General features: G+C 43.2%; 2 protein-coding genes and 1 pseudogene across 2 annotated transcripts; all 3 read left to right on the forward strand.

Annotated features, from left to right (window-relative positions):
* Positions 1–5,679: 5,679 nt before the first annotated feature.
* On the forward strand, positions 5,680–65,466 carry LOC147448818 (ubiquitin-conjugating enzyme E2 5-like). Its single transcript, XM_086521281.1, has 6 exons — positions 5,680–5,935; positions 6,131–6,210; positions 63,133–63,247; positions 63,385–63,437; positions 63,521–63,649; positions 65,154–65,466. The coding sequence occupies exons 1-6, from the start codon at positions 5,892–5,894 to the stop codon at positions 65,279–65,281; spliced, it is 549 nt and encodes a 182-aa protein (XP_086377407.1). The 5' UTR covers positions 5,680–5,891; the 3' UTR covers positions 65,282–65,466.
* Positions 65,467–77,006: 11,540 nt separating this feature from the next.
* LOC147448819 (uncharacterized) lies at positions 77,007–77,592 on the forward strand (annotated as a pseudogene).
* A 10,002-nt stretch (positions 77,593–87,594) lies between these two features.
* On the forward strand, positions 87,595–88,493 carry LOC147448820 (uncharacterized). Its single transcript, XM_086522466.1, has one exon. It carries the CDS (start codon positions 87,879–87,881, stop codon positions 88,470–88,472), a length of 594 nt encoding a protein of 197 aa, XP_086378592.1. The 5' UTR covers positions 87,595–87,878; the 3' UTR covers positions 88,473–88,493.
* The last annotated feature ends 55,686 nt before the right edge of the window (positions 88,494–144,179 follow it).

Below are 144,179 nucleotides of genomic sequence, written 5' to 3' on the forward strand. Positions count from 1 at the left end.
GGGGCATCTTTACATGTTTCTCCGCACAAAGAGTGGTTTACATCATATGTGGCTACTAAAGACTATGTCAGACTTGGCAATGAGCAGGTTTGTGACATACTTGGAGTGGGAGATGTGCAGTTGAAGTTTCAGAATGGCTCTTCTTTATGGCTCAAGAATGTCAGACATGTTTCAGCAATCCGAAAGAGCTTGATTAGTACAGGGAAGTTGGATGATGCGGGTTATGTGACAGTTTTTGGGAACAGCGCTTGGAAGATCTCCAAAGGTTCGATGACTGTAGCACATGGCAGCAAGTCAGGAACTCTGTACACTTTACATGTTTCAGAGGTTAAAAACCATGTAATTAATGTGATTGAGCAGCCAAGTGTGTCACTGTGGCATCGTAGGTTGGGACATATGTCAAAAAGAGGAATGGAAATACTTTCTCATTATGGTTATTTGCCTGGCTTTTCATTTCAAGATTTCGAGTTTTGTGAGCATTGTGTTTATGGTAAGCAAACACAGGAACCGCACAGATCAAAGAGGAATCGTAGGGACGAACGGTTAGCTCTTGTACACAGTGATCTATGCGGACCAATGCCTAGTTTGTCACTAGGGGGAGCAGCGTACTTTTGTACATTCATAGATGACTATTCTCGCAAAGTATGGGTTTACTTCTTGAAGCACAAGGATGAGGTGCTCAAGGTCTTTAAGACATTCTTGCAGCTGGTGGAGAATCAGAGTGGTCAGAAGCTGAAGTGCTTGAGAACTGACAATGGTGGAGAGTACGTTTCCAAAGCTTTTCAAGACTTTTGTGAAGAAAAAGGGATTAAGCGGGAACTTACTGCACCATATAATCCTTCACAGAATGGGGTTGCAGAACGTATGAATAGGACCATACAAGAGAAGGTTAGAAGCATGTTGTCAAATGCTGAGTTGCCTGATGGATTTTGGGCGGAAGCAGTGGCTACAGCAGTCCATTTGATCAACAGGTCTCCTAGTAGGGTTCTGGATAAGAGTGCAGTGGCCGAGATGCTATGGACAGGCAAGGCACCTTCGTATAAGCATCTCAGAGTCTTTGGTTGTGAAGCTTATAGCCATATTCCTAAGGAGTTCAGAAATAAGTTAGAACCAAAGAGCAAGAAGTGTATATTTCTTGGCTACGGAGAATCGGGCGAGATGGGTTACCGGCTTTGGGATCCTGAGTCCAGAAAGCTTATTCGTAGCAATGATGTGCATTTCAATGAAGCCAAGTTTGACGCTAAGCCAGAGAAGACAGAGGAGATCAGAAGAGTTGTCTTCAGGGAAGATGGACCTAGTGCTAGCACATCAAGACAGCATGGTCAGGCTCAGGAACAGCCTATAGTGGCTAGAGAGGCAGAATCAGTTGTGGTGAGACGTTCTGAGCGTGTCTCCAAACCACCTGATCGTTATGTGCCATCTCTAAATTATGTCATGCTCACAGATTGCGGAGAACCATCTTGTTACAAGGAAGCATTACAAGTGGTTGACTCGAAAAAATGGCAGTTGGCCATGCAGTCAGAGATGACAGCTCTGCATAAAAACCAGACATGGAAGTTGGTTAAATTACCACAGGGCAAAAAGGCTCTACCTTGTAAATGGGTTTACAGGTATAAGATCACCGCTCATGATAGTCAGCCAAAGTACAAAGCAAGGCTTGTTGCCAAGGGCTTTAAGCAAGAACAAGGCATTGACTTTGATGAAGTCTTCTCTCCAGTGGTCAAGATGACTACATTGAGATGCTTTCTTGCATTGGTTGCTATATTGGATTTGGTGTTGCACCAAATGGATGTCAAGACAGCGTTCTTGCATGGTGATTTAGATGTGGAAATTTACATGCAGCAGCCAGAAGGGTTTGTTGAGAAAGGCATGGAACATTTGGTATGCCAGTTGTTAAAGAGTCTTTATGGCTTAAAACAATCACCGAGGGCATGGTACCATAAGTTCCACCAGTTTATGCTTTCTCAAGGCTACAAACGTAGTGAGTTCGATCACTGTCTATATACAAAGAAGGCTAAGGATGGCAGTTGGCTGATCCTTATTTTGTATGTGGATGACATGTTGATTGCTGGCAAACACTTGGAAGAAATTTCAGCTTTGAAGTCAAAGATGGCAAAATCGTTTGACATGAAAGACATGGGTGAGGCAAGTCATATACTTGGTATGCGCATTGAGAGAGACAGATCAAAGAAGTTGATTTGGTTATCTCAAACAGAGTATATTGACAAGGTTTTGCAACGTTTCAATATGGAGAAGGGAAAGGCATTGAGTGTTCCATTGCCACCATATGTGAAACTTAGCAAACAAGATTGTCCTGTGTCTGAGGAAGAAAAGGCTGAAATGGATAAGACTCCATATGCGTCTGCAGTGGGTAGTTTGATGTATGCAATGATTGCTACACGTCCGGATATTGCATTTGCAGTGGGAGTGGTTAGCAGATATATGTCAAATCCCGGCAAGAAACATTGGGAGGCAGTGAAAGGTATCATGAGATACTTAAAACATACAAAGAGTATGCGCATATGCTATGGTAGTCAGGATTTGAGTGTCAGAGGATACACTGACTCAGATTATGCAGGAGACTTGGATAAGAGGAGATCTACATCAAGCTATGTCTTTACATTGGCTGGAGGTGCCATATCATGGCGATCTCGATTACAAGATTGTGTTACGCAGTCTACTACAGAAGCTGAGTATGTTGCAGCAAATGAGGCATGCAAAGAAGCTATTTGGCTTGGTAGATTGGTTGCAGACTTGGGAATCAATGCAGATATGCCAGAGTTATATTGTGATAGTCAAAGTGCTATACAATTGGCAAAGAATCCAGTGTTCCATTCGAAGACTAAGCATATTGATGTGAAGTATCACTTCATTAGGGAAGTACTTGAAGACAAGCAGATACAACTGCTGAAGATCCACACCAAGGACAATCCTGCTGATCTACTCACAAAGGGACTTCCAGGAGAGGGCTTTGTGCATTGTCGTGAGTTCTTGGGCATTGGATAGATGGCAGCCATGTAAATCTTTGTACATTTATGTTCATAGATTTACAGTTACTTAAAGTGCCACATTGGACTTTAAGTGGGAGGTTGTTGGGATTAAAGCCCAAGTGGCCTCTTATGCGGATATGGCCGGCCGCCCGCCTAACTCACTTACCTCTAACTCTTTGTATATACTAACATATTCTTCTTTGTGAATACTAAGGAATTGGGAGATAACCCTTCTAACAGATCTCTGTGTACTGTGTACTGTGTAAGCTGTGTGTGTGTGTGAGAGAGAGAGTCGACCCACGCTCCGCTCCGCGACTTCACGTTGTAGGGCTTAAATAGGCTCACATGAAAAGCATTGTGTATGAGCCAATGGTTGGGCAGCTTGAGTTGATAAAGCCATGCCATTGATTGGCTTCGAGATTTGAAAAGAACCATAGTATCTTTTTGCTAGTTTAGCATAATATTTTTGATGGCCCGTAGGATTTTTGCCCGTCATTTGCCTCAATCGAGCCTTGTGAAACTTAAGTAAGACCCAATCATTTTCTTTGAACGTTAAGGCCCTTCTGTGCTTGTCTGCAACAACTTTTTGCCTTTGTTGAGAGCTGGATATAGCCTCCTTAACCTTTTGAAAAGATTCTTGTAGGTCACGGCTATACTCATCAGCAGCAGTGGAGATCTTTCCACGTACTTTAAGTAGCAAGGGACTTTTAGGTCTTCCCTCTATGATCTCAAAAGGTGCTTTTCTCATAATAGTATGGACATTATTATTATACACATACTCTACAAGGGGTAAGTACTTTTTCCATTGTGAGCGTTGATCTACTTCTGTAACATAAGTCTTTTGTAGATCAAGTATCGTAAGATTGACTATCTCACTTTGGCCATCCGTTTGTGGGTGATAAGCCAAAGAGAAATTCAATCATGTACCTAGATTTTTAAAGAGACCTTTCCAAAAATTACTGGTCATTCTAGGATCTCTATCTGACACGATGGATGTTGGTAATCCATGGTGTTTGAAAATCTGAGATATGAAGAGGGTTGCCATTTGGTGTGCCTTAATAGTCTTTTCGACAGGAATAAAGTGTGCTTGCTTTGTGGGTGGTAAGCCGAAGAGAAATTCAATCTTGTACGTAGATTTTCAAAGAGAACTTTGCAAAAATTACTGGTCATTTTAGGATTTCTATCTGACACGATGGATGTTGCTAATCCATGGTGTTTGAAAATCTAAGATATGAAGAGGACTGCCATTTGGTGTGCCTTAATAGTGTTTTTGACAGGAATAAAGTGTGCTTGCTTGCTAAACCTGTCGACTATTATCCATTGTAAGGACATGGGTCCTACGGGCACGGCCCGACAGTGTGTACACTAGGGGGAGGCTATAAGATAGTATGGTTGGGTGCAGATTAGCACACACATTACCACCGCCCTTTCACTGATATCCAAGCCATCGAAAGGGAAAAACGGGTTGCATGTGCGTGCAACGTGCTGCTTCTCTCCCACGATTTGCATATAGCGACGCCTCCGCTGTTCAGTAAAAAGAAGACAGACACAATTTTCAGTGCGAAACGCACGAAGGCAGATAGCAACAGCAACCGCCCTCCATAGCACACTACCAAGGCGGGCGACCATGGCAAACTCGACTAGCTTCGGATGCTCCGTTGGCATCGTTCGTTGCACGTGTAGGAAGGCCCTCTTAACCCTTGCATGAAGGAAAATTGAACCCACATCATGAGTGTAAGAGGCCAACACTCTACCATCAAGCTATTGAGCTTTGTTGTGTATAACAAGGAGAGATAGCATATTTGTGATGACAAGAAAGCTAGAAGGAAAGGGAAAGCTTCAAACTTCAAAGAAGTAGTTTCACCCTTCCTTCTGAAAGCTTTAAACTTCAAAGAAGTAGTTTTACCCTTCCTTCCGACTTCTTAGAGGAAAGCAAGTTTTCCTCCACCTACAATGTAAATATCCAAGTTAGGGAAGAAAGGGTAACAATTTTCAACACTATGACTATATAAGCAGACAAAGAAGGCTTTACTAACCATCCCCTTGAATGAAAGTGTTCCACACGGTATTACTTTCATGGATTAGTGCAATATGGATATGATTTGATTCCCATTACTCATATTTATTGAATGTTCTTCACATGATACACTTTTGACTCAATATAGAGGTGCTAAAACAATAACCCTTCACACAACCTTAGTGCATAGTCCTTTATGCTTTCCACCAACATAAGGATGTGGGATCAAATGTGCTTGATTTGAAGCACACAAGGATAATGGAACATCAAGTTTACAAATTTTTTGTTTTCATGATGTTCAAAATGAGACCACACCTCAATCCTCCCTTCTGGCACTTACAAACACTTAATCGAAAGAGACTTGTGATGAATTGCTTATGCGGCATTGACTCCAAATGGGTGGAAATTGCATGCATTTTCACTTGTGAGACTTGTCGATGAGGAGTTGTGGACTCCAAATGGGTGGAAATTGCATGCATTGTCTCTTGTGAGACTTATCGGACGAGGAGCATAATTGCGATGTCCTGGAGGTGATCTCCATGCCCGTGTGCCAGGACCTGCATAGAGTAGTGTGGACGTCAAATGCACGTGTAGGGAGCTTTAACAATTTGAGAGTACCTATATCGACATACATACATCATCATGATACATGGATTGAGAGAGAGAGAGAGAGAGAGAGAGAGCGCGCTCGGGAGAGAGAGAAGCGAGAGAATCTCTCTCTGCGCTTGATGTTTGAAAGACATATATTCCTTTCCTTTGCCCGCAAATGCACTAGAATATGTGAAGGCCTTTCAGATTAGGCAACATCAAGCGCTTGGAGGTTCTGCAGCCGACCACGCAACCAGCGTTCCCTTGCGACATTTCCATCTTCCTTCTTCTAAGCGATGTCTTCCCCGAGCAAGCGCCGAGACATGGATGTCATGAAGCTGTATGTATTTGGGTTAAAGCCTTTTTTTATTGAATGCAACCCTCTTTGCGTTCGTGTGTGTGTGTGTGTCCGTGCGCATGTTTGCTCAGTTGCATTTATGGATATGAAAGGATATAAATGCCTATTTATGTATCTGGCTGGATCTCTCACTTCCAGAGAGTTGATTCGCTGCCTTTTGCTTTGTTCATTCCGCAGGATGATGAGTGACTACAAAGTTGAGATGGTGAATGATGGGATGAGTGAGTTCAAAGTGGAGTTTCGAGGACCTGCGAACAGTATGTCGGCCATCTCCACCCCTTCATTTTTTGTCTGCGCGCTTACGTTGTTTGATTGCGTCCTGTCATCAGTATTTTACTGTGTTTGGTTGGGTTATGCACATTTTTAGGAGATGTGTGTTTCTATTTCTCGTAGAGAGAGTGATTTTCTTGGTACTCCTATCTTTGAAGAGAGATCCAAGAAGAAGGAAAGGGCAAAAGCGAGGCCGCCTTCCTGCTCTTATAGAACAATGCAAGGCAAGACTGCTAGCTTAGATTCTGAACGGTCTCCACTACAAGGTGCCACAGGAACAATATTTTATGCATTTCATGCTTACAAACAAGATCTGACATGGGTTTCCAATGAAAATTTGCCCATCCACAGAATATGTTTGTGATCTCAGAGTGTCGACATAGTGGATATGGAGACTCATGAGAGGAGCTCAACCATTTGCTTTAGTTTTTGTAAATAAAAAGCAATTGACAACAAGCATGAGTGGATATCACCCTAGTTTTTTTGGCTGTAAAGTGTGATGAGTTAAACTCTGGAGTTTTCTTGCGGCTAATCTGCTTCCTTAGGGCTTTTAGAAGTAATTGCCAGGATAGATTTTGTTACATTACTAGCTTTTGACTTGTGCCTTGCCGCTGAAATAGTTTCACAGAATGAGTCTGATGTTTCAATAGGGAAACATTGGCTGTAGTTTGTGGAGAGCCTGCATTACGCTTGGGCACTAATGGCTTTAGTGAACTGAAAATCTAAGGTGTGGTACTAGCCTTATCATAGGATCTTATGATTGGCCAACTTTGGGTTTTCGTCTCTGCTTTCTTTTTCCTATTGTTGGCCAGCTACACAAATAATGTTTCATAATCTTTTCTCTTTGTGAATCTATATATATGTATTTGTGTTAATATACCTCATACTTACATGAACAATGTACATGAGTTACTTTGCCATCATTTGACTCTTCTCGATTAAACGTAGTGTTAATTGCTTTGAACAAAATTGGGGTTTTCAAGATACTTAATTCACCACTGCTTTTATGGGAAATCTAGACATTAAAATGGTCACTGTTTTGATCGCTGTGTGCCTTTTCTACTTTACATGAAACAAGAATCTTTATAATACAATTTCAGTTTCTAGAGAAGTTTGCTCATTTTGTGACATCTAATCTGCCGCAATCTCTGGTCTTTAATTTTCTGAGTAGTCACGCAATGCTCACGCAAATATTTGTCCTATGTACAAGGAGCAGGTTATGCTTTCTTTCACAATTAATTGATAGACATTACTTTAAGGTGATTTTAGAATGCCCATTTTAATGCTTGGTATTCTTGGCGTTTGTATTATTCCATGTGCATGTTCACATGCATCTATCATAAGTCAAATATTTAGAAAGTTATTTTATGACGGCTTTAATGAAGTCAAAGAGTTTTTGGTCTGTGAAGTACATTTACTATGCTCTTAATAAATGTAATTGGTCTTTGGATTGGGAAGTGAGTAATGCAAGGCATGGGGTAAGGTCAGAGATCAGGATACTCTGATTTTCTTTGAGAATGGGGCCAAGGCTAATCTTATCTCACTTCAAGTAGCTTGAGAAGATGGTTCTTCAGTGTATGCAACTTTGGCAGCACTTGGATAGGAAGTTTGCGTTTCACATGCAAGGATATGTAGGACAGGAAGACTTCACATTATGCCTTTTTAGTGATTAATATGCCTTGGCATCACAAAAACACGTCGTGATTGATGCACGCTCAAGAAATCCGGACTTGCAGCATTGGGGCAAGGACATTGTAATTCATGAAAAGCTCAAAGGGATCTATTCTATTGTATTTTCCTTGCATACCGATCTTTGTCAAAGACAGAGAACAATATAATACTCAAACCATGTTACCTCAGTTGGAAGAAAATAGCTTTAACTTCTTAAAGCGTAGGTGTCTTGAGAGTTTGCCTTAGGGATTGTCACCGCCACGACTTGAGGATCATTTTATTTACTTGATTCTTGGGACTTCAACCGCGAATGAACCACCTTGTCAGGACTGTGCACTACAAGAGGAGATTATGAGCCTTGTTAATGATTTGTTGGATAAAAGTCTACTCCTCTCCATTGTGTTGATTAGTCTTTTTTGATCAAAAGAAAAATGGATCGTGGTGAATGTGTATAGATTACATGGGATTGAACAAGATTACCATCAAGAATTAGTATCGGTTCCTTTTGTCGATGGTATTTTGGATAGGTTGCAACTAGTAGGTGTCACAAATTGTTGACATGTTAAGCAAGACCTGAGCTGACTTGCAGATCCTGGCCGAGGGGTTTAAACCCTAGAAGCAGTAGAAGAAGTTTTACCAACTTGCAAAGTCTTGACAAGAGGCCTATTTTTAAAGACTAGTTTCCACCAACTTATGGACCCCCTCCGATGGGGCCCTAGTGACACAAGACCTTCAAATAAAGCAGGAGCAAGACACTCATTTTCTTGCATAAAAATTGATGATATGGTAGTTGTACAGACAACCCGCAATTTGCGTTGACATGCTGACGTGGCACTTTACGGACTGCCGCAATTCGCACTGACACTTGCTGAAGTGGCAAAACTGTACGGAATTGTTGGATTTGGCGTTGGCTGCTTTTGGAAGGCCAAATGATTTTAGAACTTGAATGCTTTTCATGTAAAGTGCTTCTAGAGGCCAAAGGCATTTAAATATGACCCATGGGCTTTCACTTTGGCAGTCTACCCGCGCGAGATGCATAGTAGAGTTATGGGAGTTATACCTTGTTGAAGCAATATAAAGAAATACCAAAAGGGGCGCTAGGGTTTGGGGCCAGTCCTTTCTTGGGGTGGAACGCCGCCACTCTGCGTCTCGTGTGTCGTGTAACTCTTTCAGTTCAGTTGTTATTTGAACTGCTTAATGTTGTTCAGCTTGTTCTTTTCCATTGGCACGTGGTGCGTGTCCCGTTATAGTAGGATTTCACTTGCTTGAATAGAATTGACTTGAAAATTTGATATCATCAAATTTCAATTTCACTAAGAGATGCTTGTAACATTGTATTTAGGACAACTTTTGGGTTGTATTAGTTCCTAGTGATTGTTATCTTTTGGACTTACCAATGTTCGAGCTACTTTCAATTGGATGGTGGACACGATTTCAAAGTCTACTAGAGATTTGTTGGAGCTTTGTTTGATGATATATGGTTTTTTTGTAAAATCAAAAGCAGAGCACATGGAACACTGAGCACCATAATAACCATGAAATGCGTTTTCGTGGTTTTGTGTCAGGTGTAGCGGAATTGAAATGGTGAAGATTTAGGTTTTACACTTCCGCAAATCCTTTACTTCCTTTCCCTGCGGTAGTGATTCCTTTTAGCTTGAAAGTTGGTTCCTTTTACTTTTATTTGAAGAGAGCGAACGAGAGAGTGCGGTAGAGATGTGTAGAGGGAGAGAGAATGAGAGAGAGGAGGAGAACGACACTGGATGGGGTCCCAACTAATCCTCTCAAGGGCCCCCCACACCGTTGTTGATGTGGTATTTGCTTTTGACTGCATAAATGTAATGTATACACATGCAATACCTCACATGTAGACTCTACTGACTGGAGTCGCCACGGTAACTCCTCAAGATGAGGCACCTCCGGGGCTGATTTGATGCACCTTTGGATCCTTCTCGATGTGGGATTGCGGATGGCCACCAAGGGGTAGATCTGGGGCTGATTTGTGCTCCCGATGTGAGAGGAATGAAGGGCTAAAGGCTGGCTGCAAAAACGCAGATATGAAGTGTAAAACGCAACAGATCTCTCGCTTAAAGCAGGGCTGAAAACGCAGATCTCGATGACGGCAATGACGGACATCAATGGAGCACTCAATGCTGGTGAGGATTCGAATGGTTGAGGGGAGGCTCAATGGGCTGTTGAAGGATTGGACCGCATTTGGGAAGAGCTACCACTTGCAGATCCAGTACATCTCCGTGACAGAATGGGCTGAAAATGGAAAACGTTGGCAGATCTGCTACTGACTGGGCAACGCTAGGGCTGTAGGCTGAAAAACGTTGGCCCCCCCCCCCCCCCCCCCCCCCCCCCCCCCCCGCCCCCGGTAAAGAGAATCTTTATTAGGGAGAATCTTTTACAAGCACAAGAAGCGGAGTTACCCCTCCGTTTTAAATCTTAGACTCGATGGTCAATCCCTTTCCATTCGGGAACGCAAGAGGCAAGCTCTCTTCTCAGTTTCCTTTCGATCTGTACTCAGAGCATGAAAACTTTATATGGATCGGTCCAGATTCCATTTTCGGAATCCCCAAGCGTAGGCCGAAGCCCCTTTGCTCACTTCTCCGAGACGGAGTAAGTGCAAAACCCAAACATAGTAGCAAAGACTAGCAAAAACTCATGAACGCTGTTCACCTGTCACTCTTGGCACGGAAAGGAACTTCCAGTCTTTCGGCGGCGGAGTCTCTCCTTCACTTTAGTGCTGGCTGTTTCTGATTTAAAAGGAGGGCGCTGGCTGCCTATTTATAGGCCTTGAGGGCTAGCAAGAATAGGGGAGCAGGTGCGCACTTCGATCAAAGTTGGGCGAGAGAGAGATTGGTTGGCGGCAGGTTTAGAGAGAGGAGAGAGGGGGAGATCGCGCACAGATTCTCAATGGCAGCGTTGGTTACAAAATAAACCTTCCTTAAATTTAATTAAAAAAAAAAAGTGAAACGGTTCAAAACTTAATAAAAACTCAGTGAGTTGAAAACGGATGCTACACAACACTTCCCAGGCGTCCCCGGATGCAGTTCTTAGGCACAGATGCAAAGTAGACACAGATTCCTTGCATTCCTGGAAAGCACTTAAAAATATTCCACTTCTTAGAAAAAGCTTCTTAAAACCCATGTTTATTCTTGTGCTTGCGTCTTTACGCATGTTCCTTTTTCCGGTTTGGATTTCCTACCAGAACAATGGAATATTCTTGTTTCGATGCTCTCGTCACCCATCATGTGACGCATTAGGGCTATCCACTTCCCGGTCTATCCTATTGAACTAATGGTACAACTCCTTCGCAATGTTCATTGTCACCCATCATATGACATATCAGACTTGTCCGTTCCTGATGGTTTTTTATCAATTCCCGTAGATCTACAATCCCTAACCTTCACAGTTCAAGTGCACACATTCAAATATCCTAATTTCAATAAATAGAAATTACTCAAAAAAATAAGAAATAGTCCATTTACCAACACACAACTTTGATAACAAGGCAATTTTGGACATGAAAAAGAGGGCTAGTAGAGGCAGGACCTAAAATTAAAGCAGTAGCCAAAATGTTGAGGTGGCAACTTTTGTGATTCACAGAAGCCATGTGGTAGGGTTGTACGGACAACTTTTTGGCAGTTTTTGGAGGAAGTTTTTTGGCCATTGTCTTGCTTTTGGGGGCACGTGTAACAGGATTGGATACTCCAAGCGAGAAATCAATAGCAAAATACGAACAGAAACTTCAAAATCACTGAACTTTAATAGAGAGAGAATCGACACGGCCCGATGCCGTGCCCAGAGGTATTGGCCCCAAATTCTAGCGCCCCTTTCGGTATTTCTTTATCATTAATCATTACAAAGTACAACTCTTGAGGGACCTTTGCTCTTCGACTCTGAGTCCAGATGCTCTGCAGAGTGAGGCCCCAAGGGCTCTTTTAAACGATACAAGGGATGCCAAAGGAGAGCCCCAAAAGCAATCAGTTCAAAAGCTTCAAGTTCCAAAAGCATCTGGTCCAAAAACTGGCAGGGCTTCGGCAAAATCCGTACATCTGCCACGTCATCAGTCAGCGAAAAATGCAGAGCGTTCGAACAATTGCCACATCAACATCTTCTATGCAGCCTCTCTTTTATTACTTGTGTTCCCAGGGCCCCATCGGATGAGACCTTATAAGTTGGAACATCTTATAACTTCAAATTCTTGTTAGATTCCGGGCGAACATGCCATGTCAATATTTTGTGACAGCGTTGAGTTTTAGGGCCCCTTGAGAATGCCTTAAGGGAGGGCTCGACAGATGATTGCAGGTTGTAGAGTCTCTCCCTCTGGCAGTTGTACTTTGTGATTATCAACAAGCAAACCAACCCTCTCAAGGGTCCCCCCACATCGTTGCTGATGTGATATTGTCTTTTGATTGCGTGAATGGGATGTACACAAATGCGACACCTCAAATGCAGGCTCTATCGACTTGAATGGGGAATGCCGCCACGGTAACTCTTCAAAATGAAGCACCTCCGGGTCTGATTTGACGCTTTGGATCCGTCTCAATGTGGGGTTGCATATGGCCATCAATGGGTAGATTTAGGGCTGAATTGCGCTCCCGATGTGAGTGGAATGAAGGGCTGACTGAAAACGCAGCTGATGATGGAGCAGATGATGGACAACGATGGGAGAACTCGATGTGGTGAGGGAACGAGAAGAGGCTCGATGGGCTGCCAAAAGGTCCCAGCTGCGGCAAGGATCTAATTTTAGCGAATGTGAGGCTTTTCTGGCAAGGAAACGGGGCCAAAACACCAAAATGCTGGCTGATGCGGGTTGATGGCTGTTGTGGGGAGCAAAACACTAGGGCATTGCAAGATACTAAAACGCTGGGCTGACGTGCAATCGTGCTCCAAACTTATGAAAAAACGTTGGCCTGGTTTCTTCTTTTATACTGACTATTTGGGTGGCAAGTCAAGAAAATGTGAAATGTGTGCACACGTGAGTTTCATCTGTGGACTATTTGGTAAAAGAACTGGAGAGACCCTTTCTTCTAGCCTTGACCTACATGCACGTCATGTCAGATGCTCACCGAAGTGTAATAACATTTGTCAAACGCGTGTATAAACCATAGGTTCCAAAATTGAAAAACTTAATCTAATGGACTGGTCCGGACGTGCAGGCCTTGCAAGCAGGCTCACAAAATTGCTGGTACTAAACCTCCTAGGATTCTAGTGTAATGTGCAGCGGAAGTGATTGTTGGTGAATGCTCAGGATGATGCTCAATGCTTACTCAAGGTTCCTTTTACTGAATGAGAGAGTTTCTTTTACTTCATGAGAGATGTGCAAAGATAGAGAGAGAGGAGAGTAATATTGTGAATGAAGGTTTTGAGAGAGAGAATGAAATGATATATTAACGTCTTCAAAAGGCCAAAATGACCTATGAGACCAATCCGTTACAAACTTGTGAATCTGGTACCATGTCTGAGTACAAAAAAAATGGAATTGGAGCTCATCTCTTGAGACAGCTAATTCCAGTGTTTGAAGGATTTCAGCTACTAGTGTGGGAAGATTTCAGACAGCAGACTAGACAGAAATCAGAGACTAGACTGAAATGTGGATGCTGAAATAAGAATCAGACTTATAGACTGGAATAAGGTTCAGATTCAGAAGATTGGTCGAGAAGTAAGTATCACTGAAATATATACCATGATTGAGATTACAGATCAAGATTACAACGAATATGATTACAGAGAGAAAGTATAGCCGACAACACTGTCACTGATGCTCAATTACAATTATAGCCCAAAGCGCTAATACAAGTGATAACAATTGCCAACCCGATAATGATGTAATGGGCCCTATTTATACACTTCGGGTTTACTGTAGTAATTACTCTAGTAATTACTAAGTAATTCGCTGCCCATCTTCTAAGAACACGTTCCCACGTGGTGATTATCCAGCCGTCTACATCCTTCCCTTCTTTCTTGAATTTTGGCAAGATTCCAAAATTTCTGAAAAAAAATTCTCGTCTGATTCTGATGTGAGACTAAAAAATCCATCGTCTGGTTCTGGTGTGGAACTGAAAAATCCATTGTCTGGTTCTGATGTTGGGATGCCAGCTTGACCACATAGAGAATGGTCATTCAAAGATTATGAGTAGGAGTTCAAGAAGGACCAAGGATTGCAGAAGGCAGCGGAAAAGGCCAAGGTGTAGCTTTCACCAGGCCAAGGTGGAGCTGTCATCAGGCCAAGGTAGAGCTGTCATCTCTTCCTGCCTGCTGAGAAGAAAAGTCGCCACTGAATTCTGAGATGGAACTACCCAGTATCCTTCCATTGGACCGTCTTCCTTTTGCCTTTGCTCTTTGACCGGGATGGTGCTTGAGAAGTCTCAGCACCAGCATTCTCCTTCTGAATTAGTCGGTAAATGGCCTCCTGCTCGAGCTGATCCCGTCGGTCTGTGGTCATCTCTACCTCATAAGGCGTGAGGGAATGGTAGGTTTTGGTGTCAGGATCATAGAGTGTACGCCTGCCCTTGCTCAATCTGGTTCTGGCCAGCTTATGACAATGCGAAGCAATATGGATCCATCCTTCTGGAAGAGGCTGATTTGTTTTGACTCGAGCTTCGAAAAGAATCTCAGCCATCTCCTTGTACTGTGGTGCTAGACCCGGCTTTGCTGCAATGTCTTTCTCAGGCAGTTTGGAAGATTCGATCGTAAGCTGTAGCAACTGATTAGTAATCCTGGTCAATCCTGTAACCTGAATCTTCCACTTGCCCATACACAGCTGAATCCTATGCAGCTCCTCTTTCATTGCCTGAATGTCATTGATTTGGAGAGCATCATTGAGCAATGTCTGCAAAGTCTTCCATTCCACAGTTGATCGCTCATACCAATTCTGAAGCTCATCAGTTATTTTGAAATATGTGAGTCGATCAACTAAATATGTGAGTCGATCAACTGGTTCTTGATGTTGAGGATACAGTGCTGGAAAGAATCTTGGCAGCTCAGTTTCTCTTGCTGGAACAATATACAAGAGAACTGGAGAATCAGACACAAATTCCAAGAAATTGAGAACAGCTTGGTTCTCCTACTGCATCATCTTTCTGGTGATTCTCACTAGCTGGAAGTTGGAACAAGGTTCGGAGAGCAGTTGCCTGTGCTCCTACTGACATTCGCGTTTGAGGTTCTCTGATAGTGGTTGTCTGGTCCTCAAGGATGGCTTTGACTCTCTGATCCAAAACACCTCTGGCAGCTTGCATTTGTACCAGAACTTCCTTGAGTTGTATCCTAACATCCTTCATGCAGCGGTAAGTTGGTTTGTTACCCAACAGAAGTTCTAGTTCTAGAGCCAAGGATCGACAATCTGCAGTAGACTGCCTTTGCCAGTGCGGGTTTGCCACTTTTTCATCAGCATTGAGTATCCATTCCGGAACTCGTTCCAACAACTGGACTGTATTGGTATGCGCAGGTAGTCTACAAGCTTCTTTATCATGGAAAGCAGCTGATTTCCAATGTTCTACCATTTCCTTGGCTCCCATATATAGTCTTTGAAATCTTTCCAAGTCAGTCCAGAGAGCATCATCTTCCAGATACTGTCTGGTGATGGGAGGCCTGTTGATGTCTCAGTTGCTTATTCAGAGTAATGAGCTGCAGTGAATGCTGATGATCAGTCACTGGTTCCTCATCTTGAACTTTCATTTTCCCTTTAGCCTCTCTGTTGTGATGGGACTGATTAGTTGGCTGATTCCCAGTATTACTAAGCTGCTGCTCTTCAGTCTGCTGATTACCCGATTGGTGCTCTTTATTCTGTCCTTTCTGCTGACCCTCATTCTGATCTGGCTGGTCTGGCTGTGACTGGCCTCCTTCATCTGGCCCTGTCTCGCCAGTACCCAATCTTGGAGGTGGAGATGGTGGTGGGGCATCATCGTCGTCCTTCGTATGCCCAGTTTCTTGATCATCCTCCTCCTGATCAGTTTTATCTTCTTGATCTTCTTCATCCTCATCCGGGGAAGTCTGTTGCTCAATATAATCCATTATAGCTTAGTTCATCAGAGCATTATTGAACTCACCCACCTTGTCCTGCAAATCGCTCTGCATACTTTCCATCAAGGACTTTAAATTTTCTAAGTAAAAAACAATATTGCCTGAGGAGTTTAAAATTTCAGACAAGCCATTGTAGATGTATCTGTCAGTCAGCGAACGCTTCAGAGCTGTATGGTGCAATAGTAGCTTTCTGAATTCTGCCCGCTTCATCCTGAGCATTGTTTCAGCTCGCTCGGTAGCTCTCAGTGCTTCATTCCTTTGACTTTTCATAATCATAATTTCAGACTCAGTTTTAGCCAACTTTTTGTTCAACAACTCCCGAGTCCTTTCTGATTGAGCTTCAAGTATCCTGTGTTGTTTGTTCTGCATTTCCTTGGCTTTCTGGAGTGTTTCAATATGATGCTGTGCTTCTGCCAAGTTAGCTTTAAGCTTTTTGACTTCGTCTTCTGATCCAGTAGCCTCCACCAATTGTCCCATACAACTGACAATGGTATTCCAAGAAGACTGTATCAGTACTGAACATCTGTCTTTGACCGTGGTTGGATCAAAATCGACAGGTTCATATATTGCCACTGGAGCCATGTAGGGTAAAGTTGCATAATCAGCTTTGCTGAGCAAAAGATGCCCTCTTAATTTCTGAGTTTGCATTTGCTGCAGCTTATCCCGTTTTACTAGTTATAGAGGATTTTCAGTAATGGCAGGGACTCCACCAGACAAAGTTGAGAACGCTGGACCTTTCCCTTTGTCCAGTTGACTCTTGCCTTTGTCCCCTGACTGGTCTGGTATCTTTTCAACAGTGATTGGCTTGACATGATCTTTCCCAGATACAGTAGCAATTGTATTTTTGACAATTGGCTGATCAGGCACAAGCTTCTGAGCAGATTGCTGCTCAGTTTTACTCATCTCAGCTTTCTCAGTGCTTACTGCCTTAACCTGGCTTTCTATTTGCTTCAAAAATTCACTGCTTTTTGTCAGTGTGATTCTTGGCTTCTTTGAACTGCCAGCTTCTTCTGCAGTGGCTTTCCTTTTCAGGTCAGTGGAAATTGTTTGGCTGTATGTTTCCTCGTCGTCTGAGGACAGATCAATTTTCTTTGGTTCAGAAATGGGCTGCTCACTCCAAGCCTGCTTTACCTGCTCATTAACATCTGCAGCAGTAGCCCAATACAGGAATTGCTAGACATACCATGCCTTGAAAACAGTTTGAGATTTCAGCTTGGCAGTCTGTTGGAGTACATTATGCGAGAGTATTTGACAAAGGTTGATATGGACTGGTGGATCCAGTATCTTGGCCAACAGCATAGCAAACAGTTTTTCTGACACATATGTTGGGTTGTTCTTAAGGCTTACTGCTTCGGCTACAAACCTGTAAGCAGCGGAGGCTTCCAGTCCTACTACTGGAACTCCTTGAACACTTCCTTGCGCTTCTTTCTAGCCGTTTCATCCTCCTTCAGAGCGATACTGATTTGCTGCGCAGTTGCCACAAACGGTTTGGGCTCATTAGGCATTTGAAATGTAAATGCAATGGCTTCTGGTGTTACTGACACCTTCTTGCTATTTACCATAGCACTGCTAGTTTCAGCATCAAAGGAGTCAAGAACTTGCTTGATGATATCTGAATCAAAAGCAATCCTTGTAGCTTGCAACACAACTCGCAGATCCCAGAGTTGTAGCAGAGTCATTGCGTGATCAGTAAAATACATATCGTTGGATTTTACTGTATGGAAGAACGGGAAAACTTGCCTTTGCCTCAGCAACTATAGCTTGGGTTTCTTCAAGAGTTTCCTGCATCTTTTCTGAGCGTTTCCTTCTACCCATACACTGTGAGGTCGATGAAGATGAAACAGGCGAAGGAGAAGATGACTTACTTGTGTCGAAGCCGTTTCCTGGTATCGCTGGTAAGATTGTTTGACAGTCAGCTGTCTCGTCAGAGGTCGAAGTTTGCAGTTGTAGTGAAGAAACCTCGGAGATCGGCGATGGCGAATGGTTGACAGGAGGAAAGCGTCGCGCAGGAGATTTATGAGGAAAAATGCTAACTCTCCTGACTGTTATACGTGTTCGCGCCATAAAAGCTCCACCACTCGCCACTCCTAGACTTGTGTGCGTCGTTGCTGTCGTGGCAAACATGCATTGGACAAGACTGCGATCCATCCGTGTAATAATTACCACTGGCATACCACTTGACCGTTGGCCACTTAAAAATTGGAAAGTGTGTCCATACTGGTTCTGAATTGATTCCCACTCTGGCTGGACCATACTGGTACTGGTTCTTAGGTCAGCCTGATCTGGTTCTTCTGGTACTGGTTTTGAAGCTGGAACTGGTTGCACATTGAAAAGACCAAAAACGTCTGATTCGAGTATCTCTTGATCCACAACCTCCAGTTCCTTAGTACCTTGTTCCAACCCAGTTTCTTTGGTCTCTGAATAATAAAGTTTGATCTTTGCTCCATTATATACTCCTGGCAACATCAGTCCAGATAAATCTTTCAATCTGACTGTGCCATTGGAGAAGACCCAATCGACCTCAAAAGGTCTTGTCCAGACAATCTTCAAATTGGGCTTCTTTGGACCCAATCTAGACTGATAGAGAAGCACCAAGTCTCCTTTTTGGAATTCTCGAACTTTAATTCGGCGATCATGCCAGTGCTTCCTTCTTTGTTGAACAATCTCCTGTTCCAATATAGCTCTTTGCCTGAGTTCATCTAACTGCATCAGTTCATCCAGCCTTTTCTCAAGATTATGGTTGAAGTCTAATCCATACTTCACAGCCATTCTCAGACTAGGGATGACAAACTCCATAGGAACCACAGCTTCAGTACCATACACCATTCTGAATGGTGTCATTCTAGTAGTTACCTTATAAGCTGTCCTATAAGCCCATAGAGCAGTCTGAAGCTTCAAATCCCAGTGGTCTGGTTTCTTTTGCACCACCTTAGTGAGAATAGTCTTTATTGTCTTGTTGCTACTTTCAGCCTGTCCATTGCATCGAGGATAGTAAGGAGTAGATTTTCGATGCTTCACTGAAAGCATATCCAATAGGATTTCCATAGTATCATTGATAAAATGTGTGCCTTGATCAGTCACAATCTCTATTGGACATCCATATCGGCAGACAATATTCTCAAACAGAAACCTTGCAGTTGACTTGGCTGTGTTGTCAGGAAGAGCTTTAGCTTCAACCCACTTGGTAACATAACAAGTAGCCATCACAATGTACTTGTTCTTCCTGGGAGTCACTTTCTTAAAAGGTCCCATAAAATCCAATCCCCATTTCATGAATACTCCTAATGGTTGTATTGGCATTAATGGAGTCATATCTGCAACTGTTGGTCGGCCCATTCTTTGGCATATGTCACAAGTCTTACAAAAACTTCTGACATCAGCAATCAGTGTTTGCCACCACAGACTTGCTTGCAGAATCTTCTTGTAGGTTACTTCGTTGGAAAAGTGTCCACCAGACTCACCATTATGCGCTTTTGAAATCACTTGCATTCTTCCTTCCATAGGGACACATCGTCGAAGTATACCATCCACACCTAGTCGATAAAGTACTCCTCCGATGATGGTAAATTTCAGGCTTTTTATAATCAGAGCTTTCTTCTAATTCTGTTTCCAATCCTCTGGAAAGGCACCTTGGGAAAGGAATTGATAAATATCATACCATTCAGGATCCACTGATTCTTCTGCTTCTAACTGAAATAACTCAGCATCCATTGGCTCATCTCTCAGAGGTGATTCTGAATATTCCTCCGTACTTTTGGAAAGAAAGTCAGCTCCACAGTGGTTTCGGCCATGTTTATGGAAAATTCTGAATTCAAATTCCATAAGGAACATCATCCATCTGATCAGTCTGCCTTGAATAATGACTTTGTTAATCAGAAACAGAAGAGCTTGATGATCCACATAAAAATGGAATAATTTTCCCAACAGGTAATGCCTGAACTTCGTAGCGCTAAAAACCATTCCAAGAGCTTCTCTTTCAGTAGTCGTATAGCCTTGTTCAGCTTGATTAAATCTGCGACTAGCAAAATAGACCGGATAGTCTGTTCTGCCATCTGGTTGAGCTAATATTGCCCCCATTGCCAATCTTGAAGCATCTACATGTACATGAAAAATAATATCCCAATTCGGCTGCCTAAGGACTCGTTTACTGGTAATGGCTTTTTTCAAATTCTGAAAACTTTTCTCACACTCAGCAGTCCAGTTGAACTTACTGGTCTTCTTTGTAAGCTGATATAGTGGTACTGCTTGAGCAACAAACTTGTGTACAAATCTTCTATAGAAATTCACATAACCCAAGAAAGAACTCAACTCTGAAGCAGTTTTGGGTGCTTTAGCTTGCTGGACACACTGTATTTTGTCATTGGCTATCTCTATTCCATTGCGGGAAACCACATGTCCCAGTAGCTGTCCCTTCCATACTAGAAACACAGATTTGAATGGATTCAAACAAATCCTCTTCTCTTGACAGCGTTTAAAAACCATTTCTAGGAATAAAAGGTGCTGGTCCTCATCTGAATAGACAGTAAAGTCATCCATGAAAATGGCGAGGAACCGATGAAGAAATTCATTAAACATCTCCATCATACACCGCTGAAAAGTAGCTGGTGCATTGCACAGGCCAAAAGGCATCACCAGATAGATGAATGCTCCCCACTCAGTGATGAAAGTGGTCTTAGTCCTATCTTCAGGAGCAATCTGTAACTGGTTATAGCCGCTATAACCATCCATGAAGCTATACATCTCATATCCTGCGATCTCATCAAGCAACATATCAATAAAAGGTAAGGGAAATGAATCCTTAATGGTCTGGGCATTTAGTTTCCTATAGTCAACACAAACTCTTAATTTCCCATTCTTTTTAGGAACGACGACTATGGGAAATAACCAATCACTGCTTGCTACTTCGGTAATGAACCCAGCCTTGAGAAGATTATCAATCTCCTCCTTGACCTTCTTTGCATGGTTGGGGTTCATGCGGAATCTTTGCAATCTTACTGGTCTAGCATCCGGTTTCAGTGGTATTCGGTGCTGACAGACTTCAGGATCTACTCCCTTCAAATGTGTATGTTCCCAGGCAAACACATCATAATAGTTCTGGAACATTTTCCGTGCCTTTTCCTTCATTGCCGGTTTCAGGTGCTTGTTGACTTTGATCATTCTAGGATTTTTCTTTGATCCCAGGTTCCACTCCTCTACTTCCTTATCATCTGGAAGCAACCAGTTTGGTCCGCCTCCTTTTTGTTTGGTCGATTCTTCAGCGTAGTCCCAAAAAGGTCCATTCATTTCCGAATCATTATTCTGATCCAGTTGGTACTCTTCAGAACATACTGGTTCTTCCATTATACCAGTATCAACTGATTCCTCCATTCTTCCAGTTAGCTGAACTGTTCTTTCCCTTGCATTGACTTCAGTAAACTGATCAGGGAATTGTCTCTTCTGCTTGTCAGCTTGCTCTTTGTTCAGCAGGACTGCATTCAAATCGATTTCTACCAAAGGAAATATGTTCATAGCTGCTAGCATTCGCTCAATTTTCTTGGCTCTGTATTTCTGACACAACTCCTTCGGCCTCAGTTCCTTTTTCCAGCTCCTGGTGTTGTTAGTCTGGATTTTGATTTTGCCGCTGGCTCCTTCTATGGTCAAAGTTTGGTTTGCATAGTCATGAACAGCATGTGCTGTTCTTAACCATGGGCGGCCTAGTAGCATTCCATATGCTCCCTGCACATCCAAGACTAGGAAACTGGTTCTGAATTTCTCCCTCTCAACTCTTATCTGCATGTTTTCAATCATACTCGTTGCCTGTACGACTCGATGATCTGCCATTCTTACTTTGAATGGTGCTGGTTTCATGTTAGTGATACCCATTCTTTGCTGAAGATGGGCTCCCATTATGTTGACTCCTGCTTCTCCATCCAGTATGACGCTTGAGAGAGGTTCCCACTGCTTCTTGACCTTGTAGTCTACCTGAATAAGTGGAACTTCATCATCCCTGACAGCCGTCAGGTCCACTATTCTGGCCTCTGCCTCAGTCTTCCTACGTTGTCTGATAAAGTTGGCCACCTCAGGCAAGGTCTTTCTTATATCCTCCAGCTCTACAGTCAGCTTCTGGATTCTATCACAAATTTTCACATGAATTTCCTCTCGCTCTTGGTCAGACTGATTGACAGAGCTTGAAGAGCTGGTGTCTTCACACTGCCATTCTTTAGCAGTACTTCTACCCTTTCCATCCACTCCCATGTCATCAGCTAGTCCATGTACTACAGCCAGCATGGTCTCTGTCATGGCCGGTACTTACTGATCTTTATCAGTCGATTGGGCTGGTATCTTGTGAATGACTCTAGCTTCGGAACTTTCTGGCTGCTCTGGCAGCTTCTTAACTAAATCCTCTGTGATTTTAGCTGCTAGTTCCCGCTGCTCTTGCCACTCATCTACCACCTTCTCTTTCCCTTTGGCCTTCCAAACTTCTCTTTGTTGAGTCCACTTATTGTTGCTAGGATTGATTGGTACTTCTGAAATGTCTGGAATTTCTTCAATGATTACTTCCTTGCTCCTGGTAACCACCCTGACTGGGACTGGCTCTGGTGCCTTAGCCTCAGTAGCAGTCGTTACTGGTGCATCTGGACATTGGGCTGCAAAATGACCATTCTTCCCACAGGTATAGCAATTCATACTCCTGGTCTGGAAGTTGCCTCTTCCTCTTCCTCTGCCCATTCCTGGTTGGTATCTGCCACGTCCTTGACCAATACCACTGTTACCTGGTCTTTCCTCTTGAGCCACTTTGATTGGTTCTACCTGCACTGGTTCAGTGTAGTCAACCACGGATAGATCCTTTCCTTTCTTAAAATGGTGAATTCTGATGCCACAATTATTCCATAGGTGACCGAAGGCCTTGCAGTAGGTACATTGTGGACATTCAGTGGAGATGTGGTCCTTGGATTTACATCTTGAACACCAAGTCTCCATCTTTCGGACCGGCTGTCTTGTGTGGCTAATTTTTGCAATCTGCCTAGCTATCCTTTCAATTTTCTTGGTCCATGATCCCTTCTTTGATTTCTCCTTTGTCCGTTCATTGGAGCTGCTCTCGGAGCTGCTGGACGTTGCACTGGAATCAGAAGATTCAGTAGCCGAACTACTGCTACTGGTCCTTCGTTTCTTGTGGCTCTTTTCTTTCTTAGCCTGCTGTTCCAGCTTTAATGCCCTTTGGATTAGATCATTGAATTTTTTTGTAGGGGCTGGTACTTCTTGTTCCCTAAGCTTCTTGCTTCTGAACCCATTCAGAAACCATGCCCTCAATCTCTTGTCAGACGGCGGTTCTTACAACTGTTTGGTCAGTTCTTTTATCTTTTTTGACATAGCTGCGAACTGACAAATTCCTCTGTTTGATCTGATCCAATTCACAGAGAATATCCTCGTCCCTTCGATTGTCGGAATATTCCAACCTAAAGGCCTTAAGTAATTTGTTATATGATCTCAACTGGCATGCAGGATAATGGTAATACCATTTCCTTGCTGCCTCCTTCAAGGTTTGTGGAAAATATTCCCCCCAATCATCTTCATCAATGTTTTTTAGTTCAGCATACTGCTCAAAAGCTTGTATGTGAACATCTGGATCATCCTTTTTTCCTCTTTTGAATATGGGAAAGGAAATCTTTAGGGAAGCTGTGTAATCATTTCGATTACTGCTGATCCCACCACTTCTCTTCTTGGCTTGAGAATGGCGCTTGGGAGTCTTCTTGCAATTGTCAGTGTCAGCATCCCAATCAATCTCTGTCTCTGTCTCTGTCTCAGTATCAGTATCTTCTCTGTTTTGTCTGCTAGAAGTACGATGACTTCCCTTTCTGCCCTTGGTATGCTCATCTCTATGGCGAGACTGAGAACTCTTGGAACTCTTTGCCTTTCGCGCTTCCCGTTCTGTCCGTCGGCGTCGAGAATGATTGGAATGCTGTGAGTCCTGCGCCTCCTCAGCCTGACTATGCTCCTCCTGAGCCTCAGTGTTAGTCATTTTCTCTTGCTTGGGGTCAGACTCTCTTCCTGACTCCTCAGGAATGGGGTCCACACGATTGGTAGATTTCCGGCCACGATTGGACTTTGGTGCCATTGCTGAAAACTTCAAATGGGAGAAGAGTCTTTCAGTCAACGAGCTTCAGCTCAAGCCACCGTGATCGCCAAAATGGAATTGGAGTTGATCTCTTGAGACAGCTAATTCCAGTGTTTGAAGGTTTTTAGCTACTAGTGTGGGAAGATTTCAGACAGCAGACTAGACAGAAATCAGAGACTAGACTGAAATGTGGATGCTGAAATAAGAATCAGACTTATAGACTGGAATAAGGTTCATATTTAGATTCAGATTCAGAAGAGTGGTCGAGAAGTAAGTATCACTGAAATATATACCATGATTGAGATTACAGATCAAGATTACAGCGAATATGATTACAGAGAGAAAGTATAGCCGACAACACTGCCACTGATGCTCAATTACAATTATAGCCCAAAGCGCTAATACAAGTGATAACAATTGCCAACCCGATAATGATGTAATGGGCCTTATTTATACACTTTGGGTTTACTGTAGTAATTACTCTAGTAGTTACTAAGTAATTCGTTGCCCATCTTCTAAGAACACGTTCCCACATGGTGATTATCCAGCCGTCTACAAAAAGAGATACTAAAATGAATCTAGAAGTGCTACTAGTTGGAACTGTGTGGGTTATGTGTGATCACTGATACAATGGGTGCCCAACACAAGAGAGATACAATGGGTGATGAATCCATCCTCATCTGTACTCTGGATGTCAAGATAGTATGGCTGGATCCTTTGTTGTAGTCTCTGTCGATGCTGTGAAGCTCCTCTCCTCAGTCGTGGGCGTCTCGATCTCCCTAGCTCCAATTCTCGGTCAATGAGAGTACTGCGGGTGTGAGTATGAGTTGAGCTTTGCACTGATGGCTGCTCCTCTATCTGTCCAGTGCCTTGTGTGAAGAAATCAGTAATCTGTTGTTAGGTGCAGCGGAATGAATGTTTGCTCTTTGCTCAAGATGAGTGCTCCGAACTGTGCTCAAGGTTCCTTTTGTTCTTATGGAAGGTAGAGCCTTCCGTTCTTAGTGAGAGAATGCTATGATCACAAACAAAGTGAATGGACACTGCGTGCAAGTGTATGAGACTGTGAGATAGAGAAGAAGAGAGATACGACACAAGAGACGTTGTAAAACCCTCCTCCGAAGGCCCCACTCTCCTCGGCGAGAGTGGTCTACTTATGATTGCACAAAGTGGTACGATGACGATGCGATGGACTGATGCAACCTGGGACTATGTCGGTGACGACGAGGGGGATGACGACGATGACTTTAGGGCTGAAATCTGCGGTCTTCTATCTGTTGTCCATAAAAACGCTATGGCTGAAAATCTGGGACTGTTTTCGGTGGCTGAAAATGATTGTTTTGGCTGCGTTTTTGAGGGCTGAAAATGAGGTGTATCTGCAGGTGCTTAGGGCTGAATCTGCTGCTGTTCTTAAGGCTGAAAATGCTGCTGCATTTGCTGTACTTAAAGCTGAAAATGAAAACACTGGCTTGCTCTTGTAGCGTTAGTGAAAACGCTAGGGCTCTGGGACTGTCGGCGATGATCAGGGCTGAAATCGCCGAGGCTAGGGGGAGGTGCTGATGGAGACCAAAAACGCTAGGGCTCTGGGAGAGGAAACGCCAAGGTTGGGGGGGTACTGCGGGGTTCTTGCTGAGAAGATGCCTGTTGAGCGGGGAGCTCCTGCTGAAAATGAGGTGTATCTGCAGGTGCTTAGGGCTGAATCTGCTGCTGTTCTTAAGGCTGAAAATGCTGCTGCATTTGCTGCACTTAAGGCTGAAAATGAAAACGCTGGCCTGCTCTTGTAGCATTAGTGAAAACGCTAGGGCTCTGGGACTGTCGGCAATGATCAAGGCTGAAATCGCCAAGGCTAGGGGGGGGGTGCTGATGGAGACCAAAAACGCTAGGGCTCTGGGAGAGGAAACGCCAAGGTTGGGGGGGTACTGCGGGGTTCTTGCTAAGAAGATGCCTGTTGAGCGGGGGGAGCTCCTGCTGCCTCTTCTGCCATTTAGTGCTAACTTGGGTTTGCTTATATATTTTCTTAGCAAAATTGCCCTACCTAATTTTGTTGGAAAGTCACTTAAATTAATAAGTGAAAAATACCAAAAATAGGGAAAATAGGCTAAAATCACTGGAAAATTCCCCTAATTGATTCTGATGGATTTTGATGGGAATGCTTATGATCATGCTGTGTGCAACTAGAGGTATACTAAGTGACTGGGCATGCACGGTCTACGAATAGACTCACAAAAGTGCCAGATCACTTCTAATCTAGAATGACTGGACTAACTGAACCCTGATCATGCTGTAGCTTGTCCACGGACACATAGGGCTGGATGTGTCACGTGACCACTGACATCCCCTCCTTTTCAAAGTGAGGTACTGGTACCGAACTGTATGGCGTCGAGGGAGATCGCCAATAACATCCAGAATCCTGGAAGGGACTCTTCGCCGGCCCACTTTGATGTGCGGGTCGTGCGGTACTTGAACTTTATAAAGGTCTGCAATGCCTTCTTCTTTGGGCCGCGTCGAAAGCGACCCAAAGTTTTCTGTGGCTCCTTCAATGCTTCAACTTCGTCTAGAGTCATGCTTCTTTCTTCTTCAAGAATCTCCATGGCTGAAAATTCCTGAAACCATTTCCAACACAAAACCATGAACATACCTATTCCATGAAAAGTGAATGGAAAAAATCTTGTCTTCCTCAAAGACTGTGCATGCAATGTAGATGAACAAATAGACGGATTGCCAAACCGTTCACCACATACACGCAAACAGTGAGATCGAATCTTTCTCTTATGATCTAAAGCAATCAACTGTGGCAATTCACAACGGAAATTCCCATGCTTGGTGCTCATACTTTCATGTGCTCGTTCGTAAACCGTGTCATGCCAAGGAAGAGACATGGAATGTGACTTCCTTACATACATACTTTTCAGCTTTTCATGAATAATCCGCATACATCCGTGCTCATTCATGAGTGAAACGTGCTCATCGTACAATATGTCATGCCTAGGAAAAGGGATCACATAAAGACGCTGACCGAAATACAAGAAACGATCACGAATGAAACACTCGTACAATGCGTGCGTATCGATCATGCGAACACATAATGCTTCCTGTGAGGGTTCTTTGGACCTAGGCTCGAGAGCCAAGATCGCTTCTTTCTGAATGATCGAATCGTCCTGTGGGGGTTCTTTGGACCTCGACTTGAAAGCCAAGATCGCTTCTTCGTGATTGATCGAATCTACAACGAGGTTAGCTTCGCTAGAAAAAGCATCCACTTACACATCATCCTTGTGAACAATCACATCATCTTCATGCAACTCATCATGCTTGTGAGAAATCACATCTTGATCATGCAAATCATCATACTTGTCATTGTCATCCAAATCATTATGCAAATCATTGGCATCCAAATCATCATGCTCATCATTTTCAATCAAGGCATCATGCTTATCATTGTCATTCAAATCATCATGCAAGTCATTGTCAATCAAATCATCATCATGCTTCACACAATCATGCAAATCCTGTGTATCATGCTTTGGAGAAGAAGAGACTGAGAGAGTCTCCTTTTCCCGAATCTCTTGCATCGGTGCCTGCACTTGAGAAAAAAGTCGCAAGAACTCTTGCATGCGTCGCTCGCTCTGTTCTTGTCTTGCCTTTCTTTCTGCTTCTCTTGCTGCTTTGTCTTCTGCGTGTTTGCATTTCATTTCTGCCATTCTTGCTGCATTTCTTGCTTCGCGTTCTAAATTCTGTTTCAGAAACAATTGCTCCAAAGCCTCCATAGGAGTTAGTGCAATCCTTGACGTAGATGTGGAAAGGGAAGGGTCGAAAAACCTCTTGGCGGGGAAAATTCTTCTTCGCCTCTCTTATGCTCATCACCTCTAAGTGAAGTATCCATTCCGCTTCGAGTGATGACCATTCTGAAGTCGTGGGTTCTTGTGGTCTTGGGTTCTTAAGTTCACGAGGAACTTGGGTTCTTGCGGGTCTTGAGGTTCTTGGGTTCTTGAGTTCTTTAGTTCTTGAGGTTCTTCTTTCGCTTGCAATCTGTGTTTGAGAAGGATCTTCTCTTCACCCGAGTTCTGCTCTTTCCCGCGGGCGCACCCCTTGGCGGCCTTTCGCTCACACCAAGGTTGCTTTTCCCACCCCACGTCGATTGGCCGGCCGCTAAGTGCACGGTCCGCTCTCAATGAGTGAAAAGAGACACAAGGGGAGGCTGGACAAGTCCTTCTTTCTTGGGATTCCTGTCACTCTTCAAAAACACGATAAGGAATCGACACGCCCAAGGGAACTTGGGTTCGTGCGACCTCAACAAGCAAAAAGAAAATTCTTGTGATTCTTGTGGTTCTTTCCTTGAGTGATACAGAACACTGTCAAAGCTCTAATACCAATGTTAGGTGCAATGGAATGAATGTTTGCGCTTTGCTCAAGATGAGTGCTCCGAACTGTGCTCAAGGTTCCTTTTGTTCTTATGGAAGGTAGAGCCTTCCGTTCTTAGTGAGAGAATGCTATGATCACAAACAAAGTGAATGGACACTGTGCGTGCAAGTGTATGAGACTGTGAGATAGAGAAGAAGAGAGATACGACACAAGAGACGTTGTAAAACCCTCCTCCGAAGGCCCCACTCTTGTCGGCGAGAGTGGTCTACTTATGATTGCACAAAGTGGTACAATGACGATGCAATGGATTGATGCAACCTGGGACTATGTCGGTGACGACGACGTGTAACAGACTTGGACACTCCAAGTCAAGAATCAACCGCAACAACACCAAATAACCACTTCAAAACAATTCATAGATCACAATAGATTTGCACTGGCCCGGCGGAGTTCCGTGCCTAGAGATATTGGCCCCAAAGACTGACGCCCCTTTCGGTATTTCTTTTTATATTAATCAATCATCAAAGTACAAGAGAGCGGTTAGGGTTTCACGCTCAGACGCTGCGTCCAGATGCTCTGAGAAGTGAGGCCCTCACCACTAATTTAAAGATTACAAGGGATGCCCAAAAGCAGAGCCCCAAAAGCTTCAAATCAAAAGCAATTGCTCTCTCTCTCTCTCTCTCTCACAGAGAGTCAAAACTTGAAAGCAAAAGCATTCTCTCTCTCTTTCTCATTGCATAGAGAAAAAGCAAGATTCGCGTCGCTCATCATTATTAAAAAAAAAAAAAAGTTTTTATTTTTTTTTGTTTTTTGAAAGCCTCCCGATTTCCGGAAATTAGGGTTTCTAGCAGAATTTAGGGTTTGCAGGAATTTTAGGGTTTTTGGCAGAAATTAGGGTTTTTGCTGTCCGCCACCTCATCGCTTTGTGACACGACGACGACTTTAGGGCTGAAATCTGCGGTCTTCTATCTGCTGTCCATAAAAACGCTATGGCTGAAAATCTGGGACTGTTTTCGGTGGCTGAAAATGACTGTTTTGGCTGCGTTTTTGAGGGCTGAAAATGAGGTGTATTTGCAGGTGCTTAGGGCTGAATCTGTTGCTGTTCTTAAGGCTGAAAACGATGCTGCATTTTCTGCACTTAAGGCTGAAAATGAAAACACTGGCCTGCGCTTGTAGCGTTAGTGAAAATGCTAGGGCTTTGGGATTGTCGGCGATGATCAGGGCTGAAATCGCCAAGGCTAGGGGGAGGTGGTGATGGAGACCAAAAACGCTAGGGCTCTGGGAGAGGAAACGCCAAGGTTGTGGGGGGGTACTGCGGGGTTCTTGCTGAGAAGATGCCTGTTGAGCGGGGGGAGCTCCTGCTGCCTCTTCTGCCATTTAGTGCTAATTTGGGTTTGCTTATATATTTTCTTAGCAAAATTGCCCTACCTACTTTTGTTGGAAAGTCAGTTAAATTAATAAGTGAAAAATACCAAAAATAGGGAAAAAAGGCTAAAATCACTGGAAAATTCCCCTAACTGATTCTGATGGATTGTGATGGGAATGCTTATGATCATGCTGTGTGCAACTAGAGGATATGCATCTATACTAAGTGACTGGGCATGCACGGTCTACGAATAGACTCACAAAAGTGCCAGATCACTTCTAATCTAGATCACTTCTAATCTAGAATGACTGGACTGACTGAACCCTGATCATGCCGTAGCTTGTCTACAGACACATAGGGCTGGATGTGTCACGTGACATGTGTCTCTGGGATCGTCTCTCTCCAGATCTCCTTAGTAAACTATCTCTATGTCTGGGTAACTCAAGTAGATACATGCCAACATAGCTCTTGTCCTGATAGCTCATGACTCTCGAGAAGGGTCCGAAGCCTTCTGTGAATAGATAGTGGAAGCGACCCAATATCTCGTAATACAGTGTGCACTGACACGTATAATGTGTCTCCCTCTCTGGCTTTGTATGGCATAGGCCTCATATCTTGCTAGCTGATGGTATTCCTCTGAATCTACTAGTCTCAATCTCAAGCTGGTGTGAAGATGTCCGTATCTGACCAATGGCACATCGTAACCCATGAGATAGATGTGTATCCATATAGCTGGGTCAAATCACAAACCTATCTCTTGTGAGTTGGAGAAGATGCTCTCTATAGAAAGCTATCTTTGTGCCCAACTCGTGTCAGCTCTACCTATGTCCTCCTGGTGTGTTACAGACTTGGGCACCCCAGGTCGGAAACCTGGCACGACACACGAGAGAATCACTTAAAATACTTCACACTTTATCACACTTTAAAAATAGAGTTGGCATGGCCCGGCGTAGTTCCGTGCCCAGAGGTATTGGCCCCAAAATCTGGCACCCCTTTTGGTATTTATTTTTATATTAATGCTTGAGAAAATTTACAACTCTCGTGGGCCTTCTCTGCTCAGGTGCTCGTCAGCACAAAACTGAGTGAAAGAGGGGCCTTGGGTTCTTATTTAAAGGCCCTTGGCCTCAAAATTAAAAGCAAGTACATGAAAAGCTGCAAACTCAAAAGCACTGGGCCAAAAGCAGCCATCAAAAATTGCGGAAATCCGTACAGCCTGCCACATGGCATGTCAACGCAAAACGCGGGGATCCATACTGCTGCCACGTCAGCATGCTAGCGCAATTCTCGATTGTCCGTACAGTTCTGCCACGTCATCAGTTGCTCAGTACAGTTGTGCCACGTCATCAGTTTGTGACATGGTGTCCAACTGGGTCAGGTCCTGGCGAATGAGTCTAGTAATTTCCTCCTGTGTAAGAGACAACGATGGTGCATCAAGGGAGTACTGGAAGGGAGGTAAGCTTGGGGCCAATCTCTCTTGGCGCGGAACTTCGCTGTGGCATGTCGTCTCTTTCAATTGTGTTTTAAGTTTATCAAGTTGTTTTGAGTTTCTCTTACGTGGGTTGCATTAGATTCTCAACTTGGGGTGTCCAAGTCTGTTACAATGGCTCACTCAAGCATACTATGTGATGTGATTAGAGCTTGGAATCATTTGAGGATTACCAAAGAAGACACCTTAGATACTTACGGTCATAGATTTTGGAACACTTTCTTACCGGCCTCTTCTTTCAAGAAAATCACGTTCAAGCAGCAGATTGAGCGATTTTGTTGTAGTCTACCTAAAGGGATACGAGATTATTGTGTGCGTTAGAGTCCATGCAAAAACTCATGGGACACGCAAAGGAAGGGTTTGCAATGAATGGGGGCAATCTTACGTACATACAGATAGATTGTTCATAGTTTGGATCAGACAAGATACGAACAACAGTAACAAAAGGAAGGGAAATCAATAGAAAAAGAGACCTTCAGGCCCTCGACTTTTGGCGGAGCAACGAGCTGAGTACTTCTAAGAAGGTAAGTGTTACTGTTTTGGGGAACACGGGCATGTGTTAGCCAGATGCCCTAACGGAAGCTATCTGTTGCACAGTGGGTAAGAGCTCTTTCCAAGTGATAGGAGTAGGGCGCGTGGAGGTAGTAAGTGACTGGAACAAAGAATCATGAGTGTCGGGAAGCTTGAGTAGCAACCGAGTTGCCATGCCCTCGGAAGAGATCTGGTGTCCACAAGCTGCTAGCTCATCACGGAGCAGAAGCATGCGGGATATGAAGTCCTGGATAGTCGAAAATGACGAGACTTGTAAGTCCATCAAAGTCTTTTCCAGAGCGAGGATCCTTCTGGGTGTCTTCACCTCGTACATGTTGCAAAGGAAACCCCATACCTCTTGTGCAGTGGTGTGAGAGCGTAAAGACATTAACACGCTATCCACACAGTTGATGAGTAAGAAAGAGTAAACTCTGCGATGGTTCAGATTCCATTGATCCACCATAGCCTGTGTAACCACATTACCTGATCCGCCAGAAGCAGTACCATGAGAAGAAGTAGATGAGGAGCCAACACGTGTAACTACGGAAGAAGTGGTAGCTGATGATGTCGATGCAGGAGCACCAGATGCAGAGCAAGGCCCCGCATGGCATTGGCAGGATCGGTAAGCCAATCCCAAAGGTCAAATTGCATAAGCATCACCATGATCTTCATCTTCCAGACGACAAAGTAGAGCCGTCAAGCTTGTCGCCGGGAGGAAAGATGGGCATGGCTGGGAGTGTCGCCATAGGTATAGACATAAAAAATCAGCAGAGAAGTCTCGTGTGTAAAATCAGAAGCAAAGGTGAGGATAGGATCGGAAAACCACGCCGGATAGAACGCCAAAAGACCGCGAAGTAGAGGGTACGTGACGGGAGAGGCAAGGGAAACCGGATTGGATGACGATGAAGCAAAGTCGAGGTGTTGTGCAAACTTGAAATCGCAACAAAAGGGAGCTCGAAACACCGCAAGAATCCAGGGGTTTGAGCAAAAACGCCAGGTGATGAACACCGGATGCCGAGGTTGATAGGAGAGGGCTGTAAATGCACCGAAACAGGCTGAAAATCTGCAGGTAAGTGATTAGGAAATCGCCGGCAAAGGCACGTGATGGTTCAATGTTAGGGAATAATGTTTATAAAGGCATTTCAAGCCTTGAGTCCAAGGGCCCAAATGTGAATGGCCCATGGACCCTTAGGTCACTTACTCATAATAAAGAGAGAGCCCCAAACTCAACACACGGGCTCTTCTCCCAAAATTGTACGCTACTCTCTCTCTCTCTCTCTCTCTCTCTCTCTCTCTCTCTCTCTCTCTCTCTCTCTCTCTCTCTCTCTCCACGCTTGCTCCTACTTCACGTTCCTCTCTTCTTCTCCATCGCCATCACAAGAGGCACCAAGTAGGCTTCTTCTTCACCTCACCACACGTGGTATCAGAGCCTAGGGTTTCCCAGAAGAGCCATCTCGCGAGCACAGATCAGAATTTCGATTTTGCTTGCTGCATGTAGGGATTTATGCCAATTTGCCTCAAACTTGTTGCGAAGGAGTCTCCTCATCGTGTAGAACAGACCCACGGTGACCATTTCCGCGAAATTAGGGTTTCGAAAATTGCGCTGAGCCTCACGTGTGACGTGCTTGTTCACGCTCGAGCTCCATAGTTGCGCTTTGTTCCTCGGCCGCCATGCGTGCTTGCTCATGTTCGAGCCCCATGGTTGCCCTTCTTTTTTCCAGGGCAGCGCAACGGTTGTAGCATCATCTCCATCATTGACTTGACCAAAGTCTCCATAGGATTTGGTGCAATCCGTGGCGTAGATGGGGATGGGGAAGGTGTCATGAACTGATGGCGTGGCTGCCCAATGCACACACACACACACACACACACACACACACACACTTCTGTGGCGGGTTGAAGATGACGTGGCACTGTTGACGTGGAAACCGCGTACAACTACTGACGTGGCAGTTTGCGAATCGCAACAGAAATTGCGGAGGTCAGCTTTTGCGGCAGATTTTTGGGAGCTTTTGGCTTTGCTTTTTCCTACGCAAAGAGAGAGAGAGAAACTCTTGCTTTTTCTACACTCGAGATAGCTTGAGAGCGAGAAGCTGTTGCTTTATTTTAAGCATGAGAGAAAGAGAGAGAAAGAGCCTTTGCTTTATGAGGCTTTTAAAAATTACACAAAGCTTTTGATTTTCAGCTTTTGGGGTTCTGCTGTTAGCAAGCCTTGTACTCTTTAAATAAGTGGGTAGGCCACTCACAACTCAGAGCATCTGGACACAGAGTCTGAGTGTGAGCGCTTGCTTGCACTCTTGTACTTTGAACACAGATTAATACAACTAGTCTTGCTTGGTGGGCCTTTGCCGCACATAATCTGATAGATTTTGGAGGTTGGTTGTGATTGATGTTGCCTTGGGTTTTGTTGAGTAGAACCAATTGATAGGCACCAATAATAGCTCAACTTGGTATTTGATGAGCATTGGGAAGAATCAAGTTGTGTCCCATAGTTCTCCATGTACGACAAAGGGCTACTAAAGAGGGTAATTGAATCGAGCAAAAGGGTTACAACTTAACCTACTTTGGTAGTTGTTTGAAGATTGCATTCAACCTAGTAATATCGACCATATAGTGTCTAAACCGTGGAACTATATTTGAGACACCCATCTTATTCTCAATCAAGCGTAGTCATTTTTCCTTTATTTCAATATATATGTTGAATTGCAAAACTGTGAGAAAAGAAATGCATGTCTATTTGATATATAGATACGATGATCGAAATTGAGCATGCACTGGTGAGAAAAAAATATGGCTAAACTAAAGCTAAGGAAGCTTTGACAAACTCAAAAATGCAAAAAAACAAACTGTAAAAATTGAACTACACTACCGACCTGATAATTATATGTGCGAATGTCATCCAATTGTGCAAGCCGGAGGACAAAGTTTGAGTCAAGCTACAAAAAAGCAATGTGAATAGTTAAACATATCGTTTTGAAATGAAACGTCACAGACTGAAACTGCAAAGTATACAGTGCACGTCATGCAGAGGTGCCATACAAAAGTATGGTGGAGAGCTGGCACTGTGGTCTCTCCAAAAATTATAAGAAACGGAAGCCGTGCCCTGCCCCGTAGCGTTTATGTGTTGCGCCAAGCAAACGCATAGTCATGGGGTGTTGGATACAGATAACGAACCTTGTAGTGTTGTCGTGCTGGAGTCGCGCTTGTGCAGATGAAACATCGAGTGTTGTGAATGTATGTCCTTGCTGCCAAACACAAAATACACATTAAGACAAATACAAGAGATGTGGCATATTGATTAAGCTTAAAGAGAAGCATATCTAATTTTATATTCTATGTTGAAGGTTCGCTACATAAAGAGTTATGGGTGCTTTTTGATAGATTTTCCCTTGTTAAAATTGCACTATCTCTCTCTGCCAGGCCGTCAACTCTTTCTCCAGCCTTATGTTGTAGCTAGTTTTCATTTGCAGTGTGCCTCTCCTTGTAGACCAAGCAAGGCTTCTCCTCAATTATGGAACTCGTTGGCCATGCAATAGCATGCTATCATACGTAGGGTTTGTCCTCAAGAAGTGTAGGAGTCTTTCCAATTGCAGGGTTTTGTTCATGGGATCGATTGATGCTTGAATCTGACCTTGGAAAGAGAACTCCATGTTGCGAATTTGCATCGGCCAAACAATACGTTCATGTGCTGCTTTCCCCATGCAAGGTTGCATGATAATGGGCGTGTTGAGTTCGGCGTTCCCATAGAGGAAGACACCATATTTAGTCGGCTCACCACTATTGCAAATGCGGATCTCACAAAATTTGTACTTGTTTACTTTAGTGCTAGATGCTTGATGTCAATCTACATATGTCATGTTATATTCTATAGATGTTCTATAGCAACGCCCACCACGCAAGTCTAGTTAGCACAAAAGGATGTGTGTAAGAGCGGATAGCGAGGATGCAATGTGTGTGACAGGAGGCTTACAGTGAGTTTGTGTGGAGGATTTATCCAAGGTATTGAGGCTTAGAAGTGAACAGACTCTAGGAGGCTTAGAAGTGAACGAACTCTAGGAGGCCGCCTCGTGGAGAATGGCTCTTAGAGTATTAGAATCTACGACATGGACTGAACGCTCTCACGAGCTCCCTCATTTGCCCGAGCCTGGGAAGTCTGGCACTAGCTTGTCAAGGTGTTGGCCAGTCAACCATGAATAGCCAACACCAAACACGAATACAAACATACACACATACATCCAAAAACTCCGAGAGGGCGAGGCACGCATGAGAGGCAAGCCAGCAAACGAGGCTCGCGATATTGTCTCCTTCCTACATGTAGAGTCACCATAGCTGGATTCTGAACTATATAACAAAAGGCGAGTTAGCATGGCGATGACATTTTCTGAGCAGGCCTCGTACCCTTTCATCACCTACGCCCCCGCTCTTTGCTGATCGACAAGAACGGTCTCTCTCTCTCTCTCTCTCTCTCTCTCTCTCTCTCTCTCTCTCTCTCTCTCTCAAAGAATGACCAGAGACTTACCCGAAGAACTGTTGGCTTTGCAAAGCTTCGTCTCCAAACTGTTGTGCGTCTGCAAACCTACGAGTTGTTGCCTTTGTGAAGCTCCGAATTGGCGCCTCTGCGAACGTGCAACACTACTTCTATTTGCTTGCCAACCAACGTCGCTTTTCACGTCCTTTTTTTAGAAAATTAATTTATATTTTGTGGCTCTGCGACCAGATAGAGGCGAAAGCTAGAGCCTTTGGCTCACCAAGTAAACAACTTCGTAACTTGCTCAGATCAAGAGCTTTAAAAGTTAAAAGTTGCATGATCTGATTTTTCTAATCTTTCTTTCTCCTTCACCAAAGCATTCTTTACTAAACTTGAAAACAAAGTTTGGAGTAAATTTCCACAGTCTTTGTTCCACTCGTTTCTTTTCCAAGTTCCAACTTGAGTGTAGATTCTATGGAGGGAGTTGCTCATGAACTTCTTAAAATCAATATCTAATTTCCAATCTACTTCTTGCTTGTTCTCATGTGGCTCTGCTTTGACATTTTCCTCAGGGGATTAATTTCTGGATGTTGGGTGTTGCCGTTTGTAGCGTCAGGCTTATCCTGTGCACTCTCCTTTCCTACATAAGGCAGTTGAGGGATTGTGCACGCTGCTGTGATGACAGTGGAAACTACCCGTGCAGGAGGAAGAAGAAGAGATGTGGCTGCAGCAGAGACGCCATGATAGATATCTGCCGGTGTCGTTTAGGTGTGGAGATTGGAGAGAGAGGGGAGGCCTGCAAACAAAGCTCCGAGCTGCTTCTGGGACTTGCGAACTGCATCGGATTGCTCTGCTGAGAGCAACGCAGAATGCTTTTTGTAATTTATTCTGGTAGTTGGTAATCGCAACGATGTTTTTTTTAATATTAATAATTTAAATCTAGTGCCACGTGGTGGCTTCTGCGTTCAGAAACCAGAAAAAGAGCCTTGGGCTCACCAAGTAAAAAGAAATACCGAAGGGGGCGCCAATCTTTGGGGCCAATATCTCTAGGCACGGATGTCACAAAACGGGAGCGTACTTGAGCACTTAGAAAATCTGAAAAATTATAATTCCTTGAAAACATGAGAGAAGGGAGAAGATCGACACAGTATTGGGGACCAGAAGATGGGCTGGTCCCCCCCCCCGTTAAGAGTATTCTTTTATTCAGGGAGAATACAAGCATGAGAACCCGAGGAAACCCCTCCGTTCTGTAATCTTAGACCCGAAGGTCGTGCTTTCCCGTAAAGGGCTTGGGCACAAGGCCGTTCCTTCCCGTAAGGGACTTGGGCGCGAAGCCGTACTTTCCCGTAAGGGGCTTAGGCGTGAAGCCGTACTTTCTCGTAAGGGACTTAGGCGTGAAGCCGTACTTTCCCGTAGGGGACTTAGGCACGAAGCCGTACTTCCCGTTAAGGGCCTTCCCGTAAGACGGGAGATTCCTGCAAAACAAACCACACAAAGCAACAATTCTCAATGCGTATCAACACCTTATACTTGTCGCTCCTTGCTCGGAAAAGCGACCTCCGTGCTTCGTAGTCTCGCGATCTCTTGCGGCAGAGTCTTCTCTTGCTGATGTTGGTTCCTCCTGTGAGTGAGGGCATGTGGTGCTTTTATAGCTCCCTGGCCACGGCACGAATAACTGCTCGCGTAGAGATCGCGGCCGTTTTTATTTATTTATTTATTTTGCGCTGTTCTACCCGAAATAGGGGGAGAGAATTCGCTAGCTGGTTTTGTTGCTTTATCTTCTAAGTGGCTGTCCACTTATTAAGTGGGCGGCCGGCATATTTTAAAATTGGTCTGAACCTGCCCAAAAACTCAATAAAACCTTATAAGTTAAAACCAATGCATTTAACAACACTTCCCAGGCGTCCCTGGATGCAACCACATGCACGAATGCAATGCAAACATAGATTCCTCGCGGGAAAGCGTCTACCTTCCCGCGATTGTTCCTGCTTTTCGTAAAAAGCTTCATTGAACCCATCTTTATTCTTGTGCTTGCGTTCTTACGCGTATTTTCTTACTCAGTTCGGATTTCCTCCTTAGCCTACGGGATGCCCCCTTACTGATGCACCCGTCACCCATCATGTGACGCATCAGGGGCACTCGTAACCCGGCCCTTTCCACCGAACCTACAGAAACTCCTTCGCGATGTTTACCGTCACCCATCAAATGACACATCAGAGTTGTCCATTCTTGATTGTAGTTCCTATAGCTACAATTTTTTAACAGTTCTTAGTGCACACAATAAAATATCCGAAAAAAGAGATCAATCATTAAAAATAAGAAAATAGTCCAATTAGCAACATCCCTCTGGCTTCTAAACAGTTGACCTCAACTGTAGTGCTTGGACATATACCTCCAGTATCTCGGGATAAGCTGCTAATTCCTCCTGCGTCATCCACTGAGCATCTAGATTCGAATAGTTCTTAAACTTAACCAAATACTTCCGTGTTATCTTTCCAGATTTGAGAGACAGCTCCTGATGACTTACTATCTGCTCCGGTTGGAGTATTTCTTCTGTTTCCTCAACCTCAGGAGGTTCCTCAGCACTAGGTTGGCTTGGAGGCGGTCCCACATACGGCCGGAGTAAACTGACATGGAAAGCATTATGGATCTTCCAATTAAGCGGTAGCTCTATTCGGAAGGTGACATCATTCACTCGCTCAGTGATCTTAAACGGCCCATAGTAACATGTAGAAAGTTTTACCACCTTCTCCTTATGAGACACTTGTTTCTTAAGTCTTGCCTTCTCAAACTTGAGTAAGACTAACTGTCCGACTGTTAAGTCTAGATTCCTTCTGTGCTTGTCTGCAGCTTTCTTATGCTTTTCCTGAGAGCGTAGAATAGCTCTCCTAACTTGTCCGTAGGTTGTGTCCAAGTCCCGGACAAATTCATCTGCTGCAAAGATCTTATCCTTAGTTAAAAGGATGGGTGGAAGCAAAGGCTTTACCATATAGAATCTCAAAAGGTGCTTTCCCTGTCGATGAGTGTATGGTATTGTTATACGCATACTCGACAAGAGGCAAATATTTCTCCCAGTCAGATTGCCGGTCTGACACATAAGCTTTTAACATATCCAATATTGTGGAATTGGCTATCTCACTTTGCCCGTCCGTTTGAGGATGGTAGGCAGATGAAAAATTCAGCTTCGTACCAAGATTATCCATCAAGGCACGCCAAAAATTTCCTGTCATGCGAGGATCTCGATCACTCACAATAGACTTAGGCATTCCATGATGCTTAAAGATCTGTGCCAGAAAGACCCTAGCCATATGATCTGCTTTTATCGTTTTCTTGACTGGTATAAAGTATACTTGCTTGCTAAACCTGTCCACAATGGTCCAGATCGCGTCATTTCCAGTCTGAGTTCTAGGGAGGTCCATGATGAAGTCCATGGCAATACTTTCCCAAGGTTCATTAGGCACAGGCAAAGGTTGTAGCAACCCAGGCGTCTTATGCCGATCATACTTCACTTTTTGGCAAACCAAACATTCCTTGACATACTTATCAATGTCTGCTTTAAGGCTAGGCCAAAAGAAATATCTTTCCATTGCTAAGGTCGTAGGGAGAATCCCCCGATGACCCGCATAAGGCGAAGCGTGTGCTTCATCCATGATCTTCTTTCTTAATGGTTCCGCCACACATATGGCCTGATGGTGGTAGAGATAACCGTCCCGAATGGAATAGGGAAACTCATTCTCTCCACGATGTAGCTTTCCCCAAATGGTGGAGAAGTCTGGATCATTCGGATACAAATCCGGTAGTGCTTCTAATTCTTGGTGATACACCGAAGTGATAGCGTTCACCCTTGGCCGCCTAGACATGCGTCCGCGACCACATTCTTACTCCGAGCCGTGTGAAGGATCTGGAAGTGAAACATAGACAAAAAGTTACCCATCTCATCTGCTTCTCAGATAGTTTCCTTTGCGTAAGAAAATACCGCAAACTCTGGTGATTAGTCTTGATCACAAAATCCGCTCCTAGAAGATAGTGCTTCCAGTTGGATAAGGCGTGAATCACAGCCGTGAGTTCATTTTCGTAGATTGATGCATGCAACTCTGCATCCTTAAGCCGTCTGCTTTCGTAGGCCACTGCATGGCCTTCTTCGTTTAACACTGCTCTGATGCAATCGCCTGAAGCATCGCAGTGAACCTCAAATGGTTTTCTTAAGTCAGGCACTATCAAAATAGGTCCATGGCTTAGCAAGTACTTGAGCCGATCAAAAGCTCCTTGTTGTCTCGATCCCCATCTGAAAGGAATCTTCTTCTTTGTCAAATCATGAAGTGGTCCTGCTACATGAGCAAATCCTCGGACAAACCTTCGATAATATGAACATAATCCCAGAAAGCTTCGTACATCATGTACCGTAGTGGGAATAGGCCAATCTTCGACCACTCGGATCTTGGCAGGATCCATACTCACTTGATTGTGAGAGACTATATGGCCGAGATAGTGTATCTCTGAGAGAAAGAACTCGCTCTTCTTTGCATTCACATGCAACTCATGCTTTCGCAATTCTTGAAACACTAAGTCCAAGTGCTTTCGATGTTCCTCTTCTGACTTAGAGAAGATGAGTATGTCGTCAAAGAATACTCCCGTAAAAGCTCGATACGGGCTGAAAATGCGGTCCATCATGCGATTGAACGTCGCAGGAGCATTGGTCAAGCCGAAAGGCATTACCAAAAATTCATATAGTCCAAAGGTTGTGCGGAAAGCAGTCTTGTGGACATCCTTAGGGGCGATCTGTATCTGGTGATACCCACTCTTTAAGTCTATGCGACTAAAGACACTTGCACCCTGCAACTTATCAAGTATATCATCAATCCGAGGGATCGGAAAGCGATTCTTGATTGTGATCTTGTTTAAAGACCAATAGTCTATGCACATTCGAAACGTGCCATCTTTCTTCTGCACTAGTAGAACTGGAGAGCAGTAGGGTGAAGCACTTGGTCGTACTAACCCTTTCTCTAGAAGCTCATTGACTTGCTTCAGAATTTCCTCTTGCTGAGCAAGACTCACCCGATAAGGGGGTTGATTGGGAGGCGAGCTACCCGGTATGAGATCTATGCGGTGATCTTCCGGGCGTACCGGAGGGAGTTCATCAGGAAGTGTTTCCTTGAACATCTGGAATTGAGTTCGAGCTTGGTGGTGCGGGTTCCTTCCTTGCTTTCTCTTGCCTCGTAGAGGCTTGTTCTTGCCGTTGTTGCTTTAGCCGGCAGTCCGGTTTCATATGTCCTTTTTCGCCACAGTAGAAGCATCTTCCTTCCTCTCTGAAAGTTTGAAGTTGAGTAGGAGAAAGATACTTAGTTCGCTTGCCAGTGCCCTCTGGCTTCTTAGAATGATCATCGTCTCTAGATGGAGGACGTTTTCTTCCTTGGCCCCCTTGGTCATCGTAGACCCCTCTTTGTCTTGCACGGTAAGTGCTATGCTCCATCTTTCTGGGCGTCCCAGTTGAGTGCAAATCCTCAACAATGATTGCTGACTCCATCATCCTTTGAAGAGTATCATGCGGATACACCTTCATACTCTTTCGAAGCTGCGGTTGGAGACCCGCTTCGAACTTTCTTTTCTTTTCCTCGTCGGCAATCTTCATGAAGGGAGTGACCTGCAGAAGAACCGACCAATACTTGTCCACATAGGTAGTTACTTTTTCATGTTCCTTCTGGGCAAGCCAGTCCCATTCCTTCCGTATGTCCTGCTCGAAGTCAGGTGGAAGAAATTGTTCATAAAATTCAGATTTGAAGCTCTCCCAAGTTCTGGCCTGAGAACCTTCCAGAATCTTGGCTAGCCACCAATTCCTTGCCGTTTCCTTGAGGTGCATCCCCACATGGCGTAATTTGGATTTTTCTGTGAAGTGCCCATTGGTAAAGGCGACTTCAAACTGTCTGATGAAGGACAATGCTTTGGAGATGTCTTTCCGTCCGTTGTAGGTTTCGAACTTGATGTCCTTGTCGCCTGATTTGAAGACTCTCATGCGATGTTGAGACTTGTGACCTTGCTTCTTGAATCGAGGCTTATCTTTAGGTTGATGTATGGTAGTGGCGGTAGTAGCTGCTTCCTTCTTCTGACGAGATGATCGAGAGGTAGAAGTATAATCAGGAGAGTAAGATGGAGATGAGATAGAGATGTCCTTGCTCTCGTCTAGCAGAGAGAGCACTTTTTCCTGGCCTTTCCTTGAAGTAGGCCATTCATTCCGATTCGAAGATCCTTTGTGCACCTCGGCACGTGCTTCTTCTCTTGCCTCCTGTGGTCTCACGCCAACAGTGTTGTCTGGATGCTTGGCTGCATCAATTCCATTCGTTTTCTTCATTCCGCCCAAAAGCTTTTGGACGTCTTGCAACAGTAGAATTTGTTGCAACTCCGCAAGCTGAGCTTGCACTTGTTGAAGCTCCTCTTCAACGCTTCTCCCTTGGCTTGACATGGTTCTTCCCGTTCTTCCCGGAATCATCCTTCTTTGTAGAGAAAGAGAGGAGTCCGAGCTCTGATACCACTATCACAAAACGGGAGCGTACTCGAGCACTTAGAAAATCTGAAAAATTATAATTCCTTGAAAACATGAGAGAAGGGAGAAGATCGACACAGTATTGGGGACCAGAAGATGGGCTGGTCCCCCCCCCCCCGTTAAGAGTATTCTTTTATTCAGGGAGAATTCTTATACAAGCACGAGAACCCGAGGAAACCCCTCCGTTCTGTAATCTTAGACCCAAAGGTCGTGCTTTCCCGTGAAGGGCTTGGGCACAAGGCCGTTCCTTCCGGTAAGGGACTTAGGCGCGAAGCCGTACTTTCCCGTAAGGGACTTAGGCGTGAAGCCGTACTTTCTCATAGGGGACTTAGGCGCGAAGCCGTACTTCCCGTTAAGGGCCTTCCCGTAAGACGGGAGATTCCTGCAAAACAAACCACACAAAGCAACAATTCTGAATGCGTATCAACACCTTATACCTGTCGCTCCTTGCTCGGAAAAGCGACCTCCGTGCTTCGTAGTCTCGCGATCTCTTGCGGCAGAGTCTTCTCTTGTTGATGCTGGTTCCTCCCGTGAGTGAGGGCATGTGGTGCTTTTATAGCTCCCTGGCCACGGCACGAATAACTGCTCGCATAGAGATCGCGGCCGTTTTTTTAAATTTATTTATTGTGCATTGTTCTACCCGAAATAGGGGGAGAGAATTCGCTGGCTGGTTTTGTTGCTTTATCTTCTAAGTGGCTGCCCACTTATTAAGTGGGCGGTTGGCATATTTTAAAATTGGTCTGAACCTGGCGAAAAACTCAATAAAACCTTATAAGTTAAAACCAATGCATTTAACAACACTTCCCAGGCGTCCCTGGATGCAACCACATGCACGAATGCAATGCAAAGATAGATTCCTCGCGGGAAAGCGTCTTCCTTCCCGCGATTGTTCTTGCTTTTCGTAAAAAGCTTCATTGAACCCATCTTTATTCTTGTGCTTGCGTTCTTACGCGTATTTTCTTACTCAGTTCGGATTTCCTCCTTAGCCTACGGGATGCCCCCTTACTGATGCACCCGTCACCCATCATGTGACGCATCAGGGGCACTCGTAACCCGGCCCTTTCCACCGAACTTACGGAAACTCCTTCGCGATGTTTACCGTCACCCATCAAATGACACATCAGAGTTGTCCATTCTTGATTGTAGTTCCTATAGCTACAATTTTTTAACAGTTCTTAGTGCACACAATAAAATATCCGAAAAAAGAGATCAATCATTAAAAATAAGAAAATAGTCGAATTAGCAACAACGGAACTCCGCCGGGCCATTGTCGAATCAATTGTGAACTGTGAATTGTTTTGAAGTGGTTATTTGTGCTATCGTGTTAGATTCTCGACTTGGAGTGTCCAAATCTGTTATAGTGGGGCCCACAAAAGTGACTGCCTTTTAGGAATCGAAACAGAATTTGACTACAAGACCATTTTTTTGACTTTGTCGGATTTGCAGAAGTCGTTTGAAGTATATTGTGATACTTGTAGTCGTAGTCTGGATGCGGTCTTAATGCAAGAAGGCCAATGTCATTGCCTATGAGAGCCGATTGTTTTCAAGGCCGGAATTGACAGTACAGATATGTGAGGAAGAGCTTTTGGTGGCTATCCAAGCTCTTATTCAGTGGCCAGATTACCTACTCGGAGCCGATTTTACGGTTTTTCACAGATGATGGGAGTTTATGCTACTTCTTGTCAGGGAAGCAACTATCGTAAAAGCAGATGCGGTGGGCAAACATCTTGTCACAATTTACTTCCGGATTGTCCATGTGCAGGGATAGAAGACATTGGTGGCAAATACTTCGTCCCGAAAGTCGTTGGTTTTGGCTATTTCCGTGATACATCATAGGAACTTCGAGGATATGGTCGGTCAGTACGCCACAAAACAGATTTTGCAAATGTATTCAATTGAATACAGAAAGGGGAGATAGTAGCGGACTATTCCATTCGGGATGGCTACTTGATGAAGAAAACCATGTTGTGCGTTACACAGCCGTTGAGGGAAAAGGTTCTAACCGAATGCCATTGTCCGCCTTTTACGGTCACTGCGGCATTGCTACCACCTTGAAAGGGGTAGAGAGATACTTCTTCTGGTCGAGACTCAAGAAGGATGTGGACGAGTTTGTGCGCAGTTGCTTGGTATGCCAAAAGGTCAAGTTTGACAGGCATAAAGCACAGGGATTGGTACAACCTTTTACCCATACCCACCCGCCCCTGGGAAAGTATTTCAATGGATTTCATCTCTCGAGAACATAGTGTGGGCACGATTATTTATTGCCCAAGTCTTTAGATTGCAATGGCATGCCTGAGACGATTGTCTTCGACAGGGATCCGAGCTTCACGAGTTTGTTTCGGACGGCTATTTGGGAGAACATAGGCATGCGGTTGCAGTTCTCGTCATCGTTCCACCCACAGACTGACGGGCAATCAGAGATTGCTAATTCAATGGTACTGGATTTGTTGAAGTCTTCTTTGTTGGATCAGAAGACTACTCGGGAAAGGTTTTTACCTTTGGTGGAATATGCCTACAGAAACACGTTTAACTCTTTGATGGGGAAGGTGCCATTTGAGATTCTTGAATTTGCTACGAAGGTTTCACCCTTCCTTAGCACGAAAGATAAGATTTTTCTTTGAAGCCAACCAGTTCACGAGGGACTTGGTCCGGAAGGCTTTGCAGAATTGTCAGGAAAAACAGAAAAAGGCAGCAGATCGCCATTGTCGCGATTTGAATTTGAAGGAGAAGGATTGGGTGCTCTTACATGATGGGAAGGCACGCTCGAGAAAGGGAAAAAAAAAAGGGGGGAAAGGAGCGGCTTCTTTGAAAGCTTAGCATGAGATAGTGTGGACCTTTCTAGGTTTTCCGAAAAGATAAACGTTATCTCCTTAGGATTGAAGCTGCCAGAATACTTGGAGGATTCAGAATGTTTTACATGTGAGTCTCTTAAAGCCTTTTGAAGGCGATGTGCTCGATGATGGGAAGCTAGAGGTGCAACCCGAATTGGACGAAAACTAGCAGATACTCGTTCGAGAACAGAAATTGGCACAGAAAGAAAGAAAGAAGGTAAAGCGAACTGACAGTTCTGGGTTAAATTCAAGACATACTTCGCAATGGATGCGAAGCGAATGGAGGAGGAAGACCTAGCAGATATTCCTCGGAATGTGAATCTTTACCTTGAAGCTTTTGGTTTAGCATAGTCTATTCCAAATGGAACCCATAATTCAGCTTGGCTGAAGATCTGGTGTAGTGGGTTTGCACAAGAGGGGAGTTACTCCGCTTCTTTGTCAACAGATGCCTCGAATCTTGAATACTAGAGTCATTGATGTCTCTTTGAGCTTCAAGGATACTGAGAGCTGAGAGTATTCTACTGTATGACTTTATGAAATGGAATTCTAGAATATGAAACTGATTTGTTCTTGACTTGTTTTTAAGTGCAGGAACTGATAGACAAAATGATTGTAGCATTTTGATCTGAATGATCTCGAATAGACATGGTTGCAATAGGGGTTAGTCAATCGGGCGTCTATGAGGTCCTGAGTGGATCTAGATGCGATTGCTAACTACATTGCCAATAAATCATGCTCTAAGATGCCATGTGATGTCTAGTGATGTCCTGTGATGTCGTGTGATGTGACTGTCGATTGGTACATGTGCTAGACTAGATGTGTGCTCGTAGTGCGTAGGTACTAACAGTCAGTGTCTGCTAAGGCAGTTTATGGCTTCTGTCTGTTTTGCAGGCGTAATCGAGGGCGATTACAATGCTTTCAAGAGGGGGGTATGTCACGATTACAATGCTTTCAAGAGGGGGGTATGTCATGAACTGATGACGTGGTTGCCTAGTACACACACACACACACACACACACACACACACACACACACACATGTGGCGGGCTGAAGGTGACGTGGCAGCCCGTGAATTGTGGCGGAAATTGCGGAGGTCAGCTTTTGCGGCAAATTTTTTGGGAGCTTTTGGCTTTGTTTTTTCCTACGCAAAGAGAGAGAGAGACTCTTGTTATCTACGCTAGAGATAGCTTGAGAGAGAGAAGCTCTTGCTTTATTTTAAGCATAAGAGAAAGAGAGAGAAAGAGCCTTTGCTTTATGAGGCTTTTAAAAATTACACAAAGCTTTTGATTTTCAGCTTTTGGGGCTTTGCTTTTAGCAACCCTTGTACTCTTTAAATAAGTGGGTAGGCCACTCACAACTCAGAGCATCTGGACGCAGAGTCTGAGTGTGAGCGCCTGTCCGCACTCCTGTACTTTGAACACAGATTAATACAAAAAGAAATACCGAAAGGGGCGCCAGTCTTTGGGGCCAATATCTCTAGGCACGGAACTCCGCCGGGCCATTGTTGAATCAATTGTGAATTGTGAACTGTTTTGAAGTGGTTATATGCGCTGTCGTGGTAGATTCTCGACTTGGAGTGTCCAAGTTTGTTACAGAAGGATCGCGGAACAATCCTCTTTGGATAGAAATTTCGTCTTCTCCAACTCCACTGTCATCACCTTCACGCAAAGTATCCATCCTGCTTTGGGTGATGACTATGCACTGAGTTCTTGGGTACTTAGGGTTCTTGAGTTCGGTTTTCTTGGGGTCTTGAGTACTTGCTTGCAATCTGCGTTTAAGAAGGCTTTTCTCTTACCCAAGCTCAACTCCTTACGGGTGCATCCCTTAGTGGCCTTGCGCTCACACCAAGGTTGCTTTTTTCAAACTCACGTCGATTGGCTTGCCGCTAAGTGTAAGGTTCGCTCTCAATGAGTGGAAAAGAGGAACGAGGAGAGGCTGGACAAGCCCTTTTTTTTTGGGTTACCTGCCACTATTCAAAAACACAGATTAGGGATTGACACGCCCAAGTGATCTTGGGTTATGTGTGATCACAAGCAAAAACAATTCTTGTGGTTCTTGTGATTCTCCTTGAGTGATGATACCGAACACTGCCAAAGAGCTTCGATACCAATGTTATGTGCAACGGAAGTAAATGATGGTGTATTGAGCTCAAGATTCCTTTTACTGACGGGAAGGGAAGCCTTCCTGACTTAGTGAGATAATGTGCAATGACCAAAACAAAGAGAGTGCAATGCAAACTGTGAGTGAGAGTGCAAGAGAGTGCTAGAAGAAGAAGAAGAAGAAGAGAATTTAACGTCGTAGTAAACTATCCCTAGAGAGAGAGAGAGAGAGAGAGAGAGAGAGAGAGAGAGAGAGAGAGAGAGAGAGAGAGAGAGAGAGAGAGAGAGAGAGAGAGAGAGAGAGAGAGAGAGAGAGAGAAAATGAAATGAAATGAAATGTTATATTAACGTCTTCAAAAGGCCAAAATGACCTATGAGACCAATCAGTTACAAAATAGTGAATCTAATACCATGTCTGGGTACAAAAGAACTAGAAAAGAACTAGAAGTGGAACAAAATAGTACTACTACTACTACAATCTAAAACTACGTGGGTGTAGCAGCTGATACAATAGGTACCCGGTAAACTGGATGTAACAGTGTGTGAAACAAAGATGGAAGAAATGGTGAGGATCCATCCTCATCTGCACTCTGGATGTCGAGAGAGTATGGCTCGAATCTTCTGTTGTAGAGAGAGAAGAGACGACACCGGCTGGGGTCCCAAACCCACCTCCAAGAGCCCCCCTCTCCATTGCTAGAGAGGTAAGATTGCACAAAGTCGGTACAATGCTTCTAGATGCTGTGGTGCTTGAGTCTTGACGACGGCGATGACGACGACGACGACGACGACGACGATGATGTCGACGACGACGACGACGTTAGGGCTGAAAACTGAAAACGCTAGGTGTTCTGTTGTGGATCTACTACTGTCCACGCCTGCAAGGGCTGAGAATGCAAACCGCTGACTGTCTAGAGACTGAAAACGGAAACCGCTGGCTGATCTAGGCTGAAACTGGAAATGCTAGATGATCTGCTGCGACGAAAAGGTTTGTGGCGAGGTTCTGCTACCGGGTGGTGCGATACGGTGAGGCTGAAAAATGAAAATTGAAAACGCTGGTCCTCAATGCTGAAAGTGCTGGTCTTCTTGATGCAAAAACATTGGGCTGATTCTGGAGTAAAACGCTGGAGATGCTTGAGGTGCTGCTGGTCTACTGGGTGCTTGCCTCGTGTCTCTGCCTTCTTGTGCTTCTACTGAGCGCCCCCTGCCTCCTTATATAGGTTCATAATGCTGGTCGAGCAGGTTGGAATTATGCTCCACAATATGGTTAAAATTGATAAAGTCACTTATTATGAAAATGACTCATAAGAGGTGGTTCCCATGTTGTCAGCAACCGGGTTCATGCGGTGGAAAATGCTCATGCTGGGGATTGGGTCATGATGCTAATGATCTTGGATTGTGCAATCAGAGGGTATGCAGCTACTCTAAGTGCCTGGACATGCATGACCCGCGTACAGGCTCACAAGGGTGCTAGAACACTTCCTAGGCTACCTAAACCCTAGAAGTAGGAACAGCTTGTCCACATGCACATAGGGTTAGATGTGCACGTGACACCAAGCTTGTTACACCACGTCAGCATCAGTTTGATCTGCGGTTCCATCCTGCGATTTCGCTGCGATTCACGTGTCTGTACGTCATCATTTTGTGGCAATAGCAGTTTGGTGGTGCCAGGGCACTTTTTACCCTCGGGCATTGATGATGATGATGAGCAGGGTTGTTCTCGTCCGACGGACGGAACGAGACGTTCAGTGGCGTCCCATCCGGTAAAGGCGGCCAATCCGCCCGGTGGATTTTTAAGTCCGTTTGACCAGTCAACAGTCAGTTTGACAGTTTTGAGAACTTTTGACTTTGCTTTTTTTTTTGGAGGTTTTTGGGTTGCCTTTTGGCATAGGATCCCTCCCACCTAGCCTAGGATCCCCCCCCTCACCTCCCACATGCCTTGAGCCTCATCTCTCTCTCTCTCTCTCTCTCTCTCTCTCTCTCTCTCTCTCTCTCTCTCTCTCTCACATTGCCCCTACTTCCACTTTTTGCACGATTGAGGCTTAAAAGGCCTACTTTTTTGTATCATCTCGATTATCAAATCTCAACTTAGCTTTTTTGATTTATGACATATGTAATGCGAATCGTGGTTCATACCCATTATGTCTCACTGCCTTGATTCTCGACTCTTGAGTGTCGGCACTTGGCACTAGCAAGTTGCCTTCTTGTCCAATGTGATAATCAATTGTCTAATTGTCTCAAGTGTAAAATCTAGGTTTAAGGATTGCGTGTTTTTATTTTTGAACGTACGTAACCATGTTGTACGACATAAAATTTTCTAGTTCGATGAGTACCATACGTCTTCGTACGTGGACAAAACGTACATGACCGTACGAGACCACCCTGATGATGAGGATGATGATTTTAGTTTTTCACTTTATTTCATTTTTATTTTGTACCCAGACACTATATTAGATCCACCAAGATTGTATTAGTTTGGTCTCATAGCTCATTTTGGCCTTTTGCAGACGTTTAATATAACATTTCTTCTCTCTCTCTCTCTCTCTCTCTCTCTCTCAAAAAGCATAGCTGACGTTCTATTACTTGACCTCCCTTGGAGCCCCCCCCCCCCCCCCACCCCTTTCCCCCCTCCTTTCTCTCTCTCAAAAAAGCATAGCTGACATTCTATAATCTATTACTTGACCTCCCTTCGAGGGGATACAAAAGAGGCCCATAGGCAATTACAAGGGCCATTAGCCAACCATAAAACAAATGAAAATACAAAAACACGCTAGGGGGGAAAACCCCTTCTAATGAGGGTAAAAAGTGCCCTGGTAGCTATTTACAGGAGAGGATATCCACCAAAACTGCTATTGTCACAAAATGATGACGTACGGACCCGCCAAGCATGGTTAGAGGGAGTTCCCCGTTCCCATTCTAGGTTCCCGTTCTGAATCCCCGTTCCGTGTTTCAAACGTGAGTATGTGTACCAGGGAATGGCATTTCATGCCAGTTGTCGTTCCCCGTTCCCCGATTCGATCTTCTGTTCCTGGTAACTATGCCGCCAAGCAGCGGAATCGCAGGATGGCACCGCAAATCGTACTGATGCTGACGTGGTGTAACCAGCTTGGGCTACTGCCCAGGCTGTGGGAGACAAGCAAATCTGTAATTTTCAAAAGGGGGGGGGGGGGTGAGAGAGGATTTACAATTTTGAGAGAGAGAGAGAGAGAGAGAGAGAGAGAGAGAGAGAGAGAAGGAGAAGAAGAAGAAGAAGAAGAGGAGAATTTTTAACGTCGTGGGAAACTGACCTCAAAGATCTATCCGATGAGAGTTGAACTCGAGACTTGTTAGTCAAGAGGGAAATGGCGTAACCAATCTACCACACTCGGGTGATAGAAAGGTTATACCATTTTCCTCTTTTTATTACCAACTCACACACACACACACACACACACACACACCCAAGAAGAAAAGAGAGAGAGAGAGAGAGAGAGAGAGAGAGAGAGAGAGAGAGAGAGAGAGAGAGAGAGAGAGAGAGAGAGAGAGAGAAATGAAATGTTATATTAACGTCTCAAAAGGCCATAGTGACCTATGAGACCGGAAAGTTGCAAAGTGGTGGATCTGATATAAAGTCAGAGTAACAAAATAACCTAACAACAGTACAAAACAAAGATATATACTATGGGGTCCTAAGTTGGTCGATGTGAGCCAAGCATAAAACTAAGCCAAAAATGGGCGGCTTGTTGGGATAGCTGAATCACAAGAGATCTAGAATCGGTCGTTGGCGAATCTCATCAATTTCCGCCATAGTTAGTAGTCTGACTGGGCGTCGTGGCTCCGAATTTTCTGTCGTAGCCTCCGTCGATGCGGTGTAGTTCTTCGCAGTCGCGGGCGCCTGGATTTCCCCAGTTCAATCGCTCGGTCAATCAGTGTGCCTCTGGTGTGAGACGAGGGGGAGCTCTGCTGTGGGAGTGGCTTTTGCGGTTGTCCCGTGTCCGCTCTGAAGAAGTCTGTGATCTGTCTTTGAGACTGGCTAGCCTCGCCATTCATCAGGCTATCTCTGTGTGTGCGCAGCTCGAGCAAGAACAAACCCAGGCATCTCTGATCTTCGTATCTCATGACTCTTGAGAGTGGTCCAAAACCCTCTCTGAACAAGCAATGGAAGTGGCCTCGTATCTCGTAGTAGACGGGGCAGCGGCATGTATAGTGTAGCTCTGTCTCAGGTTCCATGTTACACAAGGGGCATGTCCTGTCCTCTGCTGGTACTCCGCTGTATCTCCCAGTCTCAATCCGCAACTGGTGAGAAGATGTGCGTAACTGGCCAATAGCACATCGTATCCCATGAGACAAGTGGGTATCCATGTATCTGGGTCTCGTCACAAAACCATCTTCCGTAAGCTGGAGAAGGTGGTCTTTGTAGAAAGCCATCTTCGTGCCCAATTCCTGTGTTGGTTGTATCCATGTCCTCCTGGTGTCTAGCTGGGTCAGGTCTTGACGGATGAGCTTGGTGATCTCTGACTGTGTAAGAGTGAGAGATGGTGCATCCAATGAGTAATGGAATGGTGGCAGCCTGTCTATGCTGAACCCATGTGCCTGAAACCATGATGTCATCTCCCCATACCAGCATGTTGTATCTCTTTGTATGGCTAACTGTCGAGAGGATTCAAGTGCTATGCAAGCATATCTGTTTCTAGGAAGTTCCCATGTGCGGTTTATGAAGGAGACTGATCTGGTGAGCGCCTCCACCACTAGTGGGGGGGCCGCTAGCTCTGCTCGGATAATGGCTCGTGGTACTGATGCCTTGGCTCTAATGAGCCGCGAGATCATAGAGACGAGAGGTTTCTCCATGTTCCCCCATCTGTCTGTGCGACCCAGCCTCCCGTGGTGATCCAGTGAAGGTCCCCATATCTCGGTTCCATAGAGCAATGCTGAAGCCACCAAGGTGTCAAAGAGCCAGAGCTTCGTCCGGGGCTCTTGGAACTGAACCTGCGAACACATCCTCTCCAATCTACCCAATGCTGTGTGGGGGAGCAGGAGAGAGAGCCCACTTGCTGTCCTATGCAATGAGAGTGAAGGAGAAGAGGAGAGAAGTGCTGAAGAAGCACACGCAGGGAAGAACGTGAGAGAGAGAGAGAACGCTCGTCAAAATCTGGGAGAAGTCACGATGGTCCCAATTTGGGCTTGACCTTTGAGTATATGAGTAAGTGACTAGGGGGCCATTCACACTTGGGCCCCCTCACTTATAAGTCTTTTAACTTATAAGTTAGTAAGTACAAGGCACTTAGGCCTTTATTCCCTAACAACCTCCCACCTAAAGGCAATGTACCTTGGGAGATCAAAGAATCAGCTAACTATGATACAACAGCTGATCATGCACTTACTCATCCAACACCCATCATCTGACGGCAATATGCAAACCGCTCTGCTGGAAGACTCTTGGTCAAAAGATCTGCAGGATTGTCATCTGTGTGCACCTTGACAAGTGTAATGCTCTTGTCATCAAGCACACTCCTGATAAAATGATACTTCACCTCTATGTGCTTTGTCTTGGCATGAAAAACAGGATTCCTTGCAAGCATAATAGCACTCTGACTATCACAGTGTAGCACAGGAACCGGTGACTTAATGCCAAGCTCTTCTACCAAACGCATGAGCCACAAAGCTTCTTTGCATGCCTCAGTGGCAGCCACATACTCAGCCTCAGTGGTAGACAAAGCAACACATTTTTGCAGTCTAGAAATCCAAGAAACTGCACCTCCTGTGAATGTAAACACATATCCAGAGGTAGACTTCCTGCAATCTGGATGTCCAGCAAAATCTGCATCTGTAAAGCCATGCACAGATGTCTCACTCTTCCCAAAACAAATGCACAAGTCTTTAGTGCCTTTCAAGTATCTCAAGATACACTTCACTGCTTCCCAATGCTTTTTGCCAGGATTGCTCATGTACCTGCTTACTACTCCCACCGCAAATGCAATGTCCGGACGTGTAGCAACCATAGCATACATCAAACTGCCAACGGCTGATGCATAAGGAATCTTGGCCATTTCAGCCCGCATATCATCTGTGTTTGGGCAGTCATGTGCAGTCAGTTTTACATATGGAGGCAGCGGAGTACCAAGTGCCTTTCCCCCATCCATATGAAAACGATGTAGCACCTTATTAACATAATCTCGTTGAGATAGATACAGACGCCTGTTGGGTCTATCTCGAGAGATACGCATGCCCAAAATATGATTAGCATCACCAAGATCCTTCATGTCAAAGCGATTCTTTAAGCTTTGCTGTAATGCATCCAACTCCGTGACATTTTTACCGGCAATAAGCATGTCATCAACATACAAAATCAGCAATAGAAGAGATCCATCACTTGCCGTTTTGATATACAAACAGTGATCAGAATTACTTCTTTTGTATCCTTGAGACCTCATGAATGTATCAAACTTGTGATACCATGCACGGGGAGACTGTTTCAAACCATACAAGCTCTTCAAGAGTCTACATACTTTCTTCTCTTGCCCCTTTGACACAAACACTTCTGGCTGCATCATATAGATCATCTCAAGCAAATCGCCATGCAAAAACGCTGTTTTGACATCCATTTGCTTTAACTCCATATCTTCAGAAGCAACCAGGCCTAAAACAAGACGTAATGTGGCAAGCTTTACAACAGGAGAAAAAATCTCATCAAAATCCACACCATGCTTTTGCTTGTACCCTTTAGCAACCAAACGTGCCTTGTACTTAGAAGAAGCATCAGATGTGACCTTGGTCTTGTAAACCCATTTACATGGCAGAGCCTTATGCCCTTTAGGCAAATCAACCAAGTCCCATGTATGGTTTTTCTCCAAAGATTGCATTTCCGAAACCATTGCTTTGAACCATTTCTTACTGTCTTCCCGTTGCATAGCCTCTTTATAGCAAGACGGCTCACCACAATCAGTAAGCATGACATAGTCCAAAGACGGTTCATATCTATCGGGGGGCCTTGTCACCCGAGTAGACCTACGCACCCAATGATCCATAACAGGTGGATTTTCAGCCTGTAAACCATCAAAAACAGCAGGCTGTTCAGCCGGTTGCATCGCAACAACGGGCAGTCTAGGAGCATCAACCTGTTCACCTACCTGTGGTGCATCAATGGCAACTTGTTGGGGCTGATTTTCAGCAGCTAATGGCTGATTTTCAGCACCATTTTCAGCATGTAAAGGCTGCTGAACATTGGGCCTTCTTGGCTGTCCATATGTAACATCTTCACGAAAAACAACCCGGCGCACTTCCTCGACCTTTGTGGGCTGTTTGTGCATGCAATTCTCATTGAAGATGACATCATTGCTGCGTATGATTTTCCGTAATGCGGGATCCCATAATCTATACCCCATTTCACCATCCTCACCATATCCTAGGAAAATGCATTTATGAGACTTTGGTTCTAGTTTGGTGCGCAGTTCACTCCGGATGTGAACATAGGCCTCACAACCAAACACTCTTAAATGTGCATATGAGGGTGGCTTGCCAGACCACACCTCCTCAGGCACCTTTCCACCCAAAGCCTTGCTAGGTGAGCGATTAATCAAGTGAATAGCTGTTTGCACAGCTTCTGCCCAAAAACCATGAGGTAATGCAGCATGTGACAGCATACTCCGAACTTTCTCTTGGATAGTCCGGTTCAATCTCTCTGCAACTCCATTCTGAGAGGGATTAAAAGGAGCCGTGAGCTCTCTTTTAATACCTTTAGTAGCACAAAAGTCAATAAATGCTTTTGATACATACTCCCCCCCATTGTCTGAGCGCAAAGACCTAAGCTTCTTGTCAGTTTGATTCTCAACAAACGCAAGAAACTTCTTGAAAGTATCCAAAACATCGCTTTTAGCACGTATTGGATACACCCACACCTTACGTGTAGCATCATCGATAAACGAGACAAAATATTTCTTTCCCCCTAAGGACAACTGTGGCATTTCACATACATCGGAATGCACTAAGTCTAACCTGTCAGACTTCAAAGAAAGAGACCTTTTGTGCGGTGTTTGACTGTGCTTACCATAAATACAGTGCTCACAATGAGAAAAATCAGCATACCTCAAACACGGCAAATAACCACAACGAGACAGAGTTTCCATTCCTCTTTTACTCATGTGTCCCAACCGGCCATGCCACAAAGAAACACTTGGCTGCTCGGTTACGGCGACAACATGGTCACGCACACTAGATACATGCAAAGGATACAAAGTGTCCGATTTACAACCCTTGGCTACAATCCGGGCCCCTTTACAAATTTTCCACTTGCTATCACCAAAAGTGGTGTGATAGCCTGCATCATCTAGCTGCCCTGTACTAATCAAACTCTTCTTGAGTTGTGGCACATGGCGCACTTTGTGCAAAACAAAAGTCATACCATCAGCAAAAGAAAACTGGACACTGCCAATACCTGCAATGTCACATGCATAGTTATCTCCCAAATAAACAGTGCCCTGCACCTCACCTGAGTACTGTGTAAACCAATCCCTATGAGGTGTTACATGAAAGGAGGCACCTGAATCAAGAATCCAAGTATGCATGTCCACATCAGAACCCATAGCAAGGGTATGTGCATCCACAGAAGAGGCATTGAGTACATCAGTGCTGCTGTCACTGTCACCAATACTAGCAACATTGATTTCCTCAATAAACACAGTGCTCTTCTTGGCATTTCCCTTGTCCTTTGCATCAGTTTCAGCACCCTTGTTCTTCTCTTTCTTCCACTCATAGCATTCCCGTTTATAATGCCCTTTCTTTCCACAATGATGACACACAACATCTTTCCTACGAGATTTGCTGCGTGCCCTGTCCTTACTGTCAGATTTCTCCCTCTGTTGAGACCTGCCTCTCAAGTGCAATGCATTAGAAGACCCACCTGTGGTGTTCTTCCTGTTCATCTCTTCCATCAAGAGAGAACTCTCTACATCTGCATACTTAAGTGACGCACTTGAGTTACTAAGAGCTGTCCGGAATACATCCCAACTCTCGGGCAATGTGCATAGCAGAAAAGTAGCTTTGAACTCCTCATCAATCGTGAATTTCAGCTCTGTCAGTTGGCTGAAAATAGAATTGAATTCATTGAGGTGCACTGACATGTGCGTGCCCTCCTTCATGCGGAGATCCATAAGCTTCTTAAGCCAATACACTTTACTGGCAGCACTCTGCTGTCCATACAACTCGTCTAAACGCTTCTACATGCCCCATGCTGTCTGCTCATTCTCTACATTGAAGAGTAAATTGTCAGACACCGAAAGCATGATCGTGGAGCGAGCCAACTCGTCCACTTCTTCCCATTCTTCAACCTCCATATCAACCGGTTTCACACCCTGTAACTTAATAGGTTTTGCCTGTTTCTTCTGCAACATCACATTATAACATTGCTTCTTCCATATAGCAAAGTTATGGGCACCTTCAAGCTTGCGAATGTGCAACAAATTGCCACTTTCACTGCTAGAAGCCATTCTGAGTGATTGCAAACACTGAAACCCTGTTTTGCCGACCTAAACACGCCCAAATGTGCCCAATCGGGCAAAAAACAGCTTGCTGTTACAGAAAAACAGCGAGCAAATTTCACGCAAAATCAGCCCAAAACGGCGTACATTCACTGCCAAACCCTTACCAAAGGTTTCCACAAGGTGTATACATCATTTGCTTGCTGAAATTCCCTGTTTTGGGGCAAAAAACAGACCTGTAAACACCTGTTTTGCTGAATTTTCAGAACCTCGTTGGTGGAAACACCTGTAAGATTGACCTGTGAGACTTGCCCTAATGAAATTGCATCAAATTGACCCCGAAATTGGTCAATTTCAGCAGAAATAGGCTGCTGTTCGCCAGTTTTTGAAACCCTAATTTTGGGGAAACTGTCACCGGAGGTCGATTCTACACGGTGAGAGGCCCTTCGCGACAGAGTTGATCGAAAACGGTTGAATATCCTTCCCGCAGCGAGCAAGAACAAAATTCTGATCTGTGTTGCGAAGATGGCTCTCTTGGAAACCCTAAAGCTCTGATACCATGTGTGGGGGAGCAGGAGAGAGAGCCCACTTGCTGTCCTATGCAATGAGAGTGAAGGAGAAGAGGAGAGAAGTGCTGAAGAAGCACACGCAGGGAAGAACGTGAGAGAGAGAGAGAACGCTTGTCAAAATCTGGGAGAAGTCACGATGGTCCCGATTTGGGCTTGACCTTTGAGTATATGAGTAAGTGACTAGGGGGCCATTCACACTTGTGCCCCCTCACTTATAAGTCTTTTAACTTATAAGTTAGTAAGTACAAGGCACTTGGACCTTTATTCCCTAACATGCTGCGTGGGCTCTAGTAAGTCTGGTCTCAGCTGCTCTTCTGAGTGAGAATGCAGGTCCGCTAAAAACCACTCCAAGGTAAGTGTAAGCGTCTGTGTACTCCACAGTCTCGTGGCCGTATGTGAATGTAGGTGCTGACCTCCTGATCCACTGTGGGGTGGTATTGAACACCATAACCTTGGTTTTATCCAGGTTGACAGATAAACCACTTTCGTGGGCAAACGTATGCAAAGCATCCAATTGACGTTGCATTCCCTCTGGGGATTCGGAGATCAACACTATGTCATCAGCATATAACAAAAGTGGAATCCATGTCCCTGCCAACTTAGCACCTTTATCCCCATCGCTGTCAATGTAGTCAGAAACCTCATCCACATACATACCGAAAAGAGTAGGTGAGAGCGGGCAGCCCTGCTTCACCCCAATAGTGGAGTGAAGCGGTGTAGAAAGTCCCTCCGGGGTGCGTACATGCCCTACTACTGATCTGTACAATGCCATGGTCCCCCAAATGAGTTCTGTGGGTACTCCCATTTCCTGTAATCTACGCATCAGTCTAGCTTTGGGTACTGTGTCGAAAGCTTTGCGGAAGTCCACAAAGCTACAATAGATCCGTCTCCCATGAGATCTGCCTTCCTCAATGATGGCCCTGAGTGTCAGGATATGGTCAAGAGTAGAGAAGCCTCTCCTGAATCCTGCCTGCCCAGTTGCACGTATTCCCTCCCTTTCTGCCCATCTACTCAGCTGTTGCTCAAGAATGGATGCATACAACCGTGCCAGTGTGTGCCCAATCATAATAGTGCGATAATTCCCAGGCTCCATGGGGTCTCCTGATTTGAAGATAGGTACGATCGTAGATAGGCTCCAAGTGTCCGGTAGGCCCTCACACATGGCACGGTTAAACATAACTGCTAGAAGCTCTTCTAGTAGGTCTTTGGCATGCATGAAATGCTCAGCGACTTGGCCATCATGATCATATGCTCTCCCAGTCTTCATCATGTCAATAGCTTTCTTCACCATCTCAGCGGTGAAAAAGACACATGCGTGTGGGCATGGATCGAGGGGGTTGGGGAGGGGTGGCTGTCCAGGTACTGTGTACAAAGATGATGCGTACTGACCCCAGGTCTTTGTGGAGGAAATAGCAGGGGGGGGGGGGGGGGGACTGCTCATGAAAGAGCCGCCACGCCTCACGTGAGTCCTGACTCAAGAATAGCTGATATAGATCCTGCTCGAGTCGAGCCAAAAAAGCCCTCTTCTTCCGCCGCACCAGGCGTTGGAAGTCAATTTGTGACTGTCTGTGAGTGACGTCTCCCAACAGCACCTCCCTCTGAAGTCTGGCGGCACTCCTCATCGTATCAGCTGTTCTGAGGCATGCTCCTTGATCGGCGGCTCTGCTCAGGCTTGGTGTGTGGGTATGCTTCTGCTGCTGCCTCATGTAATGTCTGTGTCAGTATAGTAGTTAGCTCCTCCAGAGGTTGCCCCGGGTCCTCAGTGCATAGGCGTCTGTAGATCCGTCCATGTATATAGAATCCGTCTCCCGTGTGAATTTGTAGCGAGTGGGGGTTGCTACTCGTGGCCTGTGTGCTACACTGAACTGGAAGGATATGGTCATTGACACCAAAGCATGATCCACTGCCACCCGGACCGGTCTAGGTAGTAGTCCCAACTGTGAGATCATGGATACTAGAGATGAGATTCGGTTTTGCCATGACATAGTCCACAGTATGTCTGTGTGGGAAGCATGTAAAACCTCCCGCAACAGGAAATCTCTGTAGGCCGTTCAAGATGGCCAATCCATGTGCAGTGCCCATGTCTATCAGGTGTCGCCCATACTCAGTATATTCCACATCGTGTGATAGTCTGGAAAGGCCCGTCTCTGCAACATCTAGCTCTCTTAGCATCTCCTCTGAAGTATCATAAAACATTGCCTGGTGATGTGCAGTCCTAGCATTGAAGGCCCCTAGGATGATAATGTCACCATCCCTAGAGAACTCCCATATTGCATCATCCAGAATAGAGAAAGGGGATTGTCCTCTGGGTGATGCATAAACTGATGTACTCAGGGGAAAGTAGCAAATAGCTAGATAGAGGTATCTGCCTGTCTTCGCTTTCAGTCTCACCCACATGTACCTAGCCTGCTCGTCCCTGCGGGCTGTGTGTATCAGTGGCTGCAGATCCTCTCTAAATAACACTGCCACTCCCCCCGAGCCTTGCCCTCTGTGCTCTGAGTGTGTCTCCTGTCTGTAGGCTGTCTCCCACCTGTATCCACTGATGTGAGGCATGGATTGCCCAGGGGCCTGGTGTGTCTCAGAGTAAAAGATGATGTCTCTTCCAGTAAAGCTATCCTCAAAAGCTCCCACATCAAGACGCATAGATCCATTGCAGTTCCAAGCAGCTACTTTGAGTGTGGTCCCATAAGTCTCGCACCGTCATGTGGAGTGTCGCTGTAGTATTACCACTTTTCCGTCTCGGTAAAAAGCGATCTTGCCTTTCCCCCTTGCCGTTCTAATCTCCGACATTACTTCCTGCATATGAGCGATCTGCGAGAGGGTGAGATCATCCCCGAGAAAGACGCCAGTCTCTTTAAGAGTTGGTCTTTTCTTCAAGAAGGACTTCTTCGCTTCCATGGAGGGAAAACGGAGGATGAGTGCGCTTTCTTTTGAGGTTTCTCCACTGCTTCCATTTTTCTTTATGTTGCCCACTCTCCATGCCCTTGTGTGCGTCGGCTCATGAATCCCCATCAAGGCTGTGAGTTCTTTTACTTCTTCGTCCACATTGTCTTTGTCTTTAAGACCGCAAATTCTCACATGTAAAGCGCGCACCCTTCTCTTGTGCTCCTCCTCTAGTATCTGATTAATGATGTTGTTGGGTGTGGACGTGGGCGTTATCTCCTTGCCTTTCCCTTTCTTGGCCACCTTGATCCATTTCTCGGCTTCGTCTGCCTTCTGTTGAGTTTTGGTAAGAACATCCACCCAAGAAGTCATCATTTCTTTGTGCTGCTCTTCTCCCTCTTTGATGGCCCGTACTTGCTCCTTGATCGTGTTAATTTCTTCGATTACTGAGGGTTGCAGTTTGCCCTCTTCCAGTGTGTTTCTTGATCGTGCTTCGGCGAGATCTTTCTTGAGTGACGCGATCTCTTCCTCTTGGGTCGTCACTCGGTCTTCCAGCGTGCTTATCTTGCTCTCTTGGATCAGCAAGCGTCCTTCGAGCATGTTTATTGTACCCCAGAGATTGCGGTTGATCTTGGTAATGATCTCCGTCATTTCCTCTTTGCATTTTGGAATGGCATCCTCTAGGGGGTCGGCTTTATCGTTCATCTTCCTCATGCTTGATCGCCGTCGGTCCGCAAGGGGGGGCGGGAGAGGGGGGGGGGGGGGGGGGGGGGGGGGGGGGGGGACAGCGCGTGGAGAGAGAGAGAGAGAGAGAGAGAGAGAGAGAGAGAGAGAGAGAGAGAGAGAGAGAGAGAGAGAGAGAGAGAGGCAGTACGATAGACTTAAATTTAACAAATGATAGACTTAAAAAAAAAAAATGGGGGGTTGAAAGGTTAGTGCATTAAGAAAATTAACAGCGCGATAGAGAGAGAGAGAGAGAGGCATTGTGATAGACATACGTGATATATATATATATATATAGAGAGAGAGAGAGAGAGAGAGAGAGAGAGAGAGAGAGAGAGAGAGAGAGAGAGAGAGAGAGAGAGAGAGAGAGGGCTCAGACACAGATACAGCTCTTATGCTTACCTCGACTGGTTATCGGCGAGGGACTTTGGCTATGTTACCACAGATTGCTTGGCAGGGGGATCCTCAGACACGTGATGAAGTTTTTTCAGTCATCACTACACTATGGAATGTTTGGAGAGCTCGTTGTCTTCACATTCTCAGTGCGGCTCCACAGCTCCTTCGGGATACCCTCACTGCCATTTGGCTGGACATCATTCACACCCTGATTTGGCAGTGGGATTCTTCCTCAGGTACATCTTGAGCAGCCGAGGCTCGTCGATTTGCCTTCCTTCGACGTTGGGCCCGATCTCCACTCTTCTTCACACTTACAGGTGGCCAGATTACATGGCATTATGCCCCCCCTCGGTGGTTTCTCCTCCACTCATCACACAGACCACCATGAGATTGTTCTAGTCGAGTTGTCACTATAGTGGTTCTCACCCTTACATTCAGCTTGTACACCCCACGTGATAGGCTATTTTGGCATCCGCTGGGGATTATATTGTACTCAGTAATATACAGCCCTAATTTTGTACTCAGTAATATACAGCCCTAATTTTTCCAGAGAGAGAGAGAGAGAGAGAGAGAGAGAGAGAGAGAGAGAGAGAGAGAGAGAGAGAGAGAGAGAGAGAGAGAGAGACACGCGCAGGGGGCGAGTGCGGGGGCAGCGCGCGAGCAGAGGGCGGGAGTGCAGGGGGCAGCATGGGTGAGCAGAGGACGGGAGCAGGGGGCGGGGGTGCAGGGACAGCTCGCGAGCAGAGGAAGGGGGGGGGGGGGGGGGGTTGCTGGGGAGCAGAGGGCGGTGGTGCAGGGTCAGCGCGCGGGCGGGGGGCAGGTGCAGCGGCAGAGAGAGAGAGAGAGAGAGAGAGAGAGAGAGAGAGAGAGAGAGAGAGAGAGAGAGAGAGAGAGAGAACAAGAAGAAGAAGAAGAAGAAGAAGAGAATTTTTAACGTCGTGGGAAACTGACGTCAAAGATTTATCCGATGAGAGTTGAACTCAAGACTTGTTAGTCAAGAGGGAAATGGCATAACCAATCTACTACACTTGGTGATAGAAAGGTTATACCATTTTCCTATTTTTATTACCACACTCACACACCCGAGAGAGAGAGAGAGAGAGAGAGAGAGAGAGAGAGAGAGAGAGAGAGAGAGAGAAGAAGAAGAAGAAGAAGAAGAAGAAGAAGAAGATAATTTTTAACGTCGTGGGAAACTTTCCTCAAAGATCTATCCGATGAGAGTTGAACTCAAGACTTGTTAGTCAAGAGGGAAATGGCATAATCAATCTACCACACTTGGGTGATAGAAAGGTTATACCATTTTCCTCTTTTTATTACCACACTCACACACCTGCACACACACACACCAGAGACAGAGAGAGAGAGAGAGAGAGAGAGAGAGAGAGAGAGAGAGAGAGAGAGAGAGAGAGATGCATTTCAGGTCCTTACCAGAATGGAATATGGAAGGTGAGGGTGGAATTACCTGAAGCTTACCCTTACAAATCTCCATCTATTGGTTTTGTGAACAAGATCTTTCACCCAAATGTTGATGAAGTGTGAGTGTTCTCATTGCTTGAAATTAAGTCTGCTAGATTCTAGCATCTTCATCAAGAAAAAGTTGCTTTTTTGTGGATGAAAGTTCCAATTTTGTTTCTTAGCGGCTAAGTGTGCCTGTTAATGTGCACAACTGTAGGTCTGGGTCAGTGTGCTTGGACGTGATCAATCAAACATGGAGCCCAATGTTTGGTACAGTACTTTGTCTAGCAGTCATCCACATGAAAGGAGCTTGAAGACCTAGCTCAAGCTTTTTTTTCCTGATTCACATGCAGAGCTTATCAATGTTTTTGAAGTCTTTCTTCCTCAACTGCTGCTGTACCCAAATCCACTTGATCCTTTGAATGGTGAAGCAGCTGCACTAATGATGCGGGACAAGGCTAAATATGAGCAGACTGTTAGAGGTAAGTAAGTAGTTGCATGATGGACCTTTCTTACTGCTGCAATAGCTAAGTTTGATTCTGTTCTTTGTGTGGGTGTATGAGATGAGATGTGCATGTTTATTGATTATGAATGGAGTCATCTGTTACAAGCCTTGAGGGCTCTTGTCAAAGTAGCCAACTGGATGTGGCATCATTTCGTTGCCAAGTGAGGTCTTAACTAGCCACCTGGTGGCATTTTAATTTCCGATAAGTTCTGCCAATGTGCCCTTCATAGCTCTAGGTTTGAATCATGGCATGATGAATTGATTTGAAGACTGGATGGCCCTCTAGAAACCAAAATATGTGAATTGTGTACGAAGGCATAAATTGCAAGCAGGAGTATCCATTTTTGCCACTGGATCTAATCTAATTGAGATATGCAACACAGAGAGTGGAATGAGTTGGCAAGCATTTGACCATGATCATATCTTCCATGGCTTTTGGATTGTTGTATTTGGCCTATCATGCAGTCTCATAGGCCAAGATTTTAGGTATTCGATTTTGGGTTCCGGTGGGTTTTTTCTCTCTAAGGTTCCTGACATATTTTGTATGATCGGATGTGAACTTTCGGTACTTCTCTATACTGTAGAGAGACTCTTCTCCTCTAGTTGATCGGGACTAGTACTGCTATGCTGAGAATGGTGGACCTACTTGCCCTGGCATTTGCTAAACTATCTTGAACTCTATATTCAACATCTGCAGTACATTGGAATAGGTATTCTTTTACAGTCATTTCAGCCATTGCAGATTGCATAGCCATTGCTTGCAGTACATTGGAGTATACAACTTAAGGTCTTATTTCCTTGGTCGCTGGGGACCCATTCCATGGAGCAGTGAGCGGAGTATCAGGCGGCTTGGTTTGCTGCTTCTGTGGTTATTTGGCTTAGGTAAAGTTGGGCTGTCCTCAAAACTACTTGCTATTCTTTTGGGTGACAATCAGAGCTGCATAGACATTGGCAGGAATCCTTGTTTCACGGTTGGACGAAATACATGTAGTGCAGTATCACTAGTATGGGAGTGGATTCACACCTCCTGTGGAGTATCGTCGCATTGTGGACACACATTGTAGGCATCTTCACAAAGGCAGTATTTTAGCAGGTCTTGGCAGCTCACACTTGTCGGATAGCATGAGGGGCTCCTTTAATTGCCTCGGTTTCCCACCTTAATGCACGTTGTATGGCTTGCAGACATCCTGGGCTGGCTATCCATGGCTTACTTTCTTAGTGTGGTTGGGATTTTTGAGGATTTATATTTGTTCCGCAAATGTGACTGCATGGCTCATGCTTTTATTGATGCAGCCAAGTATGTATTCCGCAGTTGTGCTTGCGACCCGCATGTTCTATTATCAAACATTTTACTTATGCATCAGTCGTTCAAACATACAGTATTTCAAAGATATGTATGGACTACCTCTTCGTGTACCCTCCTGTAGTCCTGTAATTTGTTGATGTCAGATGATGGCTCATATCTGGTGTTTTCTACTCAGAACATTGTGAAAAATTTGCTAAGCCTGACGATATTGCCAACCCACCTGAAGATAGCAGCGATGCTGAGCTCAGCGATGCAGAATCTGAATCTAGCGATGAAGAGATGGCTGGTGCATCAGACCCTTAATGTTGATAAAGTACATGATTGTAATTTCTTTTCATTTGGGCTTTTTCAATATAGGTCAGAACATCGTTTATGGCCCGTGGGCTATTATAAAATGTACCCAACTGTATATACATTGCGGGTCTGTACAGTGCTGTGATGGCCATGGCCTTCATTCTTTTCTAGTTTCATTACCAGATCTTTTTACATGTGTGTCTGTGTTCTGTTACCAGATCTTTTTACATGTGTCTTTAGTCTGTACAGTGCTGTGATGACCATGGCCTTCATTCTTCTAGTTTCATTACCAGATCTTTTAACATGTGTCTTTGTTCTGTTAGTAACTAGCTGTCGGGGCCATGGCAAATGTTGGATCATGGCTATGTGTGTGTGTTGCTGTATGCACCAGCTTCCATTGCTGGTATGTTTGTTTACCAAGCTTTGATGCTCTTCACATTATCGTCACGTTCCTCTTTTCTGGAGGGTAAAGATCATTTTTGGGCAGGAATGATGGCTTGCTGTTAAGCTCTTGATTGCCTGAGCAGTTGTAACGGCTTCAAGTTCATGTTGGAATCGACAGAGTGTAAAACAACAAGCATATCTATTCCAGGATAATTTGCTTAAGGGTACAGCTTGATGCACTAGAATTTCATTCATTTCAGAGTCACTTCGTCATCACATCTAGATCTTGCTGATCCCTAAGAAATCCAACTGGAAAGTTTATTTCTCTACTTGGAGTTTTCTAACCATGAGGCAACACATGTTGAGGCTAAGTTTAGTCTATTCACGTTTATATCAAGCTCTCAACCTCAATCACCAATTAGGGTGGGATTGTTTACTGATGAATATTAATAACAAGTCAAGGATTTATACCTTAGTCATGAGTTACCTCAGCCAATTACTTGATGTCTAGATGCTCTTAAGTTCAAATCATTCATTGGGCAAATTGTTGTAGACATTTCATTTGACTCTACATGTCTCTAACAGGACACATGAAAGAGCACATGTCTTCAGTTCTATAAAGGAAATTTCCAATCTAGTGCACATATTTTCTTAGTCACTTAGCAAAATATTGTCAGCTCGTCATTATTATTTGCAAAATCTCAAAGAGAAATTAGTGATTTTATTTGGTCTAGGCAAACTCTGACAAAGGAGTGGAGTGGCTCTCCTCTTGTGTAGTCCGCATTGTACGAGATCCAACTTGTTGATTAGTAATTTTTGGCATGTGCGGTGCTAATGTTCCAAAAGCTTCAGGGTACAAATCCCTTCAAAGAGGATTTGTGATCTGCTCTTCCATCCACTTCGCATAGAGGGCCAAAAAGTATCCTTGACCTAATTATCCGGTGGTCCTACCTTACCTTTTTGTTCTTTTCTTGTGCACAATGACCTATTGATAGCCTTGCTTGCCTCCCTTGTCCAGTGGCACCTCAATCGTTGTAATGATTTGATGAGCCATTAGTTTGATTCCCTTGCGTCGTCGGAATCCTTGGATGCACTTTCATTGGATTCCCTTCTTTGGGATGCTTTCATGAACTTTCAACTGGTTTCCATGTTCTTTCTTCATTGGAAGAATCTTCCCCTATTGAGGTGGACATTTGCTTGTACGTTGGATAAGTTAATGAGCCAGAGTGCATACAGAAATCTTGCTTGGCATGTCCCATTAGTCTTTGAATAGGGATGGCCTTCTGTTGCAGACAATACCGTTAGTCTCTTTTGGCAATCCAAGAAAAATTGCTCAATCTAGTCCTTCAAGAGTGACCCTCCGAATCGAGGTATTGATGAGTACGTATCCCAAAATTTTTGGCAATAGTCAACCAAAGTATCTTTCTTAGTCATTCTCAGACGATATCAAGTTGTGATGACATCTTCTGTTATCCATGCGAAAGTGAAAGTTCTCTTGAATTTTACCCACTTCTTAGGTGCTTCTCTACACAACAATAGAGTAGACCAACATGTTTGTGCATTTCCTTACAAATAAGATGTCGTCCTTCGCACCTTGGAGCGTTCTAAGAAATGACCTCCCAAGGAGGCGACGTCAAACTGCTATATGAATTCAAGGGTTGATGGGTGTGTCTTGGTAGCTGCTTAACCCCATCTTTGAACTCCTTGATCTACTAGTCTTTTCTTCACTATTTGAATTGTCTGCAGAGGATGAAGTTTCATTCTCTGAATTGCTAGAGGGCTCCCTGTGCTCTCGCCATCCCAACTAAATCTCATCAATACCTCTTTAGGTGATTCACATTTTTTGGTCTCGGGAGTACTTGATCAATCTTCACACATGTGTCAACTTGCAGTTGATGTTTGTACTCTGCTCTATCCCCGTAGGAAATTTGCCTAAACCTCCATTGGTTACTTAACTTTTCTTTATCTCCTTGAGACCAAACATGAGAGGGGTATCGTCTCTGTCAAATTCTCTGCGAGAACCCATGCGTTGCAGAAAGGATCGGATCCTATGTACAAGAAGAATCCTTTTGAGGTGTGAGACCACTATTATATGCTTGGACACTCCAAGCGAGAAACAATAGCAACACACGAACAGAAACTAAAAAATCACTGAACTATGAGAGAGAGAGAGAGAGAGAGAGAGAGAGAGAGAGAGAGGAGTCAACAGGGCCTAGAGGAGTCCAAGCCACAATGTAATGGCCCCAAAGATTGGTGTCCCTTGTGGTATTTCATTATTGCTCTTTCAATGAACAACTCTCGAGGATCTCTCTGAGACTCTGCGTCCAAATGCTCTATGAAAGAGTGGCCCATTGGGAACTTATTATTGCTCTTTGCAAAGTATAACTCTCTCCAAGAATCTGTGTTTAAATGCTCTGCGGAAGAGTGGCCCTCTCGACACTTATACACTTACTAGGGATGCCTAAAAGCAGAGCCCCAAAAGCATAAGATCCGAAAGCACTTTAACCAAAAGCTCATAAGGACGAGCATTGCAATTCGCGGAAATTTGTACACCTGTGCCATGCAGCAGCCATTGCAATTTACAAAAATCAGCCTCAAAGATCAGGCTTTTGATTTTCAGGTTTCAGGCCCTTCAGCTGGTGCTCCATAAATTCTTCAAGTCAATAGGGGTTATGTTTTTTTATTCCTAATCCCCTTTAGGCCTCTTGCCTAATCCTTCAGGGTTCAAAACTCCTGTTCTTCTGGGTTCAATTTCTCCTGGCCTCTCGGCCATTTCTTTCATGTTGGGCATGCCAGGTTATCACTTTGTGACAGTAAAGCACAAAACACAAGCCATTACTTTGTGCCAAAACACTTGAACTGGCTAATTGCACCATTACCATCATCACGAAACAAGCAAAACCCAAGTTGGAGAAAAAATTGCAGATGAGGCACAAATTTAACAATTTTTGGTATGACCGAAAGGGGCACGAATACAGATACTAAATTCTCCTCTATTGTGCCAAGCTAGTGTACATTTATGTATGCTTCCGGAAAGCTTTAAACTGACCTGCCTATTACACATGTCTTGGCATGTGTTTCATGAACGGTAAGAACTGAAAGCAATTCATGGGTACCTGCATGATGAAGAATGGAGCTAACATATGTATGTACTTAAGTACATTAGATATAGAAATTATAGCCTTCTCATACGTGCTTGAAAAAGTATAAGACGCTAGAGGCTCTCCTCTCTCTCTTTTCTTATATTTAGATACATGCATACACATGCAACCGTGCGCGCACACATATATATTCTGTCTCCAAACATACACAAAGCTATATTTATATATGAAAAAACAATAAATATCAGTATACATTCATTGACACACATGTATATATGTTTATGTCTATACAAAATCTAATATAGAAAACATATAAGGAAAAATAGCTAAAATACTTCTGTAATTTGTGGAAATTCCCAAAATACCCCTCAAATTTCAAAAATTCCTTGCATCATTTTGGAAAAATTACCAAAATACCCGTGTAATTTGTGGAGATTTCCAAAATACTCCTCAAATTGAAAGACATATATGTTATTATAAATTTACTTGTTAATATAAATTAAAAGATATACATGTTAATATAAATATAAATATAAATTCCCTCGTAATTTGTGGAAATTTCCAAAATACCTCTCAAATTCCAAAAATTTCTAGTGTACTCCTTGGCCAAAAATTCCCAAAATGCCCTTCAATTTTTCCAAACTTCCCAAAATACCCCTAATTAACCTTGCAAACATCTCTAAAAGCATTTTTTTTGCAATTCTTCATATGAAGATTGGTTCTCCTCAATAGAAGATGATAAAACTAGATTTTAGATGGTATTGAGGGCTCTTTAGATGAAATCGTTCTTCTTTTTTGAACACAAATGCCTCCATTGTGAGCTGATTGGCATCTATTCGTGAGCTTACTGGTGAATAATTTTATCTAAGACACTAAAAGATAGATCTCCATTGACATAAACGTAAATCCATCCCAAAATGATGCAAGGATATCTTGGAAATTTTTGAAATTTGAGTGGTATTTTGAGACTTTCCATAAATTACAAGGGTATTTTGACAATTTTCGCTTATATTTATATTCATATTTCATGTTGACAATTGTATCCCTAAATAACTAACCGATTCCATCATTTGGTATTAGAGAAAGTTCAAGCCTTTTCTGTTCATGTTGCCTTGATTAAGCTCCTCTCAAAGAGAAGCCTACAAATGAATATTAACGTAAACATATACACACAATTAGAGAGATGTATATATATTTCTAGCAAATGATGAAGAAGCTATTTATTTAGGAATGCTAATCAAATTATTCGATATCAAAGACTTTTCAAGTCTTTCTACCGATAATATTGCCTTAATCAAGCCTTACCCAAGCTTTAATCAAGCCCATTTTCTCATCATTTGATTCATTTTGCCATTATCATTTGGGCCCATCATCTTATCACATTTAAGCCATCTTTTGAGGCCTCTCTCTTGAGGTTGCTTTGATTAAGCTCAACTAGATCCCTTTTGAGCTTGGTTAGCCATCATTTTTAATCTAAAAATAGAGTATTTTCTTACCTTGCAGTCAAGAGCCAATTCCCTATCATGAAGAGCTTATTTCATTAATTTCACATTTATTTACTAGCATTAATAATCGAGGGCTCTGAGTCATTTTCAATGTGCTTACCAATAGGCACCAAATTCATTAAATATTGATTAAGCCTATCTTGCTACAATTGCCTTTTCTACGCTTTTAGGAGTCAGACTCTCCCCCGCGCACCAAAAATGCACGCCCAAGCTCCTAGGGCAGACACTAGTTTCCCTGGACTATGTGAGGCTTTGCTCGCCTCAGCTTCGCTTGCCCACAATAAGAGAGAGGGGGCATGAGGGATGCCCACAGTGAGAGAGATAGGGGACACGTGTTCTTAATCAATAGGGCTAGCATACTAAGTTTAGGGGGCTCTCATAAAGATAGGGCAAGGGGCACCTATAAGAGGAGGTGGTTTGGTGGAGAAAGGCATGCAGTAGTCCCCTCAGTTTAGAGGTAGCGGTCAGGGAGTGCGGCTTCACAGTGATATTAGAGCTCAATTACATGATGAGGACCTATTATGGTTGTATGAAACCCCATCGATGCTTTTTTTTAGCACCGACGTTGTGTTCTTGAGGACGACAAGTGAGAGGTGCAACGCCGCTTGTGAAAGGAGAAGGAGAACCTTCACCTACATGGTTTTTGGTGCAAGTGGCACCCAACAAGTACGTCATGATCTATTGGAGATATTTTTCTTCTACACAATGTCAAAAAATCTAATACTACTTTAGATTTAGCAAAATTTTAACTTCTGAAAGGGGAGACTTTTCTTTAAGAGAGAGATTGAAGAGGAAACCTTAGGTTGTGCCGAACTAATTTCTTTGCACAATAACACATTAAAACACTAAAGTCGTGAACAAAATTCAAAGAGAATACCACAATTAAGGACCGGATTTGCTTGGAGCCAGAGACCCCTCCAAAAGGTCTTTGCACTATAATTTTCTCTCAAATAGATCTTTGATTACAATACAACTTGTGCTCTTGCAGAGCTTTCCTCGAGTGCTCTTGCAAAGCTTTCCTCAAGCCAAGAAGATGGTGTTCTTCAAGATTTCATGGTGTAACCCACCTTCCTAAAGCCTAAACACCCTAGCGGGGAGAAATAACTACAGGGTAAGAGGTAAATGAGGGTTAAAGAAGTATTTTTCAAACAAGAGAATTGGTATTCCTTATGTGCTTACTCAAGGGAAAGCTCTTAGCACAACTTAGCATAATAGAATAGTAGGGAGAAGAAGAAGCTTTCACTTGTTTGGATTTGGATCCATAGCCAAGTGCTTGAGTATAATACCCACATCTTGCTTGAGGGAGAAAGAAAGCTTGCTTTTTTTCACTCTTAGCACTTGAGAGAATGAGAATGAAAAATGAGAGAGAAGACAACTCAACGAACCCTTCCTTTTTGTATTCTTGCAAACTTGCTAAGAGTATTGCATTGGAATTATTATCACATGCACCAATGAGAAGTGGAAACTCTAAAATGCAACTCATGCATGCTCAAACACTTGTCCCCATTTTTCAAAGCGACCTCAAATGGAGTGCAACGTGGACCAATGAGAATTGAATATTCAAAAGTGCAACTTTATGCATAAGCTAAAACATGTATTCTCTTCACCCTTCTAATTTTGCACAACTCATCCCCTCTTTCTTTTTGCTTGAAATTGGTAAGGACCATTCCTACACAAACACCCATACACTTGCTAACTTCCCAAAAAGTAAGTGTAAGCTACTTTGGACATGTGGCATTGTAAAACTTGGTAAAGAGGGACTAGAGTCAACTTACGAAAAATGGTGAGGCTAATCTAACCTTAGGATTTTTCCAAACCATTAATTAAAAACCATAAACTTACTCTTCAATTTACTTAGCTCAGGTGCAAAACCTTTGCACAAACCTTGGAGGCTTTATGAAGCGGACCTCGGCTATAGCCTACATGCTAATTTAGGACATGTCTAATTAGGATGCACTTTGGTAAAAATAAAATTCACCCTTGGATTTTCAAACTTCACCTCCTATGCGAAACCATAGCATAGTGCTTTGGAGGTGTTACCAAGCTACTCCCAAAACCTGATAAATTTAGTCCTGTTAAATTTAGACTATTTGTGGCAAGTTAGAAATTTATCATAAGGCTTTTTAGGCTTCATACTCGGAGTCTAAAAAGGTATTTCATTGGCTTGAATCTAGCATAGCTATTTTTTAATTTTTAGACTCCCAAGTTGAGTTCGTTAACTAGATCCAATAGTTGTTTGGGGTAGACTTCTCTGCGACATCCTGGCCGGCTTTAATTAGTGCTTCCACATCATGAGCAGGAGTTTGATCGATGGGAAAGTCTTGTGTCTAGTATTGTAACCATCCTTGAGGAAGTTTGTCCATAGGAAAGTCATCTCTACCTTTCTTGGAGCTTGTCTGCTGACTCTCTGGTGGGGTGGAATCGAATCTCACTTTTTCCACCTTTGACTTGGTAGAATCATCTATGCCTACCTCATGCTATGAATCCTCTTCTTGTTGCACCTATAGAGGAGACTTCTTACCATGAGTGATGGGCTCACCTAGACCCAGAGACATGACTGGCTCAATCTCTGGTGTTGACTCCTTGAGTGTGTCTTTGCTAATTCTTGTGATGATTGCAAAATAGTAAGGTTCAGGTGCTGCTTCTAACCATTTAAGGAGCTCAATTTATTCACTGGGGACTATCCTTGTGGACGAGACCACCTCCTCCTATGGCGCTTGTTTTGCTTCTTTAGCTTTCTTATGGCCGTCATGGTGTGCAATACTAAGGGAATACCTTCTATTAGATGTGTCAGCTCCACTCTCTAGTTGGATTTGTTTGTACCTTGTGCTTGGTGTGGTGATCCACATGGTATCATTACCCAAATCATGAAGCACTCGGGTATGTCATAGCGAAGGCCTACCAATAAGTAGAGGGAAGCCATCATCCACTTTTGGTCAATGAACCACCACAAAATCCAGTCAAAAATTGAAGTCTACTATTGGTACTTGTTCCACCACTCCCATTGGACGGACTTTGTGCTAGTAAGCCAAAGTGATAGTGAAAGTGGAGGTCTTGTGGGCGCCAAACCAAGCTGTCTCATAATACCTAGGTCACCATCCACAATCACACATAGACACTATGAGGCGAGGGCTTTTATAGTCAATAAGTGGGACTGGTGGATAGGAAATCATGTATGACGCTTCAAAGGTAAGCGTGGGCAACTGCCAACCACTATTTGTGTCTAAGGATAGAGATCTTGTATTTCTCTGAGGAGGTCACCCCTCAATGTAGGATCTATGTGGAGAAGTTCGTACAATGAGACACTTTTATATGTGGTCTTCAAAATTTCCTCACCTAGCAATGTTGTTAACCTGTGTATCCTTCCTTGCGGCAGAGGTTGGGCTTTCATGTCATGTAGGGTTTCTGTGTATGCTTGCTCCAATGTCAAAGGCATAACTACATTATGTGGTTGTAGTGATGTTCCTTCTTTCAATATTGCTGCAAGCAACTAGTTGACTCCTTTAGAGGTTTGGTAGGTAGAGGCTTCTTTATGGGCAAAGGTATGCCTTGGGCTATTCTTTGAGCTTTTATGAGTACTCCAGTAGTTCCTGAGATCTCTTGGTCCAAGGTGGTTGATGAATTCTACCTCTCTAGCCTTGGTGGTCCGAGCCCCACCCCGGTCGGCCAATCTGTCCACATTGGCCACCCGCCAGTGGTGGGCAGCCCAAGATCGCCCGATCGCCCAGACCAAGTATGGTCCAAGTGGAAGAAAATTTCCTCTAGAGCATGTCCATTAAGGTGTCTAAGCAATTTGAGCCATGTGTAGCCATGTATCCCTACTGCACTAATCATCTTTCATAGTAGATTGGCAAGGTCTATTAGATGCTTGAGAGCCTAAGTTGTCGCAAGATTCGTTTATGGTATGTATACACTTAAAACTTATGGACATTTAAAAGAAATCTTTAAGTAAGAACAAGACAAAATTATTCATAAAACATACTTATTCATACCTAAAACTTACCTTTAATAAGAGTCATTGTAAGTATTCACAAGGTTTACATTATCCTTTAGCTGGATGTCTTGCATCCACCTTGTATCTTCAAAAGGATAATTCTTAAATTTGATAGGATATTGTCGGATAGTCTTACCACTTCTTAAAACCTTGTCTTCATGCTTTAGGATTCTCTTTGGTTGCAAAATATCTTCTTGACCTTCAAACCCGAGTGGTTCTTCAATTACTAGTTCTTTGGGTGGCTCGCCCTTATAAGGTTTCAAGAGGCTCACATGAAAAGCGTTATCAATGAGCTAGGTACTTGGTAACCCTAACTTGTAAGTTGTTTCATTAATAGACTTAAGGACTTGAAATTTTCCATAATATCTATTTTCTAACTTGGCATAATTGGGCATCCTTGTGTTCCCTTGCTTGTAGTGTGGCTTAGGCATGCTTTTGGAAACTTGAGCAATACCCAATCATTTTCTAGCGTTATGAATGAGCTAGGTACTTGGTGACCTTAACTTGTAAGCTGTTTCATTAATAGACTTAAGGACTTGAAATTTTCCATAATATATATCTGCTAACTTGGCATGATGTTTTTTGGTGACTTGTAGGGCGTCCTTGTGTTCCCTTGCTAGAGTGTGGCTTAGGCATGCTTTTGGAAACTTGAGCAATACCCAATCATTTTCTTTGAAGGTCAAGAATCATCTTTGCTTATTAGCATCATCCTTTTGCTCTTGTTGGATGATGGATATAGTTTCCTTAATCTTCTTAAAAGATTCTTTAAGGTTTCTACTATACTCATTAGCAACAAATATCTTTGCAAGTGTCTTGACTATCAATGGGAGTCTGGTTCTTCCTTCAATTACCTCAAAGGGTGCCTTTCTTGTAGAAGTATATACAATGTTATTGTACGCATACTCTACTAGGGGTAAATAATTTTCCCATTGATATCTTTGATGTAACATAGGCTTCGAGTAGATCAATGATGGTTGAATTTTCTATCTCACTTTCGCCATCCGTTTGTGTTGGGGTGATAGGCCAAAGAGAAATTCAACTTAGTACCCAAATTCTCAAAGAGACCCTTCCAAAAATTGCTAGTCATTCTTCGTACTATAGATGTTGGTAAGCCATTGTACTTAAAGATTTGTGAGATAAAGAGGGTTGCTATATGGTGTGCTTTAATAGTCCTTTTGAGCAGTATACTGCTTGCTTGCTAAATCGGTCTACTGTTGTCAATATTCCCGTAATTCAATGAATGGATTTTGACAATCCAAAGATGAAATACATGGATATACTTTCCCATGGGGAATTAGGTATATGCAATGGTTGAAGCAAACCATGATGCTTCCGTCTATCATAATTTGTCTTTTGACATACAACGCATTTGGCAACATAGTCTAGTATGCCTATTCATGTTGGCCAACGGGCTGAAGAGAGCACGTGTGTAGAAAGTGCAATGAGATGACGAGGCTCCTTGAGTGGCCGCACCTTAGTGAAGATGAGATACAATCATTCAAGGTGTCTATTAATAAATTCATAGAGCTAATGGTCGATGCATGGGGCGAAACCCATATCACACCTTACATGCATATCTTGTTTTCCCACGGTCCATACTTTCTTGATGAGTATGGATCCCTTGTGCTCTGGAGCAATCAAGGATATGAAGGTCACACTATCAGGCAAAGGCCGCCTATTTTAAGAGCACTCAGCATGGTGGTGGCAAGATCCATAGAGCAAAGCGTTTCACGAGATGTTCAATTGGTTCTACCATGCACTAACCGGTAGGAAGAAGCAAAAGGCATGGGGCAACTTGTCTCTTAAGCACCATATTGTGAAAGTGATGAGTGTCCGATGAACGCAAGGATACCATGGGTCGAATGCACACGAGAGAGAATCGACATGGAGGAGAAATTGGCGAAGAGTAGAGCGCGCATGGCTTCTCACGCAGTAACAATTGTAATTTCCAATTTTTGGAGCATATTAATGATAAATTGCAATTTCTTAAAAACTTGGGCCCTATAAATATCAAAGTGAGTTTTTAAAGTCTTTATGAGTTTATGATCTCTCTCTCTCTCTCTCTCTCTCTCTCTCTCTCTCTCTCTCTCTCTCTCTCTCTCTCTCTCTCTCTCTCTCTCTCTCTCTCTCTCTCTCTCTCTCTCTCTCTCTCTCGTGTCTCCTCATCCCTACTCTCACCTCCTTCCGATGGAAACCAACAATCAAGAAGCCAACAACCAGGAAACAAAAAATCAGGTTACCAACAACGCCCTGGAGAACTTGGACAACATTAGACTTCAACATTTCTTTGATACTCTTGGTCCACTCCCACATGCGCAGAGGTCAACGATACCAAACATTGAGCAGATACGACAGCTGAATAAAGAGGCAGAGCACTTGAGGGCAGAGAGTGAGCACCAAGAGCAAGCAAACTTTGATCAGGTTCAACAAGATATGCAGAGGGCAAGAATGCAAGATTTTTGCAAAGAGGAAGAGAAGTATTTGATCATCATAGAAGCAAAGAGGACCTGCAAGATGCTCCAAGAGCAACGATACCCACACAACAAGATTGCTAAGGTCTTGAGCACAAACGTCAGTATAAAGTACAAGAGACATCGTGAGACTAGAGACCTAGCACAAATTTAGAACTACTCTCTAATGAGCAGGTGGTCAATCTCATAGAGAAGGTTTGTAATAGCACGATTCAAGAAATCTATGAGAAGCCCTTGGATAGCGTGAGGAGGATATAAGAAGAACGACGGAGGGCAAGGATGGAAGAGGCAAGCCACCTTGCAAGGGAGAGAGAAGAAGCCCAAAAGAGAGCGAAGGAGGAAAGGGCCAAGCAGGCCATGCGAAAGTGCCCCAAGAAGCCACCCCATAAGAGTCCAAATAAGGCCAAACAACCCCCAGCTAGAGCAGTGGGTGAAAGTAGTCATGCACCAAGAGGGAAGACGGTGAAAAAGAGAAAGAATCCTCCAAAAATTGTAGAGGAGGCCAACCACAGTGGTGAGAGGCGCAAAAAGTACCTCAACAATAATGTCCCTTGGTCTCGCACTGTCCAACCTCCACCACCACCACCACCTGTCAAGAAGAAGCGTTGTTGGAGACCCGACACATGTGCATTGCGTGAAATCCACAAGTACCAGAAGAGTACACAACTTATCATCCCTAAGGCCCCGTTTTCTTGGCTTGTGAAAGAAATTATGGATGAGTACTCAGACAGTGTAATAAGGGTAGAACCACCGACACTAGGTGCATTGCAGCAAGCAATGAAGGATATCATTGTATCCTGCTTTCAAGACACGGTTTTGGCAATTGTCCATGCTAAGCGTGTGACTATTAAGCCCTCAGATATGAGCTTAGCACTTTGCCTACGTGGTGCTGATTGCTTTTGTAAAAATTACATAGGAAAGCCGTTGTAACTTCTCAAGCGGCATGTTTGCCAGCTTTATCATGTAACCGTTTTGAAAATGAAATTATCATTCTATGTTTGGCAATTGCAATGTATTGTTTGAAATTTTAATCTTGTGTTGGTTATGGACTTGAATGTGATTACTTAGGTCAGTTTCTCTAATCAATTCGCTCGCCAGGTCTGTGTGAGTTGGAAAGTAAAAATACGTTTTAACATGGCCCATTCCAGGGCCCACGAGCCTTATGAACGCCGTCGCCATGCACATGGTGGAATATCAATTCGTTCTGTGGCCCCATGTGCCACGGAGTGACTTTTGACAGTTTGACCATGTCAAAATTGCCAAAAGTCGCTCCGTGGCACATAGGGCCACATAACGGCTTGATATTCCACCATGTGTATGGTGATGGGGTTCATACGGCTCGTAGGGCTTGGGATGGGAAAGAAAACATCATGTTAGTATGCAAATTTCTCGTTACGCACATTAAATTCACAAGGTCCTTAGACCAAAGGTTTCTAAGCTCACGGGATTCGTGTTATTTGGTAGGTAGCAAATACATCTAATGTCTTGCAACTACCAAGCCCCACGGGCTGTATGAACCTCGTCATCATGCACAGGATAAAAAACCAAGCCGTTTTGTGGCCTCATGTGCCAAAGAGAAACTTTTGGCAGTTTAACGAGGTCAAACTGCCAAAAGTCACTCTGTGGCACACGGGGCACAAAACACTTCGATTTTCTGCCCTGTGCACGGCGACGGGGTTTATACGTCTCGTGGGCTTGAGAGGTGCAATAAATGATCATGTTAATATGCAAATTTCCCGTGACGCGCATTGAACCCGCAAGTTTCTCAGAACAAATGTTTCTATGATCCGCGTAATCTAGCAAGTAGCAAATACAACTCATGTGGAGCCCCACGTGCCGTATGAACCCCGTCATCCTGCACTAGGTAGGATATCAAGCCGTTCCGTGGCCCCGTGTGCCATGGAGAGACTTTTGGCAGTTTGATCGGACACACGGGGTCAAATTGCGAAAAGTCTCTCTGTGGCACACGAGGCCACCTAGTGTAGGACGACGGGTTTCATACAGCATGTGGGGCTCGGAAGGGCAAGCAAACATCACGTTAGTACATAAATTTCACGTGAAGCACTCGTTGCTTTGTACTAGGCAAAATATCGAGCCGTTCCGTGGCCCCGTGACCGGATCAAACTGCCAAAAGTTGCTCCGTGGCACACGGGGCCATGGAACAGCTCGATATTCCGCCTAGTACAAGGCAACGGTGTTTATAATACCTGTGGGGCTCGGGAGGGCAAGCAAACATTATGTTAGTACGTAAAAATGCACGTGATGCACATGGATCAAGACAAAACTTCACTTAAGCTGATAATTTTGTTAGTTTCAAAGATACATGGAGACATGCAATGCACATGGCTAAGAAAGAGTTTTTACAAGCTCATTGAAAGAATCTTGACCTAGGTTCCTTAAATCTGGTTTTTCACCAATGCATGATACAATATCTTCCTTGCTTGTTATTCCTTGCCCGAGGCAAATGCTGCAATATCCTAAAATGCTTCCGGCCCCTTTCTCACCAAAAATATGGATTGCTGCCTCTTTGTTTACAAGAATAAATTTGTGGGCATTTAGGGCTATGGAAAACTCGACCAAAATAGAGCTTAGTGCTCTACACTTGTACGTCTCCGCTGATGCATAGTCCGTATACTTGTTGTGGATGACATGGATCATCTCTTCATTGAAAGTTGGGAGATAATGCCACAAGGTGGCCTCCTTTGAGTCACCCTCCATGCGAGATCCACCTTTCCGTTGGGCAAGCCAATCCATCTCCAAAGCCGACTACAAGGAAACAATGTGGGACTATAATTCTAAGAAACAACAATGAGCATTGAGAAGAATGAAGTACTTACTAGTGTTGCATCATCTTGCTTGCAAAGTTTCTTGTTGGTTATGACGATTGTGCCAAGATTAGTGCTCAAGAACATTAGACATTTGTGGCGAGCGAAGCTACTCTCGGAAACACACTCGTAGAAATCTTTCTCCTCATCAATGGTTTCTAGAGCTACCACCACGAGGGAATCCATGGATTTATGTCCCTCTGGTAAGGCTAGCGTGTTGATGAGGGGAGTAGAGGAGTAGTCCACTTGGAACTCGGTCTTCTTACTGGGGTTCTCTATTCATGAACCCCAACGTATATTGCAAGAACAAAGAGGGATTCTTTCTGATGCATTTCAAGGGAGTGGGTAATGTCTTCAAGGAAGAAAAATTCTGATCATCCACTATAGTTGGATGCACGTTGCGCAAGAGAAGCTCTGGGACCTCATCTTCAACATCCCTCCCTTCTAGGTCTTGGTCAAATTCTTCCAAAGGAGGCTCCCCTTGAAGACATAGGAGGGCCAATGAAGCCTCTTCTTGGCTAGACATATTCTCCTCTTTCGGCTCTGCCTCCTTTACAAGCATCCTCAAAGATGGCTTGTTACGATCACTTGCTTTACCTTTTCCCTTGCTGTTTTCAATTGCCTCCATCACCATCACATCGAGCGCCATGTCCCACCTTATAAATCCCGTGCCAATGTTCCCCATGCCCAGGTCTATAAGTTTGTCCTCGTCTTCCTCTTAGTGTTCCTTGGTGAGCCCTTTGTTCACCCTACCCAATTAAAAGAGGAAACTATTGTCTTCTTTGAAGGTGTGCTTGAGGAGATCTACTGGCACCCAGAAACCTTCTTCATCCTCAAAATTGATGGAGTAATTTTCTATATGTGTCTCCATGTAGGAGGTAAGCGCTTCAAATGCATTAGCATGTAGTTCGTGGTAGCCTCCATGTCGATGGATACTTGGAACACAGCAATAAGCTTCTCCATCATGTGTCCTAGTTCGTGCGCAAGGAGTTGGGCAACGAGGGCTTGATTAACAACATCCATTCTTACTAGCGGAGTGTAAGGGACAATGGCATGTGCTTTGGGATGGATAGAGCAAGAAAGCAGTGGAGAAGAAGAGAGAAGCTCAAAAACAAGAAAGTGACTTTAAAATGGGCCTTGCAAGTCACATATAAAGGAGACAATTAAAAATACGACACTTTTATAAAACTTAAAAACTCAACAATGATTAAAATTTAACGTTCTCTTTCGCAAAAGTCCAGGCTATAATGCATAGTATTGCCATCCAAACACCCCAGTTTGAAACACCATAACTTCACCACCCACCCCGACTCTAAAGTCAATTAACACCTCTAAAACTGACAATTAGACATCCTCAGATCACAAAATTAGCCAAAAATGTATCGTGTTAATATGAGAGTATTACATTGCAACTGCAATTGCTTGCTTGATATGAATACATCTAGGGAAGGGGATGCTCTTACAAAGAAAGACCCTCTCCTTTCTCTTACACAAAGGGTTGCTACTGATTACAAACATGTAGTCTATCTTGAGCTCAAACCTAAGCCCCAAGTACTCCCTTAGATTTTCCATATTCCAATAAGCATTGACGGCCATGTCCCACACTTCCTCCTGCTTGCACACATGCACTTCAACTTGCTCCATATCAGTGACATCTGAATCGAGTGCTTCCCATTCACCTCGTGTCTGCTTCCATCGTCGATAAGGGAATATGATGGAGATTCAACTCTTCTGTTACAACCATGCACTTTATGGTATCCCCATTGTGCTGAACAATTTGAGTTCTAAGCAGATGGAAGGAAGGCATTCATTGTTGTTCCACCCTTAGCAATCTACATGGTAGGCGTGAGATGCACATCGTCTACCTTGAACAAAAAAACAAAAAGATGGAGAGGCATAAAAGATATTAGTGTTGCTTGATGTGACCCGTACGTGCAGTTTATTGTATTGAAGATTTCATTTTTAATCTGCTGGCTGGTTAATACAATAGAGGTATTGTCAGGAGTTGGCCAATCACCATCCATCAAAGTTGGTGGACGAGGTGTTTTTAAGATCTCGTAGCCATTCCTTATTGTTGGGATAAAATACTTTGCATCAAAGAAGAAGATGGACCGTTTTGCAAGCTCCGACGTAGTGAATCTAGAATATAACAATGAGCCAAAGTCAAAGTGGTGAGCCTCAAAAGTTCCGGAGTGTGCCTCCAAAGGCTCCCATTCCATAAATGTTGATGGAAAAATATCTGCACAAGCCAAATACCATGCCCACAGAGTTCCTCATTAGAGACTTTATGCGAAAGCATAGCGTTTGCTACAAACAACACTATAAATACTTACAATTAGTAGGAAAACGCTTGTGATCAGTGTTGGTGATTTGTAGTTGAGAAGCTTTGTAGATGTGTTGTATCTTCACTTGCTTACTTCCGTCGACCACCTACTTCATTTTCATTATACGACCCTTCCAATGATTGGACTTTAGTCCGATGAATCAACGAGAGACTTTGTGGGCTCCCTTTGTGCTTGGCCGCATCATCACACACATGCCTGTCACAAAGGTTGTGGTTACCCAATGGCCATTTTCGTCTTGCTTGTTGTTGCAGCAGAATGAGCCTACCCTTGCATGAGGTCTATGACTCATGCTATCCAAGCTTCTTACAATGTGCAAGCTGAATCTCCCTTACCCTTAAATCTTTGCAAGTTGAAGGTTCCTAAATCCTGAAGCCTTTTAAGCTAAAGCTATCTAACCCTAAAGCTTTGCAGACTAAAGGTCCCTAAATCATAAGCTTGGGTAGTTGAAGCTACTAAGCTCTACAAGATGTATGTGATCTCCCAAGATGAGAGTAGAGAATGGTTGCAAGCATGAGAGGAAGACCTCTACAAAGTTGAAAATGGACTGTATTACAAGCTCTTCATAGCCAAAAAGGAGCCAAAACTCAAAACTAGGCTTGGGAAGGTAGATTGGAGAGAGAGGAGGCCAGAAAGCTACTCTTTCAATAGGAGAGAGAGTGAAAATTGAGACTCTTGGTTCTAGAGAGAGAAGGGGTCAGAACTGGTATGTAGAGAGAGAAGGAGTGAGTTGAGGGAGGGAAAAGTAGACTTGAATGTCAAATTAATGATGGGGGGACGTTTTTGGGGCTAGCCCACTTTTTGAGGGTGGCCCAGTAAATGTACTTCAGCCAACAGTATTTAGAATAAAAAATAGGCCCAAATCTTTTATTTTTGAAGATTTTTCAATTTTCATGTCCATTTACAAAAAAGAAAAGCCTACATTCCAAGTTTGACCCCTAGAATTAGGGATTGACAAACCCAATATTTTTGTCCACATGGCTTCCTCCTATTGCTCCACTACTTAAACATTGTCATTAGGCTTGGGACAGATTAAAGGGCTCAAGAAGATCCCAAACAAGTCCTAATGATCATGAATATGGGCTTGAATTATGGGATTTTCTAAAGTTTTGGGATCTTGTGTTTCAATTTGCTTCTTAATCTTTGGATCAAGATGTGTAATAAACCCACGCAAATGTTGGATCTCATCCAAGCCATCCAATTTTAAGATAAAAACCCATATGATTGGTTCAATGTGCAATATTGCCGCATCAAATTGAATCTTAATCATACTAATTCTAATCGTTCCGGTTGGTTAGAAGGAACTCTTTTCAAAATACTTCCTCAAAAATAGAAACAAGACGATGGTTGTGGGGCTTGTATACCATCACCACTTGTAGGCTTTGCTTTCAAGTGGGAGACTTGTGTGAATTGCGTTGAATACATTTGGATTGGAGCACGGAGCGATCTATGGATATCTCCCCTTTTACTAAGGAAAGTATCCATAGTATCTTTGTTATGGTCCTTGTCCTCACCGTAAAAGTTTGGTAGTTTCATGCTCTTATAAATTTGATTAACTATTTTGGGTCCAAGGATAGAAAAACATCATTGATAGAAGGTCCAATCCCTTGGATACGGTCCCCTAGTGGAGTTAGACGTATTGGCCTTGGCTAGTGCAGATTCATCGGCTTGTTGAGCCATCAAACAAATTATGAAATTTGTTAACCATGTAAAATTCTCATTCAATACATAAATATGATGTTCAGATGCATATGTGTGTGCTTCTAAGACCTTATTTTTTTTACACAACTAGGTCATTATCTACCAGATTGATCGGATCGGTGTCTACATTTGCCTTGCAAATATCAAGCATAAGAGACACATGGTCGATAAGGGGTGAGGTATGCTCAAAGTCAAAGTGATGGGTGTGTAGAATAAATGAAGTGATAGTGTAATATGTGATGTGGACTAGAAAGAATCACCTCAAATTCGTAGTCTGAGAACTGGTGGAGACATCCTCAATTTGCTTGCAAAAGAGAAACCTTGCTTCAATCGTCTACCCTCCCTCAGCTTTGATACCAATGGAAGGAGAAGGGTATGAACAACTTGGCATTCCTCCCATCCAACCCCCATTTATAAGCAAATAGGAGCCCTCGTGCCACCATCCGTTGTAGGAACCTTTTTCCTCACATGATGTACCATGGCGATGTTAGTCAATGTGCGAGAGAATTGTAGCACTCCTTGATGATCAAAGACCTTCCTCACTAAGGAGGGTACGATGAATAAAAATGAGATCTCAAGGCATTAAGTCATGCCATCACCACTGCGTTGGTCACATATTTTCCATGTACCAGGCTCCTAGTGTGTAGTATCAAAAGAGTTGTAATGTGAATTTGTGAAATTCATGATAGCATCAAGTGGATGAGATCTCACAAAACTTTCATGCTTATTCAAAAAAGTTTTGTAGTTTCAAGATAGTTAGAAGTTGATCATTGCTTGTGCAATCATCAACACACCACAAGGAAAATATATATGTACAATGAAGAACTTGTTGGTATATGGCGCTTCTATACATAAGAATTTTGTATGTACAAGGGGGTCACAATATACTAGACATGAAATCTACGGTGCCAAGTATCTTGATTTGGTGAAACCTAACATTCTTGAAGATAAAGCAGTTCCATTGGAGTCATAAAAGTAAGAGTATGCTTGATGTTGAAGTTTTCACTCGGAGATTTCCGCCTCTCAGTTAAATGGGGCATAAGAAGACAGTATAGGGGAGGCAACAATGCACGGTTCTTCAGACATGGAGGAGTTTGTTCCACTATCCCCCTAATGCATGCCTTATGTATTCAGTCTTGGAATGTGAAAAGCATAAAGTCTATGAAGAAAAATCACTCTTTTCTGGGAGGATGCTAGAAAAGAAGTTATGCATTGTTGGCTTATTCAGGAACACCACCTTTACGCTTCTTGCTCTAGAAAGCAGGCTGTAGGTAGGAAGTTGGTGTTCTATGGAGATGGGCCTTCGGGGTTTAGTGGGGTGCTCTCCTTTTTTGACAGGGAATTGGAGCAACAAGTTGTGCTCAATCACGCCTCAGGTAGAGTCCTTGGCGTAAGGAAAAAGTGGGTATGTCAATCCCTCACCATCATCAACATCTATGCTCCCTGTGATGCTAAGGGGGGAGTCAAAATTTGGATGGACCTCAAGGAACAACCTATGGAAGGTGATTGGTGCATCATGGGAGACTTCAACATGGGTTGACAAGATGGGGTCAGCTAGTATCCTGGCTGGCTCTTAAAAATCCAAATGGTAGGCACTATAAAAGAAATGGGTGCTGCTCAATTTATGGAATGCAGGTTCGTGGAGTAGCTCTCCTGGCATGACATACACAAGACTTCAATATGCCAACACGGCGTCCCGATTGAACAGATGTTACGTCTCCCATCAAGCTGAATGGCTTCCCTCATTTGTGATGCTAAGTATCGATACCTCTAAAAGCACGTCGAATCACTTTCCTCTTAAGCTACACATAGCCGAGGCCAGTAAAGACGCATGTTCCCTGGAGGCGAAGAAGAAAATGTAGTATCAGGTAATCATCTCTTTAAAGACCCTCTCTTCAAGTCGTTAGCAAAGACGGCCATCTACAAATTAAGGCAAGATGTGGAGGCTGCTCACCCTAGAGCCTGACCCTCTCTAGTGCGTAGAATCCAATCCGCGATAAAATGAGCAGGACCCAAGGTGAAAAAGGCTCGAGATGATGCTAACATGGAGCTAAAGGATGAGGTGGAAGAACTAGCCAAAAGAAAGCAAGAAGGAAGAATTATTCAAGAACAGAATAAAGATGGTTGGAGGCCAAAGCAAGGCTGGCTAATCTGCAAGCTGAGAAGATTAACAAGACTTGACTACTTGCCAGAGAACATGCCCTCAAACCTGAGCCCACTAACTAGGCATATTTTTTAGAGCTCTCAAAGTCAAAAGAAGAAGGGACACTATCACTACAATTACTAACAAGAGGAGGAATGTTGTTAGAAACCAGAATGCTACGGCCAAGCTCATGCTCGACCATCTCAACCAAATTATTGGTCAACCAAATGACTGCGCTCAGGTGATTGGGGAGGCTAGGGCCGTGCTGCTTAGTACGGTCAATTGTGACCTACTACCTACTGAAGCAAAAAGCATTGAAGGGGCATGTCGATGTCGATGAATGCTAAAGTGCCTTACATGCTATGGGGAAAGAAAAGTCCCCTCGGTGGGATGGGCTAACTGTCGAATTTATCTTAGAGTTCTGGGAGAATATCAAAATCCCGATAGTGCAACTAGCCAATAGGGCTTTGCTCGAGGGGCATTTGGCTGCTAGCCTAAAAGAGGGTTGATTAAACCTACCCCCAAGTTGGTTTGTTGCTCTTTGCTGAAGCACTGGCGGCCTATCTCTATGATGATAGTTGTGTACAAGATCATTGCTAAAGTGATTGCTCTAAGGTTGGCTCCATCCTTGAATAGAATCATCACGCCCCACCAACATGGATTCATAAAAGGTACGCCAATGTATGACAACATCTTGGCTGCCATGGTTGGTATTGAATACACTTCTTTCACTAAGCAAGAATGTATCCTCCTCTAGCTTGATTTGGATAAAGCTTATGATATAATCTCATGGGCTTATGCTGAGGCAGTAATGAAAGCTCTAGGCTTTGGACCTAGAATGACAGTGTGTGATTTTGAGAACGTTGGGGGAAGGAAATTACTTTGAGATCCTCTTCAACAACAATATAGTGGGAGGGTTTGAGGTCAAGTGATCGATCAAGCAAGGTTGCCCTTGGCCCCGCTGCTGTTTGCTATTGCTTCTCATTAGAAGACTCTTGACTGATGGCATTCACATGTCCTTATGTATGCGAATTAGAAATAGATTGGAGAGCCTAGCAATGGCTAAAAGACAAAAATGTTCTCACTTCCCAAGTCTCGGAGTACATATAATGTGTTGGTCTACCAACCTGATGGGTTTGCCCCACTCAACAAAATCTGGAAGAAAAATTGGGCAGAAGAACGTTGGCAAAAAAGGGTTGATACCATTTGGGAGACTAAAGGACCGGACTACATAAAGGTATTCGTTTGGAAGGTGCTTTGGGGAGCTCTACCCACTGGGGTTAAGGTGCAAGCTGGCTCAAGCACTTGCTTGGGCTATAAGTTAGCCTTGGAAGACCCCCTCGATCTGTTCTGCAAGTTCCCTACTTCACTGGGTCTAGCCATCAGAGTGCGTAAGTGGGTAAGAAAGACTTGGAAGATCACCTTTTTTACGGATGACCTGATCTTGGGAGGGCATGGTATCCAAAGCCAAGCCGGTATGATATGCACTCAAATGATTAGATTCTGTTGCGTGAACCAAGTATCGAAGTCCAAGAACCTTTGCGTCTTTTGAGGGAAAACTAGAGGTAGCTATCTTTGATGATATTGTGAGATCAAGTATGGAGCTCATTCACATGGTAGGAGCAAGAAGAGGGATAGTAGACAAGATGAAATATGGACGCATACTTTGAGTTGTTTAGAACACCCAAGAGGATAGGAGCTACTCATATAGTAGGTTTTCTAGGTACAAGTCTCTAGTGGAACCCTAGCCCCCTCATGGTACGGGGTGGAAAATAGAGAAAGCTACTAAAAGCACAATATCTAAGATGTGAATCATTTTGCTTAAGTTAAAATATATAATTTGTGGTTACAAATTTTTTTATATTTTTTTCCCATACTCGCTCAACTGAGCAAGTTGAAATAAATTAGAAAAAAAGAAATACATCGTCCACGCTCAAAATGAGCCAAGGACTCCAACAAAATTACGTCAGACAACAACACACCATATGTGTCCGGTTACACCTAATACCAGTCGATAAGCAAACTTTACAAGGAAGGTCAAAACCCCTACAACAGAAGCTTAATTCCAGTAGATACAAGACAAGAAGTACTACAACTCAAGAAGGAGCCACCATGTCATGCCTCCTCTCACAAGGAAGCCATGCCCGGGTTGAGAAGTAGCATCACAGATCTTGAGGAGACGCAAGCTGCAACAGTAGAGAGAGCCAAATGCAATCCACCAATCAACCAATGCCAAAGCGGATCAAGACAACAGAGCCGAGAAGACGCTTGGTTGTCACCACACAAGAAAGCCATGCCACTGCCGTCCAGTGTTCCCAAGGTCTCCTCCCCATCCCAAGAGAAAGCCAAATGTGACATACAGAACCTCTGCAACATCACACACCAATACCCCACAGCTCAAGCTTTCGGGGAGCCAAGCCCCTTGTCAGAAATAAACTTTGAAACCGCCAGTACTACCCCATCCGAACTTGCCTACACTTGGTCGCCAATTGACCACTCGAAGAAGGAGAGGAGGGCGACCGCCCTTGGTGCAAAAAACAAGGGGGAAGGCATGGTAGCACTGACCATCCGTGGTTGGAGGTGCAGGGTCCTTTTACCCAAGGAACACCCAGCCCCACGGGCGAGCCCATCACAGATGGCATCCCTACCAGCACCCCCCAACGAACCCCTGCCCTGTCGTCGGTCATCCCGGGCCTCCCCGCCCATATGCACCTCAAAGGCCGCATATGCGTGATAGAGCAGATCCTTCGCAACCCTAAAGATATTATTGGTTTTCTAAAAGAAACCCTTAGTGTTGTGTTGGATTAGGGAGACTCCTTTCATTTCACACGGTGACATGATGGAGACTTACCTTTCATTTCACATCGTGACTTGTCTTTACTTTTCTTTAATTCTATTGTTTTACAATGCTAAAGTGAAGCTTCATCTTGCATAAATTTAAGTAAATTTTACACACACAACACATATATTTTTTTGCATTCTATTGTTGTAGAATGCTAAAGTGAAGCTTCACTTTGCATAATAATTCTAATAAATTCTATACACACACATATATATTAATTAGTTCTTTTTATTTCACCTTTCATTTCACAACTTCACATGGCTTTACATTTCTTGGACTTTATAGCTTGATTTGAATCATTGTCAACGTTCGAGAAAGTCTTTTTTATTAAGCGACTGTCGATCGACTTTTTTTCTCAAGAAGAAGAAAATAAAAAATACTAGCAAAAATTTTGAAATTTGTAAAAATTTTGGACGACTTTCTCACATATTTCATCGGTTTTTCTTCCGTTTACCATGGTTTGCAGTTAGCTAGTCTCAATTTTCAATCAGCTAAAGACTAAGCTGAGGCAATCCCAAACACTGATACCAGTTTAATTCAACCTAACAATTTTATCACTTTCTTATTGTTTTTGAAAGCTGTCGTGACCCTTTCACTTGTTATTTTATAGAGGCTACAAGAGATATAGAGCAGAACAATGCAAGTTCTTAAACATGAAATTAATACCCAACTTCCAATAAAAAGTTTGCTCCAGAAACATAATAGCTAGCAGTAGCCCAAAATAAAGACGCTCTTGGAAAAGCAAGCCCCCTTTTGTGCTACACTAAATAACACTAGTACAACGTCACTACCTTCGGTGGTGCTATGTGCATTGTGGACTTTCTTAACTTACGCATGCCTTACATTTCTTAGCTTAGACCTATCTTGCTTTTTAGAGAGAGAGAGAGAGAGAGAGAGAGAGAGAGAGAGAGAGAGCCCTACATTTCTTAGCTTTGGCCTATCCTACTTTTCTTCATCACTTTGCAAGAATTTGTGGGCGATTCAACATCCACCCTACACCAATTTGGGCCAGTAGATCGTCAAAGGTCACAAATTCAAAAGCAAGTGTCAATGCTACATTGTTTTCTCCACCCTTGGTGTGTTTGTATATCCAAGTTCCACCTGGCTGTGCAAGTTTAACGATCCCATTATGTTGCTTTTGCGTTTACCATGAGGTGCTTCAACCTTGACTCATCCATGTTCGTCGTAGGTAATTAGTTGTCACAATTTACCTACCGGTTTGCTGCCATGTTGTGACTCTCGAGTCCTAAGAGCAAGCTAGTGTCCATTCTCCACCCTTGGTGTGTTTGTATGTCCCAAGTTCCACCTGGCTGTGCAAGTTTGACGATCCCATTATGTTGCTTTTGTGTTTACCATGAGGTGCTTCAACCTTGACTCATCCATGTTGGTCGTAGGTAATTAGTTGTCACAATTTACCTACCGGTTTGCTACCATGTTGTGACCCTCAAGTTCTAAGAGCAAGCTAGTGTCCATTTTCCACCCTTGGTGTGTTTGTATGTCCCAAGTTCCACCTGACTGTGCAAATTTAACGATCCCATTATGTTGCTTGCGTTTACCATGAGGTGCTTCAACCTTGACTCATCCATGTTGGTCGTAGGTAATTAGTTGCCACAATTTACCTACCGGTTTTCCATCATGTTGTGACTCTCAAGTCCTAAGAGCAAGCTGGTGTCCATTGTCCACTCACTCCACAGTGCCTCTCTCTCTCTCTCTTCCTCCTACCTTCTTCTTTCTCTCTCCTTTCTTTTTGTCCCTCCCAGTGTTTGGGAAGAGTGTGTCTCAACTTAGCCTTGAGTTGGTTGATAAATCAAAACATTTGATTGAATGGAGGGAGATAAGCAGTGTTCGGGAAAATCAATTTTCCAAACATACAAATTTCCTTTCCTTGAATTTGCCAACATGAAAATTTAAAAAATTATGTTTTTTTTTTGGGATTTGCACTATCTTTCTCTATTTTGGAGTGGAATTTCTCCTTTTCTCCTTGCTCTCAACTGGAATTTTGAAATGAAAACGGCACAATATTTAACTGAGATACATTTCTCCCAGACATTGGAGTTAAGGAAAAAACTTCACGTGAAATTTTCAAGAAAATAACGTAAACCACTATAAATGCCAATTATTTTGCAAATTTTCCATCATAAAGGTAATTTTGTATACTCCTTAAAATGATTTTTCTTTCTTGAACCCTAGTCTCTCTCTCTCTCTCTCTCTCTCTCTCTCTCTCTCTCTCTCTCTCTCTCTCTCTCTCTCTCTCTCTCTCTTCTTGTTCTTCTTTTCCCTCTCGAGTCTCTCCCCTCTGTCCGGTTCATGCACCTGGGCTCATTGCTGCTATTGAGTCATTGGCCTACCTTGGTTCATCACATCATAGTTGGCATCCCTACAACCCGCTACAATTGACCCCAGTAGCCTACACGATTGTCCCGGCCCCCTACGGCTAACCATCTCCTCGCATTCTCTACTTGGCCGCATGATGAGCATCGTTGCTCTCTCTCTCTCTCTCTCTCTCTCTCTCTCTCTCTCTCTCTCTCTCTCTCACACACACACACACACACACACACACACACACACACACACACACACACACACACACACACACACACCAAATGTGCCTGGTGAACGTCGCCTTCCAAGTCTTCTAATTAACGTTCAAGTAACCAAACGGTCCTCTAACTAGCCTAGACTTGCACTAATTTGCCATAATTGTGCGGCTCTCAAGTTCCTTTTAGCTAATTCTTGATTATGCATTCGTATTTTAGTTAATCTGCTAAATTTTCGTAGTCCAACAATGTCTGATTTATATCAATTTCCCACTTTTACGTTCTCGAATCTACTAGAACTAATAGTGCAATACACCATAATGTATTTCAAATTTCACTGTTACAAACATTTCTTTCTTATTGACACTCGCTTATTTCCAAAAAACACTTCTTTATCACAATTACAGATCCCAGATTCACTTTCAAATTGACATATAAACTTAACAAATAATAATATCTTGTTATTTTGCACAATCAAATTGGTTCTCAATTGCCTATGCACTCACTTTTTTACACCACAAATAGATGAATATTGGAATAATTGCATTCAAACTAGTTTATTTTTGACAAACTGTTCACTTCTCCCCATCCAAATGCTTTTAATATGAAAGACTTTCTAGCAGACACTCACAATGATGCAATGAAATGATTTGAATACACTTTTCAAGAATACAGTCATCCTTTCCAACTTCTATGCTTAAATTTCCTATCCTTTCTCTCTCTAGAATCTTCTGTGACGATTTTTCTTTCACACATTCACTAAAGTTCAGCATACATATGATTTATTTTCCATACACACAGTCAAAACCATTCAGTTTCAATCCTATACTCTCTATTCTCAATTCTTTTTTACTCAAACAGTGATCAGTTTCCATCTTTTATGCTTTCAATAGGTGACATTTAGATGAGGATTCTTTCTCTAAGTTATGCTTGTAATTCACTCTAGCATGCAGAATAATAATAAATTGCAATATAGCATACCTTTTCAATTGTGTGGATTCTTCAATTAGTTTCCCTTTCTCCTCTATTGCATGGAAATTGACAGCAATTCTTCTTCTCTCTCTTTTTTGCTTCTTTCTCTCTCTAGAATCTTGGATTCTCTTCTTTCAATTTTGCACTCACACTCACTTCCTAGAGAACAGAGTTCTGCTTCTCTCTCAATATCTCCTTCCTTTTCTCTCCCATTCTCTCAGGTTTTCAATTCTCTCCCTACCTAAGTTCTTGAGTAATTCTCCCTCTTATCCTATTGCTCACTCTCACTTTCTCTCTCTAGCTTATGCTGCAGGTCTTGATTATCTTTCTCTCTCACTGCACACATTCAAGCATTGAGGGAACAACTTACAATAACCCACACACACATGGTATTTCTCACACAAGAATATACACAGTCTTACGATAAAGACTGATTTCGAATTCCCTCTCTATGATTCCCACAGTTACTCTCTCTCTCATCCTCCCTCTTACTGTGGCGCTATACTCATGCAATCAAAGAGTAACACACACATGGAAACTCTCAAGCAAATCGATACACACAGACAGTCAAAACGTTCTCTCTCTCTCTCCTACTTTCTCTCTCTAAGGAAACCAGCGCTCTACTCTCTCTCTCTTTTTCCTATCTGGAGCGCTCCCTTCAGGCTCCCTTTCTGGCAAGAAAACTATCTCTCTCACCTCTTCTTGCTCTCGCGACTCCTCACTTCTCTCTCTGGAGACCCCACCTTTAACTGATTCCCCCCTCATCGTACTTCACTCATCATGGCAACAAAACGGCCTTTTCTCCCTTGGAATCACCTCTCGCTCTGCCAACCTTGCAGCCTTTTTTTTTTCTTAGCCTGCGCTCAACAACCCTGTAGCTCTCGGCCATCCCTCGGTTCTCAGCTCGCATGGCCTGCATCCCCTTTCATGCATGGTGTTCAACCTGCAACCCTCCTACTCTCCTGATCAGTCCCTCTCTCTGGCTTCATCCATAGGCTCTCTCTCTCTCTCTCTCTCTCTCCTGTCGGCTGTCCTCTCGGCTTGCTACATCAGGGCAGCGCCCACTCTCTCTCAATACTCGTACCTTGCCCACAACGGCGCGGCCTCTCTCACCTTGCCCTCAGACTCTGCACACACAACAGCGCACGCAAGGGTAGCCCTCTTGGGCTCCCTTCTTCCCCACTCACCTAGCGACCCTCCCTCGATTCTCATCATCTGGCTTCCTCGCCTCCTAGAGGTTCCCCTCCACATGACCGTTCAGAGCTGGCCGACAAAAACGTTATTTATGTTTTGTTTTGCTATATTTTTTTTAAACATTGTCAAGCATTGGTCTTTTAAGACCTCTCTCCCACCTTGAAATAGGGTTAAAATCCCCGAAACCTAAAAGATCTCTATCATGACAATGAACATCGAGCTCACTCTTCTCTCTCCTTACTCTCTTGAACTTCACGGTCCCTCCTGGATTCGAAGTCAAAATTTGAAGCTTTTCTCGATAGTTACACTAAAACTTATGTACACTTTTCACTTTCTTCAGAGGCAAGCTCAAAATCCAATTGGGATTTTCCAGTTTCAACCGGTTAAGATGCATTTCATTAACACAAAATATATATATGGCAAACTCACAGGACTTCGAAGGTCTATTTCGGCCAAGACTCGACTCAAGACCTCACTACTATACTTTCACTTGGACTGGGTATGGGGTGACACATCTATCCTACCAAATTGGTCATAAAAAGAAGAATTTGTTTATATCATAAAGCAACAATAAGGAATTTTAAAGAATCCATTCCGACTAATCTCGAGCTCGCAACCCCACTTGGTAACATAGTAGTAATCTCAAAACCACCTATAAATAATTCTACTTTTAAGTCGTACTAGGATAACTTGTCAGCTTTTTCGCTATTCATCTATGAAATCTTGTAGCTTCCTCCTCGACAAACTTAAAATCTAGCTAGTATTTGATAATTTAGTCAAGTAGACGTAAACTAGGGACTCATTAAGAATGGATAATTTCCTATTCAGCACAAATTGAGATACCTAATGGCCATAGCTTGAGTTTGGAGTCATTAAGATAGCTATCAACAAGTTCCCTAAAACTGACTCCAGTCATCAAATGATTAACTACTTTAGGTAAAAACTTATCAGCAAGCAATCATAAAAACTAACAAATATTAACACTAATGCATCCCTTATGGCAATCATTAACATGCTAATTCACCTAACATGCCCGTGCAAATTCCCAAGTTACCCCAATTTTGGTACAAAATGTAAAAATATTCAGGGGTCTACATTCCTCCCTCACTGAATTATGAAGTCGTCCTCGACGAACAAGAATGTCTTCTACACTTGTATGAACTTCTTGAACTGCTGTAGCTCTCCAGCTTGGCAGCTACACTTTGAAAAATAACTGGCTCCCCTCCTTAACTGCGAACGTCCTCGTGAGCATAAAGCCTGAAACACATCATATAACTCCAGCAGTCTGTCTATTCTCATTTCACACATTACAACATCATACTTCTCTCAACATTTGAGTCAATTAATAACAAAGTCAGTGATAAATTAATAAGCAGTAAACATAGTAGAATAAACCAACTAACACTAGTGAATCTATATACTCTTACTAACTGATTTTATAAAGATTTACCAATCAAAAACTCTAACTTCCCCAATAGGCAACTAAGTAGTAAATAATAAAAGAGACTAATTAATAGAATAACTATCCTAATCCAGACAATAACTTATCATCATTAATAATAAGAACAACTCCATTTCATGTTGATAAAGCTCTATAGAGGTAAAACCTGTTAACCCCTATATTATAGAAAGTATACTGATATTTCCAGCAATGACAAGTCATAGCCTAATTTTTTTTTTCTTTTCTAATTCCCTTTTTTTAAATTGATTTTTAGTTTTCCATGCATTCATTCTTTTGTTTTTTGCAAGTCACGTCGAACTTGAAATTTATGTTTTTTTTTTTTTCATGCATTCCACACTCACTGCTACGTCGAGCAGGAATATCCTTTCACATTCACTTACCAACCCATATAAAACATAGATACGGCTCATGGCTCTGACACTAGAGACAGAGTTGTTCCACCCACCTACCAAGCTTATACGGCGATGGGTACACAACATATAACATATAACTTTTCCCTCTCCAAGCTCATCACATGTGTAGTATCTAACATACTAGCCATAATCGAGAGTTTAAAGGTCTCTCCCAACCACAGAGATCTACGACACTTCAAAGATTTGTTTTTACCATTAAGGAAATAAATGAACCATCCAACACTAGATTAGCTATAGTGACTATATTAATTAATAACCTTTACTACTCCCTGTTAGCTACTAACCAGTTCAATCAAAATTCTTGATTAATAATCCTAAATAAAGACTGCTAATAAAACCATATAGATTACTAATCTAACCAGTTTAATAAAACTATGCCCCACTTATTAATTCTTCACTGACTTACAGGCATTAAATTGAGAAAACGTCAACAATTTGAAATAACAACTGGAAATAAAACACCTGTTAAGTCTTTCTTGAACTACTGCTTTCCTTTGAACCACAATCCCAGATTCAGTTCAACATTTCTTTACTTCACAGCTTCTACTCCAATCTTCTCTTTTGATCACACACTCCAACTTTGCTTTCTGCAAAAGGATTAGAACTACACACACACACTAATGAAATGTAGTATCCTACTCCTAAGTTTTATGGGTTTTTGGTGTTTTTTATTTTGTGATTTTGCTTTTTGTTTGCTTTTTTTTTTGAATAAAACAAAAAATCAAACATAAAAGAAATGATTCTTTTTGGATTTTTGTGGTTTTGTTTGTTGTTTTTTTTAAAAAGCATCTCGCTACATATTACAAAATAGTATAGGTGCATTGGCTAAGCCAAAATATGCTACATGCTATGGACTACAGATATCCACACATGGTCCAGTTGCCTACTCCCAGTAAAAGCTTCAGGATCCTACTTGTATTCAATGCCCTAGTTATAAGAGGCATCTATATAAGGTTCAAAAACCTACTCTTACCAAAAAGCTACAGCTCCCTACATGTATGTCAAACCCTATCCACTTTCTTCTATTATGCTATGGATTCCAAACATGTATACATGCTACAGACACCTACTTTCCACTAGAAAGCTATAATGCCCTACTTGTATAATGCCCTATCCACTACGCATATTATCTCCTATCTTGCACCACTGTTTGTTGGGATAATTTCTTCTTTTCACACGATCTAGCAATATGGCCTGCTATACCACAATGCTTACATTTCGGTTGATATTTAGGTTTGATAATTTTTGACTCACTTGTTCCCTTAGTTAGCTCTTTTCTGACTTCTAAGGAACATGAAGTATTGGGTTCTTCCATTTGATAGACACAATAATTATTACTATCCATTTCTCTTAATGCAACTATACTCTCATCTCCCCTATGGCCACTTGTCACTTCACCACCTAATGCTACTTTTCTATACTTTTCAAGTTCCCCTCTCATTGCTTTAACATCATTTCTCAAGGATGCTATCTGTTCAAAATGAGATTTACGTTCGTGGTTAATCATCTGACACATCTCTCCTATTTCCTCTTTTAATGTTATGACATCATAACTATAACAATCATCAATTAACCTGACTAGGTCCTTGTTATGTTTAGCTTCAAGCAAAGCTTGGTCCTTTTCAATTTCTAATATGGATATTTTGGCCAAACAATCTCTAATCACACAACCCACATTATAACCTTCACTATTCTCTTGCTCCATTGCTCTAGTTCCTTTAGACCAAACTGAATCAGCCTAGGCAATATTCTCTAAATCACCTAAGATGCATCTTGAGCTTTACTCACACCATGTCAACTTTAGCTAAGTCATTTTGTCCAAGGCTACAAGCATGAAAAGTATATATAATATTGAGATAATCCCAAGTCAATCTAAGACTCGCTCTTTTCAGCGTTCCTACACGGACATTGCCTCTTCTTGATTGGCCAAACCCTAGGTACCAGCATGCAAAATATATGCACCGGGGTGCCCCGTAGCTTTAATAGCCAGCTGGCTCCCGGCGGACGCACCAAATGAACGTCGCCTTCCAAGTCTTCTAATTAACGTTCAAGTAACCAAACGGTCCTCTAACTAGCCTAGACTTGCACTAATTTGCCATAATTGTGCGGCTCTCAAGTTCCTTTTAGCTAATTCTTGATTATGCATTCGTATTTTAGTTAATCTGCTAAATTTTCGTAGTCCAACAATGTCTGATTTATATCAATTTCCCACTTTTACGTTCTCGAATCTACTAGAACTAATAGTGCAATACACCATAATGTATTTCAAATTTCACTGTTACAAACATTTCTTTCTTATTGACACTCGCTTATTTCCAAAAAACACTTCTTTATCACAATTACAGATCCCAGATTCACTTTCAAATTGACATATAAACTTAACAAATAATAATATCTTGTTATTTTGCACAATCAAATTGGTTCTCAATTGCCTATGCACTCACTTTTTGACACCACAAATAGATGAATATTGGAATAATTGCATTCAAACTAGTTTATTTTTGACAAACTGTTCACTTCTCCCCATCCAAATGCTTTTAATATGAAAGACTTTCTAGCAGACACTCACAATGATGCAATGAAATGATTTGAATACACTTTTCAAGAATACAGTCATCCTTTCCAACTTCTATGCTTAAATTTCCTATCCTTTCTCTCTCTAGAATCTTCTGTGACGATTTTTCTTTCACACATTCACTAAAGTTCAGCATACATATGATTTATTTTCCATACACACAGTCAAAACCATTCAGTTTCAATCCTATACTCTCTATTCTCAATTCTTTTTTACTCAAACAGTGATCAGTTTCCATCTTTTATGCTTTCAATAGGTGACATTTAGATGAGGATTCTTTCTCTAAGTTATGCTTGTAATTCACTCTAGCATGCAGAATAATAATAAATTGCAATATAGCATACCTTTTCAATTGTGTGGATTCTTCAATTAGTTTCCCTTTCTCCTCTATTGCATGGAAATTGACAGCAATTCTTCTTCTCTCTCTTTTTTGCTTCTTTCTCTCTCTAGAATCTTGGATTCTCTTCTTTCAATTTTGCACTCACACTCACTTCCTAGAGAACAGAGTTCTGCTTCTCTCTCAATATCTCCTTCCTTTTCTCTCCCATTCTCTCAGGTTTTCAATTCTCTCCCTACCTAAGTTCTTGAGTAATTCTCCCTCTTATCCTATTGCTCACTCTCACTTTCTCTCTCTAGCTTATGCTGCAGGTCTTGATTATCTTTCTCTCTCACTGCACACATTCAAGCATTGAGGGAACAACTTACAATAACCCACACACACATGGTATTTCTCACACAAGAATATACACAGTCTTACGATAAAGACTGATTTCGAATTCCCTCTCTATGATTCCCACAGTTACTCTCTCTCTCATCCTCCCTCTTACTGTGGCGCTATACTCATGCAATCAAAGAGTAACACACACATGGAAACTCTCAAGCAAATCGATACACACAGACAGTCAAAACGTTCTCTCTCTCTCTCCTACTTTCTCTCTCTAAGGAAACCAGCGCTCTACTCTCTCTCTCTTTTTCCTATCTGGAGCGCTCCCTTCAGGCTCCCTTTCTGGCAAGAAAACTATCTCTCTCACCTCTTCTTGCTCTCGCGACTCCTCACTTCTCTCTCTGGAGACCCCACCTTTAACTGATTCCCCCCTCATCGTACTTCACTCATCATGGCAACAAAACGGCCTTTTCTCCCTTGGAATCACCTCTCGCTCTGCCAACCTTGCAGCCTTTTTTTTTTCTTAGCCTGCGCTCAACAACCCTGTAGCTCTCGGCCATCCCTCGGTTCTCAGCTCGCATGGCCTGCATCCCCTTTCATGCATGGTGTTCAACCTGCAACCCTCCTACTCTCCTGATCAGTCCCTCTCTCTGGCTTCATCCATAGGCTCTCTCTCTCTCCTGTCGGCTGTCCTCTCGGCTTGCTACGTCAGGGCAGTGCTCACTCTCTCTCAATACTCGTACCTTGCCCACAACGGCGCGGCCTCTCTCACCTTGCCCTCAGACTCTGCACACACAACAGCGCACGCAAGGGTAGCCCTCCTAGGCTCCCTTCTTCCCCACTCACCTGGCGACCCTCCCTCGATTCTCATCATCTGGCTTCCTCGCCTCCTAGCGGTTCCCCTCCACATCATCGTTCAGAGCTGGCCGACAAAAACGTTATTTTGGTTTTGTTTTGCTATATTTTTTTTAAACATTGTCAAGCATTGGTCTTTTAAGACCTCTCTCCCACCTTGAAATAGGGTTAAAATCCCCAAAACCTAAAAGATCTCTATCATGACAATGAGCATCGAGCTCACTCTTCTCTCTCCTTACTCTCTTGAACTTCACGGTCCCTCCTGGATTCTAAGTCAAAATTTGAAGCTTTTCTCGATAGTTACACTAAAACTTGTGTACACTTTTCACTTTCTTCAGAGGCAAGCTCAAAATCCAATTGGGATTTTCCAGTTTCAACCGGTTAAGATGCATTTCATTAACACAAAATATATATATGGCAAACTCACAGGACTTCGAAGGTCTATTTCGGCCAAGACTCGACTCAAGACCTCACTACTATACTTTCACTTGGACTGGGTATGGGGTGACACATCTATCCTACCAAATTGGTCATAAAAAGAAGAATTTGTTTATATCATAAAGCAACAATAAGGAATTTTAAAGAATCCATTCCGACTAATCTCGAGCTCGCAACCCCACTTGGTAACATAGTAGTAATCTCAAAACCACCTATAAATAATTCTACTTTTAAGTCGTACTAGGATAACTTGTCAGCTTTTTCGCTATTCATCTATGAAATCTTGTAGCTTCCTCCTCGACAAGCTTAAAATCTAGCTAGTATTTGATAATTTAGTCAAGTAGACGTAAACTAGGGACTCATTAAGAATGGATAATTTCCTATTCAACACAAATTGAGATACCTAATGGCCATAGCTTGAGTTTGGAGTCGTTAAGATAGCTATCAACAAGTTCCCTAAAACTGACTCCAGTCATCAAATGATTAACTACTTTAGGTAAAAACTTATCAGCAAGCAATCATAAAAACTAACAAATATTAACACTAATGCATCCCTTATGGCAATCATTAACATGCTAATTCACCTAACATGCCCGTGCAAATTCCCAAGTTACCCCAGTTTTGGTACAAAATGTAAAAATATTCAGGGGTCTACACCTGGACAATCATCACCGGTGAAAACGTCTTCCCGGCTCTCGAGGTTTGTACGTAACTGGCCTAAGCCTGGACAATGGCCATTGAAAAAGTCTCTCTCTCTCTCTCTCTCTCTCTCTCTCTCTCTCTCTCTCTCTCTCTCTCTCTCTCTCTCTCTCTCTCTCTCTCTCTCTGTGCGCTCCTTGCCGCACTGTCTAAGCAAGGGACTTGCCGATACACCGTGTGCGAGCCACAAATGGCTCCAAGCACATAACAAGACTAATCTAGCAAGCTCAAGAGAGCAAAGGGTGTGCCACTCACCACTCTACGCTCGCCTTCGTGGTGGATTCCTCACCGCGATGAAGAAGAAGCTGCAGTTGTGCCGTGCTCAACCGCTTCACGACCGTCGTGCCTTCGTAATGCTCGATCGCACACACACTCTCCCTCCCTCCCTCTCTCTCTCTCTCTCTCTCTCACATACACACACACACACGAGGAGGTGAAGAAGAAGAAGATAGAGATGGAGATGGAGCAAGAGCACTCTTCTATTGCACAAATGAGAGAATGAGTGAATTTTAGGTTTAGTTGGCTTTTATATGAGCTCACCCCATTCATACTTGGGCGCCTATGCTTAGCCAACTAATCCCTTGAATGTCCCAGTTAGAGTGCGCTTCTCATCGGCGATCACTCTTACCCTTTTCTTATTGGTCCGACAAGCCCGGTACCTGACTCTACCAAATACATAATACACGTCCGTAGTAGGTGATGGGGTGTCCGTGAGCCGTGGGTTAACATGCCCCCCTTCCTGATGTAGATTCCGTCCTCGGAAGCTATTGAGTTGAAGCTCGTTCGTCGAGGTGGAAGAGCATTTGAGATGAATGTCCTTAGCCTTCTTCAGTCACTGCAAAATCAAACAACATTGGCACAGTAATTGCATTCTCATAAGTGATTAAAAAGCATATGCAATTTTAGGTAGACAAATTGATTGGTAAAAGAATTTCAAACAATTTGTCAGCAATGAACATTAAATTGCAATGTAATCAAATGCATAAACAGATGTAAAGGTAAAAAATTAAACAAGTCTGGGGTCGCTAATTTGACGGTCGAAAGGCACTAGAGATCGAATATTAATACCATGGGTAAGCTTCTTAATTTTCTGTGGTCAATTAAGTTGTTTAATCACGAGAGCCAAGTATTCATGTTCGAGGGCTGACTAGAGGCTATATCTAGAAGACCTTGTAGTTAAGCTACCATAAAAGGAATTTCTCATGAAAACATCGCCTGACTGATTACTTTTTCTTTGACCCCCCAAAGTCTTTTCACAGTGATTCAATTTTGATGTGTGCTTATTTTTTATGCCTTGGGTTTTTTGCTTTTCAAGTAAAAGCACCCATACTGGGAACCTCTAGGGCTCTAGTACCATAGGCAATACATGTGAGTGAAGTACCAAATCAAGCTGAGATTTCTCTTCCAGCTTAAGATTTTACAGTGTGGCACTTTGATTTTTTGTTTGTTCATTTTCATCATTTTAATTTTGTAACTTTGGGGGGTCATATAACACTGATACACCTCCCCAGGCTCATCACACTAGTAAACTCCCTTTATAATACTTAAGCTAAAGGTCAATAGGGTCAAACCCACTAGAAAGCCCTAGTACATTTCACACAATGCTGCCTAAATTGGATTAAGAACCTAAGTAACCATTAATTATTAGGAAGGCATTCCCCATGGTATTAAGAGAAGATTTCTAACACCTAACTTGGTCAAACTAGTTTGTCGGACTGCTTGATTTTTAAACTAGACAAGTGATTATGACAAAAAATTACATTGAATTAAATGTTTGATACTAAGAAAATGCGGTGAATATTAGGCTACCAATCACAATTAAAGCTGACAATCATAGATGCAAAAAAGATAAGGGACAATGCTAATGGACAAGAAACACCTGTTTGTGTCGATGGTCGCGCTTGATTTGAAGAGTGAGTCGAGATAAAGATTCCATGAAGGTCCAAACTCTACCAATAGCAACACGCTCCTGTACACACTAGGAAACAAAAGGAATACCTCCAGGAGGCACATTAGTGGAAAAAGGTACCAACACTTATTGAACACAACAAAAAACATAAGGAACCCTAACCTAATTATTTGCACTCCCCCTAGAGAGTCAAGGGAATAGGATATTGTAGAGGTTGGGGGGAAACCCTAAGGCTAAACCCCTATCCTCGTCGTCGAGATAAACAAAGTCATCATCCATGAGACCATATGTGCCATCCGTGTAGTCGTGTAAATTTTCTTCTTCATCATAGGTGCCCATGTTTACTAAGAAGGTCACTAGACGCCTATAGTCATCTTGGTCAAAAGGGTAGGCTTGTGCAATGGGAGAAACGCTCTCTACTAAGTATGGATCAGACGTGGTCAAGAGACGTATCAGCCATTCTAACTCCTCAAAATTCCTCTCACATGCTAGCGTACCTATCAAATCCCATTCACATGCAAGCACTGGAAAGACCATGTGAAATATTTGTGAAAAGTAATGAGGGTACCCTCACCCAAGGCAAGAGTGGATGACTCTAGCGTACTAGCCATATCTGTACACGCAAATAGATGATGGTTAGAGTGCAAATATTACAAGGGTCGTGTTCTTGTGCATAATTTGTTTTTATGATTTGTGTTATGGCTCTTGCTCTTTTACTTTTTTATCTTGTTTTTGTGAGTATAAGGCTTTATATATACATTCCCTAAGATCGGAGATTAAGAGGTCAGGGAGAAAGGTTGAGAGGGAAGCAAGTGAATGATGGATGTCCACAAACACTCCCCCCTTCCTTGGGTAGATCATACCGTTTGAAATGATGTCGTCACCCTTTGAAACCAATTGTTCCAGTTGGTAATAGGTGAGGATTTTTGCCAGTAGTTTTCTATTACTCTAGGTGCCTCGTCAAGTTGCAAGGGTGGTAAGGTACTCTCCCAGGATCGAACTTGAAGTGGTTCATCAGGTGATTCTTGAACACTGGGAGGTGTGGATTCTTTTGTAGCTTCATGGAGGTCCACTACTATAGATGGAGGCTGTCTAGAAGCTTTTACCTCTATGGATGTATTACATGAGGAGCTAGAAGCTTCATGGAACTCCCCCCTTCCTGAGCTAGGTGGAATAAATTGGTTTTGCCTTGGAGCCCAAACTAGCTCTGGACTAGGTGTGTAGAATTCTGTGATCTTTCCCTTCCCACGGTCTGCCATTGGCTTTAGCGTTACACTGTTTGACTCATATGGGTTTGTTGTTGATAGGGAAGGACACATTTTACGTTTAGGTACCCAAATTTGCTCATTTCCATCATAGTAGCCTTGGGCTTCTAATAGTTGTTTTGGAATCCATCGTGATTTGGTCTTGACTCTCCTAGGGCGCGCTCTTGGTTTTCCCGGGAAATTTTTTCTTGGAATGGATGGGAGGGTTGAGGCAGTTGGAAGTAAAGCCTTGGGGACCCATTGATATGTACTCTTAGGTCATGCAGGTTGAGTACTTGCAATATTACTGCTTGCTGCAACTACAAGTGTTGAAGTGCTAGATTCATGGGTAGTTGGCAAAGACGAGTTAACCACCTTGGCTTGTGAATGTTGGCTATCCTTCAACTTTGCTAGAGTTTGCAACGTAGGTGACTTTGCTTGAATGATAGGGGTAAGAGTCGGTGGTCGCGTTGTGACACTACCAGTATCCCAATCAATAGTGCATTTGGTTGCCAACATCCACGTGCGTCCCAGGTTTACGTTGCCTTCCATAGCTCCCGCGGGCATGACTAGAAACCTCTGCACTATGCTTCCATTGTCATAGACAACAAGGGTCTGAAGGACTCCAAGAATAGCAGTTTTCTTTTTATTAATGTCCTTGACTTGCATCGTACTCGGGGATAGGGTCGGTTTCCCTTGATTACACCAAACTCCATAGGACAACAAATTGTGTTTAGCTTCTGTATCTAATAAGGCATTGTATAGTACTTTCCCATAGGGGCTACTTAGCTCAATTGGGTATCGTAGGGGTGGCTCAGATTCTAATGTGTCGTCATCTGTGTCCTCGAAAAATGCTTGCGTGATTCCCAGATTAGCCTCTCGTTGGCGTCTAAGACGTTGTTGTCGTTCTCGAGCCTCAACTCTTGCTTGGATTTTTTAAAGCTCTGCTTGTTCCTTGGCAGCCTTCTTTTGATGGATGGCTTGCAACTCTTCCTGGCTTAGAGGATCATAATATCTTTTGAATTTACTCCCATTAAGGAATCCAATGGTTTCAACTCCATCTAGAGTCTCCACACGAATGGTACCTTGCGGAGTAATTTCACACACTCGATATGGTCCCTTACCAGCGTATTTCAATTTCTTCTTTTCATTACGTACCCCGTACATAAGAACTTTATCACCAACCTTGATTTCTTTATCCTTTAAATGGCTATCAAACCACTTCTTTCTCCTATCCTTCTCCACTAGAGCATTTCGCACAGCTAATTGCCTTTCTTCATCTAGCCTTTCCAGGATATATAATCGCTCCACTAAGGGGTTACCATCCCAACCTTCTTGAGAAGCTACTCGAAGACTAGGAATGAAAAACTCCCATGGCATAACTGCTTCTTGGCCATACACCATCTTAAACGGTGTGCAATTAATAGCAACTTTATACGCAGTACGATAAGCCCATAAAGCTGATGTAAGCTTTAGGTCCCAATCAGTGCGATGAGCCTCGACTGTCTTTGTCAAAATGGAGATGAGAGTTTTGTTGGTACTCTCAGCTTGGCCATTTGCTTGGGGATAATAGGGTGTAGACTTGTGGTGAGATATCATGAAGTTTGATGTGAGTTCTTTTATTACTTCATTTATAAAATGAGTTCCATTGTCACTCACAAGTTCAAAGGGGCATCCAAAACGTGTGATAATGTTCTCAAAGAGGAACTTAGCTGTTGTTTTTGCATCCGCCTTTCGTGTTGCTTTTGGTTCAGCCCATTTGGTTACATAGTCGGTAGGGACAATGATATATCGTGATTGCGTGTTACGTGCAGCCGGACTAATCGGTCCTACAAAGTCTAAGCCCCACTTTTCAAATGGTTGGGTTACCTTGATGGGATGTAGAGGAATCCTATCCCTTCTTTGTGGCTTGTTGAAGCGTTGGCATTCATCACATCCCTTTGCAAAAAGTGATGCATCCTTAAACAGAGTGGGCCACCAATAGCCTGACTGTAAGATCTTTCGAGCAGTCAACTTTCCTGAAAAGTGACCACTAGCTACGCCCATGTGTGCCTCTTGTAGAATATATAAATACTCATCCTCGCGGGCACAAGCGTCTAAGAACATCATCTTTTCCTCTCTTATAGAGAGTTCCAGCCAGTAAGCAATAGGGTTCGCATTCCTTGATGAATTTTCGAGCTATATCTTTTCGCAGTTCTTTGGGTGGAAAACCATTAACTAAGAAGTTAACAATCTTTTCACTCCATTCAGGCATTGTCTCAACAATGAACAAAGGAGTATCAGGCAATTCATCATCAACCCCCGTAGGAGCTTCGCCATTAGGGATACGAGATAAATGATCCGCCATGACATGTTTCCTCCCAGGCCTCACAACAACGGTGAAGTCAAACTCAAGAAGAATTAACAACCATCGTGTAATTCGACCTGTGGAACACGGCTTGTTTACCAAATATAGCAATGCTTGATGATCAACATAAAACACAAACTTGGTAGCAAGAAGGTAATAGCGAAATTTCTTTACTGCGTAAATCATAGCTAGACCTTCGCGCTCTGTAGTAGTGTAGTTCATCTCGGCATCATTTAATTGGCGACTTGCAAAGCTAATAGGGTAGTCCAATTTATGTTCTCCTGGTTGAGTTAGAACACACCCAATAGCAAAATTTGATGTATCAATATGCACATGAAAAGGTACATTCCAATCAGGTGTTCGCAGGATTGGAGCACTTGTTAGGGCCTTCTTTAATAACTCATAAGATTGATGACATTCTTCCGTCCAGTGAAACTCGATAAGAAGCTTGTACAATGGACGCGCTATCTCGGCAAAGTTTAAAATAAACCTTCGATAATAACCAACATGGCCCATAAATCTTTGAACTTTTTTATAGTTATTAGATGGTGGCAAATCGGCAATGGCTTTAATCTTACTCTCATCTGTGGATATCAAACACTCCAAACTTATGAAATGCAAACACTCCAAACTCTGTGATAAAATCAATTTTAGCTTGGTCCTCTAATGCAATTGTGATTTGATTGTAACCAGAGTACCCATCTAAAAAGCTATAAGCTTCCTTGCCCGCAACTCTTTCAAGCACATGTTTTGAATATGGCAAGGGATAATGATCTCTCCTAGTGGCTGCATTAACTTTCTTGAGGTCCACGCACACTCTTAGTTTCCCATTATTTTTTGGCACAATGACTATTGGAGAAACCCATTCTGAGTGCTCAATAGGGTATATGAATCCACATTGGATAAGTTTTTCAATCTCCTCTTGTACAATTTTGGCGTACTTAGGATTCATTGGATAGGGTCGTTGCTGGACGGGTTTAGCAGTGTTGATCATGGGAATTGTATGTTGCACCACAGAAGGTGGAACGCCCTTCATGTCATGATATGTCCAAGCAAAGATATCCTTGTATTCCTTGAGGAGCTCCTTAAGTACAGCCTCTTCAGTTTCGGTAAGGTCTTGAGCAATATAGACTGGTTTAGACTCCTCACTTGGTTTTGCTAATTCTATCTCTTTAACTACCGCTGGACCATCATAGACTCCACTGCTTCCATTGGTAGGTATTCGTTGGGCTTTGGCATACACAACCTTTCGCTCCCCCGTGGTATAAGATTTAAAATGTTCAGGAGCCGTATGTAAGTCAGCAAGCTCTTGTCCTGACGGAGACCTTTCTTTTAGTTTTGCCTCCTTTTGTTGTTGTGCTAACTCTCGGTTTTGATGTCTTCTTATAGTTCGACTCAATTTTGGCTCTGTAACCTCCAATTGAGCGAGGTCAATGGGTTGCGGGCTGCACCACATGACACTCTGGTGATGTTCACCCCAATTGTCTACTAGCTTTCGATGAGCATCACATGCCCCTAGATAGCTAAGCCATTCTGTAGTAGATCTTTCCTTGTTTATCCTAGCTCTCACATTTTCTCGATATCGTCGTCTCTTATATGACCTTTGTTTCTTGTTAAGGTTTTGATTTTGGTAAATGTTTGAACTCGACTCGCTTGATAGGTCTTCGCTTGTATCTTCTTCACTCTCATATAAATTACCATAGATGGTCGTACTAGACCTTGAGTGTTCAGTTTCTATACTTGGCTCACTCGATGTTTCCTCAGGTTCTGAATCCATTTCTCCCTGAGATTCCATTTCTGATGTGTATTGGCTTGAAGCCTTTGAGGAATCATCGGTTTCACTCTCAGGTAGGTATGCCTCTTTCTTATCATCGGATGTTACATGCGCTACACCTAACATGTTTACTGGTGCAATGTGTGGTATCTCTTCCCCATCTGGTGTTACCCAGGTTGTTCCTCTAGCTCCCCATGTATCTATAGTTGCCGCTAGCTGTACCCAATCGACATTGTCTGACTCAGCCATTCCGGGTAGGATACCCATATAAGGAGAGTTCTCCCCAATATCCGTGTCTTCGTTACACGTGTAACAATACTGTAATGGAGCTGAGTGAATTGTTGTGTCTGATCGATTATCAATGATGAATTTATTTCCTAGAGGATGCGTTCGACCACTTAAAAGATCAACTCGAATGACAGAGTCTTGGAACTGTAAGTAGACGTGGTTTTTGGACCAGTCACGCACCATTTTTGCTTCCCTCATGAATGGACGTCCTAAGATCATCTCAAATGACATAGGATGCTTGGAAAAATCCATAACAATGAAAGTTTGCCTTACCTTGTATCCCAAGACCTTGATCCTGAGATCCTTAAGCATTCCAATAGGCGTAACAATAGATCCATTAGCCATTTTTACCACTACGCTTGTGGCTTCAAGGTGAGGTCGCCCCATAGACTCCCAACAACTCTTTGTCACCATGCTGACTCCCGCACCACCGTCAAGGACTCCCTTTACAGTTAATCCTTTAGTAGTGATTGGCAGAGTAGCATTAGATTCATCACCTTCAAAGTATTGCCCCAACTTGTTAACGGGTACTTCAATTACAGATTCATGTCCCGCTAGGTCAGATGGTGGTGCTAAATGTTCCTCATCATTCATTACCGAGTCAGGTTTGTTCATATGTGCAAACTGTGGTAATCCGGCCTGTAATTCTCCATTGAGGAAGGATCGAAGAGCTGAGACTAGCTCGGGGTCTTTATATAGTTTGGACATGATGGTGGTTCTAACTTCTGAAGACATGAAATCCATCAATTTGGAAACATTTAATGGCATCTTGTGGGACGTAGGACCCTGACAAGAGAATGGTGAAGATGGAATCTCCACTTCCTCAAGGGGGTCGGGCATTCTCTCACCAAACATTCTCTCTAGTAGGAAAGGTGTGTGTCCACTTTGAGATGCCCTACCCTCACTCTCTTCCCGAATGATAATGGGTATAGCTAACGGCCTGTAGTTCTTGTGAGGTTGAACTTGTGTGGGAAACACTGTGTCCGACATCTGGATATGTTTGGGTTCAGGTTCTAATGTTCGTTGAGTTTCTTCCACCAAACCCCTCAGTTGTTGGACTCGTTCAATTTCCACTGTTGGGTTTGGATAGGTTCCAATCTTTCTCTTGCAATCCTCATTTTTCGTCTCTCGTGGCTTATCTTGGGGGTTCGCAACTGGGTGGTTTAACTTTGAATACTCTTTTGGTGTTCGTCGTAATTCCCTCTCGTGATCCTCCTCACTTGCTTTTTCCTTTGTAGTGATAGTTTTGGTCTCCGTGGTCTCTATCGAATCTGAGTCATCCTCAGGGTCATTCATATACACGGGATCCTCTCATGTCCCTATGTTAGTATTTGAACTAGGTTTTGAGCTAGAAGCATTAAGGGATTTCTTTCTTCGTGTTTTCTTCTTTCTCGCTCGGCCAATGGATGCAGCATCTCTCTCTTCGAGGATGTAATTTTGCTTTTGGAGCATCGACCGTGTGAGTGCATTCACTGGTGCTATGTTTATAGTTGGTGGTGTCCCATCAACAATCTCTATTATGTTCAATGGTGTGATTTTCGGTGCGTTTGGATTGTTAGGACACTGTGCGATCAAATGATCTATGCCACAACGATTACAAGTGAGTATTGGCAATGCCAATGCACTCCCTTGACTTGTTTGCATTAGTGCGGCATTTTTTTGCATTCTAATGGGGCACTCAGCTACTCGATGTGGTCCATCACATTCGTAGCACTGAAGAGGTGGTCTCCTAGCAAAACTATTAATGTTTTGGCCTCTTGCTGCTAGCGCAGTAGCTTGATATACCGGTTTGATTTATCCCCAATGGTCTTCCATATAGTACATGGGACACTCCTCAAGCATGTCGACTCCATAGGTGATACTAGGGTCCATGTCCCCTTCGCAATCTACATAAGTACTAGATGACTCGCAACCTATTTGGTTCATAGGTGTAACTCTTGGATGAGGGGGTTGCGGTCCTAGCACTGGAGGTGGCTTTGGACCACATTTTGGGTTCTAGGGACCATGTGCTGTAATGACAACTGGTTCTCCATGGGTGGGGTAGGCATCAATGCAGGAACTCGAGGTGAGTCTACCCAAGCTATAGGCGGTCTATTTTCCATGATGCGTTTAAGCATTAGGCAATCCTTCGCTTGATGGCCATACCTACCACACGCGTTACAAGTCCCGTTAAACTTTACTCTGAAAGTAGGGCATTCACTCGTAGTATGTGGGCCCAAGCAAATTGAGCACCATTGTTGCTCCCTTCTTGGATACATATGAGTGTTTTGTGGAGCACGATTACCCCTAAGGATTTCTTAGATGGCCTTGGTGAGATCTGCCAAAGTCATCTCAGATATCGTTTGCTCTTTCACGATTGGCTTTATCTTCATTGGCTCATGCCCTGATGCTTGCGAGCTACTTGACTTCGTCTCGACAGACACTCTTTCTCCTGCAATCATTAAATTATCCTCCAATTGGATTGCATTCATGGTGATTGCTTCCCAAGTAGTGATACCTCCAATGACTAGGCCATTATAGATACTCTCATGTCGTAGTCCCCTAATGAATCTATCGAGCAATTGGTTGTTGTTGAATCGCTCGTTTGGATTGCATCAAGAATTCAAATTCTTTAGGTGACTAATGAAGTCTCTCACGGATTCACCTTCTTCTCGTTGGGCTTTTTGGAGCTGAGAGGCTACACCCCAAAGTACTCCCTCTCGTATGTGCTCTTTCAAGAACAATCTCCTAAGAGTAGAGTAGATCGTTTTCTCTTCTACTCTTAAGGTTCTATACCAATCTCCAGCCTTTCCACTTAGGGTCAAACTCAAAGCCTTACACTTATGTAGCTCATTGTGCTCTTCCAAGGAATCGCACACATGTTCAAAGACTTCTTGTTAAGGCGGTTACGCCGCTAGCGGAAGCTAAATAGCGAGAACTCAACCAACAACAGAATTTGTCAGACGAGGACGGAGCTTGACCCGCAGGCGCATGGAAACAACTAGGTGGGTGTCAAATCACCTACTCGACCTTCTAATGACAATCACTACTAAGGAAATCAAATCTAAGTTCTAAAATACGCAAGTGACTGAAATCCTTACTACGAACGAATGCTATACGAAACAGAATCAAGAATCATTGAATCGATCTCAAACTCAAGGGGAAGTCTATACACTAGGTAAGAACAACACCCTAAAGACTTGAACTGCAAAATCAACCTATAATCACTCCGTGCGGTAAACGCGTATGAAGACAGGCCGAAAAATACAGGTGATCAAAACTGGGTGTAGCTCTACTCGTTGTGGTTCTATAGATATGCTGCACGCTCCATTCCGACACACGAGTTGGAAGAAAACTCACACCGAAGCTCGTAGGAACTTACCACACATAGAAGCCGATAGCGCGCACTCTTGGTATTTGTGCGTAGCTCTCGCCGTTGCTAACACAATGGCGGTGTCGCTTCTCCAATGGCGGCTCCGTAGCTCGCGTAGCAAGTAGATAAGGCTCTCTCTCTCTCACTCTCTCTCTCAGACACAGTCACGGCGCTCAAAAACTCACTTTGATTAATAATCTGAATCCCTTAGGTTACAAAAACTTTGGCTTATATACCTCAGCCTTGGAGGTGAGAACATCTCTAACTAATTACATCAGCAAGTGAAATTACATCAGGATTACAAGCTGGAAACTCAATTGAGTCCCGTTACTTAATGAATGGCTCAAATCAAAATTAATGTCGGAAAGACATTTATTACAATCAATGGTTACAAAATGATGAGTGTGAGCAAAAATGTGGGTGTGATCCTCTGCTGGCTCAACACTCCCCCCCTCCGCGTTCATGTCGTCCCTGACATGACTTTTATGCTTGGTCAATAAAGTCCTGCCGTCTTGAGCATCTGCAAATGTGATTCGTATCGTAGGTTGCTGATGGTCAAGGTTGGGCCGAATATTTTGCTTCCGTGGGTGAAAAAGCCGGTGTAGAAAGCTTCTTCGAATGTTTGCATGTGGAAGCTAGGAAAAAACATAATCCTTTGGTATAGGAGGTGTAACACTTTTGGAGAAGGCTGCAATGAAAGATCGTACATCATATCAGTCACTGTGTCGGCCGTCGATAGTAGACTCGAGGTTGTGGCTTTATCTGGCGCGAACACTTCAATGCAAGCTAAGAGAGTCCTGCAGATTTTCTTGAGCATCTGACACGAAAGGTCAGGAGAGCCAGTAAAGAGCTTGATGGTGCCCATTAGGGTTTTCACCATGTAGGCTTTACCTATTCTCTCTCCTGCCTTTGGTCCTGGCATCCTGGGATAATTAAGCCAATTTGGCTTCTTTTCTGCAATCCTGCCATGCTCTTTCCAGTTTCTGACTCTTGGCACCGGGCAGAAGGTTGCATCCTCCCGAATCTCCTTTGGTGCCTCCACCAAGTAGATGAGGTAGGCTGGGTATTTGTTCAGCCAACCTTTCCTCCATCTAGGTTGTGAATCTACTATCTTCTTTGATTGTTCCTCCTTTGTGATGTCGCCTTCGTAAAGAGCGACATACTGCTCCTCCTCTATTCTCTTTTTCGTCTTTAGCACTTCAAATTTCATCAAAGGGAAAGGCAAGCTGGGTTGCATCCACTGTTCATGGAGCACTTTTGTGTCTAGTCCCTGAAGTCTAATGGAGATTAGGAGTCTCCTCTCCCATTCCATTTCCGCCTTGGCACTCTCCTCTGCTGACTTTTCTATTTGGTCATGGAGCCTTTGTTCTTCTTCTTCAGAGATTCTTGAAGTCGAGGCCACCTCTTGAGCTGGGGTTGGATCTTCAATTGTGGTTGCCTCTCCAGTTTCTGGTAGCTCTATGGCTGCTCCACCTGATTCTTCGTGTGGTGTCTCTGTCTCTCTTCTTTGTTGCTCTTGTAGATCTTGGAGTTGTTTGCGGAGGGCCTCATTCTCTGTCCGTAGTGTTTGATTTTCTAATGTGAGCCTCTCCTCTACGGCCAATGATCCCTCCACAATGTGCAACCTTTGCACTTGCTCTAATCTCAGCTCTCTTTGTAAGCTTCGGACCTGGTCTTCCAAAGCTGGTATGATAACTCCCTCTTGTTCGGTTCCTGCTCTGCTAGCTCTAGGGGTAGTCCTGAGTCTAGTGATTGTTCTTTCTTGGAGCTCGACTCTCTCCCTTAGCTCAATGAGCTCATCCTTGGCCGCATCCAACTCATCCTCTAGCCACTCCCTTGCTTCCTGTGCACTTGTCACTTCTCTTGAAGCCTCGGCTAGCTGGAGTATCAAGCCGTCTCTCTCGTTTTCCACGTCATAGAGTGATGCTTTATGACTTTCAGATTCAGTCATAGCATTCTCTAATTTTCTCTGCAACTCCGCTTCCCTTTGTTTGGCTGTCTCAATCTCTACTTCCTTTGCCTTGGACCTTTCTTTTATCTTGCTTATCAGTTCATGCACCATGTGCATGTCTTTTTCATCATCATCTGTCAACTCTAAAGCTCTTTCTGCCACCACCTCCACTGGCTTTGGCTCTTCTAGTGCTTTCGGTTCGTCCAGTTTCTCTTCACTTTCTTTTTTACTCTTTGTTTTTTCCTCCGTTCCTCTCCGTTCATCTTGTTTTTGTAGGGTGATCCCATAAACTGTCTCAAGGGCCTCTTCTTCGGTGTATCCTATCTCTACCAGATCCTCATAATCATTTCTCTTTTGCTGAACTGGATCTATCTTCTTTTCTTTGGTCTCGGCCTCTGGCTTTTCCAAATCATCTGTGTCCACCTCTACTGTGGTCTCCTCCACAATTTTTTCCGTCTTCTTAGGGCTTGGTACATCAATCATAGAGGGATATCTGTCCTCAGCTTCCTTGGCTTTCCCTTTGTCGGCTTGCCCATCTTTCTCTTGAGGCTTAGTAGACTCATCTACTTTCCTTTTCCCCTTGTCGTCTTTTTTCAGCTCAGCTTTTAATTGCTGTACCTCCTCTTTAGTGTATGGCTCGACAGGTTGCTGCTCCAGAATAGCCTCGGACTCCTCATAAGCTTTAATATATTGATTGTATTGATCAATATGTGGCCTGGCTGAGCTAGTTCCGACTTTAGTGGGGTCTGGCACCCACTTTTCTTCAAAGTCACCCTTTAGAGCTCTTTCCGCTCTAAACTGCTCCACTTGTCTTTCCATTCTTGCCGCTTTCTGACTTTTGGTTTGCTTGGGAGCAACCTTCTTCTTTACTTTCTTCTTAAGCGGCTCGTCCACATCCTCTGCAGGTTCTGAAACTACTTCTAGTTTCCGGCGTGCTCTTGTGGATGTCCTCTTGGATACTTCGGGTTGTTCTTCCTCCTCGTCGGCTTCTCTAAGCCACTCATTCTGGGAGGGAACCTTTGGCCACTGATCTCTAGCTCCAATAGCTTCATAAGCTATTCTTGTCAGAATTTCCGCTCCTCCTATGTACCTTGGCTTCTCGTTGTGCATGGCAATCACTTGCTCGTGGATGTGTTGAGCATAATTCACCTCTTTTGGCATATTGCTCTTTAATGCCCATGTGATGGTGGTCGCAATGGCATGGGGTGGTGTCATATACTTTTGCGGTCTTTTACTGCAAACATGAAGAAATTGGTTGTACAGTCGGCAAAGGGTTGCCGCTCTTGGGTCCGCCATATCTCCATAGGTTGCATTTTGCTTCTTGGGCCCATAGACCTCTATGGCCTCCCTTCTTTCCCTGACCGAGCTCCCTTTGTTGTGCAGCTTCAATGCGTCTGCAATGAACTGTGGAGTGATCTGTACTTCTACTTTCTCTCCATCCATGGCTGTCAATGTGGCTTTTCCATCCTTCTGAATGGATGTTGCCAACTCATACACTCTTCTTGTATCCACACCTGATGGTCTCGAGGTGAAGAAACTGTGCAAGTCTGCCCTTTCCAGGTACCTGCTGATGTCTTCTGACCTGCTATAATCTACCAATTCCTGTGGGATCATCGGTACATCCACCGCTTGCCCTTGAGGATCTCTGAAAGTCCCCTGGTAGATCTTTATTCCCTCTTTCTCTAATATTGCTTCCTCCACCCAAGTTTTGGTTGGCTTGAGGGTTTCTATTGGAATGTCAAAGGGTTCCGCTTCTGCAAGAGCATCTTTAATTGTCGGTCTTTTTCTCTTCGTTGCCGATGACTTGGCGGAATCCATGGATCCTGTAACTCCAATTTCAGAAGTTAGCGTCTTTTTAGTACTGAAAGCTGAAATGAAGCTTTTAACTATTCAAATGACTTGAAAATTGAAACATGAGCTATTCAGGGCCTAAGGATGCAAGGTAGGTGAAAAAATATGCAAAATGGGCTCAAAATCATGCTGGAGACATCATACGCGTATGATGTCTTTTGTGTCAAAATGACTTCATATTGGTTGTGCTTGTAGGTGATAGTGTATATATGAGTATCATATGCTTGGATTTGAGTTTGGATCCCATTTGGTCAAGTTTTGGCCAGTTTAGTCCAGTTCCGGCTCTTGGAAAAATTTTGAAAGGGAATTGGATTTCATGATCCAAATTGGATAAAACTTGGTGGTTCACTTTCAAATGGAATGTACATTACTTCTGTTTGGTGGTTGAAGCCCTAAGGTGCCAAAATTACATAGTGAGACATCATACGCGTATGATGTCTTTTAGTGTATTTTTGGACCAAATTTCTCTATAAGCTTGGATTTGGCTTTAGATAGGCTTATTCAGTGGATTTATGAAGTTTGGATAGATTTTGGGCTAAAAATGGCTCTGGAGACATCATACGCGTATGATGTATTTTTCATCAATTTTGCATGGGATTGGTTCTGTGGACTCCCCATGTACTAGTGAAGGACTGTCTCTACTTAAATCTTGGTTTGGACTTGAGTATGTTGGATTTGGGCCAAAAATAGACTTTAGGTGAAGGATTTTCCCTCAATTGGGCTAATGGGGTGATCCTCTTGACCAAATGGTTCCAAATTTCATATGTAGCATGTAATAGATATATATAATGGATGTATGATGACAAATGAGCAGTTTTGGCTCTGTAAGTGCAAATAGACTTCATACGCGTATGATGTCTTTTGTGTCAAAATGGTGCTTTTTGGTTCCAGATAGCTTGTAGATGTGTTAATCAACAATCCTACAAAGTTTCAATGAGTTTGGAGTTATTTTAACAAAATTAGGACCAAAAATCAATTTTATGGCCTACTTTGCGTCTTTTTGGTTTTCCTTGGGTTTTCTAACTCCAATTCTCATGATACTTGGTTCATAGGATGTGATTAACATGTGGAATGAGGCTATGCACTCAAATGTTGAAATAGATGTGAAATTCATGCTGTGAGATATCATACGCGTATGATGTCTTTCCTTGAAATGTTGGTCTTTTTGTGCAAAGAATGCTTTGTGCTAGTGCCCTAAGCCCTGCTAACTAGTTTTCAACTTAAAAAGTCATCAGTTTAGCTAAAAAGCCCCCTTATAGGCATTTCAGTCTCCGAAGTCGTTTTTTTGCCTTGGAGTTGAATTTCTTCAACTTTTCTTCTCGAGAGTTGCATTTCCAACTCATTGGATATGTTGTGAAGCCATCTATTTGGTTGAACTTGACTTTGGCTCCCCGTTCTCCATCTTTCTCCTTTTGGTTGCCCGAAAGCGTCTTTTTCACCATCGGTAAGTGAATCAGCTTTCTTTTGGGTTTTGCTTGCAAACATAAGTCATCCATGTATATTTGAAGCTGCTTGTGAAGTTTCATTTCATTCGGTCGTCAATTTCAGCCGTTATGCCAAAATGACGCTTTGTGTGTCCGCAGTCGAATCGGTTGTTCCGACCTACTTTTGGTGGTCCAAACCTGGAGATACTCCATGGTTGCATTGCCCTCGATGTTGTTAAGCTTCCTGAGAAGTTTTGTGTCGTTTCGACAACTTTTTCATGTCTGCCTCTTGCAGGCTCTGTTGACCTAGGGTTTTTCCAGTCGTTCTTTCTCGAGCTTTGAGTGTTAGAAACCCATCTTCTATACTAGGGTAACCCACCTATAAGTTCTTGCAAGGTTTGGTTAGGCGGTTGTGCCACTACCTAGCATTCTACCGCATTCCCCGTCTGCTCTTGTTTCTTGGTTTTGGTCAGTTTTCGCGACAAAAGTTAATGATAAGCATCAAAAGCTTATGGCAACGAGTCTACCTCTCATGTCTGGTGTCCTCTGAGCTCTCGTAGCAGTCGTAGAAGGCTGTAGAAGGTTGGATGCTCCTGTGTGCTCTTTGCTCTCTCCAAGAAGGTAATAGTGGAAATGAGCTTGAAAGTGATGTGAAAAATACTTAACTTCGGACTTCCCGGATCACTTGTTACCAAATTTGACATGTGCTCCTATCTCGTCGTGAAATGCACTTTAGGATTTGAAATTTCTCAATTTGGACTCCGTTTGACCTGTTTCTGAGAAATCTGTCCACTTTGCCAAAATTCTGTCATTTCGGGCTTTCCGCAACTTTTCCCGAATTGTACTCAATTTTTACCATGGGTTGCCCTTGTCATTAGGATCATCACCATCTATTCTTTTCTTTTTTTTGATCTCGTTTCACCTGCTTTTTTATTTTTCTTTTACTTTTATTAAGAAAATCATAAAAAATAAAGAAAAATAGCAAATTGAAGCCAAAAAATTCCAAACATACACAATAAATAGCTGGTAACCCTGTGTATATGAATATACACTTATTTGTGATTTCTGGACTTGGATTACCACTTTTTCCCACTTTTTAGCTCCAAAAACACTCTTATTTAGTGATATTTACACGTCTAGAGACCCAAATTCATCATTTGATCTCTTCTTGTTGCAAAACAAGGTATATAAAGGCATAAATATTATCAATATCCGTAATCAAACATAAAAATTGCAAAATCATGTAAGACACTGCCCTTGTAATATAATTTTTTGTTTTTCTTTGTTTTTGTCGCTTGTAGCTGCTTTGTAGCTCCTGTATACCTGTATACCTCCCCCCCTCCTAGTCTGAGTCCTCCTGGACGACTATGAAGTGTCTGTGGGCGAAGCATTGTAGTTGTTTTGGTCATAAGTTCCCAATGCAATTGTAGAGCGATGAAACAACAGTCTTTCCAATAAAGCTGCTCTTTGTTTGATTGAAGGATTGGTGGTCGGGTTTTGGGTTGGTTTTGGCACTTCGGTAGTAGAATCAGTAGATGGATTCTTCTTTACCTTGTTGTTCTTTTTCACAATCCAAATCTGCTTCCGCTTCGCTTGTGCTTGCCACAAACTCTTTGCGACCCAAACCTGCTTTGTTCTTTGTGTTGATTTCCTCGCCTTGAAATACCTAGGAGTTTCCGTGGATTGTACTGAAGGGAGTTCCTGTTTACAAATCCTTGGGGATCCAAATTTGCTTGCTATAGCTTTGTGCCGTCATGAACTTCTTTGGAATCCAGATCTGTTTCACTGTCCTTGATTGTCTGGAATCACTCTGTTGTCTGGTATTGAAGACTCTGTTTTCCACCTTTGTGTTCTCTGGCACAACCTTTTTTGGTCTCCATACCAACTTTGACTCCGTTTTTTTCCAAGGTTGAGCTTTATATTATTGCTTGTCTTCCTTATCCAATGTTGAGAGTTCCTCGTCGAAGAGCAATCCAGTTGTATAGAAACTTTTGGTTGCCATTGCTTCTTCTTTTTCTCTGGTTGTTGTTTACCTTTGTTCTTGGATTCTTCCTTTGGAGTTGTCTCTGATCCTTTGGTGAACTTAACTGATTGACTTTCACCTTCGTATTTGATAAGCACTGATTTAGAACTCCAGTCAATCATTGCATTGTATTGCTTCTGCCATGGTTGTCCTAGCAATAATGGATGTTGTGTAGCTTGGTCTTCAACCACGTAAAACATATGAGGATACACATACTGGTTAATCTGTATATGTAAAACTGTGCATCCGACAGTTTTGATTGAATTCTCAGAGTAACTCTTTAACTCTTGCTTGGCAGTTTGTAATTTAGTGTCATTTGTCAATTGTCTATACAAACTGAGTGAAAGTAGGTTAGTTTGAGCTCCTGAATCCAATAGTGCTCTGGCTTTGATTTGGTTGGTTCCTACTTTGCATTCAATGATGGGTTCTTCTTTGTCATTATCCATTTCTGTTATACTGACTGCGTTTATTCGTATTGCTCCTTCATTGCGCTGTTTCTGACGTAGTAGTCTTCTTTTCTCCATTCTTTCCTTCGCCTCGGCTTGCGCTTCCTCCACAATCTTTTTCTTTTTTGGACACGCAGCTTTTCTTGATGTATTTTGAGAAGCATGTCTTGGGTTAGCGGCAAAAGATACTTTTTCACTCTGCATCCACTAATCCAATTGGGCATTTCTTCTCCGTCTAATGTAGCAAGCTTGACGGCTCCACTTGGTGATAGATCTTTAATCACCAGAGGTCCCATCCCTCGCTTTTTAAGCTTCTTAGCATGCTGTTTCAGAGTGTAAACTAGGACATAGTCCCCAACCTTAAACTCTTTAGTCCGCACATGCTTATCAAAAAATTCCTTTTGTCGCCTTTTTTGAGCGTAGATAGAAGCTACTGCTTTTAGGCGAAGCTCGTCTAGCTTTTCCAGGTCATCTATTCTATCAGAAAGCTCGTGCCCTGTCCACTCTAGATCCTTAGCCACCCTTAAGGTTGAAATCAAGAATTCTATTGGTAAGATAGCATTTAGCCCAAAAACCATGTTATATGGGGTCGTTCCTATTGATGTTTTATATGCTACCCTATATGCCCATAATGTTGAATGCAACTTCTGGTCCCAGTCAGTTCTCGACTCAGATACAATCTTCGTAAGGACCGTGCATATGGTTTTGTTTGTTGCTTCAGCTTGTCCGTTTGCTTGTGGATGATACGGGGCTGATTTCCTATGGATTACCATGAATTCATCTAGAAGGATCTCTATCACTTCATTTATAAAATGTGTGCCTCGATCACTCACAATTTCTATTGGCAATCCATATCGTACAAAGACGTATTCATATAGAAATTGTGCCGTGGTCCTGGCATCTGCTTTTTGAGTTGCCTTTGCTTCGACCCACTTTGTTAGATAGTCTGTAGCCACAACGATGTATTGTGCATGAGTCTTATATGCAGGAGGTGAAATGGGTCCGACATAATCAATCCCCCATTTTGCAAAAGCTCTTGCCCCCATCATTGGTCTAAGCGGCATATCATCTCTTTTAAGTGGTACTTTGGTCCGCTGACAGTCATCACACCGTTTAACGTATTCCTCAGCGTCCATATGTAATGTTGGCCACCATATTCCTGCGGCTAAGACAAGTTTTGCTGTCTTATCACCTGAGAAATGGCCTCCACCTACTCCTCCATGAGCTTGCTCCAGGATTATCACATACTCAGACTCTGATGCGCAAATCCTAAGCTGGTTGTCTTTACCTCTCTTATAGAGTTGATCTCCTATTAAAGCGTAATCTCTAGCTTCTGTCTCTACAGATTTCTGACGAGCTTTTGACGTTCCTTCTGGGAAAGTTCTATTTGTGAGATATTCAACAATATACTGACTCCATTCCGGAGCGATCATTATCTGATATAATGTCGAATACTCTGCTGGCGGTTTTGATGAACATACAATACATACAGTGACATATTCATGTACGCTTTCTTTCATTCCTGGCCAATAGACTCCCAATTGTAACAAATTCCTATATGTGTTCCTTCTTGAACAATGAAATGCACATTCCTGAACATGTGCTTCGCGCAGATATATATTATATTCCTCAGGATTGATGCATAGTCGTAAAACATGATCATTTCCCAATTGATACAACCTTCCTGCAACCAATTGAAGATTCTTGGATTGCTGAATAGCAATATGTTTCTGGTTGTATTCTCTTCTATCAAACTCTCCTCCATAGGTTAATAAGCTAACGACATTTTGAGACCACTTCGGTATCATTTCTATGTTGAACAAGTACGCGTCTGGCATGTCGTCATCTACTCCTATAGGGTCTTCTCCATTCGTCAATCGCGAAAGATGATCAGCTCTAAGATGTGTTTTTCCTTTCTTTACTACTACCGTGAAGTCGAATTCCAGTAAGATAATGAACCATCTCACTATTCTCCCGGTATTGCATGGTTTATTCACTAGGTAGAGCAAGGCTTGGTGATCCGTAAAAAACACAAACTTGTTGGCTAGAAGATAATGCCGAAATTTCTTCACAGCATATATCATTCCTAATCCTTCTCGCTCTGTTGTGGTGTAATTCTTCTCTGCATTGTTGAGCTGTCGACTGGCGTAACAGATAGGAAAATCCATGTTTCCTTCTTCTGGCTGAGCCAGAATGCATCCTATTGCATATGCCGAAGCATCTATATGCACATGGAATATCTTCTCCCAATCTGGTGATTTCAAGACTGGAGCAGTAATGAGTGCCTCTTTCAATTTCTTGAATGATTCCTCACACTCCTCTGTCCATTCAAAGTTCACTATTAGCCTGTAAAGTGGTTGGCCTATTATAGCGTACATGTAAATGAATCGTCTATAATATCCGCAATGTCCCATAAAGCTCTGTACTTGTTTCGCATTGGTTGGTCTAGGCATATCCACTATAACTTTTATCTTCTCTAAATCCGTGGATATTCCGTTTTGTGAGACAATATGTCCCAGAATTCTGCCCTGTCGGACCATAAACACACATTTCTCAGGATTGAGACAAATGCGATATGTCCTACATTTCTCAAATACTTTTCTTAGGTGTTCTAGATGCTCATCTCTCAGAAGAGAATGTACACATAAGTCATCCATGTATATTTCTAGAAACAACCTTAAGTATTCTTTGAAAGCATGCGTCATCAGCCTCTGGAAGGTTGCGGGAGCATTGGTTAGACCAAAAGGCATAACCCGATAAGCATAAATTCCCCACTCCGTTGCAAAAGCTGTTTTATGTTGATCTTCCGGTGCTATGGCTAGCTGGTTATATCCTGAAAAACCATCAAGAAAGGAGTATGCTGTTTTTCCTGATACACGCTCTAGAACATGATCAGTTATCGGCAGGGGATAATTGTCCCTGATTGTTGCAGCATTCACTTTCTTTAAGTTGACACACACTCGGAGTTTTCCGTTCTTCTTGGGTACCACCACAATTGGAGATACCCAATCGGTGTGTTCAATCTCGTATATGAATTCAGCTTCCATTAGCTTATCTATCTCTTCTTTGATTCGCTTAGCAAACGTATCATTATATGTGTATGGTCTCTGTCTGCTAGGCTTTGCATCTTGTTTTAGTGGGATTGTGTGTTGGCATATCGATGGGTCAACTCCCTTTAAGTCCTTATAAGACCATGCAAACACATCCCTGTACTCTCTGAGAAGACTCAAAAGTCTCTCTTCCTCGCTGGAGACAAATCTGTGGCTATGTACACCGGTCTAGGTGTCTCACCTGGAGCTGCTAAATCCACTTTTTTTGCATCCTCCGGTCCGTCATAAGATTCGTTCTCCCTTCTCTCTCGAATAGGTTGGGTTAATACCACCTTCCTATCCTCAATTGTGAATTTCCTGTAGTGAGAGGGAACATCCATGTTTTCCTTGATTTTGGCGTTTTCGTCCTCTCCACTCTCAATTTCTGTCGTCCAAACTTCTTTCAGAGTTTTCTTGAGCTCTCTGTACTTGTTTCTACGTTCTAACTTGGACTGCTTGTGTTCTCTGTTGCGCTTGTTCTTTTCTGATTTTTCTGTTTCAGTTTTCGTTTCATTCCTTTGAACTTGATTTCTTGAGCTTCTTTTGTCTTTTCGTAAGCTCTTTTGATCATTGCCTCTCATTCTTCCAGAAATCTTGTCCTTAACACAATCTTCCACCTTTACTAGTATTAGGAATTGATTTTTTCCTCTTATTCTAGGCATCGGATTGGTTCTAACCCCCTTGTTTTTCTCTTTGCTCTATAGTGTTTCTGGCGTTGTTTAGTTTGGTTCGGGAAATCATAAAATCGGACATCCGTTATAGTTTCTTCGTTTCCACTTGAATTGTCTGTTGACTCGTTGTCTGCTTCATTTCCCCACTCTGGATGATTGGGAATGTCGTGAAACACCTCTTCTTCATCTTCCTTTTCTAGTGTATCGTTCTTTTCAGTTTCTTTTTCGAGTACAGTTCTCAACATGAAGTAGGAACCACGTCGTACCCGTCCTTGTCGCAAAATTTCGTTGTGGGACCATCCGGAATTGCACAAACATCTAGGGTTGCTAGAATGTGTGTCCATTCTAATGGTTCAAGCGTGTCCTCTGGAAATGGTTCTCCTATATAAGTTTCGTCTTCGATAGCCCTTTCTAAAACATATTCTTCTCGCCTCAGACTTCCACATTTCGAGGCTCCACACATCCATAACTCCTTGGGCTTACCTAACCAAGCTGGAAATTCGGATCCCGCCAAAGTAGCTGAATCAAACTCCTCTACCGGTGTTCGGTTCACATTTTTGTAGCTACGGTCTTTCAGGTTCACACGTGTAGTGGTTTCCATATTTCTCAGGTATATATGATCGTAGCCCCAATCCTGGACCATTTTCAACTGTCTCATGAATGGTCTTCCCAGTATGATATCATAGTTATTCTCCTTGCCAAAATCGACAATAGCAAAAGTATGTTCGTATTCAATGCCGCAAGAAGTCACTACGACTTTCTCTAATAACCCCATAGGTTTCTCCATGTGTCCATCTGCTAATTGGAGTTTCAACCTAGTCTTCCTTATTGCTGGTTTCCCCCATTTTTTCCAGATTTCTTTTGTAGCAATGGCTACCCCAGCTCCGCTGTCTAGTATTGCCATCGTGTTCACGCCTTGGAATTCAACTGGTAAGGTTGTATTCCCCTCTTCACCTTCGCAATACTCTCCGACCTTGTTTAAGGGTACAGGCTTAGCGTTCTTTTGTGGTTTGCTCAGCTCTTGTATACCCTCTTGCAGTCTCGATGTTGGGTCTTTTATCCCAAATTTCTCCAAGCATTTTCCTACAGTGGTCCACATATGTGGTCTTAGCCTCAAAAGCTCAGCTAGAGTGATAGTGCATGTCACTGGTGTTGACAAGATCTCTATCAATCCTTGCGAGTCCATGACTTTTTCTGATGAGATTCTTCGTGAGGGAAGTGCTCTAATCTCGGATTTTGCTTCATACTCTCCTAAGTATGAAGGTAAGGTATTCAGTGAATGAGGTTTGCTCTCCATTGTTCTAACAGAGCCCCCATCTCCCCAGTAAGATTGCAGATCCAAGTCCACTTGAGATCCTGCCTCAAATTCCACTATGGGAGGATTCCTGATGTCCTTTTCCCAATTTTTCTGATTAGCTTGGCAACTTAGCTCGTTTGCAAAGTTTGCCTCTCTCACTTGTTTCCAAAATTCATTGTAATCCTCATCTCTTCCGTAAGACCTCTGTATGACTGGATGAAAACTCTCTATCTCCTGATCGGTTGTGTTCAATACTATGCGGTCATCCTTGTGTGTATTCTTCAGCTTTTGTGCACTGGGAGTCTTTTCAGCTACCCGTGAAATGATAGTCTCTTGCTGAATTGGGTTTTCCGTTCCACAATTCATTGTTTCTCTTGGTGGTTCTAATAAGGCTTGTGCAGTCTCGATCATTCTCTGGCACATTTCAAGTCTCTGCTTTTCCAATTCCGTGTTTGGGTATGTCATCCACCTCTGTTCTTGTGTTTGGTTGTTCTTTAACCTAGCTTCGTAAGCTCTCATCAGTGCGTCCAATGGTTCGTGTACTTTGTCGACTAGCACTGATCCCCCTGAGCTTAAGCTCGTTGTTTCTTTGATACTCTTTTGTTTCGTTCTTTCCGGGCTCATCTCTCGTTTCCCGTTTTGACTCTCAAGTTTTTCTAATCTATCTTTAGTTCGCTTTAGTTCCTCAGCTAGAATAGCGTCTTCACGTTCTTTTCTCAACTTCATGCGTGCTTTTCTAGCTTTCCATGTGTTTCTCTGACTCCGCGGTCCTTGACTAACCACTTCAGTCGCTAACTTTCCATTCTCAGGTTCTCTAGTGGTTTTCTTAGCTTGAGCTCTAGTAACAACTTGCGTTGGTATCAGAGTTTCATTTTCAGACCCACTGCTGGTAGGAATAGTTTCTAGCATATTCAATGTCGTCTTTTGCACTTTGTTTGGATTCTTTGAACAATCCTCAATGAAGTGAGTAACCCCACACTCAGTGCAATAAGCGTTAATTCTAATGATTTCCGTATGTGGACAAACATTCATCAGATGGTCACCTCCACACTTGTAACAGGGTCCTAGTGCTGGTCTTGGTCCCACTTGATTCGTCCTTTGTGGATAGGATGGTCTTTGTCCTGTTAACCCTCCATGAGCTATGAACATCAATGTTCTTGCGTCCAAATTGTATCTCTCTTCATCAGAAGCACTTGTAACTGTTGGTGTTCCAACATTCCCAATCATGCCCCATGGTTCTGGTTGTTTGGGTTCTTCTGGTGGGTAATACACAGTTGGAGACATGTGTGCACCAGATTCTTCATAATAGGCTTGAACAGGCACTAAGGCTTGTTCTTCCTGATTCTCTAAGGTTGGTGCATATCTAATGCCCACTGGTCTTGCTCCTGGTAAAGGTGGTTGTTGTCCCAATACCGGTTGCGGTCTTTCTATCCCCATAGGTCCTGGTACATTTCCCGTTGGGTATCGAGGTACTGGATGTACTTGAGGTGGTGCTAATTGAGCAGGAGGTGCATACTGACGCTCCCTTACATACCCTTTGTTGTAATAGCACTCCTCTGTTGGATGGTTTGTCCATTTTTGTTCAATAGCACACCATTTCAGTGGTTTTGGCAATGGTTTTTGGTATGGTGCCATCCTTTTTAGAGCCTCTTCTATCATTTGCTCTACATTTGGCATGGTTGTTGTTTGAACATTCTTTTTAGTGGTAGTCTCGCTCGCTACGGAGGAAGAGCTACTGGATGCAAAATCTGTATCCGCTGACACCTCTCCATAAACCGTACAGTTATCCACTAAGTACAATGCTTCTCTCGTTACTTGCTCGAAACTTGTACAAGCTTTCAAGTGCAAGTCCTTCTTGAGAGTGTCGTTTCTCAATCCCTCAATAAAGAGAACAGATAGTCTGTCATCTTGTGGTCGTTCACGTACTGGACATCTCTCAATGTATTGTTTGAAGCGAAGTGAAGCTTCCTTCACTTTTTCGTGTTCTCTCTGTTTAAAAGCATATATTTGTGAGACCGTATTGTGCTTAATCCCTCGTTTTGAGAATTCCTCAGCAAACTCTCTTAGCAAATGGTCAATGTCATGGAATCCCCCTATGTTCAGTGGTTGAAACCATGTCAATGCCGTACCTTCTAGAGTAAGACCAAATCCCTCGTATTGTGTATGGAAATCTGTTATCTGCTCAGCTCTTAAGACTTGCTTAAAGAGTGACACATGTGCATACGGATCTCCTGAACCACCATACTTCTTTGGCATACACTTGGCTACTTGAGATGGTCTCATACGTCTATGGTCTGCTACCAATCTCATTGCTCCTGTGTCCCGGCTAAAGCTTTCTCTAGCATCATGGACTTCATGGGTTACCCTTGTCGGTTCCCCTGCCCTGAATCTACTACTAGGAGGTAAATGTGATGGTTCCGCTTCGAACCTTGGACCTGGAGTGGTATACGTGGGGATTGGAATTGCACTACCTCGATTCGTATCCATTGACTCTCTAGAATGTAATGATCCCATTGGTCCGGGCTTCGAGTACTGAGGTTGACTAAAAGAGTCAGCAACCTGAGTTCTTTGTCCTCCTGTTGTCATTGGGTTTTGCACTCCATTTGTTGGTGCTGGTCTTTGTGAGCTAGAAGTAACATAATACTGATGTAGTGGTCCCCCAAAGTATGTATATCCTTCTAATTCTTTCTTGCCCATTGTTGAGTATGGCCTCCCATACTTGTCGTAAGCGGCAATTTTCACTTCCGATCCCTCTGTGTAGGTAAAGACATAAAGTATTTTTTGGTCTGTCAACTCTCCAGTGTAGGGTTCTTCACATCTATAATAGAGATCTTGCTCCCCATTATTATATTTGTATAGCCCCACATAGATGTTATCAGTGTTGATCCTTGTAGTTTCATTCTCTCTTCTTAATCTCGCATCAGGGAAGTTCATTATTGGTGCTTTCTCCTCAAGTTCTTCATCTACTTTGGCTTTGGTGCCCATCAATCCCCACTTGTCCACAATGTTAGGGTTTAGGACTACCAAGTACATGGTACCCTCGTCATCTAGATATCTATCTCCGCTATAGCTCACAGGCACTAAGTCCTTGAACTCACTAGGTCTCTCTTCTATCTTTACACAATAGCGGTCCATTCCATCTTTGTAGATCTTGGCACCTTTCTCATTGTCGTACTGGTATTTTATGAACAATAGCTTCATTGTGGCGGAAGGGTTTGATGATCCTGCTGCCATATTTTCTCTGTTGTTCAGGTTCAAGTGTTCCAAGTGTTCGGTGAAAATCTCGTAAGATCTCTCCGAAGAAGTATCAGAAACACTTCCTTCAAAGATCGGCTCTAATGGTTGCACCCAACTTTGGTTTACACTTCCCTCGGTTGATATGACACTTGCTTGTTCCCCTTGTGTTGGTTGGTTATTCTGGAGATTCTTGCCCGATCTCAAATTCATCAATTCCCCTAAAGGACTTTAACTTTTCCGTCTCGGCAATTTGTTTTCCCATGTTTTTGTGGTCAGAATTGATCCAAACTGATTGATACTTGGTCAATTGTTTAATCTTGTCAGTTGGACAACTTTTGTTTCATCAAGTGAGAATTTTGTTGCAGTTATGCTGAAAAAGACATTATACGCGTATGATGTCTTTTTTCACAGATTTGGACTATTTTGGTTATGCTCACTCTCAGTAGCCCCCTTATGCTCTGTCCACTCACAAAATTCAGTTTGAACTCTGTTTAAGCAAGTTATGGCTGATTTAGGCTTTTCTTGGCAATTTTCCGCTTTTGACTTGTTTTGGGTCAATTGTGATCCAAATGGGATGAAACTTGAAATATAACCTCTAGACCGCTATTACAATGGATCTGTGTTGGCAAAGTATCAAAATATGTCCACAATTAGGTCAAAGACATCATACGCGTATGATGTCTTTTTCATCAATTTGGGTCAAGACTTGATATTTATGCTTTCTACAGTGTTTGTAACAATTTTGTCAGGTCAGATATCAAATATAAGCAATGGATGTGCTAAAAGACATTATACGCGTATGATGTCTTTTGTCCCAAATTTTGACTATTCTTGGTTTTAAGCCTTCTCCAATGTTTATAATTGAGTTTCAAGTGTTTTTGTCAGGTTTGAATGTAAAAACAAGATCTGAATCCAAAATTTTCTATTTGCGTTTCTTGGACTCTGACTTGTCTTTTTGGGTTTCTTTGAGTGTTAATGCTCTTGTTTTAAGTTGAAATTAAGGTATAACCCCCCTTTTGAACACTCTGGTAAAGTCAAAATTTCTGTTTTGGTCTCTGTTTGGTCATTTAGACATCATACGCGTATGATGTCTAAAGTTGCAGATTTCCAGTTTTTTGGCACAGAATCCTTCCTAAAGCTTTCTCAAGTGCTCAGCAGCTCCCAGATACACAGAAAATTTCTCTGACTTTTGTTTATTGCAAGTTTCACTACTAACTCAACGGTTTAGTGATCTATCATGCAATCAACCATATCAAGCAAATACTCCAATGATTACTAGCTCCAGATCAGGATCAAATGAAGTCCTACCTAAGCTATTCCTAATCATAAAATGGGTTTGGTAATTGTGATTTTAAAGAGATCCACTGTCACTCACGGACTAGCAAATTCTTCTTCTATCAACAACTACTCAACACCAACAAAACAACAAACAAATCTAAGCTAAACTAAAAATATTGTCAACACGGAAGACCCAGGAATACCCCACTTCCGAGTATCTCTCGAGATCTTCGGAGTCCACCACTCCTAGATCTTTTCTAACTAAACTATACAAAGTAATTTATACGACTCACCTCGTAGGATTAGTCTAAGGTCACCTACTTAGGGCTCTCGTCCCCGATAGCGACGCCAAATGTTAAGGCGGTTACGCCGCTAGCGGAAGCTAAATAGCGAGAACTCAACCAACAACAGAATTTGCCAGACGAGGACGGAGCTTGACCCGCAGGCACATGGAAACAACTAGGTGGGTGTCAAATCACCTACTCGACCTTCTAATGACAATCACTACTAAGGAAATCAAATCTAAGTTCTAAAATACGCAAGTGATTGAAATCCTTACTACGAACGAATGCTATACGAAACAGAATCAAGAATCATTGAATCGATCTCAAACTCAAGGGGAAGTCTATACACTAGGTAAGAACAACACCCTAAAGACTTGCACTGCAAAATCAACCTATAACCACTCCGTGCGGTAAACGCGTATGAAGACAGGCCGAAAAATACAGGTGATCAAAACTGGGTGTAGCTCTACTCGTTGTGGTTCTATAGATATGCTGCACGCTCCATTCCGACACACGAGTTGGAAGAAAACTCACACCGAAGCTCGTAGGAACTTACCACACATAGAAGCCGATAGCGCGCACTCTTGGTATCTGTGCGTAGCTCTCGCCGTTGCTAACACAATGGCGGTGTCGCTTCTCCAATGGCGGCTCCGTAGCTCGCGTAGCAAGTAGATAAGACTCTCTCTCTCTCACTCTCTCTCAGACACAGTCACGGCGCTCAAAAACTCACTTTGATTAATAATCTGAATCCCTTAGGTTACAAAAACTTTGGCTTATATACCTCAGCCTTGGAGGTGAGAACATCTCTAACTAATTACATCAGCAAGTGAAATTACATCGGGATTACAAGCTGGAAACTCAATTGAGTACCGTTACTTAATGAATGGCTCAAATCAAAATTAATGTCGGAAAGACATTTATTACAATCAATGGTTACAAAATGATGAGTGTGAGCAAAAATGTGGGTGTGATCCTCTGCTGGCTCAACACTTCCATATGCTTTCTAGCATCTCCGTCTCCACTGAATTTCTGTGTGAGCTTAGCTACTTGAACTGCCTTGCTCCTAGGCTCTCTATCAGGTGCACTACGCATGTTTTCCGCAATAGAGCGACCGATAGTTTGAGCAAATGCTGCCAAATCTCCTATTTGAGCAGGTATAATGGGTGTATGTGCTCCTGGAACCACATGTGAGATGGGAGTTGGCCTTGGCCTTGGCATACGTGCGGCTCTTGGGTCACAAATTTCGCATGGTGGTGTACCAGACGGTGGTCCAAAGTTTACAGGCGTGGCCCTAGGCATAGGGGGTGCCTGATATGGCATGTTATTATTAAATGGCATGGCTCCACTTGCATAAGAGCTTGGATAATTCCATTGTGGATTGTAAGCTCTTGGAATAATTGGAGGTGTAGGAGCTACATGAGGCTGAGGTACGACAGGTGCACATGATTGATACATACATGTAGGTATAGTTGGGGGCACTGTGCTACTAGGCATCGGTGCAGTGTTAATAAATGAACTCCATGGTGTACTTCTTGTCATGCTCACCATTGGGATATGCATGGTAGCCGTAGTGCCATTAAGAAAAAGATGAGCTAGATCTGGGAAGGTAAAGCTGCCACTTGTGGGCTCAGATTGTACTGAGGCTCCTGGTGAAACAACATATGGAGGATCAATGGGGCTCACTGAGGGAGTCTCCATTTGTGACAGGGTTGGTTGGTTGGCCTTTCCCGTATCCAAGAATCTCATTAGGCCTGTTGAAGGCATGTTGATCCCTGTGTTCTGTCTTTCTAACTCAACAATCCTATGGAGGACATCACAAAATTTCTGTTGTTGCTCATCTATGCTAGTAGCACCCGATGTGGATTGTAGAACATCTAACCAACCCACATGATAGGTGTGTCCTGTGTACCGATCAGTTAAAGCGTCTGCTTGTAGGTCATACTCCCAATTTTCGTTTAGGAATATCCCATCTAGGCCTGGCGTGCTGGAGGTTTCCCTTGAAGTGGAAGCATTATTGCTCCCCATAGCTTGCCCCTCCGTGACTGCTACCTTGGGAGCACTCGGTTGCTCGGCTGGCATGATTGTTGTCATAGGAGCCTTTGCTTTCAGGGCTCGACTTTGTTCTTCGACTTTGTTCTAGCCTTCATAGGTTCTCAATTTCCCTCTCCCTTGTTACTTGGATATAGCGTTCGATCTCTTGTACTTTGGTAAGACTCCTACCATCGGGTAGTAAAATCTCAGAGGGAGATAGTCCTAAAGGATCAGGAAGTGCAGTGGATGGAACATTCACATGCACACTCTCAAGAAGCATAGGGTCCATTTTAGGCAGGAATGACGAATTTACTTCCCCACTCCCTTCATTTATTTCATTAGCCGCATGTTCGGAGCGAGTAGCTCTACTAAGGGTCTCTTTTAAGCGGCTAAACACGCTGGACCCGGGCCGTGGGCCCATGGCATGCATGTCTTGACTTGAACTATCAGGGTTTGGTGTAGGATACCCCTCCATGACTTCGTAGTCAGAGGAAGAATCACTAGACACGATATGAGGATCTTGGGTCGCGCTACCTTGAGTCCCGGCTGAAGGTCCAGAACCTAGGGTGGAGGAATAATGGGTGCCCGTGTAAATGGAGGCACTACCAATATGCTCATGCTCTAACACTCGTCCAGGGCATAGGTTCATATGACTTGGATCCCCTAGAAGTGTCAGTGAGGGCCCGTGAAGGCTGCTCACCTAGTAATTTTGGGTGTTTTGCAACCCAAGTCTTTTCTTATTTATTTCTTTTTTGATTCTTTGGTCCTTTTTTTCTGACCCAGCTATATAATAGAATGTATGATGCTCAAAACAAGCGTCTCGGTCAGAGGGACATGCCGTGCTTTACAGCCCTCCGTTTGGTCACTTTATGCCCTCGGAATCCCTAAAACCGTCAATTTCTAGTAGGGAACTAGGCCCAAATTAGAAAGTCTAAGGGTGCAAGTGGGAAGAGAAGGGAGGAGAGTGGAGGACTTGCCCCACATGCTCTCATTCCCTCTTGAGGGGGTAGGGTATATATATAAGAGTGAGTCTAGTATATATCATAAAACTGAGGACTGAGGCTTGGGCTTGGGCTTGGGCTTGGGCAAATGATCCCGATCCCGATCAAAATTTTAGTGTAGCCCCCCAGTCACTCACGCTTAAATATTTCAGTTTTTTTATATAAAAAAATTAAAGTTTAGGTGACCGCGGTTTAGGTGACCCTTTCTTGGCCACACACACTGTCACCTACCTAACCTCCCAGTCAACAGCTCACTACCTTATCTACTTACTAACAGTGCTGCTAACCACTGACTAATCTGTTAACTGCTTACTGACAGTGAGCTAACTGTCCACCTACTTCCTCTCTCGCTACCTTACTGTGCAAAGACTGTGTGCAGGCAAACCTTGACAGGAAACTCTGTACAGACTGTGTGCAAACAGAAATTGCTAACTGCCTTCCTACTTATTCATTCACTGCAAACAAGCTAACGACTACTAATTGTGCAAAGACTATGTGCAAACAGAAAACACAACATTATGCAGAAATCACAGAACTTGGAGACAACACAGAAATTAACAACTTACAGAAAAACAACTCATTCCTCTTCCTCTTCCTCTTCTTTCCTACTACAAACAACTCATAGGAGAAGCACAAAGTGCCTTTTGGGCTTAGTGCAGGGCGATTCCCCGGTAGCGGCGCCAAAAATGTGCGCTCCTTGCTGCACTGACGAAGCAAGGGACATGCCGATACACCGTGTGCGAGCCACAAATGGCTCCAAGCACACAACAAGACTAATCTAGCAAGCTCAAGAGAGCAAAGGGTGTGTCACTCACCGCTCTACGCTCGCCTTCGTGGTGGATTCATCATCGCGATGAAGAAGAAGCTGCAATTGTGCTGTGCTCAGCCGCTTCGCCGCCGTCGTGCCTTCGTAATGCTCGATCGCACGCACACACTCCCTCTCTCTCTCTCACACATACACACACACACGAGGAGGTGAAGAAGAAGAAGATAGAGATGGAGATGGAGCAAGAGCACTCTTCTATTGCACAAATGAGAGAATGAGTGAATTTTAGGTTTAGTTGGCTTTTGTATGAGCTCACCCCATTCACACTTGGGCGCCCATGCTTAGCCAACTAATCCCTTGAATGTCCCTGTTAGAGTGCGCCTCTCATCGGCGATCACTCTTACCCTTTTCCTATTGGTCCGACAAGCCCGGTACCTGACTCTACCAAATACATAATACACGTCCGTCGTAGGTGATGGGGTGTCCGTGAGCCGTGAGGGTTAACTCTCTCTCTCTCTCTCTCTCTCTCTCTCTCTCTCTCTCTCTCTCTCTCTCTCTCTCTCTCTCTCTCTCTCTCTCTCTCTCTCTGAGCTTGGGCCTGTCACCAGTGAAAAAGTCTCTCTAGCATGCTGTCTAGATTTGCTGCTGTAGGGCACACTGGCCTGACCAAGGAAATAACGACACGTTGGTGTAGCCAAAGTGTTTCGACCCTGGCAGAGGGCACAAGCAGTGATGTGTATGCCTACAGATGCATGTTAAAGGGCTAGAGGAGATGGGAAGAACTTGTGCAAGCAAGTGGCAGCGGAGATGTATGTTTTATGGGGTTTTTAAGGCCAAAAGGGCCCCCTACATCATGGGGTGATGATGTGGTTTAATGCTTCGACATCTCATTTTGAAGCATTTTATCCTCCTTAGGGAAGATCTGCACGCTACCATAGACAGTGTATGTTGGCATGAGCTATTTTTGTCACCTTGTGAAAACGCTGCCTGCCAGTACTCAACTTCACCAATTTTTGGCAGAGTGGTCAAAACGTTGCTCATCTCTCTCTCTCTCTCTCTCTCTCTCTCTCTCTCTCTCTCTCTCTCTCTCTCTCCTGCGGAGTGCAGACACGACAAGAGCTTGCAGGGAGCGTCAAAGCTCTTTACGTGCAGCAACCAGACGTCATCCAAAACACTGCCGAACCAACGTGTGAATGCGCCCTTAGTGACAAAGGTCTCCTATCATTGAGGAGAGCTGCAATTCTTCCGCATAGTAGCTAGCATCACCTTGGTACACCACTTATAAAGGGCTCCCCCATGGCCTTAAAATGCACATTTTAGGCCCTACAAAGGTACCTTCATTCCTCATACTTGCTCAAGTAGCAAAAATGTGCAATGATGAGCGGCTTTTCATGGTAGGATTTTCGTTGGGGGTGCCTCAACCACCCCCCACATCGATGATTCGCCATGTTGACTTGTTGCAAACATATTACTATTGAGAAGCCCCCAACTTGACACTTCAGCGTAGATAAACTATCCTCACCATTCCAATATAGGCTATATTGGGGGAACTCTTAGGGGCACATAACTCTAGCTCTTGTTTTCCATTGCCTCACCACACCACTTAAGGGCACATGCATGCTCGACCTGATTGTTAATCACATTGCCTTGTCCTGTATGTGAGGCTTGAGAGAGAACAAGCTTGCAAGAGAGTTAGACAGAAAAACTAGGGGTGGGCATGGGATAAGTAGTAGGAGTTGGATTTGAATCTCTCTCTCTCTCTCTCTCTCTCTCTCTCTCTCTCTCTCTCTCTCTCTCTCTCTCTCTCTCTCCGCTTATATGAGCTCAAATGCAAGTTTTGCAAAATTATTTGGAAATTATACGCTAATTGTGTGCCACTCAAAACTATTGTGGAGAGCTGGCACACACAAGATTTGTTAAAAACAAGTGAAAGGGTCACAACGGCTTTCAAAAACAATAAGAAAGTAATAGAATTGTTAGGTTGAATTAAATTGGTATCAGTGTTTGGGAAAGGATTGCCTCAGCTTAGTCTTGAGCCGATTGAAAATCGAGACTAGCTAGCTGCAAACCATGGTAAACGGAAGAAAAATCGATGAAATATGTGAGAAAGTCGTCCAAAATTTTTACAAATCTCAAAATTTCTGTTAGTATTTCTAGTTTTCTTCTTTGTGAGAAGAAAACTCGATCAATAACCGCTTAATAAAAGAGACTTTTTCGAACGTTAACAATGATTGGAATCAAGCTATAAAATGCAAGAAAAGTAAAGCCATGTGAAGTTGTGAAATGAAAGGTGAAATAAAAAGAACTAATTAATATATATGTGTGTGTGTATAGAATTTATTAGAATTATGCAAGGTGAAGCTTCACTTTAGCATTCTAAAACAATTGAATGCAAAAAAAAAAAAACATGTGTGTGTGTGTGCGTGTAAAATTTACTAAAATTATGCAAGGTGAAGCTTAAAACAATAGAATGCAAGAAAACTAAAGACATGTCAGGATGTGAAATGAAAGGTAAGTCTCCATCATGCACTGCAAACAATGAAAGTCTCCCCTACCCAACACAACATTAAGGGTTTCTTTTAGAAAGCCAACAAAAGTCTTGGCCTCAAGACTTGTTAAAAACAAAAGTCTTGGCCTTCCTTGTAGGTTGGTTCCTACATTATGGGCACACAAACAAAAAATGAGACAACATATGTAACATTTTGAACGATTTAATCATGCATGCTTTCATCATTCATTATCTATACAATTATAAAATGAAAAGGAACTTCGGCCCTCTCCCCCAAACACGTTGGATGGGGGGAAAGGGGAACACACTCGGAACCCAAACAGTTTGCCTCTTTATAGCCCAAGATAATCACTACACCCCAATCCACTAAAGTTCACCTTCAAAACTCACACATTTGACAGCAATCCACATCGATCTGGCCCGTTTACGACTATGACACATCACACACCGTTCTCTCTTTCTCTCTCACACATATAGAGATCCGGGGAGGTACACGCATCTCCAACACCGGCATAGGACTGATGGAATAGACGAAGAGAAGAAGGGGGGAAAAGGGAAGGAACGACACCAGAAACAATATGGTCTGCTTCGATTATGACAAAAAAACCTCGTCTATACAACCATGAGAAACTGCTACAACCCACTCGGCATGGATACCTCGAGCACCAAATAAAAAACCTGCAATCTCCGGCTTCACCGCTCATGTGCCTCCCCTCGCTGAGAGCACGGAAACCAAAAACCGACTACGATGGCATCTGTGCTCCAAAGGGAAACCTGCCTTCTTGCTTCGCGGGCTCGAGAACACACCTCCGAGCGGCATCCTCTAGGTCGGGCTCCACCTTGAGCAAAAAGAATGGCACCTTCGCTCTTCTTCTTTCTCTTCTACCTCCCTCCCCAAGAGCTTGCTCCTGCAAAACGTCGTTCTCCCCTACTGCCAAAAAACCTAGGTCTTTGTGGCCTTCCAGAGCCTCCCAAATTAGCCCTATTATTTTAAGCCGCCCCTTTTTTGCATGTGACGGCATCCCTCACTGGTTTGCCTTGAGCCCCACACCTGCGTCAGAACCCTCTTCTTTCCAAGTGGGGCACCGACGATGCCGTCGGTGCTTCCATGTTAGCCCTCAAAAGAATTGCGACCCTGTGAAAGCGCCCCACGGTCGGGCCCGACATGTCATAAGCTACTTCATTTTGGCTATCCTCACTCGGCTTGTCGTTCCCCGCACCGGGATGCAATCACTGAGCCGAGAAAACTCCCTTGCAAACCCGATCTTTGATCACGACTCCTACAAGCCCTGATACATTTCGACCTTTTTGGGGTTGTCAACCATCGGTCCCCAAACCGGCAAAAACACCTGGCATTGCACCGTCATGATCTAGCATCAACTTTAATGAGCCGTCTCTCCTTGTCCAGGCATTGAGGAGCTTTCACTTCCTGCTGGCTCACCATAATACATATCATGATCCAAAAGCCCTTCGAGGCCTAAAAAACGCCAGATGATACGACTCCCCATGCGGTCATGTGGGCATCAACCTAACCCCCGACAAAATTTCAACTGACCATAAACTGCAACCCCTAGCTCCGATCTGCAATCTGAAAGGATCGATATGCTCCATAAATCAAGCACTACGCGTCCATACATTGACATCACCTCGGGCCACCTGTCCCCAACTGCCCTATCCGACAAGGATCTGCAACACACCGCACCTTCAAACTCCAATATCGTAGGCTCTGCAACTCGGTTTGATGAGCTGTGTGGACCTCCTCCTTCAGCACTTCAAGCTCTACATATCTGGGCCAAAAAATAGCACTTTGATCACCCTTCATCTGACACATTGTCAAGCCCTATCTGCAAGTCTTCCATGTTCGAGGCTAATAGGGTGTAGTGTCAAAATAGTTGTATTGTGAATGTGTGAAATTCATGATATTGTCAAAAGTGGATGAGATCTCACAAAACCGTTTTGCTTATTCTAACAAGATGAGATTTCACTATGGCCTATATAAGGCTATTCAGAAAATTTTCATAATAAGAGGCTTTTTTGTGTGAGAGAAAATAAAAAGTGACGCTAGTATTTCAAAACATGTGGTATCACAATAAAATATTATGTTTTTAAACAAGTGATAAAATCAGGAGGCTGCCATGGAAATAATCTCTGTCCATATAAAATACAAGTGATAACATCTTACCAAAAATATTTACACAAAGCTTAAATGTTTCCTTTTTTGCAAAAACTATTCTCGATGTACAATCAAACCAAGGATTGGTGACATGATAAAAGCAACACAACACATCGATTGATGTTTGGATGATTCGTGAGGGTTGTTGGAATTCCTCCTACAAACCCATTTTTGGGGAGCATCAACTTCTCCAACACAAAGGATGGAGAGCATAATTGTGATGGAATAGGGTTGCTCAGCTCGTCGAGAACCTTCTTAGTGTTCAAGTTCGTGATTGCCATTGCAGGGACTGGGCATGTGCATGCATAATTGAAGGTGAGAAGCAAGCTCTCCAAGCTACAGAAAGGGGACATGTGAAAGCATTGAAAAACACAACATGTTTCTCCAACAACCCCTATCATCATGAATTCACTTACCCATGTGAAGGTCTTGTCTAGGGCCACATGTGTTCAAGATGCAAGCATAGGCCATTAGATTTGGCAAAAGGCCTTTCATTGGCTATTAGTAAAAGCAACCCTGAGCTTCATTGTCACAATGTTCTTAAGGATTTGTACTTGCAGCATGCTTCCTCACATATAAGCGTATTGACTTTATAGTTTTTGTAGTATGAGTCCCAGTTTGTTATGCACTTTGATCAATTGCGGCCATGTCATCAACCTTCATGCTACACTTGTGAATATGTGCATCTCCAACATTGTCAAAAGCCCAATACAACTTGATGAGAGTGCAAGCTTGGTACTTGAACTACTAGGCAAAAGCACATGCAATTGGGGCTTAGGCTTCAAAGAGAGTGGCTATTGTTAGCATGTTGTACAAGACATAGGGGAATGGCTATTTAAGAATAAGGAATATCCCTATAGCATACTTGAGAGAAGTAAATTACCAAATAATGAACCACTCCTCTTGTCTACATCAGGGCTCTTTTATGCAACCTACCTAGATACCCCTCCCAGTGGCTCCTTCACAATAGGCGTCCGATGGAGAGAGAGAGAGAGAGAGAGAGAGAGAGAGAGAGAGAGAGTTAGTTGCAAGTGATTAGAAAAGAAATTTGTGTTCTTTTTCTACTTTCAACATACATTATCTCCATTTTCTGTAGCAACACCAACCTACACATGATTGCCTAGCTCTGCGGGCAATGGCCCCTTGTGGAGTCGAAGACCTTGGCATCTATTGCTCTTACTCTCTTTGTGGTTAGTATGACTAAAGGATTGGTGGTGTACTACAAGTGAGATCAATCATTGTAATGACTTCGAGTACTATGATGCCATGCAACTCCCAAAGAGCTTGTTGCTACCCAAGTTGAGGTTTTTGACAAGGTTATAGGAGTTGAATGAAGAAGTAATCCAAAGCCATTTGACACACACTGCCCCTGTAGTAGCACGTCTCCTGTTGCTCTTGTCGGTAGGCATGTTTGTAACTCTTATTTTTTGCCATCTCCTCGTTTCTTTCTTTTGCTTATACTGTTGCTGCTCCTATGAGGTTAAGCTATGAGAGTGAGCCTTGCGGTGGAGGCACAAAGCGATTACCTTGAGGTTCCATCATGCCATACCCCATTGCGCGGAGAGAGAGAGAGAGAGAGAGAGAGAGAGAGAGAGAGAGAGAGAGAGAGAGAGAGAGAGAGTCTATAGTGATACGTGCCAAAAAAGGGAACACATCACTATGGCCTTAGCCCTTTGGGCACGCCAAAAAAAGTATAAAAATGAACTATTTAGAATATAATATATGTTCAAAGCATAAAAAATCTATATATATATTAAAAAGAAAGGTGTGAGGCTCCACGTGGCTGTAAATCCTTGCAGCCAAAGCCTCACACCTTCTTTTTTTCTTCATCTTCTCCACTTATGCTGACATCGTGGCGTCTCCTATTGAGTGGGTGCACTTGGCTACTTGCCATCAATTTGTGAGAATTCAATCGTTTTTTTTAATTTGTGGGATGTTCAATCGTAGCGCATCCGTAGGCGTATCCATGGCGCACATGTGATGCGAGGGCAACCACCTCTCCTAAGCTACCACCTCTGCCCATGCCCATAAATAGTGTCTCCATCTCTAGTCCACCTGCAAGGGCTCGGGATCTTTCAAATCTATCAATGCCAATCATCCTCGGCCTACCATTCAATACAACTTGAAGCGAGACCTTGGAGCTCCTCCCCATCCCCATCGTGAGACAACCTAAGAGAGAGAGCACACTGTGCCACTCTCTTTTTTTTTGTGTCGTTGATGGAGTAAAAGACGCCGTGTGCACACTCACACACCCAGACAACTCAACCCCACACAATAAAATTACTTGAATTTCAACCCACACCCACCACCACTCAAGAGCTCAATAAAAATACTACCCACAAGCTCAATTCAAACTCCAAACGCCTCGACCTACAAGCCCTTGCCTGCCCGCAAACACTACAAGGTGAGTCGAGTTCACCAACACTTGAAATCACACTTGATGGTGATCAAAATATACAAGAAAAACCATCAAAAACTCAAAAACTCCAGCCACAAGAGGCCTCTCTCAAACCATTGCAAAAGCTCCACCAAACTCCACTCTGTTGGACGCTTTGGAGTAGCGCCAACCCTAATTGCATCGATACAGGGTCATATAGTCTTGCAGAAAGCCGCACCTTCTTCCCTCAATTCCTTGCACACACATCCATGGAAACCCAGAACTTCCATAGATTCTCCCAAGTGCAAAATTGAAGAGAGAAAGCTCTCATTCACTCCTCCATACACTCGAAAACAGGACGCGAACGCGACAAGACAGCCCTGCTTCCTTCCCAACATAGAGAGGTGAAAGTGCCAAGAATTAGCTTCAAAAATACTCCTTCAGTTGGATCACTCACGGCACCGTCACTAGTGTGGCAAATTTAAGCCTTTTCACACCATTTTGGGTCATTTTTTGACCTTTTTTGACCCAGTTTTGGTCAGTTTGACCCCTGGCAGGCATTTTTCGCGGGAAAAAACCCAAACGGACCTCAAAATTCACCAAATTTTGTACGCTTGATCCTTGATACCCAAAGCACTTTGCCACATTCCCACATTATATGTTTGACCACTTCTAGGGCGGTGCACGCATCACCGCAGATCATGCACCGTAAATAGACAGTTACTGCATGTCCCAAACTTCTCGAGCGGGATGAAAGTACCCATACTTGTTTGCATTATTTACATTCTAGAATGCTCAAACACATTCTCTAGAGTTAAAATAAGCCACCTAGAACCATATCCAAGGCCCCAATACCCTATCCGAGCATGTACAGGTGTCCGACTCCTAGCATGTGAACCTTCCTATTCACAATGTGTACACGTTGCATCTTTTTTTGAACTTGAAACCACTTTGCAAAGTTCCCAAATGCATGTATTTACATCTTTTTGTACATATGACCATGCATATAAACGCTACTTTGTACATGCCAAAAGCGGTTTATCATCGTGTGTATCTAGCATATGCAAGAGAGAGAGAGAGAGAGAGAGAGAGAGAGAGAGAGAGAGAGAGAGAGAGAGAGAGAGAGAGAGAGAGAGAGACCAGGCATGATGTGGCTATCAAGACAACTGTGTATGTTGAAGTTGGCACAATGTAGCATAGCGCGATGTGACCAGTGGCTTTGTGTGTGTCGACAATGAGCAACGTCGACTGCATGCATGGCTATTATGTGTGTCCCTACAAGTTTGAAGACTTCGAGTAGCTCTCTCTCTCTCTCTCTCTCTCTCTCTCTCTCTCTCTCTCTCTCTCTCTCTCTCTCTCTCTCTCTAGTGGTCCTTGCATGCACAAAGGCTGGAATTGGGGCTATAAGAAGTCACGACTTGAGCTGGCGAAGGATTTTTCAGCTCCAAGTTGCACTCATTGTCTCTTTCATCTTGCACTCGATATGGACTTGAGAGAGGGTTTGAGAGGCAGGGAGAGAGGAGATCCCCAAGGTGCTTGCGTCAGTGCAAGAATGATGTGTGTGTGTGTGTGTGTGTGTGTGTGTGTGTGTGTGTGTTCCAATAAAAATATAACATATACACCAAAGAATCCTTACAACTTACAAAAGACACTAGAAACTATCTCAATGAAAAGGTGGTATAATTCCCATTCATTGTATAGAACAGTCTTTATACACAAATACAAGAGAATCAAAAATCCTAAAGATATATAAGTCCGCCATCTTCAAGCCAAGGAACTTTGAAAACCATAGTTGAGAAGGTAACCCTCACCTGCACCCATGGAAACAACACAACATATAGTTAGCATTGGCACCGTATGCAGGTGATGCATGGGTATCCCACATTTATAGATGTCACCCAACTAGATTGCTTTCAAAGACAAATAGTAAAAAAGGTAAAGCTAACCATAACTTAAATTTAGAAATGGTTTCATTTACAAGGGGTTGCAGGGAAACCAAGTAGAGCCCCTTTTGCTTTGCAAGCTCTCGTGAGATAAGGCCAGAGATGAGTTTTATGAGGCTTTTTAGCCCCAAAGTGGGCCACAAATACATGTTTCTTAACTTTAGAGAGTTTGGAATTAATTGCCGCTATTTTTTATGGGTCAGTAATAGTACTCATACGTGCAATCAATCTACACTTTGGAGTCCCCTGTAACACAGAGAGATGTTAATAAGTGTGTACTACACCTTCCTAGATGGAGTCGATAAACCACATAAAAGATAGTAAGTATGAATGCTCAATTCCCCTTAATCAAAAACACATACAGTTGGGACATTTCAGAATCCGCAGTTTGTACTAGAAGCCAAGGAGTGTGTTGATAATGCCCATTAGAAATCATGAAATTGATGCAATAGGCAACCATATTTGGCCACATGAGCAGCCATACAGTATCATGGGCAACCATGCTCGGCTACATTTTACAACCATATTCACAAACATATTCGGCCACAATCATTCTTAACCATATTCACAACAAATCATTCACAACCATATTCGGTCATGTGAGCAACTTTGCCAGAATTCTGTCACACAACGATCAACTGGTATTACCATATCTGAGCAAGAAAGGTAAGCCCAATAATAAACCCCAGAGGCACCTCATCAGAGACATATAACCACAACAACAGCCCCAAAAAGTTAGACCAGTCCGCTCATCTTAAACCCCCGAAGTAAGTCAATACCTACCATATAATATAGGGTCATCCACCAAGTTTGTAAGAGAAAGAACATCAATTATTACCTTCTTAGCTAAAAACTCACAAGGAAACCATTATCCTTCATTGAAAATACCTTTCAAAGTGTTTCACTGCTCATTTACATGCCCATGACAGTTTAATAAGCATTAAAGAAGTCACTTAACTCAAAAGGAGTAAAAACAACCAGTGTCGTAGATACCTAAGGGTCAGCCAAAGTTGCCAACCATCAGCATACCATTACCGTCATACATCGACTTAGTGTAGCCAAGAACATGCATGAGTTCTATTACCATATCAAAGGTGAATCACAACACAACCAAGCACCTCGGACATTAGTCCCATATCAGTGTTTCACCTGAGATTGAGTTGGAGCAGCCAACTCCACAATAGCCTGTTTATCTTTGCCTTTTTCCATAGTACCAACCACTCTAACAATACACACCCTTGCGGGCATAACCCTCACAAGGTACAAACAACCCTTCACTAGTACACACACACACACCACAAAAGCACATAGGTACCTAAGTGAGCATGGAAGCTCACCTTTTATAGGGTTTGGTGTCAGTAGCCACATTCCTTCAAAGAAATATGACAGGTCCAACTTGATGAGGGAGACGATTCATCAATGCCACCTCGCACGCACGTGTGCGCACGCGCACGCATACACACACACACACACACACACACACACACACACACACACACACATATATATATATATATATATATATATATAGAGAGAGAGAGAGAGAGAGAGAGAGAGCGCTAGAGAGTGATGTAGGGCAGATGCCGCCAAGAGGGAGCCACCGTATCAACAAGCGAAAGAGGACAAGGTCTACAGAGCCATGCTAGCCTGCCCAAACCCCATTATCCAACTTAACTTCTGAGGTGTTAGGTACCATTAAGAATCCACCCACTAATTTCCTTTTAGAAATTCACCTAGTGAATTGAAACCTTTATTCACAAGAAATTTCCAGGCCAATACTAGTTAGAGACCAGTCCCCATCTAATTATACCTAGGTAGTGGCAACAAGCTACTCCTATATACCAGAGGATTTATACTGCGTATAAATAGCAACATGTGTGTGAGTGTGAGTGTGAGTGTGTGTGTGTGTGTGTGTGTGTGTGTGTGTGTGTGTGTGTGTGTGTGTGTGTGTGTGTGTGTGTGTGTGTGTGTGTGTGTGTGTGTGTGTGTGTGTGTGTGTGTGTGTGTGTGTGCGCGCGCGCGCGCGCGCGCCCATCCTTACCCAGGCACCATAACTAATGAGTTTAGTAGCCTCATTAGATATGGGCCTACTTCCTCGGTAAAAAAATAAGTAATGCAACATCAAACCTGGCACCATGCCATTCTTTTTTACTCATAGCAGTTGTTATGGTAGAAATCAAAACTCTTCTATGGAAGCCTTTAGCTTGAAACTTCCTAATAAGAACCCCCATTTCTTCTAGGGCTAAATATACATTAGAAGAAGAGTAAATAATTCAATGTAGAATACTTAAACAAGTATGTAGAGCAATTTTGAAAGGTCAGTTGCTCTTTCTCATCACAAACTCAACGGCGGCAGTAAGCTTAAGGTCATCCCATTTCCAAAAAAACCTAGTAGATAAGTTACCATCAGAGGAAGTATCAATATTTAGATTATTAGAGAGGTAATTAGTACGCTTAGCGAAGGCCATACCATTGACAATGTCGTGTTCTAAAAAGGTGGGTTCAATCGCTAGACAAGAAGGATA

The sequence above is a fragment of the Adiantum capillus-veneris genome, chromosome 10 (genome assembly GCF_014529385.1).
Source record: "Adiantum capillus-veneris isolate H3 chromosome 10, ASM1452938v2, whole genome shotgun sequence".
NCBI classification, from domain to species: Eukaryota; Viridiplantae; Streptophyta; class Polypodiopsida; order Polypodiales; family Pteridaceae; genus Adiantum; species Adiantum capillus-veneris.

Coding starts and splice junctions, on each gene's coding strand:
- LOC147448818 (XM_086521281.1), top strand. CDS start 5,892: ATGTCTTCCCCGAGCAAGCGCCGAGACATGGATGTCATGAAGCT. Junction 6,211..63,132: donor GTTTCGAGGACCTGCGAACA/GTATGTCGGCCA, acceptor GATGCATTTCAG/GTCCTTACCAGAATGGAATA. Junction 63,248..63,384: donor CACCCAAATGTTGATGAAGT/GTGAGTGTTCTC, acceptor GCACAACTGTAG/GTCTGGGTCAGTGTGCTTGG.
- LOC147448820 (XM_086522466.1), top strand. CDS start 87,879: ATGCCCGGGTTGAGAAGTAGCATCACAGATCTTGAGGAGACGCAAGCT.